The sequence below is a fragment of the Syngnathus leptorhynchus genome, chromosome 14 (genome assembly GCF_054491065.1).
Source record: "Syngnathus leptorhynchus isolate UIUO chromosome 14, UIUO_Slep, whole genome shotgun sequence".
Taxonomy (NCBI): Eukaryota; Metazoa; Chordata; class Actinopteri; order Syngnathiformes; family Syngnathidae; genus Syngnathus; species Syngnathus leptorhynchus.
In genome coordinates, this window is record NC_141208.1 from 149377 (window position 1) to 267500 (window position 118124).

The following is a 118124-nucleotide window of genomic DNA, read 5'->3' on the forward strand; positions in this document are numbered from 1 at the left end:
CTTGTAAATTGTCACCATTCGTTACAATTTCATTTCATGCATTATCATCACATCACTTGCCGAAATGGAAAACGGGACGAAGCAATTCTGCTTATCTCGTTCCTTCTTGATTAGTCATTGATGATTCAACTATCAAATTCAAAAAAAGAGCTGAGATTGCCCCACCCCACCCCACCCCACCCCACCCCACGAAATATGCTTGACCTGAGACAGCCTTGTTCTTGGCTATGGCTTCTACTTCTTTTTGCGTTTAATATATCCATACCTTTTTTATCATAAAAAAGACAGCACTCTGAGCATTCGTAGTGTTAGAATATTGCAGGCATTTTGACCTCGAATCCAATTTTGCGTCACGTGCATGCTACTTGAAGTGTAGCCTTGCCACTGATGAATGGCAAAAGATTGTTTGAGTTGTGCTCGTGGCGTTGAATTAAATACAGCCTTAGGTTGAATTTATTTCTGCCATAACCAGCGCATTTACAGCTGCAACATTATCCAGCCTAACGTAACCACTTGCCTTTGTGTTTAATTGGTTTTTGGAATAAATAATTTCCTTTTTGGACAGGGAATGACAGGCAAGTGAAAATAGTCAAGGCGGGCGTTGGCGTCTCATTACAGGTGATGATATTGCAACCGAGACAGATGCCATAGTTCTGCCGCTGCCAAGGAATCAATGACATGGCTGCCAGTTCAAATCACGCTCACAGCTGTCAGAAAAATGAAGTGTAGCTCAGCTTAGATATGAGACGGACGGACGGACGGACGGACGGATAGATTGTCTTAAAACGAAATGACACAACAATGGAATGACGGATCCATTGTGAAAATGTATTCACGTCTGTCTGAAAATGAAATACAGCACCTGGTGGGGAAGAAGAAAAAAAAAAAAAACTGCACGTTTTCCTCATCCAGTCCAGGTCATTGGGATGGATGCATTTTGCCTCTGCTCGCTGTGCTCCTGCACTCAGTCTGTTAATGTCAGCTCCCATCGGCCTCTGGCGTTCCCAGTCGAATTTCCATTGTCTTGACACAAGCGCTCACTCCCTGATAGGTCGTTCTCCTCTTCCGAGAAGTCCCCTTCAGCCACTCCAGCGCTGAAACTTACAAAAGCGGTAAGCAGTGGGTGTTTTGTCAATGACAAGCCTTTTCGTGGAATGGTCTAGACGAGCGCCAAAAGCGCCGCGCGTACGGACGGACGGATACACAATCGACGAAGCTCCGGAAACAAATACCAGTGACTGCTCGTGTGTACATTCACGCGGTATGCTCACACCGAGACTGGCCCGTGGCAAATTTCGAAGCAAAGTGATCAGGCCTGCGGGGCTCATCGACTGGCTCAGTGGCTCTTCGCACACCCTCGGTCGGGTTGGCCGCCGTGCTGACAGCTCCATTATAGAAAAGCAGGTGATTGCCTTCTATTCCGTCGTGTTCAGCGGGAGGAACCCGCCTGAGCTCCATTCCATTGGCTTTATGTCGCTTTTAATCCAAAACCAAATGCGAGGATGGATGGCTTCACCTTTTTAACGCTTTTCTAAAACTGGAGATTCAGGTTGAGTCAAGTCTAATCAGCGCCATACTCAATGAGAACAAGCATTCAAGACCAACATCAGCCCTTGGCTAGATTATTTACAGCTCTTCTGTAATTGAACTGGCAAGTCAGAAATGGACTCACTACCCAAGTTGACACGCGTACTTTAAGAATCACAAAATAGCAGAGAGCAGATATTGTTTGGGTCATACTATGGAATCGATTCGCCGAAATGAGTCACGGTAATAGGAATTTCATCATAACATGCAGCAGCAGTTGAAATGACTTACTGGCTCTGGTTAATTTCTGGCTAGGGAATTTCAACAAAGGAATTTCAGCCATGGTCACTTGGCACTTTCCATTTGAATGAATGGGAATTATCCCTGAAGTTCACTTGGTGAGGCCAATGATGAGGTAGGCACTCAGAAGTCATTATGCCAAATGTCAAACAGTTCACGCTTGCTAAGCGGAGTTTTGCAATCAAGGTCGGGGTGTCACAAAAGAAAAAATAGCAAGGACAAAGAGAGGAGGTGGATGTGTGCGTGTGTCTGTGCGTGTGTCTGTGTGTGTGCGTGCGTGTGTGCGTGTCCATTACGAGCGGCATTAGTAAAGAAATGTGAAATTCCACTCATCCATTTAGACTTGGAGGAATCCTTGAATCGAAAACATTCACTACTGTCATTCATTCATTCATTCTTCTCCTTTTGCGACATACCTGTCTTTGACTTCCAGCTCTCTCGTTGCATTGGGACGTTTCAGATCTTTTCATGAATGACTGACTACAAGAATAATCATTCCTGTTGAGATGCTAACATGAAAAGATTTGGATCATTTCAAGTCAAACAATGGCATTAAAATGATTCAAACAGTTGTCAATAATTTGATAATCCATTCAAATAATCACAAACGAGATTTTTATCACGTAAAAAATGGCATTAAAATGATTCAAATTGTTGTCAATTCATTTGATAAATGTCGATGAAAATAATCATTACCGTTGAGGCTAACATCAGAAGGTTTGGACAATTTGAAGTGGAAACAAAAAAGAGTTGTCCATTTCTTAATGGACGAAATGCGGATGAATTTTGACAAGTGTAATTGTGCCGACCTTTGATATCCGGGCAGTATGTTGGCCATAGCCCACGGCACTTTGGTCTCTCCAGTGTGCGAGCGCTGTGTTTACTTTGGATGACAGATGCAATCTTGACCTGTATCAGCCTCTCAGGTCAATCTATTTCTCATTACTCTATCCAAACAATGTCATGGTGCCCAACACACACACACACACACATCTATTTTTAGCAAATTAGCAGACAAAGCAAATATCTGTTCCCGCTTCTTCAAGCTACATGTGCTTCTATTTCACCCTCATCTTTTTACTTCTCATTTTTCTGCAGCCACTCGGTCTTTCTCACTTTGCCATTATTCGCTTTGCACGTATGATTTACTTTCTATTAGGGGATTAAAAATCAATTACGCAGGAAGCCATGCGTAGGTGTGATTATAGCCGAGCATGTCGGCGCCATTCATCACAGGAAGGACCACCCCGGACGGTCGGACGGACGGACGGACGCACACACGCACACACGCACACACGCACACACGCACACACGCACACACGCACACACACACACACACACACACACACACACACACACACACACACACACACACACACACACACACACACACACACACACACACACACACACTGAAACAGCCATCGATGAGTTTGAACTCAGTCTTAACTTTGGTACTTTGGAAACATCTCTCATTACAGAAAGAACAAATCCTCTCCTGATGTCTAAGTCAACTCAATGCATTACCTTCTATGTGTCGCAGGGAAATACTTAACATCCTTTCCAATTGATTCAAGCCAATTATGATGAATGATTTGCCACGACTCAAGTAACACAGTTAAGAGGCTTAACAGGATACACTTTAAACGGTCTCGGCAAGTACCAGTTCTGATTGACTTATAATCTTGCAACGTATCCCTTCGTTCATTATTATTCATCGTATATGAATCACTTTAATTGGCAATTCCAGAAATGATAGGCTCTGTAAGGGCACGGGAGCGGGTATGACCGAAAACAATCAATACAATCTTTTCATCTGTGTTGATTTAGGTGTCCTTCAGTTACCAAGCTGAGCCAATAAAACTCATAAAGGTGGTTCATTCCATTTGTAAAAAAACAAAAACATCACGGGCTATTAATATATTTGAAAGAGCTGGTGTATTGTCTAGACATTTTACTCTGTGAAGGTTTTCAAGGTCAGTCGTCAATGACACTTCAAAATGGAGACATTTTTCGGTCATTGGAATCAGTTTTGTAAAAAAGATAGAATTGGATTTTTTGGAAATGGAAGGTTCTGGACACTAAACATTCAACTGTAATTTAAAATATGATTTTGATGGTTATTAATATCATGACAAAAAAAAAAAAAATCCTGTCATCTTTTCCTACAATAGCCAAAAATGAAAACATATTTTGGATGGCATTTTATTCATATTATTATTATTATTATTTTTTTTTTTTAAATCGGTCCTCCAAAATGTATGGACAATACGGCTGCACGGGGTCAAATCTTGCCCATATCTATCAAATTCGATTTGATATTTTTATCATGATAGGGATAATGGTATCCACGTTCAATTTTGTGAAAAAATATACTCAATGCTGGGGATGACCAAGCATGCCTTTGTAAGCACCCTTGGACACAAGAGAGGAGGACTGAACTAAACTCCATCGGAGCAAACTCTTCTTGTGGCCGTGCCACTGAGCGGCGGCGTCATCCTCGTCTCTCTAAAGTAAGCAAAAGAAACATTTTTTTTTTTGCTTTTGTTTTCCCGCTTGGGTTCATATAGATCTGGCCCCAACTTTCTTGTTGAGAGCCAAAGCGAGAAGAATGTATCATGCTCTGCTCGCTTAATAATCTTCCATGTCCTGCTCCCTGAAGTCTTCTATAAATATTGTGTTGTCTGCCTGCCCTCTGGATGTTTTCCACTACATTCTTCTTTTCACACTTCACTCCTCTCTGTCTCAAAAGAAGTTTTTCAATATCGCTGCCTATACACATCAATTAAACTATATTCAGTAGCTATTATTGCTGCCTGCATAGTGCTACTTGGTAAAATATTGGTACTATGTATGTATATGATATTATCGCTGACAATTTAACATTGCTTAACACGGATGCCATGAATAGTGCTACGATGCTGTCCGACAAAAAAACATATGCTGTTCCTCCAACTGTAAAGATGTTTTATTTCAAAGTAAATATTTGAAAATCAGAAAAGACTGGACTTAAAACAAAAACTAAAGCCAACAGGTACACGCTAGTTAGACTCGCTACCGTGGCAGTTCCTCGGCTGTTCGAGCGGAAAATAAATAGCACGTATTTGCATACAGTCCTCCCAGAATACGCAATTTCTTTTTAGCATATCAGACCCACGGAGATTTAGCTTGTATCGTCTCAACTTTTCAGTGCCGAACAACAAATGTGTAGCATTTTTTGAAAGGCGCATCATTTACTGTGATAGATGCACACACAGCCCAGAAGCACAGTCAAGGTTTATGTATACAGTGTCTTCTTGTCTGATGCATAGAGACATTGCCCAGTTCTTCCGTGTCTGTCTGATTCTGGACTTTTGTCTGTTTACTTTGAATGCTTCAAAGATAATTTAGCTGGATTAGAGGAGCCATCTGTGGCTGCCATCCCAAATTGCTTTGGAGGTGGCTGTCTCAATAAATAGTGAGCAGGCTGTATAGCAGGCAGTGCAATGGAAAGGCACTAAGAGATTTGCTCGAAACCACAAAGCTTAATGCCCGCTCTTTACATCAATGACTTTCTCGATTCAAAGTGGTCACCGCCCCTCGTCATCCCCGGAGTCACCTTTGAGACTAAGATTCCATTTGGGTTATTTTTTCACTTTTGTGCGCAGATACACCATCGTGATGTATTCGATTGTTTTTGTTCTTTTCTTATCATGTGCTCGCTCTGGTGCGAGTCTGGGTTTATTTGGATGTTTTTGAAAAGCATTGAGTCAGTTTGAGACAGTCCTAGCCATCGGGCGAGGAAAGAAGAAGCACAAGACATGCCCAAGGTGAGCGTATTGATTTTTAAAAAGGCCGAATCTGGCGGGATTTGAAAAATATGCCGGCCGGGATGCGGGGGCTGTTCCTCTCCGACTCCAAGCACCAGCATAGACCTGCTGTGAACTGAAGACACTTGTATTTGGAGCCTTAAATTGACAACTGTACCTGTTCAGTCCAAAGCATGATATGACATTTGAACGGAGACCTTATTCAGCGGTGATAGCTTTAATTTTGGAGAAAATAATGTTTCATTTTTGGTACTGCGAAATGAATCTGTCCTTGCTTGTTCACGGCTTATTTTATTTGATTGGATTTTTTTTTTTTGGCATGGATTTTTACTCTAGCACCAAGGAATGCCTCGTTCGTTTCCCTGCGCATGAAGCAAAATCCCTTAAGGCTTGCTTGAAGAGGTTTGGCGTCTTTAGAATGAATCACAAAAGAGATAGTGAGCCGTAAGACTTTCGTTTAGGTCCGGGGCCAGTGGTGCTCCAAACCCTTTTCCCAGAAGAATAGCCACTGAGGAGAGGAGGAACCGACCGGTGCGCCAGCTGAGGCGGAAAACAATTTGTCCCTCCCGTCCGTCTTAGCTGAAATTAGATCTGGGAAGAAGCCAGGACCTGAGCGGCCATTTCCAGATTGTTTTACAACTGCTGCAAATATTCCGTTTGACAAATACTATCCATGTCTCTCCATTTTGGCATGCATACCAGAATGTGTTGACATTCTATTTCCATTTTTGTCACTCATGCTCAACTTTTTGGAACAGATCTGGCTGTACCGTTGGTGAACCTTGCTGAAAAACTTTGAGTCAGGGGATCTACAATCTGCTGACTGTGCATTCACCCAGGGACGGTCACATCTTTCAGACTCGTATATTTGACGGAGCGAGCATGCGCACAGCAACGCGGAGGCCGAAAAGCTGGTTGGGTCGGCGTATAGAATGCTCAAATAGATTGCATTTTTAGAAGCGACCTTGGGAATAAATTGAGACCCATTCCGCTATGGAAACATCAATATTGTAAGAGATCTTGCAAAGTAGATTTGTCTCATTTGAACACAAATGAACACTATGTTCTCAACGAAATCTTGTACTGTTAACATTTCAAATCAGCTTTGATGAGTCGTTTTAGCAGCCACTTGGTTTCAAGTGGAACGCCGTCGCCATGGTACTACCATATGAGCGGGCCTTCATTTCAAAAAGCCAACTCTGAGCCGTTCATAGTCTCACAATGTTGGTTTCAAAAGACACAAGGCGCACAAATGTTTATCGACGTTGTTAATGCAAAGAGCAGAAGAGGGAATGCTTTTGCACTTGAGCACCACAGTGACTCAAAAAGACTTTTTCACACGTTCATAAATGTTGAACTTATTGCTGCTGTGTTTTGACTCCAAGGTGCAGATGAAGGCTTTATTGTTCTTCACAGCAACCTTTACGGACCTCCGTTCCATTAAGATTTGCCCCTTAGACAGGTTTGCCTTCCTTCAATAGGCGTGTGACGCTTCTTCTACAGATTCACCGCTGCTGAACTTGACAAGTTGCTGACTGAAAAGCACCAAATCTTTCCTTGCTTGCCCTTCTTTGAGACTGAAAGGAAAATGGTGGATGGAGGGCAGGAAGCAGTTCAAGGTCGTGTTCCCATATGCTTGTGTCCACAAATGTTTCCAAATTGTGATTCGGGTCAAGTGAGGGACAGTTAATTGGACTTTGAAACGTGATGACCTACTGTACGGTGACGGGAATCCAAATTGATCTAAAGCTTGCTTTGCTTGAAAGCCAAAAATGTCATTCGTGCTGGCTTTCTATTCAACTGTCTGTTGAGAGTTGGGAAGGGAAAATACCATACTTTTGCGGCTTCTTCATTAAGCCCTGACTTCATAGAAAAGTTGTTCAATGAGAGCAAATCTTTAACTGTTATCCACACAGATATGCCAACCTCACAACAAACCTCTTCTTGACGGAAATATACAAGTTGTTCAACAAGAAAACAGAAGCAGGGTTCAGTGACAGCTTCCCTTGTATGTTTGTGCTGAAGTCGGAGTAGAAACCCCCCCCTCCCCCCCCAAAAAAAACACCAGCACCAAAAGCAATTTCTTTCCATTTTCCCCTTCATCCATTGTATTTTGCTACAAATAGAAACACTAGTCCAAGAGGCACTCGTCACTTCTAAACTCCAAACAATTTCAACCCCATTTTCCAAAAGGCATTTTGCGCTGATGTCCGAGTGCAATGTGAGAATTATTATAGCTCTTGTGGTGAAAACATCCCACAATCAATCAAAAAAAAAAAAAATAGCGTACCACCCATGTCCACTGACCAAACACTGTACAACAAGGTGGGATATGAAGCTTCATTCTGGTACCTTTAAATTGCACATGCATGACAGAACTTTATAGATGTACATTTCTCATAGTTGAAAATGGCAAAGTGACACATTTTCAAGCCATTCTTTACATATATACCGGCGGGCACTTTACCCCTGAATTTCTATTCAGTCAGCGTGAAGGGCAACGTTGCTTGACCTCGGTTTCGATGCATGCTAATTTATACAAATGTAAGCGTTCCTTACTTACTGATGCACAGTAGAAGGAGTTTGTTATAGCCTCTTCTTAGGAGGTAAGGTCCAAATCTCCCCCTCAATCCGATGAGAATGGCAAATGTGTCCCGATGGAACGGAAAGGCAGCTTTAAAGACTGAAATGAACCGGGCGCCTCTTCACTGAAATCCAAGTGTAGTTTGTGTAGGAATGGGAAGAACTAGAACGTCTTCACAAAATTTAGGCACGGTTCATGATGATGATTTTTGGATGGAAGGGCAAACATGACAGAGGTGAAAAATGTAGATATGCGGATCCCTCATCCAAGCTAATTCCTTGCCGTGCAAATTGACCAAAGTCTAGGTAATTGATTGGCATCGAGCCCGATGATCTGTCTTTGGTGATCGGAGGGTGCTTTGAGTACAATTTTGTTTGTTTGATATGAAAATGCAATATCAATGGGAGTATTTCACGCAGAGGACAAAAGTAAACGAATTACCACAACTAAGCAGCCAGCTGAACTGAATCCAATTATTATTCATTCCTTCTGCATCCCCACTGAATATGAATTAGCAGTGTTTCTAGCGTCTCGAGGTTAATGACATGAAGAGCTGTATACTTGATGACTAAGTGCTCTCGCAATCGAGCCCTTCGGGCATACGGTGCAATCGCTGGTAAGACGCATACCGAGTGTGTCTTGTGTCAGAAAGAAAAACAATGGCGATTCATCCAGAATTACTCGAGATAAATCCTTTTCCTTTCCTTAAATCCTTCTTCATTTCAAATGGTCCAAATCCTCAAAATGTCCGCTTCTCAACAGTAAATATGATTTCTGTAGTTCTCCATTCAAAACAGACTGATCGTTTTGGTGTTGAATCAAAATCGACACAGCAGACACAGAAACGACATCAGTCGCAGTAGTTTTCCAGCTAATTTTTGTTGTCAGCGCAGCACCGTTTTTTCCCTCTGGCAAAAAGGCCACTGACAAGTACCCAATAACTTTGAAACCACGGATGTCGCAAACATAGCGTAGCAGGTTGCCGCACTTAGTATGGACAAAATATTTGTGGACTGGTGTTTCATTTCAATCACACAAATCCCCCCCCCCCACCCACGCATGCACACACACACACTCAAAGCGTAACTCATTAGCATTACCTCTGTGGGCACACCATTTTATTCCCTTGATTGAAGAGCCTGTGCTTCGAGTAATATCTTTGACGGCTGACGTTTTACACAATCTCCATCCTTGACACATCCCGTTTGAACCAATAAGGTGCTTTTGTTTTCATTTGTTTCTCTTCTGCGTATAAAATGCGTGGCTGTTTTCGTGCGAGAACTCAAATTAAAAATGTAAGATGGGCACACACATTTAAATGATTCATAAGGCTGAAATCATGCATGTGCATTCAAAGATATTAATTGTGTGGTTGCTGATGTGGGCACGCTCCAGCTTTAGCTTTAATGATCCCAGAATTGCTTGCAAAACCCATTGCACACACACATACACACAGTTACTGTCTTGGTCAGCGGGGGCCAAACCCGCGGTTCCGCCAAACCCGCGGTTCCGTCAAACCCGCGGTTCCGCCAAACCCGCGGTTCCGCCAAACCCGCGGTTCCGCCAAACCCGCGGTTCCGCCAAACCCGCGGTTCCGCCAAACCCGCGGTTCCGCCAAACCCGCGGTTCCGCCAAACCCGCGGTTCCATATTCGTAGTGAGACTTTTTGATCATTAACGGACCATTTTTTGAACAGGAATGAAGGAATTTCTAACTAAATGTTAAACTCTTAGATCACATCCTTCGCATTGCTATGATAGGCTAATGTGATCTAGTGATTCCCATTCATTGACCTGCGAGATGTTATAAGATGTGGTATCCAATTTCTGTTCATAGATCTGATTACTATTTCTTTTCGACATCAAGTGATGAAAAGTTAGCCTGCTAGTCTCTGGTGATGCACTTTAAAAAAAAAAAAAAAAAATATTGATTGTGTTACTCTTCAATGTCCAGCCATGTCGTGTATATTTTGTATTGCACTACTTTTGTGTTTATTCTGAACCTATTTGGGTATCATAAAAAGTCCTAAAAATACCCCTACACGTTGATTGGATTAGGGGAGAAGAATTTGCGGCTAGCTATCCCCCCCGCCCCCCCTCTTCCGCATGATGCACCTGCAATCTGCCAAACTGCTGAAGCAATGTTATGGACGATGCCATTTCCATTCCCCAACACACCACGCCGTGCAGGTTGTTTGGCATTTCACAATCGGGGCTCTCGTGTTGCCTCGCACAAGGGTGCTTAGAGACGTCATCTCCTCGGAGCTAATTGCCGTGCCCTTCTCGTAACGAAACAAGCGCGGGAAGTAAATAACTAATGTGGCCCTTGGTTTGCTCATTAGCTGACTCCAAATTCCCCGCTTTGCAACTTTTCTCACCTCGCCGCGTCACTTGGTCTCACTTAAGTTCGGCGTGCTTCGTTGGTCTTTATATTCAAGTCACATTTCAGGGGTCAACCTGTCTCCTGGGTGGCCTGTTCACAAGTGAGAGTTTACTCTCAACATTGTATTCCTTCTGCATATCAAGTGAACAAGGCAAGTTAAGGCTTTTCACACATTGAACGCGTATTTAAGAAAAGTGCAGTTGTCCTGAACTATCATCACTTTTGCTTCGGTCAAAAGGTCATTGAAAACATTTTTTCCATCGGCGAAATCGAAAGAATCCACATTAAAGTACTTCACAATCCGAGATGTCTCGTTTGGAATTTTTGTCGATGACGTTTTTCAAAATGGCAGTCACATATTAACGCACACCGAAAATATTTCATAATGCTTTGCGTCATCCTTTTCTACACAGGCTTGAAGTTGGCAAACAAAGAAAATACGATTCAGCAAAATGAAACAGCAATCGATCTTTTCACGGCCAGCTGTTTTTCTTTTCAAAAAAGATTGCAAAAGGTCAGTAGCGCTCGGAAAGGCTATAAATCAATTCATTTTGAATGCATACATTGAATGGGTCACGCCTGGCGTGATGAAATGCACACAGACGCGAAGCCAAAATTGTCTCATGAGTGAAAAGCGGGACTTTGCGAGCGTCATCGGATGTCGGGAGATCATTTCCCGTCGGAGCTTCTGAGATCATTTCTTGCGTTCAGACGAGCTTTTGCCGTTGGTTGTGCCTGACAATCAAGAATGGAACGTTTCGCCGCGAATGCTGCAGAACCATCCGTCATCGAATGGGCATTCTCGGATAGAGACCCTAACCCTTTGCCCTCAAAGCTAAAGCAGATGTCCAGTTTGACTCTGCCCTCCAAGTTTGTTTTTGGAAAAGCACTAAGGACAGCGGCGACATTTGGACACCCTGATATTTATGCACATACTAATCAAGTGAAGTCACCAGGGCTATCTATCAAAATCAAGGATGCAGGAATGATTAGTTATGCCTGGCTGGGTTTGCTTAACATGCTCCATCTGCAGGCGGCGCAAAGGTATGGAATCAGCAGAGTTGGGGAAAGGGCCCTTGCACTGACAAGGTTAAGCTGATACAGATGCAGTCGAAACATGCCGTGGGCAAAGGTCACCGAGGCTCGGTCACTGGAAAGCAAAAACGGAGCAACGTAAAAGGTGCACACATCCAGAACAGTGGAAGGATTGACTTGGCTTCGCTTCACATGCCGATTCGATATTCCGACAGGAAGTACATTTTTCCGACTTGACGGAGCAGGTTGATAGAAAAGGTGAATTGAATTTAAAATTCAGCTGACTGTCATTGAAAGTCAGCATTTTAATGATGCCGGTTAGTCGACGAATCCGCCAATCTTTATTTCTTTGAGCAGTGACGAGTACACCTGGGTTTTTTTCCTTCTTCTCTACTTTGACGTACTGCTTCATTTCTTGACCTAACATCTACTCGGCTGTCATTTTTTTTTTTTAGGGCAAATGACACACGGGCTGACCACATACTGTGCACACTCACTGTGAAAGATGTCGCGTGTCTAAAAGCCTTTGCAGCTTTATACGATTTGCTTTATAGTAGTGCAACTGGCACACGAGATATTATAGTAGGATTACGAGGAGCGGTGTTGCGGGTTTCTTAGACTCCCGACTGTGAGGAAACCCGTGTTACCTGTCAGGGGAAGAATATTAGGATGTCTTCGCTATATCAGGCTGTGCCGTTCATATTTTATGACCCTGTCCGAGAAAGATGATGAATCATTTTGCCGACACGAAACCGTTGCTAATAACATGGTCGACGTGAATACAATTATGCAAGACGTACTGTTAAGTTGACAGCTGACTGGTCTACATTGTTGGTTTGCATGCAGACAACCCATTTTCCTTTTTCAATCCAATTTTAAATTGTCTCAGAGTTTTAGACTATTTGGAGGAAGTCCAGAACCAGGCTTGTCAGGCGCTCGGTGTTAGCGGCAAGCAAAACTCCCTGAAGGAATAAAGCTCAAAAAGCATGTCCGGACATGGTCTGGGCTCTTTTCCTGTCCCATTTAATGGCTCGGGTGTAGTTTTGATTTACGCTTTGTTTCTTAATGTGCATGTTGAAGGCGGCAGCGCACGTATCCAATTTACATCCCACCTTTGCTCTCATTTAAAAGATGCCCAAGACCAATGTTTGTTTCCCTCCGACACTGCCACGGCTGTGATTTAAATTGGGCTCATGGGAGGGAGGAGAAAGTCAAAAGTGTGTCACTGGAACCCTGCACCGAAGCCAAGCTTAAGTCAGCTGGGCTTTCCCAAACGGAAAGTAACACAGTGACGGACAGCCCGGCCCGATTTAACTCGCATCAATGCACAGCGTTCCTGAAACACCGCAGCAGCAGTTACTACTTGTCAGCAGCCGCCCGCAAAAAGCTAGGATGTTTCCAAGCTGGAACAACCGACTGTGAAGGCTATGCTAAAAGCTACGTGACCCAGCACCCAAAATGTGACCAAATATTGCATAGTCCAAAAAACATGACCAGTGGTATCGGAATGTCTTCATCACATCCCCGCAGCCGGATATATATATGGTCAAGCTCGGTTCGATTAGAATGATGAAAAACTTGGGTTGAATCAAGAATGCGAGTGCTTTTGCCGAGTTGACAACTTACCACAGCGGGGGAAGCCAATATTTAAACACAAGCACGGCAAAATGCATCCTCGCTCTGTTTGATCTTCAAGGCTGCTTGGTTCTGGCCTCATCAGTCTTTTAGGTTCAAGCTGGATTCTTTTTGTACGATTTCCCAGCTCACTTGGGTCATGCATGGCAGGAGGCTAAGAGCTGGCTTCTCTCATCCACGCCTGTGAAGGTGCCCCCGGAATGTATTTCTCCCGCTGTGCTGAGACACCTCTGAGCTTTATTTTCAAACACACCTTGCCGGCCAGTTTGTGCGTTTGGCAAAGATGAAGACAATGAAGAAGAGATGCTCAGCGCTAATACCAAGGGAAAGATGTCCACCCTTTAGAAGTATTGGATTGGTATTTGTAGCCACTTTGACTCAAATCCTGCCTCAAGGTCACCACAAGAGCACTCATCCTGTTCTGCCTCGCCAGAGTATTTGAATTTGTTCACGATCTCGGCCAAAGAAAAAAGTTTCGTTTCTTTTTGTTGCATACGAGCGTTTCATTTCAATATGAATAATAACGACAGAATATGTTTCGATCAATTTGCGACGGGAATTGAAATCAGGTTCCCCAGCCAATGAAATGCTCGGAATTGTTTTCTTGCCACATTCGCCACCTTTTTAGCCTTGTCCAAAATGATGACCTTGGTTCCGTGGGGACCGTCTGGCCTTTCTTCCTGTGACCGCTGCCGACACTTCCCTTATTGCCAATACCACGACGACCTAATCTGGCTAAAGTACAAACGTTGGCCTCGTTTACACAAACGGAACAAAAATGAAAGGTCTCAAGAACTCAAGTAAGGCAAAACTTTTCTTGTTGTTTAAACGACTGCAAAGCAATGGCTTATCGTCATCTCCCCTTTGCCGCGATTCTCCGAGACCTACGTCATACGAGATTGCAACTTGTCCTTCATAGACACGCGGACGACGTGTGCGTGAGGAAGGACAAGAAAGTCGATGAAGAGAAAAGGTAGATTCCTACAAGCAGCAGTATTAGGCCGTCCCGAATCTAGCGCCAACTGCCTAATCATCTGCCACGTCGTTACAAATGTGCTTCCTTTGTAAACTAGTCTGGGATAATTATACTGTGGCCATAGATGTCCTGCGTGATGTGTATTTTCTCGTTAAATCAGGGGCTCATTTCAGGCAGCGGGATTTGGATGAGCGACGCGCTCCGTGCCTTTCCGCCATTTCCCCGGTTTGCTTTTTGGAGTCTCTTAATCCCTTGGCAAACTGTGATGAGACTGCAACTCCCTGGGAGTGCTAACAGCACATCAATAAAACATCCAGTCCAGCTGCATCCATCGAAAGACTGCAAGCAAACACGCACGCGCTCACCCCGCCACCACTCTTAACACACACATGCATATAGCTCTTCTATTCTCTCGCTGACTCTGTGCTGTCACCGTCATAAAAGCTCGGCATTATTTATTCATGGCGGAGCCCAAATATGAGCTAAAGCTGTGCACTCTATGTATTTTCAAAAGGCTGCCGTATCATCATCGTCATCATCATCCCACAACAGAAGAGATTGCTCAGTCCAAAAGAAAAGTGACAAGTGTCGCCGCGGCTCGGGCTCTGACAGTAGATGCCTCCGTGTTTGCGTTTGGACCGAGGCGGAGGTTCGCCTTTCCTTTTGGAATGCTGGGAAAATGTCAAGTGTGCAAACATTCGGGGAGGAGATAAAGCTAGCACAATATTTGCTGTTTCAATAATACGATGACAGCTGATACTTGCGCTATTGATGATCAATAAAGGCTGGCATGCAGTGGCTATGCGAGCTCCTTCTTTTTCAACTCAATCCTCGATGCTGTCCACATGGAGTGTTTGAATCGGTTGTGGTATTCTAATGTGTGCTTATCACCGGGGGGTGGGGTGGGGTGGGGTGGGGGAAGAGCTGATGCACGCAAACGTCTCGGTTTGTCATTCCGCTTTGCAAGGAGGTCCGGGACATACGTAAATAAATCATAAAATACAGACGCTCGTTGAAGTGCAGTGGCAACCATCCGGGCTACGTCATTAATTGGAGCGCATACGGTGAGTTCATCTTTTGTCTTTCTCGGGAGGTTGATCATCTTCGGAGACTTTAATCAAGGCCAATTGGCTTCTTTTATTTACACGCAGAAACACCACTTGAAAGCCATCTGGCTTGCTTCTGTGAATTGGAGCCCAGGGTCAAAAATTAAACACAAGGACATTCTTCCAGAAAAGGAAACGTGGAATATTATGATTTGCTATTAGAAATCATCTTCAACGATTGAAATCATCCGTATGCAGTTTGGCCATCATGAAAGCATGAACTTGAGTCTTTTTGGTTTGTCACTTGTTAATACCGTTCTGGAAACATTACGGTTGAGTCAGGATTTGACTCTGGATCAAATGAGTTTATTGTCCTATGAATTCCTATTCGCTGCCGTGGACACTTGAAGTAAAATCCAATATATGAATAGATTTGTAAAACCTCTTATTGTTCAAGTGTTGGCCGTGAATACGATAATAAGCCTGTTCTTAGCCTAGGTCAAGCGATGGGGACTTTTAACCTTGGCTCACGTCACACGAAATGTCATTTTAACCCGCACGGCTCACATGTCCTTACAGAGTCGTCTTGGTATGGCTGCAAGCTGTGCCTCGAGGTTCTCGGCTTTGTGTTTTGTCAGGTTGTTTTTTTTGCCAACATTGCGTTGGAGACAGGATTTCGATCACGATTGTGTAGAGACGCACCTCCCTGCTTGAGACGTATTGCCTTAAGGGAGAACTCCGATAGAGGACGATGAGATGCATTTGACTCCAAGCTAGGGCGCGCACTTGGAGCTAATCAATAGTTGCTTTTTGCTTTAACACCTAGAGAAGGCAATAGAAGCGTTATAAAGGTAGAAGTGGAATCGTAGGCAGCAGACAGTTGCCTCCAAGGGTGGCAAGTGAAGACATCCGAGCTACCATGATGCTTTACTTCAAACATCCTTCCCAAAACAACTTGAAGAGCAAGAGCAAATATTATTCAAAACGCAGAGCTATGGATTTATTATATATATTTTTTTTCTTTTTTAACGGCCCGGGAGTTCCATTTGAATTATTTTTTATTTTCGGTGTCAGGAGAAATAAAAGCACAGTGTGACCAATTGAATGACTCGTCCATTCTGATTGTCAATGAACCAGAGCAATCCTAAAAGCCCAATAAGGCTGTGTAGACCATTCGGAGTCTGAATGCCTTTTATTGACACTTGTCAATATATATATATATTTATACTATATCATTTTTTTTTTCCTCTCTCTTTTCTGAATCTACCATCATCGTCACCGATTGTTTCATCGGAGCGACTAAATGAACAAATGTCCTTTTCTCCTTGTTGAAGGTGAAAGTCACATATTAGGTTCACTGGATTGCATCTCATCTATGGATCATCTTCTTTTCTTTCATGATATTTAATAGCTTGTTGCAAACAGCATGCAAATGAGCAATTACAGCCAGTCGTGCCTGAAGATGGGAGTGGAAATCAGGCTTGGCATAGCAACTTAGTACTAGTTGGCACTTGGTTGTGTACTCTGATTTTTTCTGTGTGTGTGTGCAATTTATCAAACCATAACCACCGTCCTGAACAATGACATCTTTTGTGCTTTGGAATTTGAAGTCCTGTTTTTCCAGCTGCAATGTGTTGGAAAATGTATTCCCATGAAAGCCACTGAAGAAAAAAGCTGAGGCACTATTAAAAAGGCTCCAAAGGCAGGATGTTGAATGTATGATTGATAATCTTGCTTTGTTTTTCCTGAGAAGTTTACAATGGGGTCATTTTAACCCCGGAACATACAGTGGAACCAAACCAAACCAAACCAAACCCAAATGAACGTGCACGAGGTCACGTGAGCGACTGTCATCAGACTTCAACTCGTATCTAAAGCAGTACCGTCTGAGGAAAAAAAATGCTCCTCTGGTGGTTTTCAACACATTTACCACTGCGACAAAGGGCCAATTGGCCAAATTGTCCACGATGGTATTAAATGAAATGAAAGGAGATGGCTCCGCCAGATTAGGTGTTGTCTTCCCTCGCCTCCGGCCACGTTGCAAGGTTCCTCCGATTTCTCGGCCCTCCGCGATAGAAACTCCTGTCAGCGATATTTCTGCTTTTCTCCTGAATTTCCGCCGCCCTAAATCCTTTTTGCCATTGACTTTGTGGTTGGTTCTCCATTTTCTTTCTCCATCTTTTATCTGAGCTGCATTTGCTGTCTGGGTTTCATAAGGAACAATGACGGAAAAAGGCAAATCTTGTGAGCAGAGGTGGCGGTAGCGAGCTAGCTAGCAGATTCAGAATTTGTGTTGGCTCTGGTTGAACAGTGGAATATAGATGTACACATGTACGTCCATGTCCTTTTTTAACAATAGCGAGGGTTTATATTTCAAATATGACCCTCAAGCACTTTATTGGCGACTCATGCAAGTAAACAATCATTTGGGATAGTTTCCTGTGTTTCCCCATGGAGAGCATCAAATTGGTTGGAGGCAAATGCGTTGCCGATTGTTGAAGTTAAATATTTAACCGAGTCCAATAGGGTGTAATTAGACAAAGGAATACGCATCCATCTGAGACATTAATCATGAACAGCTAGTAAATGGCAACGGGTCTGTGTTGATAAATGGTAATTTAATCCATCAATAAGTGATCAGTAGGGGAAAACTCAAACCTTTTTGTCTTTTATTTCCATTTGATATGAACGTGCCCTGTGATTGGCTGGTGACCAATCCAGCGTGTACTCCAAGTCACTTTGGCTCCAGCTCACCCTTGACCCCCATTAGGGTGACAGAAAATGGATGGAGAGATGATATTTTCACATAGGCGTGGTAAAAGCGCTACACTGCACTGACTGGAACGAAAAATGAGAAGTGGGACTGTTTATTGGAGGATTTGGAGTCTCTGTCACCATATGTGCATTCGACATTGTTTAAAGTAGGTGGAGGGAATTTACATTTAAATTGGGAAGTAGGGATAAGTCCGACACCAAAAGCTCGACTGGTGTTTATGATGTTTTTGGAGGTTTCAGAAAGCTTTTGGAAGAAATTGTTTGTCCCGCCCCCCTTCTGAAATAGAAAACACATGGAGGCAATTGTTTGCAAAGGTCCTCCCACTGATCAAACTCATTAAAGCTCCCTTTGGAACATGCATGACCGGCAAATTGCACATTAATGCCGAACTTGATTGCTTTTCTCGGTCAGTCTGAAACTTGACGATTGATTTTGGCTGTTGATCATAGCCGAGTTCTATTTGTCTCTCACGATATTGCGATCGGTCGAAGCACACAAAGACAGCGACAAAGCCTGCCGACCCTGAACCTTAGCCCACTCGCGCAAATACGTCGCATCGTCCCGTAAAATTGACATAAAAGCTAATGATTAAAAGCACAGTCGTCATGAATACAAAAGCTCAACTCAAGATTGTATAGATGAAAGCAGATCTTTTTCACCAATCTAGAGCTGATCCCGACTCAAATAAACAGCATTTTACTCCACAGAAGTCTTTGAAAAGATTTTCCACCACACCATACCAGAAGCAAAGACAAATATAGGCTAGCCAGCAAGTCTTTCCAAAGCAAAATGCATGGAGGTGGCGATAACGTCAAAGAAATGAACACTGACAGCGTTGACATTTTGCTCCAGTCTAATGATTACCCTTGCATCCCTTTGCCCCACCTAAATAAAGATAAATGATGGAGCTACTGTATGTCAGAAGACCGTCACTGTTGACTACAGCAAACATTTTCCAAAGAAGCAAATGAGACGTAGACAAAAGTGAAATCATAACGCTGTTGACTACCGCAAACATTTTCTAAAGAAGCAATTGAGACGTAGACAAAAGCGAAATTCAAACGCCGTTTCCTAAACCCGATACTTTCTTTTCATAGAGAGGTTCAGAACACAATTTTATCTGTTCATGTTTGGAATGGCTCACGATGGCAATGACACTCCAAAACGACCGTTGCAACGACAAGCAATAACCCTGAATGTCAACTCAAGCAGGGTAAGCATTCCAAGCTCCAAAAGTGAAACTATCTAACGACAAACATGTCAGCTGCGTTGCACCAAGTCAGCATCGACGATTGTGTGCCCGATGCAAGATCAAAAGGAAGATGCAACACGCGGAAAGAAAAACACAGCCATGACAAAATTGGAGTCATATCGTCGTCTCACCTGTACGCCGCGGGCTTCTAGTCATTGTGAAAGTCCTGCTGTGCTTTTCAGTCGTCATCAGCTTAGCCTTGTTCCCACTGTGCCTCGTTCCCATTTTGCTCTCACTGCTAACACTTTCAATTGGACATCCACTTTTTCTTTGGATTGTTTTACATGCTCAGTGGCCTAGTGGTAGAGTGTCCTCCCTGAGACTGGAAGGTCGTGGGTTCAAAGACTAGAAAAATGGGAGCCATTGCATTAAGGGTGGGAATTGGGGGGTTAGAGCATCAAAATGATTCCCGAGCGCAGTGACACGACACAATGGCTTCATATGAGCCTTGCTCCCGCTAAGCCATGGAACATGTGAGTGAGAATGCACTTACAGAAGAGCTCTAGTTGTCACCTGCCACTTATCAGGAAATCAGCCACACCTTTCACCTGCTTCTTAGCCTACTCAAAGTGGAGGTGTGTTAGACCGGCTGTTGGTCATTTCACAGATGTGCACAAGCCAGTGTATTTAGGAAGAAAAAAAAAAAAAGGGCGGTCTGCACCATTGTGGGCGCGAACACAGCCAAATTCAGTCATGTGGCCATCATCTGATCATTTCTTTCTTTCCGATTTGTAGATAGGGCTGAATGTTTCCGTTTTAATGATGCTTGCAAAAATGGTTCGAAAAGGTGGGTCTATTTTTGCAAAGTCCACCAGTCAGGTAGATGGGCCAAATAAGCCTAATGAGAGAGTGAAAGTGTGTTGCATTCTTTCACCTTTGATTTACTTATAATTACCAATGGATTTAGCTTCGGCGGATAAGCCAATCTCTTCAATTGGATTTCTGCAGAGTAGCTTTCCCTCAAGTTCGCCGTTCCTCGCAACTACCTTAGCACATTTTATTTTATTTTTTTTACATCCCTCCTCCTGAGCTGAAAACCCCCAACCGCACCCTTTGTCTCGTCTAAGATTAACATATCAGAATGTTCCTCGAGGGTGGAAAAAAAGAAAAGAGCAAATAATAGAGGGCAAAAACCCCCCAAAAAACAAGTTCGGGCTTTTGCCTTCACTTTCGATGTGGTTGTCACGGAAACAGCAGCACCCGGGCGGGGTGCTGGCGATAGGGCTTGACTGATGCGTCTCTCAAGCAAAGCGCTGCCCTCCGACTCAGTGCGTGAACACAAGCTGGGTCTGCGAGAGAGAGGAGGCGCGGCGCAGAGCAGACTATCGGCCCATTGGGAGACGCCCTGAAAAATGCCAAGTCCAGCTCGGCCCATAGTTTGGCAGCGTGCGAGCAATTAATAGGGCTATTGTACACCGATGAGCCGCGCTTCTTTATGATCCTCGTCCTCGCTTAGAATCTCAAGTCATTTGCTTTAGAGCAGATTGCTGAAGGCCGCCGGCTAAATGAAACAATGGCTCGAACCCTGCCCGCCATCTCTCTGTCTTTTGGGTCCTATTGTATGTAGGAATTGAATTGGACCAGTCAAGTTAGAGGAGGCCATTACTAGTTGAAGCTCTGAACATTCAAATGGAAACAATGAAATTCTGTACATTTTCCAGATGAATTGTCATTTATCATTCATTTTCATAAATCCGGGTTTTCCAAGTAGCCGTCCGTCCACGAACGATTCCTGACCAGATGTTAGGACGGCTCATGAATGACAGGAAAGAATGGAAAGCCACATCTGGACGCCCTTTTCCCTGGAGTGTTGTTTCGCTCTTGGAGCTCCGTGATCTCTGACCCAGGAAGTCTAATTAGCCAGCCTGCGTAAAATGCAGACGAGGAATGTACCCTTGGCGGCCTTTGAGCACAGTCAGAGTCAAGGTCTCCGGCATTGTCCGTCTTTCCATATTCGCATTGAAGCACGCGCTCTTCAAAACGGCTACCGGACCAGATTTTGAAAAGTCACTTTTTCCATTGTGTTTTGCGACTTTTGAAACCTTCCCATCTCATTTGCATCTACGCTCTCCATAGCAACGACACCCACCGCCTAACCTCATTTGAATCTCCCAATTTGAGAGAAGAGTTCAATCCAAAGTTTTTAAAGTTCACTTAAATTGTAATAACGTCATGACAGCACACACACACAGCAACTGAGACATTCCAGAACCTTTGCAGAATTAATAACCAAAGCGATTGACATTTCTCTGTTGTTCACGTTTGTAATAATATGCTTTCAAGTTAGGCATCATCATATAATGACAGACAGCTCAATAGCTGTCAGGATCGTGCGTGGAGGATAACATCTTTATTGTTTGTATGCTGACAGAGCCCTGTCTGACAATCAAAAAAAAAGTTGATTTGATTTGTGTGATTATTGGCTACAGCTATTCAATGTTTTTATTGGTGTCAAACGGCACACAATTCACTTTTGAAGTCTTTTATTCCACCTCATACGTGTCGAAGTAGTGTACGTTTCGCTTTCGAGTTTTGTGAGACGACGCGCATCGCTATTCAACGCAATTCATACGTATCAATAACCGGCCTTCTTCTGTTTGTTTTGCCAGTCGGCTTTTGATTTGTCACTCTGCTTTAAATATGAGCCAAGGTGAGACGGCCTATTTATGTCTAGGCCATTTGCGGCCGGCCCATTAGCGACGTGTAACGGTTCACTGGGGCTTCTGAACAAATGGCGCGACTGAAGAAAGAGTGAGTGACTCACGACGTATGGTTGGAAAGCCGCAGGAAATCAAAAGACTTCCGTTTGGGTCTGAACAAATACAAATAAATATTACTGGAAAAATCGAGCGCTTTGATATGTGACGAAGATCTAGAGGCTCTTGATTTTGCTGGCAAAAAAAAGGAAAGGGGGAGGAGCTGGATGAGTCATAGAACCATGTGATATTGGATTTCCATGGCCGTCCGCAAAAATCGCAGAAGGCTGGAAAGAGGCGTTATTGCGTGTTATCAATTGAATTGTGGAAATTCTGACAAGGCTTTTGATTGTCTTACGTTCCCTAGAAAGCACCTTTGCTTGGCTACTAGAATGAGGAGGCTTGACAGCACCGTATCAGGGCGAGAGCTCTGGCTGTGTTTAAAGCAGACTCCTCTGCGTCACTTAGTTTGTCAGTGGAATAAAGCCAGTTTTTTGACAGGACACTATGTATCATGGACTCCAGACGTTGGTCTCCTCTGGTCTTTTGTGTGCTATTCAAGCGTGTTCCGCTCTGTCTGTGACATGATTGTATACAAGCTGACTCCAATGAGAACATTGTGCGTCTGTCTCTCTGCTTTTCACTTTGAGCACGCATCGTCACTGGCTTTTTTCCCCCCCTTCTTTGCCTTGAATCTTTGGTACAGATAGAACACGAGAGTGAGAGAAAAGTCTCTCCTTTTGATTTGGAGACAGTGAATGGCCATTCACAACGGTGCTTTCTGCGGGACAATTAGACAAGGCCAAACAGTGTTGGGATGGATGGATGGATGGATGGATGGATGGATGGATGGATGGATGGATGGATGGATGGATGGATGGATGGATGGATGGATGGATGGATGGATGTGCTCTGAGGGACAATTGAGATGTACAAAGCACACGTGTGCTGATGTTGTTTGTGTGTTTGGACCGACAGATGCAAATGTTCTTTTTTTTCAATCCTACAAAAAGGCAGCATGACGCCTTCTCAGAATGCTCCTGGGTATATGTGAAGATCACGTTGCCTTGAGGTATTATTACTCTTTTCAACATTTGCTTTGCTTTTGTGCCATGGTGGAAACTTTGTGAAGACTTTTCATTCGGTCACGTGACTTTTCTCACTACTCTTTCATTACGTTCACGTGACGCAGGGATCAGGCGAGCGGCAGAGTAATAATCCTACCTATTTCCGCTAATGAGGCAGCGTATGATTGTAAGAGGATCAATTCAGTTCTTTCATATCGGCAGCTAATCGATCAGAATTGCGTACTCTCACGTACAAGGGGATTATTTCCGTCGTGATATACTATATGCTTGCTATCCTTCCTGCATTTGCTGAGATACAAGCCTTTAAAAATGGAGTGCATATGATGGTTCGTATTCGCCTTCTCATCCTTGCAATTTGCACCAGAAATGACGCCTTTCATTTGTGGAAGTGCCAAATGTAATAAAGGTAGCTCTTTGGTAGCTTGTCAGGGTGATGGGCGTCGAGTTGGGACCTAACAACCGTGCTTGACAACAAAACCATTCCAGAGATTTCAATTATCCGTCATTTAGGCTGCGGAAGGGAGGCAAGACCTGCTTGAAAGACACATTGAGAGCTCGTCCACCTGGCAGCTAAATGAGAAAGCCGAGATCATTTGCATTCTGTGCCCGAGCTGTTAACTTGTCATCGGGCGAGGCGAGCGTGACGATGGAGTGAAAATCAACATCTACAAGCTTCACTCTCGGGAGATGAAAACCAATTTATTATTATTATTATTATTTTTTTTAAAAAAACATCCATTATTGCCATGTTGGCCTTTTTATGCTCTTGTTTTTCACAGCGCTATTCCAAATGAATTTATTATTCATATTCACCCTGCTGTCTTGTTGGCAAACACTTGGAAAGTTTTACTCTTGTCATGAGAATGTCATGAAAGTTTTCTTTCCAAACAATTTGCGCAAATGTGACATTTTGGAATCTTAATCTGCTGGTGAAAGGAAACAAATGAACACCCTTTTATTACAACTGTCTACATAAGAAAATCGTCATTGTTTGAATCTTGAATAGACCAAAAGAAATTTGAATACATAGATATATATATATACTTGTATTATTATTTTAATTCTGCTGTGTGCCAGCTATCTGGCTGGTCAGTGAAATGCTGATGGAAGGAGTCAGCTCCTTTCTAATTACACAGAGTTATATTCTGGTTCCTTTCCTCCATATCTAAAGAGCTGGACAGATAAGGCTGTTCACTCAGAAAAGAAAGATCGTAGACACGGGGCTTAACAACATGGCATTCGTCAATACGTAGTGTCAGTGCTGCTTTGGTGTACACGAGTCCTCAGGAAGCTGGAACTTCTTGTTTCCAAACAGTGATGCGTTCCATTGTAACCTTAGTCAAAATGATGCGCTGGATTTAGAAAGAAGTTTATTCACAAACACAGCGCTGCAAGCCCCCCCGCAGTGTACCTCTGCCTACTTGCGATTTCTAGTGAGCTACCTGTGATCGACACATTGAAGTAAGGCAAACAACAAACACGCGTGCCAGTATTTTGAATTCATGCCTCCAACACAAGGGATAAATGGAACGGATACGCAAAAAGTCCTACATTCCGGAATGAAACACAATAAATAATAATGACCGTTCAATGTTTAGGAACAGATCCCGTGATACCCTCTGCTCCAAGTCTGACCTTAAAATGTCAATATTGAGTGTTATTAGAGGATATAGTGGGTCTGACTGAGATGCACATAACAATGCACGCACGCACACACATACAGAGATGATAAGGTGTAACCTGCTGTTATCATCAAAATGTCCACGATGGTTATCGAATGAGAGCGCGTCCGCTCAGCTCATTTCTCTTAGGCTGTCCAATTTTTCCGGCACGACTCTGCAGGCCACGATTTCCCAAAACCACGATAAGGATGTAATGTATTTAACTTTGCACTGCTACTATCTCGGAATACCCTTTCAGCTTTTGATCTTCACCCCAAACAACAATGTTGAATACAATTCTATCCTGTATGGGAACAAACAATTATGATCATAAAATAAACCCCAGAAATGGCTGGTCTATGCGAATCTTCTCCCCCCACCCCACCAAATAGTTTGGATTTTCAGAGTTCATTGTTGTCAAGATAGAAACACAAGAGGAAGTGAAATTCCAACAATAATGGCTTTGGTACTCACGAAATAAGCCTTAGCGTAAACATCGTCCAACTCTAATCACATGGCGAATCACATGGCAGGTGTCACATCACACCAACAAACATCCATCAGTATAGAGGAGCCGCCAATCTTAGCTCGGGCGCTGTGCGTTAATTGGCCCGACACGGGGGAGAAGCCGCTATCTGGTCAGCGGGCTGCAGATTGACATCGCTCGGACTCTCGGAGGACCCGACCCGGCAAAGCCGCAGCTCATCTACCGCCTCGTGGAAGTTTCTGCAGCACACGCATCGAATTAGAAACAACTTCAGGAGCTTTGTGCGCATGCATGATTAGACACGCAATTAAGAGTTTGTTTTGCGACGCCGTCTGCATCGCACTTGGCCTCAGGTGGTCCCCTTTTGAGGCCTGGCACTAACAACAAAAAAAGCAATCATCCGCAACGTGAGCAACAATGACAAAATAGCTGGGCGCTCGGCAAATGGGCAAATCAATATAAAAGCAGTATTAAGGCTCCTTGGAGCCTTTGAGCACATTGCATTTCTGCAGACGACGTAACATACCGACATTGTTGCTATCGGTCCAAAGTGTGATTGAAGAATCGAGCAAATGTAGAAGAAAACAATTCCTGCACTTTTACTTTGGGTTCAAACCAATGAAGTCAAAGTTTTCATTCTGAGCGCCTCGGACAGCAAGTCTCCGCTCCGCTGAACTATGTCGCCGTTCTCGTTTCGGACCGAGCTTGTAAACCTTTTAGTTCCTATTTCCTGTGACATGAAACATCTTGTATCCCCCGATCTGGAGAGAGAGCCGGTTGAAATGGAGCCTAATCCTAGCTGCCAGTTGGACCGGACAAACCGAGAAACGCGACACCAGTCAATCACCGGGAAGGCTCAACCCAATAAGGAATGTTTTGCTTTCATGGCGAGTCAATATAGTCTGCAACTTGAATGGCACAACCTTGAATCTTATTACATGGCTCAGCACCATGTTGCACTGCTTTAAATATGAAATGAAGGGGAAATCAGATCACTCAAGCCCCATTTTCCTGCCTAGCGCAAAATGCAGTCTAACCGTCCACGTCGGTGGTGGTTTTGTTCTTTTGGCATCCATGAAACATTTTCACATTGCTGACCTTTTTGGAATTCTCTATTGGAATTTCAAATGTATACAACTCAATCCCATGAAAATTCTGCACATTCATTTATTATTGATCAGCCCATCGACGTGCACCTAATACATAAATAAAATGTTAACACGTTCAAAACGTTCATCTGACAAGAAAAAAACATCCAAACTGTTGACGAACCCTCACATGAATTTGCTACCTTTGCCGACACTCGCAAATCCGTACGCTTCCAGATACGTATTCCGCGAATCTTTGTGGGAAACTGCATTCGTATTCACAAACGAATGTCTTTACGACCGGTTTATTTTCTCAGTTCTGCTAACAAACAATAAGCAAAAGCTCCTTGGCAGACATAATCCTTCCAATTCCAAAGAGAGAATATCATCATCATCATCATCATCATCATTTCTCTTCAGCACACTGCAGCAAAGCTTATTTCTATTCGTTGCCCCCTGAGTCCAATGTCAGAGGTCAGGCGTGGACTTATGATTGTTGTGACCACTGAGTACTATATGGAGTCGGAGTTAGGGTGCTAGGCATGTCTCACTCACCCTTCAGCTGTCGTAGAGCTTCCCCCTCTTGAGAGCGGGCTGGCCTCTGCTCAATGACAGCTGCTGGAGTTCAGAGGTCTCGCCCAGCACAGCTGCATGCAGCCTCTGGTTCACAGTCTCCTTGAGAATTCCATCATTTAGTGGAGGCTGAACAACTGCTGTTCATTCATATTACCATGTATACTACCCCCCCCACTCTCGCCACAGCATTGACAACACGAGCGAGACAAAAAAGCAGAGGAACTTGTGAAACTGATTGGCAAGGGAACCCAATAACAAAGCTTCGACCTGATCGGGACATAGTGAAACAAACATTGTCATGCTAGCTCGTACACTTTAAGCTACTTGGTATTTACGGGCCAAGTAAATACCGTAAATACGGTACCATAGTACTGCAATGGTTCCAAGTACTTGTCTGATAGAGAGTCGTGCGTTAGAGTGAGGCCTCTTCACCGTCGGATGTCGACGGAGGAGCCAGGTTTAGCCCGGGATGTGATGGAGAGTTTTCACCTGTATGTAGCACACATTTACTTCCGGCGTGTCTTTCAAAATCAAATGATCTTTTCCTGACTTTGCGGCATATTTTCCTCCAATGAAATCCACTGTGGTTTGAAATACAATAATGTGTACATATTGTATTTGAAATCTATTCATCCGATCATTTCAAGCGTGATGTTTTTTTTTCAGCATGCATCTCACACTCACCTACAATACAGAAGTGAGGCTCTTCAAATCAAGATAGAGGAGCAATCCCGCGCATGGAGGAGGGCGCTCGTTATAGCGTCGCACACTCGAGAAAGTGAGCCATCAGCCCGCGTGCCCTCGGTGGCTGACAGCGGCTGCGTTTCTTTGCCTTATGGGGGCGGCAGCGCTGGTGGAGATGCTAAGTGGAGAAGACAGTAGAAAGGGAAGCAGGCTTGAGAATAGGATGGAGACTTGCAAAGGGGAATCGCTTATCATTTGCCATTCCTCTATTCCTTTCATCACTTTTGATAATGCCGAGTAAAGGGAATTGGGAGTAGGTGTTGGGGAGGAGTCGGCTTTCTGATGTAGGTCTGATTCAAGTTTAGTATCTCGAAATGGAAGGTTAGAATGGAATTGGCTTCTCAGTAGAGTTCTTTTTTTATTTCGTTTCCACTTGGCTATCCATTTGTTTTTTGAGAGCCATTTTTCTCTAAAATGCTTTCTTTTAGTTTTCATGATTACATTTTTGGGAATGAATATTATTTGTTATTGTCGGTGGCGCACTCACAGTTAGGAGGGTGCCGGTTCGATTCCACCTCCGACCCTCCCTGCGTGGAGTTTGCATGTTCTCCCCGAGCCCGCGTGGGTTTCCTCCGGGCGCTCCGGTTTCCTCCCACATCCAAAAACATGCTCGGTAGGCCGGTTGAGCACTCCAAATTCCCCTTAGGTGTGAGTGCGAGTTCGGATGGTTGTTCGTCTCTGTGTGCCCTGCGATTGATAGGCTGGCAACCGGTTCAGGGTGCTCCCCGCCTACTGCCCGATGACCGCTGGGATAGGCTCCGGCACGCCCGCGACCCCCGTGTGGACAAAGCGGTACAGAAAATGGATGGATGTTATTGTTTGACCTTTCTTTTGTTGGTACAGAAACACTGGAATTGGCAGTAAACACATTTCAAAAAAACAAAATGCTCGTGTTAAAACAATTAAAAAGGACATTTTCACATCAGTTTTAGTCAGTTTTATAAAAAAAAAAGCTGTATTTTCAGTCATTTATCATTTTTCTAAAGCACAAGCACCATTTTCTTTGGCTAATGTTTTTTTCACCCAGTTTTTTCATTTCTTACCGTGTTACTGCAGGCAGGGCCTTGCTTTGCGACAAACATTTGAGCTCCGAGCAAGGAGACATGCCAGCGCTGTGACTAAAAACCTGCAATCAGGAACAAAAGAAATCCTTCATTTGACTGACATCACATTTGTCAGCGAAGCGTTCCAGTTCATTGTAATATCGCTTTGATACAATGGAGCTGAGAAAGCAAGAACTAGAAACTAACCATGATTGGTGCGTAAAAAAAAAAAAAAAAATCAGTGATAGCGCAGATTTTTTTTTGTGGCACACCCCAACTTATTTCTCCTGTCTCGTCGTTTAGTACAAGAAAGTGAAGAGCAACAGAGAGGCAGGGCTAAAGAGAGGGCATGGCTGTGTCTCTGCCCGAACAATGTCTTTTAGCTTCTCCACCGTCCCGGCATCGACTCTCCCCCGAGAGCCACTTGGTGTGTCCTCTTGAGGTACAGTTCGTTCGCAACACACATGCATGCGTGCGACACGAGCAGAAGTTCAGAAGCAACACATCCATGGGCACTGTGAGCTTGCATCCTAGTTAGATAGACCGTGTCAGAGTGACCCAAAAATGTCACAGAAGGCTTCCTGCTGTCGGTAATTAGATGAAAACCAAGCAATGGTTTTTATTTTACTCACCTCACTCACCAGAGAGAGGAACTTTTTTCCCCCCCAAAGACTGAAGGCTGTCATTTCAGATAGAAACGTCTGCTGGCTGCTGCACCTGTCTGCTGGCCTGATGGAAAATGGAATTGCCCTTTCAGCTTGCCGGCCTATTTCACCACCGGAACCTAAACCGTCACACCCATGACCCGGAGACGCCGTAATTAGTAGAAAGTCGCCCAGTCGTACAACCCGCATTCCCCTCGTTCGTTCAGAATCTCCTTCGAGAACCTGCCGAGAACCTTCCTATCGACCTTGCTCATGAGCTTCATGTCCAGACTTGTTTCTCATTCCTCAACTAGACTTGAACTTCTTCACTTGGGCAGTAGGAAGGTATGACCTGTCAATAATTTACTCTGACCTTTCTTCATTCGCGTTTCGTTTGGCGTCGATGCACTTCCGAGACGTAAACAACAAAAGTTTATAGCTTCTCACGGCATTCTGTCCCTGTTTGTCAGTCAAGGTCAATTTATGACGTTGATATTAAACGGACGTCAGCGATGGAGTGGGAAGCGTTTGACCTTTCTTTCTTTCTTTCTTTCTTTCTTTCTTTCTTTCTTTCTTTCTTTCTTTCTTTCTTTCTTTCTTTCTTTCTTTCTTTCTTTCTTTCTTTCTTTCTTTCTTTCTTTCTTTCTTTCTTTCTTTCTTTCTTTCTTTCTTTCTTTCTTTCTTTCTTTCTTTCTTTCTTTCTTTCTTTCTTTCTTCCTTCCTTCCTTCCTTCCTTCCTTCCTTCCTTCCTTCCTTCCTTCCTTCCTTCCTTCCTTCCTTCCTTCCTTCCTTCCTTCCTTCCTTCGCTGGCTATCCATCTGCCCATCTGTCTTTTGCCCCGTCTCGTTTCTTGAAGGGAGCCCTCTGCAGTGAACTCGCCTAATTAGGAAGACCTTGACATGCGGATTTCAGCCATTATTCCTCCTCATTTTGGTGGGAAAATATTTCATTGATTTTTTTTCCAGAAATCGAAGGCGGGTAGTGCTGAGAGTGGCTCTGTGCCGGATTACGCTCTGCGGGGGGTTTCGGGGAAGGGTGGGGCACTCGTGTGTGTGTGGGTGTAGGATGTCCTTTTTATAACCCCAATCCCTTTTCAACCTTTAGAAACCAAACCGCCCGAGGTGTTGGTGCCATCGCGCGTGCTGCAGCAGACATCTTATTTGATGCAAATCCCCATCTTGTGTTCCCGTAAAGACGGAGGAATGCATTTTGGTACCGATCATCCTTTAAGCCCGATTTCCCCCGCCAGAAATGGTGCCACAGTCTTTAAACAGGTTATTCCTAGCAGTACCCGTTGCTTTTGGCAATGATGTCATAATTATATCTGACGAACTCCGCGGAGATACAAACTCTCATTTGAGCCGGCCCAATATTCCTTTATGCACGAAAAGAGACGTTACCGTGCGCTACGTGACGTCTCGATTAAACAGCACTGCTCCAAACTCACTGCGGTCCATCAGTCATCAGACTTGGCTAATGAAGGAGGCAAATGCAAACTCTCAATCAGGGCAGGAGGAAGGATTTGGCAGAATGAGGGACAATGCGTCGCCAAGGCCAAATCCGGCTTTTAAAGCACAGAATGGAGTAGCCGAATCACTCCATTCAGGTCACTCACAGGTCAGGTCCTGTGCTGGTCAGTCACCGACTGTCCGGACGTAGCGCCGCCAGTTCGCATCATTAGCATGATTTACCCAGTGGATTAACCTTGACAGGTAGATGGATTCATGGACCAGTTCAGATTTGCATTCTACGTCACAATGGGAAGCAGGAAGGGCAAGAGTGGCAGAGGGTTGAGCCGTCCGTGATTATTGGGAAACGGAGGAGACAGAAAGGTCAGAGGCAGGCCAAGTCAGCGACGGCTGATCAATTCGAAGATGAGAGCGAAAGAACGATCCGGCAAAGAGCGCCGGAGGGCTGAATAGTGGCTGATTGCTGATTTCAAGCATCTGTGACCAGGTGAGCTGCCAATAAGGAGATGGGCGTGGCTCTCTATTGGATAGTCACTTGTTGTGCTTTGTTTCTCGCATCGCAGCGTAGAACGGTCTTTCTTCTGTGCCTTTAAGTTCACCCGCTGTCCTATGCTCAGTATTCTCTTGAAGTTCCCCACTCCCACACTTTTCCCCACGATGCACGGCTTTCTCTCGGACTCATTCGCCTTCACTGCGGGAGAAACCCCCGCTGCGCGCCAATCCCTTTCTCACAGGTGATTGCTCAGGGAATATTGATGAAGGCAAAGATTGGCTGAAGAAAAGTCACTTTTCAAACTTGCTGGTATGTGAAGGGGAGACACACGCGAGCGCACACGCGCAGACTGACTTTCCCAAGTCTAATTGTTGTGATTAGAGTGACGAACATGCCCAATTAAGCAGACGGAAGGAAGAAGGGGAGAATGCCATCGAGAACAGGACCACATCGATTGCAACACTATTGTGTTGCTTTTAGTGGATGGCTGCGAGTGCAATTAAACCGCTTCAATGAGTCTACTTGCGCCCCCCCTGACTCGAACCCCGCTAACCCTAATCCCACCAACTGTAGCCCTACTAATAATTAGCCCGGCAACCCTAACCCCACCAACCCGGGAGCCTTTAAGGTACCTTTTGCAAAATCCAAGGAGTGTCAGGAAGGTTCCAGGACTACTTTTACAAAAGATCAAATCCAAACTCCAATCTAACAGACATTTTTTTTGGTTTCTTTCTGCCATAAATGCTGGTGTGTGTGGTGGGCGGGTGAGCTTCCCAGGATGCCATTCCAGCTAGAAGCGCCACTGCTTTTGTTCATTCTATTGTAAGGATACCTCCCCAAAACCTAATACAGTCCATTTCCATTTTTCTTTTCGAAGGATATGACGCCTGAAGCGCAAAAAAAATGATGGACTTGGCTGAGATTTTCATCTTTGGATCTGCTTTCCATAGTGTTGATTTACGGTCAAACTGTGAAGAGCCAGTGACCGTTGTGTATCGAACATTTCGAACCATAGAACATTGGCTGTTTCCTGAATCAAGTTGGCGACGCCAAAAAGGAAACTCGGCGTCCTTTTTAGTTTTTGGCGCCGGTGTCCGCCTCCCACATTCTGACATCAATCATTTAGGAGTCAATAAACTGTTACGGTTGAGCGGGAAGAGTTGGGACACATCCTCTCGCTATCTTTCCCCTCACCTCATCAAGCGTGTCATTACTTGGGAACATGCTTGTGGGTCTGAAAGAAATCAACATGAAAAATCTACTCGTGGAAAATCAGCTTTATGAGGCCACACTTTTGGGAATGTAGAGTCGATGTTCTTAAAGGACTAACGTGTACCCTGATCTACCGTTTTCACGAGAAACAAAAGAAAATCTCATCGAGACGGTATATACGGACTATTATTTTCGTTTCAATTCTCACATTGACATTTTGGACACATATCAGAGATTAAGGCTGATATTTTCCGTATTATGAGTGATGGCTCCATTATTACCAGTGACGACTTGAAATGTTAAGCCGTCAGTTCTTTGTGAAAGTAAACATTAGACATCAAACATTGTGCTGATACGCTTGCTGCGAAATGACTGTAGTCCTGCCACCTCTGCTTTGATGATTAATTCACTGTTTCATGTTGATGTTCATCATAGTTGGGGGAAAAAACAAACAAAAAAAACAACCCAGACACATCAGACCATTAGGTGATGGACTTGTTTTGTCAAGGCGTTTATTATGTGCATTTTAGTACACGGGTTTTCTCAAAGTTACAGCTTACAAACTCTTGGACGTGTACTTTGTCACAATTTACAAGTGGCAGTTATACAGAAACTGACGAATAAAGAGAGACGTCTCATGCATACTATGTACCTGTGCCTGTATAAATGTCTGTACAGAATCAGGCAGGCACACACGCACGTAAACACGCTCTCATCCTCCTCGCGTACACAAATAAACAAATGTGGACGGGCTCATCCACTGCGTACCGGAGTATGGTGTGAGGTTGTGATTGGTTTTCTGGCAACCATCTAGAACGGCGAATGTAGCAAGCCTCTCTGGAGTCTGGAGGTTAAAAAAAAAAAAGGAGAAAGCTCCATTTTAGGGTGTGATTCAGGTCAACCTTGTCTCTGACTTGAAACGACAGGCGTGAAATCAGCAACTAAGAGGGTCACTTTCTAGTACTTTACAGCGTCTTAAAAAAAAAAAAAGAACGAGCTCTGGTCCCCCTCGGTGTGTCGTCAACGGTCTCCATATGGAAGGGTGCTCAGAGCGGGACGGCGACCCCGCCTCTGCATTCATCACCGCCGACCCAGAGTGTCATTTACGGTTTGATGCTGACAGAGACAAACAGACGATGCGGCCGAAATAGAATTATAGTGTTTGCATAATGAACCTCATCTCATTCCCAGACTCTCGTGTCTACAAAAGCAAACAGATGAGACTGAGCCCAAATGGAGTGCTAATGCATTCTAATTGAATCCCACTGCAGGTATTTATGCCAATCTTAAGCAGCATTTGGAAAACCTTCACTTTCTAATGTAGACTAGAAGCTTTGCAGGATTCAGGACTAATTTGCTTGTAATGATGGAAACATAAATAATAACAACAACAATAATAATAATATATTGTCAGGAACTCACCATGAATGTGGGGGCCGGCCAAAACAAGGAGGTGCCTTCCTTCCTGCGTTGTGGACGGGTGTACTTCTAACAAACACCAGGATTAAAAAGAGAAAACTGTACAAGTAAGTGCTCACTAGCAAGAGACAGCATGTGCACACCCACATTAAACATGATCTCCAATAAAATGAGTTATTTTTTTTTTTGTTTTTTTTTTTGAACTCCTACACAGCAATATTCATGTCGCTCTACAATACCAATACTGCACTTGTTTTTCGTTTTGTTTTTTGTTTTTTTTCAAAACATATCCATCCATCACGTAGAGTCAAGTTGTGACCCTGGAGCTAGACGATGTCCAATCCCAAAGTCCGTCCATGGGAAGCTACACGTCTCATGTGTCCGAGCAGTCTTTGCCAAAAACGCAAGCAGAGAGTCCTGTACGTACACATTCACGAGCATCGCCTTCAATATGAAGGTCTATTATGAAAGATATAATCATATTCAGCGACATATTTATATTATCTGAGCGTGGGCAAGGGCTCCGAGCCACCACTCTACAGGTAGTGTGAAATGCAAGAGTGCGCTATCTCGCTAGCGAGGTCAAAAGACGAAGAACGTAAGCTCAAAGATGACGTCGGTGCTTCTACTGTACATCCCTGTAACAACTGATTACTTTCATTTTTCTATCGCCGAAGTCTGGCCAGGTCAAGGCATCTTTCTTCATTGCACACGAGTGAGTTCAAAACATACAAATGAAAATCCCATGTTGTTCTTAAGAGTCCAGATGACAGAGATACTAAAAAGGGTCATTCAGACTAGCGCTGAGGAATTTGGTCAAAACCATAACGGCTTCCTCGTGTGTCAAGCGTGGACCCTGAACTCCTTTGTGTGGATTTCCTAAGTGTGGAAGTGTAGACCCTGGTCTCCTCGTGTGGATCAGATTAAGACGACAGTCTCGAGCCCGCCGCGGTCCGACGGATCGGGCGGGGGTCACCGGAGGACTCTCGAAGACGGCGGTCCTCTGAATGCTGCCCGCTCCGTGCCACGGCGCCCCCTGTGGTCATGCCGTAGCGGTGGGTGATTGTCTCATCTGAACCCTCATGGACTGAATGTTACTGAGGATCTTCTTTTGATGTCCGGCTAAGGTCACGCCGATTCGCAGCAAGTCTCTGGTAACATGGGGGCGGGGTGTTGGTGGTGGTTAGAATTAGGTTAGGGTTGGTTGGGCTGTTAGGGTTAGAACTTCATTCTTTTTTTAATCATTGCAATACAGAAAAGCTATGGACAGCTATTGGCAAGAAAACCACTTTTAATGAAAGCGTTGAGCTTTTAATCAACACTGACTCGTGTTGCTTCGACTAAAATGGCCTGAGGACACTTTTTTGGGGGGAATCTTGACAAATTGCAATATTTGGCTGGATTGGCGCCAGCGGTGCTGCAAAAAGTAATTGCCAATGAGTGCAAAGAATATTTGTATTTTTTCCGTGTGCGAATGCCAATTGAATGAAAGTCCGGGTGAATCATTCACTTTAAAGACGACACGCGTTACATATACATTTGAAATTGGAACCAGTGTCGCAGAGCAGATTGTGTTTGACTTTGGATTTCCCTCATCTTGTTGCAAAACGGAACTGCGTTCGTGACTTTGTGTTCCCTTTGAGTGCGTCTCATATTGGCGCGAGAGTTCTGTGCTAAAAATAGGCCCACTTGACTAGAGTGAGCTCTTGGAGTGTAAGTCGTGTGGGCGTCAAACTCACTCCGAGGTCATTTGAGCCACCAGCTGCAGGGAGGTGAAGCCTGAGTTGAGGAAGTTGTCTCTGTATTGGCTCATCTTGATGGCACTGAGCCAGTCTTCTACGGAGCTAAAGGTGTTGAAGTCGGGTATGGATCTGTCCAACAGTGGCTGAGAAGGCCTGCGGCGGCAGAAAAAACAGGAGTGTGAGTATTGTGATATTGTCTGTCTACACGTGATGCTCCACACTTGGTTTTCACCGCAACATCCACACCGTAGATGCTTCAACCAAAATTCAGCTGTGATGCAATCTACTGTAAGCTCAAGTCATGGACTCGTGTGGATAGCGTGGTAGATAAATACAAAGAGCATCTTTGTAAGGAACTGGATTTTTCTTCTCTACTTACACTGCGGGGATGTTGGCGACGGCTTTGAGGCTGGTGGGGTTACGGATCATTTTGTCCAGAGTGCTGACGATGTCTGCGAAGCGCGGCCGGACGTTGCGGTCCTTCTGCCAACAGTCCAGCATGAGCTGGTGCAGGGCGCTCGGGCAGTCCATAGGCGGCGGAAGACGGTAGTCCTGCTCGATGGCATTAATCACCTGGAGCACGCGCGTGTTAGGGACTTTTGATTTATCTGCTCTCATATTCAGCTCATCCACCTAACATACTGTACTTGTACTCCGGCTGTGATTGGAACTAATTGCACATCCTTCCCTCTTATCCCACCCAACATGGACACTGACATGTTAGATAAACTCCCCTAGAAATAAATGTCAAGTATTTTAAAAATGAGACTCAAAAACAACATGATGAATCTCAGTCTGGTTGCTGAGGCCCGACGATACCGACGTCGCTGATGGAACTTCACCACTCGGTACGCCGTTATGTTTTCGTCCGTGTTTTACTTTACTGTACAATTTATGTCTGCTGATATAATTTTCCATTAAAATGCATCGCTGTGAGATAAGGGCCTGGTGTGAAATTGAGTATTAAAGATACTATCATCCAAAAAAAAAGACGGCACACTGTACTCCGCCGCTGAGTCGAGCGCAACCTCAGCAGAATCTTGATAAATGATCCGTACTGAGTGTTGGGTGTTTATTTCTTTCCTGTGCGTGCGCGCGTGTTTGGAGAGGACAGCCGGACATGCTGAGTGATGCCAGTTGCCACCACTACGTTGCGGGTTGCCGTTTGCTGCTGGCCCACTGAGGCAGCATCTGTTGCATTGGAGCAGCATCCACTGAGGCCCGATGCAGAAAAAAAAATCTCACACTTTGGGGACAGTTCCAACCAGTTGGAGGACAAAGCAGCCCTCATAGAAGACGGCTCTCAAAAATCTCTCCGGGAAGTCAAGGGGGGAGAGAGAGCGGGAGTGAGATTCTCGCTCAAAGTCACAGTCAAGGACATCGTGAAAGATAATGTAAGATGGAGCATGATAAACTGTGTGATTGATGACCACTTATTATTTCTTGTGCTATCCTGCCAAGTACATATGAGGTGGAATTGACCATTACATTAGCATCATTCGTTATCCCTCAATGTAATGGTTGGAAATCATTATTTGATTACTTTTTATCCAATTTATATGTCTCTTTCTAACTATACATTCGAAGAAATAAATTCAGGAATATCACTTACATCCTGATTGGACATGTCCCAGTAGGGCCTCTCGCCAAATGACATCACTTCCCACATGACAATGCCGTAGCTCCACACGTCGCTGGCGGACGTGAACTTCCTGTACGCGATGGCCTCCGGCGCAGTCCACCTCACAGGGATCTTTCCACCCTAGGGAAAGAAACAAAAAAAGGAGAGAGAAAGGTTTCAGTCATCATTGCAATCTTCTCTGATAGCACTGAGCAGAGTCGACGTTTCAAGGCTCGGGCGAGTCCAAGTCGAGTCGGATCTCACGTCGCCATCTCGCCGGACTTCCCACCCTGTCGCCCTTCATCTAATCGGCGCATCAATTGTAAACTTACAGAAGATCCGTCCGTCAATTGTCTCGGTTCCCGACAGCGTTTGCCCTTCACGTGTCGATCAATGAGGTCGAAATTAAAGCCAGACGCAGGCGTCGGCTCTCGTCTACAATAATAGGTTGACTGCGTCCGCTTGTAATTGGACTACCTGAGCCTCCGGCAAAGCCATGCGTTCTCTTTTTGATTGAAAGTGACAGCTGCTTGTCCAATTTCCCAAATAGGCACGCAGAGGCATTGATAGTTTTGTGTAAACAGGCAGACTGTCAAGCTGCGTATCTTCAGCCCACCACTGGTTTAATAATGCCAATTAGCCCAACCTGAGAATTCGCAGATAAGCAAGCCACAGTTGGATACAGACAAACCGGCCCGAGCCAGGGGGGAGAGCTGAGGACGAATACACACAATAAACAGTCATCCCAAGGCTTTCCACGCACACTGAGGTGTTGAAAAGGTAGCGTTAGCGTAGCACATTGATTTCTGCAGTGTTTGACCTTTAAAGGGGCCTTCACCTGCAGACACGTTTAACATTTGACCCGGAATGAGCGGAATGTTGTCGGTGAAACGCCTACACGCTGAATTGCTAAGCCAACCAGCGCTCCAAGAAGTGCGCGCTCTTCACTTTAAGACAGTGAATGAAAGACTGAGAGGAAGGATCAATAGAGGAGTTAACATCAAGTGACTTCAATACCTTGGCCATCTCACTGTAGTTCTTATCACAACACCAATGTTCTCTTTCACAAAAATCCGGTTCAGTTTACCCCGTCCGTCTCAGGGGGCTTCGTGAAGCACTCGATGTTTTTCTGTTGACACAAGGTCTGTTTTAATTCCCATCGTCACTTTCCCTCCACCCAACTTTCCCTTGGAAACCAGCTGCACCTCAAACATTTGTAGGTCCATTCTGCAAAAGTGAGACAAATGATGTCGAGTCTCAAAAAGTCATGCTTTGCAGTACATCTGAAGTAAGCGTGAGTAAAAAGTAAGTAAATACACCAGTGAGCGGGATGGAGAGGCGCTTTCCGAGGACTGACAGCAGGATGAAGGACGGAGAGGGAAGGGAGACGTTGAGACGTTGACTTTCCAAGCCACCCGCGGGAAGCACAGTTGCAACTAAAAAGTAGTCGTAACCTGACAGCGTGTTGCTATATGGGCTATAGATTCTTGAAACATCTTCCAAAAAAATGTAAAATGCCACAAAAAAGCCACCCGGGCATTTATGTCGGAATTTTTTGGTTTTTTTTTTTAAATCAAGAGAAAAACTATGCGCTTCACACCGCGCCTCCCAAGGTTAATCTTTGCTAAAATGATTGACAGCCCAATAAACTCTGTTATTATACTTGAGAAAATGTCTTCCAGATGACCGCTATGTGGATTTGCTTTGATTTCTCAGCAGGAGAAACCAAATTCCCGATGATGAAAAGTACAACTTTTGGTATTTCGACCCCCCCGCCCCAGCCTTCACATCTCATTAGGAAGGTTGCCAGAATGAATATTTGTGTTACAAAATGAGATGGCAATATGGCCTTCCATCTATAGTGAGTTACATTTGTTAAAGCTACATAAGCGTCGACTGCTTGTTCTGAATGAGATCATCTTATTTGCCGGATCCGTCGAACGGAAGCTGTCCAGTCTAATTTGAGCGAGCGAGCGAGCGATTCTGTGCTCATCTCAGAGTGACCTTGGCCTGATCATGCGGGGGAAAAAAAGGCAAATTGTAAATGAATCGGATCAAAGTGGAGCGCTGTATTCATGGATCTGCTTTTTTAGCTTTAGAAGTAAAAGTCAATTCAAGTACATATTTCATTTGATCCAATTTTCTCCATTCACTCATTTAAAAGATTCATTTGTTGTTGCTATTTCTTTGTTACGATACGGTGCCATTTTTTGTTGGAATGACCAGAAAAATAATAGATTGGGTGATGTGAGGACTAAATGAAAAATCCAAGCAGCCATATGAATTCACCTTGCGTGATTTAGTGCAACACAAAGCCTTTGAATACATTGCGACAACAACGGATGGAGAATCAAGGTCTAACTTTATTCTGCCTCTGGCGCCGGGGGTGGGCATGTGTTCGGAAGGTAGCTAGAGCAGCATCGTTATTTTTATTTCCCCCATATTGTCTATGATGTGTGATTTGAAATGTTGAGTGGAGTAGTGTAGCTCACAGCAGGTAGAAATGTGAAGCCATTTCCCACGAGCAGCGCTTCCAACCTCTGTTTGGTCAGTCACTGCACATGTGGCGCATGCTTATCAGGAGGTGGGCGGACCATCGTGTGCATTCGTTTACAGCGGGTGCCCGTCACCCACGTGGCAGTTTGGACTCAGCCCGTGCTAAGAGCAGACGGCAATAACGGCCATTTGATTTGAATCCGCAACTCTTCTCACGCCTGCTCCAGACACTCAGTGTTGAATTGACGTGGCGGCATATTTTTAACCTCGCCCGTGCGTGTGCAAACAAAGGTTCCTTATCTGAACATGGAAAATAGCCTGAGGAGTCAGGACTTGTTGAATCTTAGGGGGAGAATGACTGACATGAAGGGAAACAAAACATTTTTTTCTTTACCTTCATATCTATGACCACAAATATACCTACATAAAATATGCAGGTTTTCACGCTTTCCACATCATCAGCCGAATCAAATGAAAGAAAACAGCTACGTACATCTACTGTAGATACACAGACAGATCACAACATCATGATAATGCTAGTAACGCTGCAACCATTCGAAGAATGTACGTTTGTTTTGTTGAAAATGATGAAATGGAGATAAGAGATTTTTTCACCATATAGGCTGTTGAATGGCCAATTTTTTTCTCCCTACTGTGTGTTGAAAGCAATTCATAGCCTGCACTACCTACCTGAATGCTTATGTCCAATGGCATAGCAGCTAACAATTAGCATCTATGTGGCAACGTCAACCGCTGACCAACAAACACAACCGCTGCTGCGACACATGTAGTAGACAGACCATATAGCAATAGTCACAGACACATTCTTTATCCTCTGCGAGGAGCGATAAATATTACTGCCGTACCGAGAAGCTGAGAGTGACGCTGAACCGACAGCAGTGACAAAAATGATTCAGTTGTTCAATTGGGCGGATGGGGGTTTGGAAATAATGAATTTGGAAGATTTTCATTTGAAACTCGGAGCATTGCCTCGGCATGAACCCGTGTCCGCATTAAACGCAACGACCGGCAGGTCCTCCTCACCGTACAACGAAGACTGTAAAGAAGAATTTGAAAAGCAGTGTCGCAAAAGAGGAAATTCATTTGCCGGGGGTCGATGCTAATGTAAGTCGCGGCGGCACGTTGGCGCAATTTAATTTCCCCCGGCCTTGTCGGCGGCAGCCTCGCTCGCTGATTGGTTTGCGACAGGTCGTAGCTGAGCGGGTCACGAAGGGAAGGGGACCGGGGATGGCTTAATTACGCCGTATGAGGCACAAACACCCCCTGAAGGTGCTTCGCACGTCCACCTTAAATACATTAGCCGACGAGGTTCTAATGAACTGTCTCGACAATGCGCAACGCTGTGCAGAAGTATCGGGTCACCCATCTCAAAGGTTTGCTGGGTGGGAATGAGGGAAAGCAATTTGGAACATGCACCAGGAGGATTACAAACATGTTGTGATACATTTTCCGGTGCTCAAAAAGGATAGTTTAAGAAATCCTCTTTTGAAGCTCCAGGCACTGACTCGCCGGGCTATTACCTGCGTGCTTTTGATCTCAGCTTTTTGCATGTGTCAAAATACATCACAAGGCAGTCCTGAAATAGTTTGCCTTTATAGCATACGCTATTAATATTCATATTTCTCCATAATATATACAGAATTACCACCCGAGTGCCCACATGCTGTATAATCAGAGAGTAAAGAATAGATGGTTTGCATGAACTGCAGAAAAGGTCAGAAAAGCATTCTTAGAAAGCGGTCATCCAAAACAAAAGGATGCCAGACAAGAAGCCGAAAAGTATTTCACAACCGTTATCACAAAAGTCATTTCAAATTGCGTGCTTTGAGCGAGGAAAAGGACAGGCGCTGGGTGGATGGACGAACGACGGGCTGCCGATAATGACAGGTGTGTGGTTAACGAAGGAGCCAAAGCCTCCCGCGATGCTCCCTGTAATAATCGACCATGAGTGAAAGGGAAGGCGCTAGGGAGGAAGAGATGGGAGCTGTCAGTTGGAGAGGGCGCCATGCCCTTTGGTTTCCCCGCACACTGGGCAAGTCAACGAGAGAGCGAGCTTCCCGGAGGAGCCTCGGCTCCACACTAATGAAGATGTGACAGAAGCCCGACCGTGGCCCGGCACAAAGACGAGCGGTGACGGGAGCCCCGGAAGAAGGTGGTGGAAAGCGGTCAGCCACACTCCAATTTGACCGACGTCACGTCACAATTAAGGAAGGTAATAGGAAACGCTGGACTCTAGCGGTTTGAGCGTACCCACCAACGAGCTGGTGTAGCTGGGATCGGAGGTGTCTTCCTGCAGGTAGCGCGACAGGCCGAAGTCCGACACTTTGCACACCAGGTTGCCGTTGACTAGAATGTTGCGCGCGGCCAAGTCTCGGTGCACGTAGTTCATCTCGGAGAGATATTTCATGCCGGCCGAGATCCCGCGCATCATTCCCACCAACTGGATCACTGTGAACTGACCGTCGTTTTGCTGCAAAACAGAGGGAGGGAGGGAGGGAGGGAAGGATGGGAGGGAGAGAGAGACAGAGAGAGACAGAGAGAGAGAGAGAGATTCATTCGGGCGAGGCTTTGCGTTTCGATTGGTGTCAAACGAAATGACCGAACGGACTGAAAATAGTTCACCTCAATCAGAATTTATGGCAAATCGGAAACCGAATGAGTTTGCAGGGAAGCCAAATTGTTTCTAGGTCACAAAAACGATTTAGAAAGGAGTTCTTTGGGTCTAAAAATGGCATTTTAACAGGGCTATGTCGACTTTTCACGGTGCATTTTGGTCGGACCGGCTTTTTAGTTTTTGGAAGCCATTATTTCATCACACCGTGAAATGACCTTGATTGAATAAGCAAATGCCGCCTACCTATTGGCAGGCTTACTTGTGTTGATGAAACAAAAGAGTTTTTTGCACGTGGCTCAATTCTGGATTGCTTCTCCTCCTTAAGCGTGCAAGCTCACTGCCCCTGTGTGAATGCTCTTTGAACGTAGGAACAAATACGAGGGCGAAACAGATCGATGGAAACACAAGTCGGAAGTGGCGGTTAGCAAAGCCAGCTTCAAAGAGCCCCTTAAAGCCCGCCTGAGATCAAAGTGGCGCAGAGCAGAGCAGAGCAGAGCTGGGAGATTGAAAGAGAAAAAAGGCGAGTTGAATTTTCATGACCTTCTTCATATAAAACACAGCGTCAGAAGGCCAATCATCGTTCCAGGCCGCAACAATGGATTATTTTTATTTTATTTTTTTCCAATGACCGAGGCCTGAAAGCGCGTTAGCGCATAGATTGGCCGACTACTGTATACATAAAGTCTGTCAAAGTTCCTAAATAATATGCAATCCATACGCAGGAAGTCGGGCGAGCGGGCGGGGCACGGCTGTCGATTTTGTGAGCCCAAAGTTCCCAAAGCAGACATTTCGTTTTCATCGGCACGGTCTCCGAGAAGCCTCTTTGATTCCATAATTGTTGAATTTCGACCGGCCATATTCTTGAATGACTCTACCGGTGATCAAATCATCCCTAAAAGTTGACGGCTTCTCATGACAGACTCGCTCACCCGGAGGAAGGAGTCGAGGGCCCCGTTCTCCATAAACTCCGTGACGATCATGACGGGTCGGCTTTTGGTGACGACTCCCTCCAGGCGGATGATGTTGGGGTGGTCAAACTGACCCATGATGGACGCCTCGGACAAGAAGTCCCGCCTCTGCTTCTCCACGTAGCCCGCCTTCAAGGTCTTGATGGCTACAAAGATCTCCCTCTTACTGGGCAGCTTCAGGCGCCCCTTGTATACTTCACCAAATTCACCTTGAAGAGAAAGTCGGTGTCAAGACAAAACAGTGTACTTGAGAACACATTACTTCCAACGATTCAAGAGTCATGTGGCTTGGACACGCGACTCAAGATACAAATTCAAAACCTTTGTGCCAAACATTTGAGTTATGAGCATCATCGACAGTAGATGTCCTGCAGGAGAGTCAATACAAATGTGATTCTTGAAAGCCATATTCCACGGTTCCAGCTGTGTCACTCCCTCTCACCTCGCTCGCCGAGAGGGACGATTTCAAAGGAGCTAAACTCATCATCGTCCTATTTTTAGCTCAGTAAAAGCGATCACGCCGTTTGAAGGCTATACGAGATGAAAGAAACACCTTTTATCACCGCGAACCCAAACTGCTTAAGTGATCGCTTGAAAACGACGACACCAAACGTGATTGCATCCTGACATTTATGGGGAGGGAGGAATAGTGAGACTAACTCTAATCGGAAAAGCACAGGGCATACGGGCCACGTCTCATTTCTAATGCAATTACAGTATTTCCCACGGTAGCCGGCCTATATTCAGCTCAGGTCCACGGGTCCCCCCGATTGGCTGGCTTTACAAGCCTGACTACCACAGAGATGTAAACATAACAATGCAACAGAGTGGGCCGTACCTGCGCCGATGACCTCCTCGATTTTCACCGTCGAGACATCAATCTCCTTGGCAAACTCGTGCACGGCTTCGTTGGGGTCTTCGTACGTGAAGGGGTCGATGTAGATCTTCATCCCTGGGGAGCCTGAGAAGTGGGTCGGGCGGCCCAGTGGTGAGGGGCAGTTAGACACGTCGGCTCGCAAAGAGAGTTCTAGAACGACCAAAGGCGCCCAGTGAGAAGAAAACCCCCGTTTTTTGGGTTCTTTTTCTCCATTTGGCTGATGTGTTTTGTGTTGATGGCCGACGAATGCAATCGACCCAAAGGTCGGAATTTCAATCACATCGTGACATTGATATTTCCCAATCCCTGCGAGCTTTTAACATTGATGTATGGTTCTCCTAAAGATAAATGAAAGGCTACTACTGGATGGGAGTGGTTATTATCTCACACAACTCACACATTAAGGAGGATGGGCTGGCTGGCTGGCGGGCGGGCTGGCGGGCTGGCGGGCTGGCAGGTCAAACAGGCACTTTAAGTTAAGATAACCAAATGTTGATTGGTCAAGTCTGAGGTCGCCAAGGGGAGGCAATCAGAGTGGAAAGCACTCGGTAAAAGAGCCATGCTCTTTTTTTCTGGGAGTGTCCCAAAAATGCTAAGGTTTAATGCAGTTTTGTTTGTGCAAGTTTTCTGGAAGTTTTCTACTTGACCCGTTGTGACTTGAGAAGCGCCACGCTATGAGGAAACCCACATAGCAGATGCAGCCATGGATGAGCGAGACATTCACACATTCAATGAAGACATCCATCTATTTTTTTCTGCGCTCTACCCCTTCCCTTCACCTCTTTAATAGTACTAGAAGCAATTTTGCCCTCAGCTTTTTCCTACAAGCTCATAAAGAGATAAAAACGGCTGCGCCATCATCACCTTGCCACTCTGCGATAGGCAGGCGCAGGTACCCGGACCTGCCTGCAAAAGGCAGATTCTCAGAGCGGGCACGGCTGGCTGCTGAAAAGCAATTGTCAACGCATTCACTACGAGCCGCTCCGAGATGGACACAAGCGTAAACAAGCAGATGTCAAATCATCATTTCTACAGTGGGCGCTGGAGAGCGGGGTAAAAAAAAAAAAAAAAAAAAAACTTTAGCGGGCACGATTGGAACGAAGCCGTGGAGTCAATTTGTGCCCTTTTCATTTGCATAACATGGAGTGTTAAGGAAAGGAATGAGGTCTGCTCTTGGAAGGATCAAGGTAGCTCACCTCCATCCCCACTTCAAGCCGAATCTGGTTACAACTTTAATTGCCTTGAGCCCTGTCTGTGTGAACCTAATTGCTCATTAGAGATTCCATTCAGATTAGATTCAAGGTAATCCATTAGAGGCCCGCTAGCTCGGCATTCCATCAAAAAGAAAAGAAAAGGAAAGAAATATAAGCTCTCGTTTATTGCCGTTGCCCAGCTGCAGAGGCACCGCTGGTATAGACTCCAAAGATGGACCTGGAGGATTCAAGAAACATATTGGCCCGCCCACAAGCTCATATTAAAGTACACCACACATGCATGCACGTCTTGGTGCACATATAAAAGCGGCCCATTATTTCCCAGTCCCACTTCATTTCCAACACCACTTTCATGTATTATTTAGAATCAAGCACTATGTAGCTCCCAGCACGGTGTTATCCCGACCCGGCCTTTTTTTTCCTTCAATATTTCACAAGTCCCTCATCGGAGTGTGTGTGAAGCAAATGTAACCGAAGCTCAAAGGTATTTTTACCCAGCCTTGAAAGCAAGGGGGGGTTAATGGCAGAGGTGGTCAATAACAAGGACGTGGCTTTTTCCAATGAGATGAACGAATGAAGTGCCCAAAATTGGACCGGTTCGAGAATTCTCCACTTCACTTCTTATCAATGCATTCACTTGAACGGGGCAATGAATTACAGTTACCTGCACTCCGCATTTTCTTTTCAGCACTAGCATCTCCGCTACTATTAGTTTGCCCTGCTCATTTAGTAAATGGCCCAAATGCATCAACAAATCAAGTGCACAACGGTCATGCCTAATTACTAGGAACAGAGTAATACAATTAATGGAGGAAACATTCTGCAGATTCTAATTTGAACTCAATGAACTCGGACTGGGTTGATATTACTTGAGTTACATTAATTGGATGGGTGGGTGGGTGGATGGATGGATGGACAGATGGATGGACGGATGGACAGCTTTTGGTTTTTTTCTTTTCAGCTGCATTGTTAAATTCTCAATACGCTTGACGCCTTGGATGAGGACACATCACTTACGTGTGTGTGTGTGTGTGTGTGTGTGTGTGTGTGTGTGTGTGTGTGTGTGTGGTAATGGCTGGCACATTTTTGGAAATTTCCCACAAAACAATTGATTTAGCGCCTCGCTCTTATTGTTGCACCGAATACTGTAATTACCAAACTGTCAGCCTCATCTTAGAGGAGCGTGAAAGACAACAATGCATTGTGGGATGGATGGATGGATGGATGGACGGACGGACGGACGGACGGACGGGTGGGGGGTCTGCATTGTGTGAAAGAAAGAGAGAAAAAAAAAAGAACGGGATCTCTTATCGGCAAATTGACGTATCTGATGATTGATGACTTTCATTCATCTACTACCGTTCAATTCACGCCATTTGGCTTTGGGTGGCGGCTTGGAGTCCTGCCTGTTGTAGCTGTGAGACAAAGTAGGCGCCGGACAAAGCGTCGTCCGTCCCCTCGAGTGAGCACCTTGCACACGCACGCAGCGAGCTCTCCGGTACAGAGGCTTTTTTTATTGGAAGCCCAAAACTGCTGGCTTTGTGTGTGTATCCTCCAGGCAGTGTCAAGGGAGTGCTTACTACACCGCGTACTCGGAGCCACGGTAAAGCCTCGAGAGATGACTGTCAGCGTCATCAAATTCCGAAGAGAAAAAAATAAAAATAAAGGAATTTTACAACAGCGCCTGCTTTCCACCATTCTACAAAATCCACCTGTGCATTGAACAATTTGTATGTCACTCACAATCAGCGTCTAAATATGCCATTTCAACACCTTTGAGCCATCCGACAAATAGATTTGACAAGCGTCCGTCTGGTGGACTTACCTCTTCCTGTACTGTAATGTTGCAGCTTGTCACTGTAGACCGCCTCCTTGGTGTAGGCCCTTTTCCTAACCCATCAGCGAGGAGACAAGAGAAGCAGACGGATGATGACTCCGTGACGAGCAAGAGTAGCTACTGCGCAAAAACAACGCCACTGGAAAACGGCATCACTGCCACGGCTCGGGGTGGAGGGGAAAGTCCGAGCAGGGGTGAATGAAGTTCATGAAAACGAGCTGGCTTTTAATGACCGGAGATCTCGATAGGAGCGCTTTGCTTTTCACGTCTCCTCTGCCGTGCCTTCAAAAGCAGTAAATGTGACTTTGGAATATCTAAAGCAAGGACGCCGCCTCAGCGATGCGACCGGCTAATACCGAATTAAATCATCTCGACCTCACTAACAAGGCAAAAGTTGGAACAGTTTAACCACACCGGAAAGGATTGCTTGCTTGCATTTCTGCGCCATAACAAGCTTTTTTGCATTTGTTTATGTAGTCAGCATATCCCAGGGACATGATTATCAATATGACTGGGGGCAAATATGGATTATGTTGTGAAAAAGAAAATGACATTATTGACAAAGCAAAGCCGTCAGTCGCCACCGTTATTTGGGATACGTTTCTCTTGTCACAAATCTACCGCTGCATTTTTTTCAACACCCGAGGGGAACGCGCTCGGTGCAGGAAAAACCGCATCGATAAAACAGAACGTGTTGGCTGGGATTTCATTACGGGAGGAAAAAGAAAATACGCAGAGGCCGCTTACCTGCTGCAGACGATGGAGATGGCGACCAGCGAAACGATGAAGACCACTCCTGCGGCAGCTGACCCGGCAATGAGAGGAAGTTGCTCCCTCAGCTCCGATTTGAAGTCATCTAAAATGCAAAAAGGAAATCAAATCCAAATAAAAGTGGCTTTGCGTTTCCTCATCATTCTCTATGAAGCATTGATGACTGTTAATGAGATGATTCATTCATTCATTCATATCATTATTTCCATTCATTAAGGTCATTAATTAAGCCCGGTCACGTGTCACGTATGCGGCTTATAAACCAAGTTGAGCTTTTAGACCCGTGTGCTCAGTCACATTTTATGACTTTGGCACAATGCTGCTTGACGAGAAATATGCAAGAACCCCAACAACAGCCTCACTTTAAGGGCCACGCTTGCTTTTCTCGTCAGAGTGGGTCCTTTGTGCGTGCGGGGTGGGGCGGGGCGGGGCGGGGCCGGGCCGGGCGGCTCGACCGGGTGTCTGACGGATAAAGAAAACATACAGATGTCTCATCTGAGAGGCGCCCACTGAAATCCGGCCAGCTTTGGCAACGCTGACTGACAGCTTGCGTTTGATAAACTGAGACCGAGCCACACAGAAAGCGAGCGAGCGAGGCGACGTGTGAGAGAAGAGAAAGGGACTGACAAGGGGGCCCCTCATCTTTCAGTATTGCTCTACCTGTTAAAGAAAGCACACTTTGGTTTCACAAGGTTTGTCCCAAAAAAGGTTTGTACCAACGGAAAATCGAAAAACTGTCAAGCCTCACACCCGCGGGCAACGACATGCGTTTGAAATGAATTTAGTAAAGTGACAGGTCGTGAATATTTAGGTTGAAAAGGGAAATACAGCTTTCCCATGGTGTTTAGTGTCGGAAGCAGTGACGGAGCTGGAAGGGGGTGTGGCACGGCACGACCGCACAATCCAACAAAAGCAAAAGGACGAGACGGAGGCAAAGCAGCAGGGTGGACGGAGCAGAGCTCGCCGCTAAGCGCTCTGACAAATATCGTGCGCTGGTGTCCGGCCAAGAAATAAAAAAAACAGCGAGCCTTTGTTTTGCGGGAACATTTCTGAGTGGGGGCACCAATGTGCCGCCACAGCACCTGTTGAGGTCATTCCATTTCACCATCATTGCAAGACAATTGACAAGATTCCCAAGGTGAAAACAGAAGTAAAGACAAATAACAGACAATTCCTTTTTGTCAGTGAATGTGCATTTGATGCTTCAAAAATAATACTTCTTTATTTCATGGTGTATTTTAGCCCTCACGATTATGATAATTAGGGCCTGAGCAATGTGGATTTTTTTTTTTTTTTAGGCTGATGCCAGATCAGATAATGGGCAGAATAAAATGAACTTGCCGATTAAAAAAAATAAATAAAACAATTCAAAAGCTAATGCACTAATTTAGGGATGCACAATCTATGCATGCTTTCATGGTATTACTATAAGCATCGTTACAATCTTGAATTTGGTGACGAATGCTGTTTATCTACTCGCTAAATATACTTTGATTATTCGTGCACAACTTGTGTCACACGTTTCTGGAGATCCTTAAAACTCTCCCTCTCTCTCTCCCTCTTATGGCCACCCCCCCCCCAAAATCTCATCAACTACTAATCACAGCACTCCAACGCTGGAATGGTTGGATGAAAAACCAATTAGCTTAGCATTGTGGATCAAGCACAGTTAGCTGCACAAACAAAACACATCCGACGTTCTACATAAAGTCTAAACACCCACACACACACACACTAGCATACATGCATAGTCACACACTCTTGAAGGGAATTAATTTTGCTGCGGAAACAGAAGTGCAATTGAACGCTATGCCCCACACCAATCTCAGCGACTAATAATACCGCAATAACAAATACCACGCGAGACGTCAAGTGTTGGTGTGAGTGAGTGAGTGAGTGAGTGAGTGAGTGAGTGAGTGAGTGAGTGAGCGACAGAGAGAGAGAGAGAGAGAGAGAGAGAGAGAGAGAGAGAGAGAGAGAGAGAGACAGAGAGACAGAGAGACAGAGAGAGAGAGCCATCTCTCCTGGCTTGTAGATCCTTACCATCTGTGAGGGTTTGGAAGCACATCTTGCTGCTGTATTTGCCAAAACCAGCAACGGTCCGTGCCCGCACCTGTACAACGTACACGGTGCCCGAACGCAGGGCTTCCACTCGTGCCGTGTTAGTTGGGCTCCGCAGGACTGTGGAGTTAATCTCTGCGTGGTCCTGAAAGCATAAATGTACACACAGAATACATTAGGGAGGAAAATGCAGTATAGAGAAGACAGAGGGGGGGACTCAAACAAGTCATTCCAGGAAAGGAACTGTAAAGGACCATTATGTGCTTTATTCATATAGTAACACACACACAGTGTACCGAGTGTATAGTGGCACAGAATTCACACTTTTACAGAACAGCTTTGCGCATTTGTCTGTTCAGATGTGCTTTCTAAGACACTTAATGCATCGCAATATGCTTAGTACGTTCCTGCATTGTTCACTGAGGTGGACTGGGAAACATTTATGCCCACATCTTTAATAGTGCTTCTTCACTAAGCAAGAAAAACAGATGGCAAGTCGTCGCAACACTAGGGCGACACCTGCGTGACGTAGTTTACATGTGATTGATAGGCAAGACATCTTAGGGCCAAATGAATATACGAATATGCTTTTATTTTGAAGGTCTGACTTTTGACAGGAAGGTACATCATTGTTGCCCCAATTCTTTTCCAAACGGACTTGGTGGCTTGTAAATAACAATAAAAGCTTGAATTGTCAAACGTGACTAAAGCTTGAATTGTGAAGTATGACTTGCTGCCTTTTTACATCTTAGGGCAGAAAATTCCAATGGTGAAAAACACCATCCAATTTACGAAAGATCAGGGAACATGTTTCAAAATGTCGCTCTGTTTTTGGGTGCCTGGATTGCATTCATTGAATTGACATTATTTCCTGTGGGAAAACTTTCTTTAGATTTCATGAGATTCTGTTCTGGTCAGACTTTCTGGAAGGGTATAATAAAATAAAAAACAAAACACCCCCCCCCCCCCCCCCCGTATTTTCCTCGCATGTCCAATAGTTGGTCTTGGGTTAGGTGCTAATATGCTGTGGGCCATCCGTAATTACTTAGGGCTGTCTATCACCTTCTCCGTACACAGAGTGAATATGACAGCCTGCAAATAAGAGCACAGCACACGGCAGACCGAGGCGGCGGGCTGGGGGCTGCCGATTGCTCGATGAAGACATGTTGACTGCTCAAAGGCTCTACAGGGGGGCGGGCGTTTGGACGTGTCAAAAAAACGGTGAAAACGTGCTTTCAAAATGTTAAAAGCTGCACTGTGTCTTAGAAAACAAGTACGACTTCAACGAAAACACACCAAACAAAATAGCTTCGAGATGAGGTCGGAAGTGATAAACAAGATGGACGGTTATTGAATGTCTTCGTTCTGCCGGTTGCTTTGCTGTTGTCATCAGAGTGAACACCTATTGCTTGGAAGAAGACAAATGTTTGGCTTCAAAGCTAGAGAACATTTTACATTCATTTCATTTGCTTCGTCCAATGAAATATACCCGGTTTAATCATTTCAGACTTTTTTTCCAGGGGGCGTCACAGCATCTGTTAACCAACCAATGAGCCTGATGCATCAAATCTATTCTTTGACCTGCACGAGCAACGGGAAAGCGGACAACATCCTCCTGAGTGAGGAGACACAGACACTTGGTGAGGTCAAGATTAGGGTTCCCACTCCCAACTCTGCAGCTCTTTGAGCCACATCTCCATCTGTTGAGTTTTTGGAGGAAGACAGGTGACCCGGCAGATGGCAAACATCCAACGGGGGAGCATCCCATGTGGGTGCACCAGCTTGGAAGGGCTCTTTCATGCTGCCAGTCAAATGGGGATTACACATAAAAAATGGCATAAGGTTCGGGTGATAGCCAAGAAGTTGCACCCCGGCGCTCCTTACTGCTGCTGACCAATGGGAGCGAGGACCGCACGCCACCCCACCCGAGCCGAGCCGAGCCGAGCCGAGCCCGCACTCACGACAAGGCACGCAATCGAGTGCCCGGACCAAAACTATTTTCCACAAACTGGCAAGAAAAGGCTTGCCTAAAACTGTGATCTTGATTTGAACAACTAATTACCCGGCATCTTGGAAAGGCATCAACGGATCGGCAGTGGTCACAATTGGAGACGATCCATTGGACTTACACTATTGTGGCTCAATTGTAATCCAATAGTTACACTTTTGTTTTGGCTCCGATAGTTTCACTTGGTTATTTTCCACCAGCCAAATCTGAATGCAACAAAGAACTTGCTTTGTCCTGTCTACTATTTGTATTTATTGAGCAAGAAACTATTGTCTACAAACCTGGAGTGGCAATGTAATGAACTTGGCGTGTGTGTGCGTGCGTGCGTGCGTGCGTGTCTTTGTGTGTGTGGGTGCGCGCGCGCGCGCGTGCGTGCGTTCTTTACCAAAACGCCAACCCCGCAAAATGGACAGCATGGCCACTTGGCGCAAAGACATGCATGGTGGGCTACCATGTGTCCTCCTCACAGGCTCACACATGGACACACAGACACACTCACACACGGGAAGGGGGTGGGTGCAGCGTACTGTACAAATTAGACCATTCAAAAACAGAGAAATATTTGATGGCAATCCCAAAAAAAAATACAAATACGGCGCACCCCAATTTGTTTTATATACCAATCCCTCCCACATTTCGACTTTATTTTTAAACACATGTATTTGAACATATCGCGAAAACACTTTTGGGTGCCTCGTAGAAACAGGGGTCGTTGTTGGGACGTCATTCAATCATTTAATAACAGGCACAAGAGTGCACGCGGCCGAATCACATGACATTTATATTAGGGTTGTGCGTCTTGCCACAAAAGGCTATTTGATACCATTTCCAGGGTACCATATGATTCAAGGATTTTCAAATGGAACCGTTGGATTCAGTTCACTTCAGTGGGACGAACGATTCTGTCGATTTTATTAACATGCACCAGCAACTTGCAAAAGCTCTTCAAGTTTGTTAGATTGAAGGAAACAAATCATCAGCAGCCCTGCCCTTAGCTCTCGGATTTTCAGCTTAAGCCTTAATAGAGGGCCTGACCCCTGCTGTAGCGTCATTTCCATCCTTCCCAAAAATCGCCAGTTGGGCACAATATTTGACTTTTTCTCCCTCTTCCACCTTTCATTTGCGCATTCACTGACAATGATGGACGTAGACACCTTTGTTTGTGAAAATATTAGCAAGCGCACGTGGATTCATTCCTACTTTCATTTGAAAGGCATCGATTTTGTAGCGCCTACTTGTTTTCCTCAAGCTCTCACAAAAGAAAAACAATCTCCAACACGGTTGTCGCCGTCCAAATTCACAACAATGAACGTGTGACAATGCGGTGTCACAGAAGCGGTTGGCATTGCAAGCTGAAAGCGAGATGGAATCTGCGGCAAGATGACTTTCAGCAGGGTTAAGGATGACTTGACTGTGCAAGGCATGCTGGGACAATCACACCCAAGCAGAAAAGTGGATTTCAGATTGGAGAGATGCATGAAACAGAAGCATAGGCTGTTTTTTGATTTTCATTTCTTAGACGACATCCCTTTACGATGATCTCGGATTCTTGAAACCGGTAACTTAGTAAACACGCGTCTCATATTTGCAGAGCACTTCTGGCTGAGACTGGACAGACAGCAAAGAATGTGGTTGGAGTGTGTTGACCTGAATTCTCACCGTGCAGTTAGTCATTCTGTCCTTAGTGATTTCCTAATTTGCGATTACGCCGTGCTCATCTCTTTGTGTGACGACGCGCTACGTAAACATCAATAGAATTAGCTTTCATTGATATTCATGAACTAATAGGAGGCTGTATAATTGTTATTTACATGACACTAAGCCGTCTGGAAGAGGAGCTTCCTCAAGTCCTTTGCCAACGGCATCCGTTTGATGAACAAAGCCAATGAAGGCGGCGTGGGTTTGTACTGGCTGACTGACTAAGCAATGACTCAGGAAAACCAAAGATTGGAGTGACACATATCGATCCTTAGCCCTTTGCTAAAATTTGTTTGAAAGAAATCATTCACGTGATCATTTATAGACTGTATGGATTTCAATCTATTATTTAGCAAGCGGATCATGAGGGAAGGCTCACCCAATGTCGTAAAAGGCAAAAGCGCATGACCGACACGGCGCCGCCGATCGATCGGTTTTAGGAGGACAAACAAGGGGCCGGAAAAAAAAAAGAAGCTTGAGCCTCTGATCTTTTGCTATCGTTATATCCAAGGCCTTGGGAAATGGCTACAGGTCAATATTGGAGCAGCTCGACGGGGTCGGGCTGGCGACTTAATAAAGCAGACGCATTGTGTGGGAGCAGACGGATCGATGTGATTCGCTCCTCAGATGCGGTGCATTTTCACCGCGGGGAGCGTCGGTGCGCCGAGAGCGCATTTGCTTCATCTGCGGCGGGCGGGGGACAATCCAAAACATTGGCAAGATTGTTGCTTCAATTATTGCTATGGAGCAAAAACATGGAATCAAACGGCAGAGGTGACAAAAGCAAGTCCAGTAAGCGAAAACCTTGCCGCAGTTTGGCTTTAGCCACAGGAGCTTCTAATGAAGGGGCAGGTAGACAAGCTAGATCCCGGAAGGTCATTTACCTACGTACCTACCTACCTACCTACCTACCTGCTGGTTGATTACAAGCACCTGTGACAACTGTGGCAAGGTTTCTGCTTACTGGACCTGGATTTGTCTTCGACGTTACGTGAGATACGCAACAATGGCTTTGACCGAGGGCGGATATGTACTATACGTATAAAAGGTCGGGCGGACAAAACATTTCCCAGTGACAACAAAGACTTGAAGGACAACTGAATTCCAATCGTATACCCTAACTTGACTGGAAATCACATCAGTTAATCAGTTAAAAGGCATGTCTTACCTTCTCATGGTAACGTAGCTCATAGTCCAGAATGATACCGTTGGGCTGTTCCGGTTGCGGCCACGACAATGTGAAGCTATTCATGGTGGAGCTGATCTGATGCATGATGGGAACAATGGAGGGCGCTGTAAGGGAACACACACACACACGCAAAGGTCTCTCTCTGGACTTTTCGTAAGCTCTGCCAACGATATACGACTCTTTAGAGGTCATTTAACCCAAGATGATCAGGAAGTACTGTAGACCTTTTGGGCAAACACTGTCTGATGCAATCGCTCTCCTTTAATTGTCCGGTAATCACACAGCCACAGAGTTTGGATTACGCTTTGGGGGCAGCATGCTTGCCAGCCGTTTCATTTGAGCCGCAAAACGGAGGTACTGGAAACGGGACAAGGAACTCATGATAACATCACCAATGAACGACAGAAGCTGCTAACTTTGTCAGTAGCTGCAGTGAGGATTCCCAGCCCAGCTTCAACAGACTGCCTCAATTAACCCAGGTAGTCTGCAATTTTCTGTTCATTCCAAAAATGTCCTTTACTTTTGTCAAGTCTTCTTTCATCAGTGCACTCCTCGGCCTTCGCTCGGGGACAGTGTTATTGGACGGGAAAGCAATCATCCAGATTGTGTGTGTTTTGAAAACTTTGAAAGTGTGTGCGTGTGTGTGTGTGTGTGTGTGTCTAACTTGTAATGCGAGTGCTAAGGTTACTTCAATAAAGAATGGGCCCAAAAAATGACTTGTCATCTTCAACCCAAGGGAAGTGTTTGTGGAGCCAAGACCAAGTGCCGTAGCTACGCCAGCCTAGAATGAATCACTCCATTTTTATCTCTCAGCAGACATTCACACGTGTGACATTTACAGAGTCGTCACCGCTGACAGAAGCCGAGTTCAATAACCGAGACCCCCCCCCCCCCACAGCTTGTGAAGGGGAAAAATACATTTCCCGGCTACTGATAAGTTTTGTTTTGCATCTATTTGTTGCGCTTCTACGTGATCTAGGCCCGATTGTCGGCTTTCTAAATGTCACGGACTTACCGAGAGAGGACGCAAGTCTTTGCGTTTATATATCACAGAATGTGACGATTTACAAAATGAAATGAAACTTTGGGGGATTTTAAATGGCTACCAGGAGCATAACACCAATGCGGCAATTCAAAGAGTAATACTACGTAAATCCAAACAAAGCAACTTGTATACACGGGAGTAGATCTGATTCAAAAACAAATTGCAGTGAGTTAAGTGTGTTGAAGAGATGACAAATCTCCACCCATCCACCCACCCCCATCTTCCGGCATAAAAAGCAGGTCCCCACAAGCGTGTGCTCTACATTTTACTGCCATCACTCACTTGGCTCTTGGCCTGCTCACCGCTGAGGACTCATCATTTCTCCACCCGGCCGGCCTCAACTTGCCATCTTTCTGAATAAGTCCTTCACTCAAAAGGCTGCAAATGGCATCCTTTTTCAATTTAATGTCCCTTTTTATCTATTTCCCGAGGAGTTGCTCCACTTCTTTTCCATCTCTTATTCGTACATTGCTCGCATTGAGCCATTCTACAGACTTAGTAGTGCTGTAAATGGAAAAAAGAAGAAGAAGAAGAAGAAAAGAAAAACTTGTGATTGATTTGGCATCTATGCTTTCAAAGCAAGCTTTATTTGAAAGATATGGCCTCTTCTATAGCTTTGGTAGTGGGTAAACATTTTCTAAACTGGAGGGCGATGCCGAAATGCAAACAAATATTTGATTTAGGTGCTATTTATCCCGTCGGGATTCCGTGGCATCCGCCACCCTCGGCAGAGAGTGTGAAGACCTCAGGCTGCTTCATGCTTCAGTGAGCAGGGTTCGTTAGGTAGGTAGGGCTCCCTGGGCCACATGATCAATGACTGACTCTTGTGAGAGCAAGCAGAGGTGCAGTGTACATGAAACCCCTGCGGTGGAAAGTAGCATTTTTGCACCCTTGCATTTTTTGGCAAACATGAAAATATGGAATGGGACGCCAATCAGGCTGGCTTCTCAGGGCCTGATTGGATTCCCCTTGAAGTTCTCCACATCTTGTCAAGTTACGACCACAAACATACATTTATTGGAATTTCATGTGATACAGCGAGTGGTATGTGGTTTGTACATGTACGAAAAATGAAATGATACGCACGCACACATTTTACAGTCTGTGAAAAGTATCCGAGCTTCTTGAATTGGAGTGATTGCGCTGGATTTGATGTGGGAGTCCTCCACCTCGCAATCATGTGCTAATTTGTCCGTCACATGACATCCCAACAAATCCATTTCAATTTGTGGTGTGGAAACAATTCAAGGAGTGTGAATCTAAAACCGGTAGACGATGATTATTGAGCATCAAAAGATTCATGTTTGCCTTTTAGATTGCTTAGTCAGTAGATTGTTTATTTATTGCTTCGCTCGTGTCTTTTCGAAAGATGATGTTAGTAGATTTCCTGAAAGGTGGTGACATTGGGGATGTGAGGATTCCACCTGACAAGGATTTGTTCCATTGAATTCAACTGATTTGGAACACGGTGTCAACTATGTTGTCCTTGTGTCCTACGTCGAGAAAAAAAAAAAAAGCCAATATGTCTGGACGAGGTTGGGTTTCAGCCTAATGACGCACCCCTGTCCTCTCCAAGTGTGTCCCCTGCTGACAGTGATGCTGACAATGATTGGTGACTGTGTCCTGCTCTCGTCTCCCGCCCCCTCCCATCCATTGTTACCCTGCTCTACTTTTATCTGGCCCAACTTGCTGCCCCTGGCTTTTAATACAGAGCTCGGCTCGCCATTAATCAAAGTCGGAGCCTCTCGGCGTCTGGCTCTGACAGAGGGAAGCGGAGAGAATGAAATGAAAAAGAGCTAACGTGTCGTGAAGAAAGAGTAAAGCGCTTAGATAATTGTCAAGCAAAGCCAAGAAAGGACATCATTCATTCCATCATTTTATGGTAAATCATACGATAATTGCTTCAAACCAGGGACGCACTGATGACGACACTGACGCTGTCAGCCGGGGTCTCACAAAAGTAGCTCGACCGACCCAAGGAGACATATAGTTCAGCTATGTGGACGCCATGTCAGCCATGTGGAGATAGGCCAATGCAAATTATGCTCTGCAAAATGGACGATTAACTCGGCGACAGCGCCTGCATCTTAAAGCCCAGACGCAGGATCTGCCCGACAAACACATTCCGAGCCCCGCCGGCTGCGGTCGAGGCAGCGACTCCTGTCGGAATGATGTGATCGAGTTTTAACCGGGACGAGCGGCGGGCGTTCGAAAGGCTCCTCACCGTCGACCCTAGTCCTCTAAAAAACAACAGCATCCAACGAGTGTTTAACGTGGCAGTCTGGAGTCAGCGTTTGAGAAGATCGCAACCTACAAAGGTGTCAGCAACTCTCATGTGGATCAGTGAGGCAGCAGAGGACTGGATCGACCACGTGACACATCATTGTCATATGACTGACAAGGAGTGGCTGCGACCCCGGCCATAAAATGAACGAAAAAGCTCGTGTTATATGTACGTGCGGCACATGCGGCCATGTTTTTCCACCGGCGGTGGAATGAAGTCCTAAATCAAACTATTGATCAGACCGTCCTCCCAGACACAGAATGGAATGGAGGGCGATTTTATTAGCCTCTGCAGACATTCGTACTACTACTTCCCTTAAACGCTCTTCTCGTGATGAATTCCTCTTTTCCTCTCCTGCCAACTTCCCACGCGTGCTCGTACTTTGCACTGACTTTATGGGTTCCTTACTTTCTACTTTTGCAATGATTTTCTCATGGACAGAAAGGACTGAGAATAAAACCTCACCCAGCTTTCATTTCATCCTAGGAACAGTCGATTTATCGTTCTCAATGATCTACGTACCTGATGAAGTTTAATGGAGTCATTTTGCATCTAAGGACTACAAACTCAAACTTCGGACAATGTCAAGGTACAGGTGGATTTCAAGGAGAACTTGGTACCTTGGTATTAAAAGTCAAGACTCTTTGGTCATGGGCCAACAATGAAATTCCCTCCCTCAAGCAGTCAGACTACGGATCTCGCAAATGATTCTGTCAAAGCTTTAAACTGGTAAGTCAACAAGAAGAAAATAGCGCCCGATCGTACAGAACTGCTCGTTAATCCGACCCTCGGGCCTCTGAGCAAAATTGAATGCACAACTCGGCTGCAGTCAGCAAAGGTGCCGTTAATCCACTTTGCAGTCTCAAGAACAACAATACACGCACGAACACCTCTGCGCTTGTACTCGCGACAGTGCTGGCACGGAAACAAGTCTTCCGAAAATTCAGACAGATTCTTATGTCCCATTGAAATGATGATCGTCTTCCACAACAATTCTGCATTGTCAACTTTCCTTTGTCTAGCAGGAACCGTACAATTACCTGGCAACAAAAAGCCACAGAGAGCAGGACGCACGCTCGGCAGATGACACTTCATTACCTCGACAGGACTCGATAATAGACGTCGCTACTGCTTCGTCTCCGTCTATCTGTCAAGCTTACTATTAGCCGCTGAAAGTGTTATTGACCACCTTGGTAATTCGGTCAGGTTTCTCTCATTTCACTTTTTGTTTGATTGTCTTCCCTCCAATTTGAATCGTTCTTGAATTCAGATTCAATTTTACGCCAATATAGTTGCTGAAACAAGTTGGATCGATGCATGCCAACCGGTAAAAACTGTCAAATGATTGACTCCTTTGATTACTTCATGGAAAGGTGACACGCACAATTTTAATGGACAGCGACGTGTGTGACAATGCGGGACAACAGGACAATGTGACAGTTACCAGGGCACTTGACACGCATATACGTAAGCTTTTCCATCACCTGACACGGCAACTATGACTCATCTTTCGCCTGACTTACCATGAAAGCCTTATAGATCTGTGTCTTTTCCAATTCATGTTTACGACCAGTCGAAGCATGAAAAGGCCCCGGCAGGAAAGGACATTCTCCACAGATGCGCAAAGAAAATGCAGAAAATATAGGCTGAAGGTCAATTGAAACGGTCGGCTGAGGTCCAAGCGGGCAGGCGGGCGGCCGGGCGGGCGGGCGGCCGGGCGGGCGGCCGGTCGTACACCGTCGTAGATCCGAGAGCAATCTTGCAATACAGCCTGAAACCATCAACTCTTTATCTTAATGTCTCCAGCAGGGTGGCTGACATGAGACGATTGAACCTACTCAGCTGTTATAGCAATGTGAACTGCTCGGTTCAACCTGCTAAAAATAGTCCTTGACAGTGTCAGTGGTTTCTTCAAAGACTTCAATGTCCCAGACTAATTTTGACATCTGGCAGACTACAGCGGCAGCAATTCCACAATGATGGAAAGGACGTTGAAGATTCACAGACAGCCAGAAACCTTTCTAAACCTTGCTACCATTGTTAAAAAACCAAGAACGAGTCGAATGCCTTCAGAAAAATGTACACTCTCGGGCTAACGCTGTCATTGGCTGGCTCTGGAAATCAAGCACAAAGGAAGGAATGAAAGGGCAAAAAGATCCCATTTCCAATCCTTTGTTTTGATTTGGGCACGTATCGTATTGTACTATGTCGGCAGCTACCGATTTGCTTCAAACCTCACGGTTGAGCTACGTAAAACCCTTTGGGCACCACAGCCAGCCGTCCTGGGACGCTCAAATGCAAAACAGTTCTCATGATTTTTACTTGTGCCCTGCGAGGGAAGGACACAGCTACGGGTGTTTCTAGAAGACGTATATTATAGTCAAGCCAAAGATGACATGGCTGCAGCCACTTACCGGCCTGGTTGGTGGTGATGTCTATGGACACGTGCTGCGACGGATAGGGACTCTTATTGCTGACGCCGTTGACCGCCTGAATCTCAAAAGTGTACAAGGTGTGCGCCAGCAGGTTGCTGATGAACACCTTGGTCTCGCTCAGACCCAGCTGACGAGGAACAAATTCCACATTGTCGTCACAGTGGGAGCAGGCGCGCCGGTCGGCCTGGCACTTTTTGCACAAGATGTTGTAAACCACGTCGCCCCGGCCGCCCGTCTCTCTGGGAGAATGCCACTCCAGGATCACGGAGGTCTCGTTCACGATGGATATGACGTTCCTTGGGCTGGATGGGACACCTTCAGAGACAAGTGTAAAACAAAGCCCCGTGATTTTTAGAGGGAGCAACTGAAATGTACAAGAACTGGTTGCAGTGGACACATTCTATTTGGTGCCATTTTTTTGCAATTGATAGCGTCATGTATTGTTGGCAAAGGACAGGACACTTTTTCTTCTTCCTCTTTCTTCAGCACAACTGGAATGCTAATTTATTCCCCTCACACCCAGAGGGATCATAAAGCGAAACGTTTGTGTCTATCAAACATTGGTTATTTAGCAAAACGCAGTGTTGCAGGGAGTATTCTTATCCATGTGAGATTCACGCTTCCATTCACTCCCCAGGAGGAAAAGCTCCAAAATGATATTCATGGAAAAAAAATCACACAACGATAAAACAAAGTGCTTTGCTCGAGTGGCGCATTCCCATCCAGCTGTTTGAAAAGGGGGCCCTGTTCACCGTCACCCAAATGGAGTGTTTTTTTAAGGGTTCAAATGACAGCGTCGATTCTTTGCGGGATGCCTGCCGGAGTCCCTCGAGACGCTCAGTGATATTGCAGAATCTCCATGTGGAAAACACATGTGACATGCCTGAGCTTGTGTGCTTGATAAACTCGAACCGCGTCATCCGTTTCAGGCCCCTAACCCCGTTGGCCGGCCGGCCGGCCGGCTCCAGCTGAGCTCCACATGTGCGGGCGGCAATGACATTGGAAATCAGATGCGACTGCTACTTATCCAGAGCATATTGGAGAGCATTAGGACAGCCAGCCCATGACACTCCCTTTTAATTGGCCAAAGGATTTCATTTGTAGAAAACGTTCCTTACAGCTCTCAGCTGGTCTTCATTTGTGCCGTGTCACTCGCAATTGTTTATGCTCAAAGACACACTTGGTCATTTCGTATCTAGTATTTCAGGGGAGGGGATAACATCGTATCCAGGCATGCTGTGTTCAAAAAGAGCTATTTCATTTCATGAACTGGTGCAACAGGCAAATTCAAATGCGAGTTTTTCTACAGGTTTACGACTGACAGGTAGCAGCTTGGAATGTGTGTTGTTGGTTATTTTTCTGCAAGGGCACTAAAAGTGTCTTACATAGAACATCAGAATGTGCATCATCTTAAGGCTTAAGTAGCGTAAAACCGATGAGCCGTGCCGTGCGCATACGTATATAAAGAGCTCCTGTGGCTTCTGCAAGGTAGGTAACGAGCTGCCCCCGTAGTGGAAAAGGATTTGACAGAGGCTGTAAAAGCCCAAAAGCTAGTTCCTTTCCCCGGACGCCCCTGTGTCGAAAATGAACCCCTTGTTAACCTTGTTTACTCATCCCGCCTTTAAAATGGCTGGGGGTTTGTTTTGGTGTTGTTGAAAAAGGCTTGAGGGAGCAACAGAAGGTCCCTGTGTGCCGATAGCGATCACAGCCAGAGTAGCCCAAAAGAGTGCTGAAGGCTTGTGTGGGTTGCTGAGAGCTCAAATAAAACACCTTATGAGGACTAATCATTTGTGCGTGGCTGAGAGACCGACATGGGGGCGTGGGTGACGGAAGGAGGGAGGGAGGGAGGGAGGGAGGGAGGGAGGGAGGGAGGGAGGGAGGGAGGGAGGGAGGGTGGATGGATGGATGGATGGATGGATGGATGGATGGATGGATGGATGGATGGATGGATAGCCAGATGAAAGCGTGACATGGGTGGATTGGGTGGGTGGATGGGTGGACGTATGAAATAGTGACTTCGTTGGATGGACAGTATTCAGTAACTTGGTCATTCGCCTTTCTTGTCACAATCCTCCCATGTTTTTTTTTTCTTTCTTTCCTTGCAACTTGCCGCTTCATTTCTGCTTCTATTCTCCCTTATGACCCAATCAGCACCCGTTCCGCTGCCTGACTCGCCTTGCTTACCACTCAGCTCGTCACACCTCCTCCGACTCACATAACGAGTAAAAAGAAAAATTCAATCGGCAAGCCCACGGAAATGTTTACCGATGACACCGTTCTCACATTTCCTCTTTTCCAAATAGACGCGTAGGGAATGCGGCTTATGTCTGACCTGGGCCAGCCATCAAAGTTAGTGGGCGTGTAGTGAGACACAATACTTTCCCGCTGCTACTGTTCACTTAGGCCTGGGGCTGAAGTCAGCAGAAGATGGCAGATTGGCTTGGTGAAGAGATGAGATAGTTTGGATTGGCCCTAGGGAAGTGAGTGGGAGCAAGGGGAGGGGCTGATGACATGCGGCTCCCTGCTGACAGAGCCAGGCGCTGGACTATCCATCAGCGAGCTAATCAGTGCGATCTGGAGCACACGGGGAGGGACCGAGCGACTCGGCTCCTCTGTAGCGCGGCTGCAAAAAGCGCACAAGCTGCCACAGAGGCGGCCTGATTTACGCTAGCTACGCTGCCGCTCTTATCAGGCTCGACTGCGTACGAGAGATTCTTACAAGGGTGATCTCGCTGCCTGCCCCTGCTGAGATCTAGGGAAGCCAGAACATCAAGCTAAGCATCTACTCGGTAGTCGGAGAAGCATTGGATATCAGCACATCCTTTTGCGCAAACTTAATGAACTGTCGTGTCTTCTTTTAGTGATCAGGGGAGCCGCATTTGATTGTTCCTTCAACCTGGGAACATTTTTGAAACAGAACACCAGGGGTCGGAAGTCAAATAGGAGAGCTGGGGTAACGAGCCAATAGATGAGCTCGGTCCCAGGGGCAACAGCTGTCCATGTGATTTGCGTGGCCCTGTCATGACCACCCTTCAGGTGCCTGAGCAGACAGATAAAGCAAGTCAAATCACTTCACTGCACCGCTTTGATAATAATAAGAGACAATTAAAGGAATGAAGTCATGCGGTCAAAAGGGGGGGGGGGGGGGGAAACGCCAGAGGCTAGCTGCTTTTAAAACACCAAACCAACTCAAGTGCAATAAACTCACTCCACTTGGGACCTCTTGGAAAGACAGAGGCCCCACCCCGGAGGTACGGGCAGATGGCGTGCTCGATGGAACAACCACTAATTCACCAGAGATGTGTTGTATGCCGTGCCGTGCCGTGCCGTGCCGTGCCAGACATGATGAGAGAAGCTCCATCGCCTAAAGGTGTGGCTCAATTCATCGGGGACTCGTTGCTAGAGCCAAGCAGACAGCTGTGCTGCTGTGGGGCTCTTCCACAGCCTTAAGGCATTTATTTTAAGCCATTAACAAAACATGCTTTTATGCCCATTAGATTCACTGGTAGATAGCAATTACAAAATGTCCCATTAGCCACGACTGTATCATAAAAAGTCCAAAATGCAACATTGGACTATTAGCCTGCTGTGAGAGGGAGCAGCAGAGAGGTAAATACCGTTTTTGCGCTCGGTTGGAATAGTACTCGCCACGTGTGGCAGCGGGATGTCTCGGCATACTGATTTTTTAAAATTATAATAAGTCAACTTTGATGCTGTGAGAGGCTTTATTGGATATCCAACTGATAAAGACAATGTCGCTGCGCGGCGTCTATCGAAGTAATTAGGGTTGGAAGGGTGAGGAGGGGGGGGGGGCAGCCGATAGACAGGAAAAGAAACAACAGCGATAACTAAAGCAAGAGCGACTTTTGGTGAGTGCCAAAACGTCTGTGACAGAAAAGCATTGCGATTGAATCAGAAAAGTTCAACTCCCCTGAGACCATTCATTTGGAAAAAAAAAAGCCCCGAAAAACAGAATTCTTGAGCTTCACCATAAATTAGATTGACATCGCATCAAAACTACTGGGATGTTGTCACTTTCTTGTGAGCACTTATTTGGCGTTACGTCACACTGATGTTAAAATAGATGCGCTGAGAAGCATTTGCCCTCTTGCAGCTGGCACACTTGTCAGAACATTTAGCGTCATGTCATTCTACTCACTAGTGCAGGGTCGGTCTGGCTGATCAGCATCACCGCGATAGTAACCGTTGCGACAGACGCAGATGGTGGCGGCCTCAGCAGTGGAGCGACTGTTGGGAGGGCACTGAAGACACAAACCAGGACCCTGCGTGGACTTGAAAGTCCCCGGCGGGCATGCTGGAAAAAGAGTAAGACTGGGTCAAGGTAAAGAAAAAAAAAAGGAAAAACAACTTGTAGATACAACTTTGTAGAGGCTCCATTTTCTGCCACACAAGATGTTATAGACGTCCGAATTCAATCAAAATGTATTATATATAAGTAAAAAAAAAAAAACAACAACACAATTTTGTTTAAAACCAACAATCATTTGGTAAACGATATGGCGAAAAATCCTATTTAGGTTCCCGTGAGCAAAGTAAGGTTTTTTCTATTGTCAAACAGAAAAACACACATTGCAGTCAAATCAAAAAGAAGGTTGAGACGTTCCTATTTCCAAGCCATCGAGTCAATGGCAACAAACGATGCCAAAAAGCAAAGTAAGGTAGTCACTGTTTCATCATCAGATTTGCATCGACACGCAGCAGTGACATTGCTTTGTTTGCCCAATGACTATTAGATGATGACTGGCCTCCCGCGGGACGAGCGTACTTTCCGCTGGCGGCCCGCCGTCAGTCAGCTGTGGTGGATTTCAACAAGGCATTAGCCCTTAATTCCAAAAGGCCACCGTGGAGGACAAAGATTATTGTGGATGATACGAGAGCTGGAATGGAGGCAATAACCTCATTTGTTTACCGTCACATCCCAGAAGAATGCAAAGCGGAGACGGGCGCTGCGCAGAAGGATTTACCGACTGTAATAACTGCGATAAATGTTTAGTCGCCTCATGAGCTGATGATGGAGGACTCAATGACGTTGCAATACCTCCGAAATGTCCTGATGAATATTTGACTGATCCTCCTGTTTGATGTATTTGCAACCCTGCGGTCTTGATCTTGGCACACAAACCTTTAATACCACTGGCCTGACTTGTGGTCACAAAACATTTCTCAAAGCGGGAGCCCCGCAACCACAAATGGCTTATGAAACAACCCGCGCTGAGCTGTGAGGCAGATTAAAGCAAGGAGCAAAACAAACTGACTGCATTGCTGCGATTGCAGCCCAACAGGAACACGAATCAGTGTGCGCATCGTCTCACAGGAAAGCAATAGAAACGTTTTTGCTCGTGTATCTATATACGTAATTAAAACCCATTTCACACGACGCAGCTCCTAATACAAGAATATTGAGCTTGAGACTGAAAATCGGCCGAGCTGCCGTCGCAATAGCATTGCTCCAGATAATCAAATGTAGATAGCTTGTTGTGTCGGTTTCATAGGCTCCAAATGCATGAAAACGTTGCATTCTTCTCAGCTTCCAAGGTGGTTTACAGGCCCACGCTAATGGATAAAGTCTCACCGTTCACAGAAGGAAGGCAGAAATACACAAAATTCACTTCACGTTCCCTTGAAATATGAACCAGTTCATGAACTTTCTGTCGTTGAACTTGTTCAGGTACAACTTTGAGCGTAACCATGGCTTGGCTGTGGTGTTAGCAACACTTCCTGAACACATCAACGTCGGCCGAGGAATTCTTAAAACGGGCTTTGTGAAAGTAAGTACCTTGAGGCAAATTTTTGGAAGCGGAAATACGGGCATATTCTCAATTAAATGCAATCTTTGGAATCTAGAGGATTGGGCAAAAAGTGTCGTAGACTCCTTTTCGATAGGCGTGACTTTTTGGCTAAAACTTGAGAGATTTCATTTGCGGCGCCTATGCTAGAGGGTGTTCTTACAGCTAAGGTCACAAAGAAGCTGAGGCCCATTCTCTGAGACAGAATATGCGCATGAATTGAATCCTAGGCTTGAATTCATTTCAGCGCTGATCACTGATCTGCTTCACAGAGCAAATCCATAGAGGTTCTAAATCAACAGCCCACGACAGTAATGCTTATTTTGCAGCAGAAAGGGCCAAGAGTTCTAGTCCCGTATGGACCGCTCACTCACCAGCTGCGTCGGCTCTCCGACGCAGGCAGGACGAGGACGGAACATGAGATCAACAAGCAATTAGTCTCCCCTGTGGTTGAATACGCCACGATTGAACTGGCTGCATCCGGAAACACAACATTCCTCTCTTTCAAGTGGGCTCCGCCAACACGCTCCTGCTTTCCTTTGTCTTATTTCACCGCTGCCCCCTCGCATATTTGTATCTGTCCCAGCGGTAAGGTATTGTTTTCTCTGCTCTTGTACCTTTTCCTTTCTTGTTGTTGTTTGGCTCTCCATTGATTGGCACCTTTGCATCCTTGTCAAGTTGACCCGACTTTTCACAATCAAGAGGGTTTGTACACAAGCAGGAACAAGTTGATTAGTTTTGGAGCCACAACCTAACGGCGATAACACCAGCCTGACCAGGTGTGATGTGTCACTGATATCTCAACCGTCAACCATTGCCACAACATCGACTCCAGATGCTAGGAGGCAGCTTGTTCCTTCACCTTTCCTACTCGACAATGATGTATTGGTTTGCCCATACGTACGTGTTCTACATAACAGCATTGGGTTCCGACAGCGGGCTTCCGTAATAGCTTATATGCCAAACCAGGTGTTGGGTTTCAGAGGTTGGACTGGGCCGTATTTTTGCCCAGCGTATAATGAAGTGCACAATGCGGGCCATGCATCATACACGGAGGCACTGTGTCACGTTGCCCGCGCGCCTTCACAATGTGCCGTACGGGCCGGTCCCAACAATTAGAATTAATTGGACACGTGGGATTTATAGGTCGAGCAGAATAAGAATTACATTTGGCTGTCATAGAAGAATAAGCGAGCGCATGGAGGATAAAATGAAAAATTGCACTCGAGAGTCGGGTTGGGGGGGGGGGGTGGCAGCCAGTGAAAAGGATTATGAACAAGATGGCTTTGGAAATGGCTTTCCTACTCAACCCAATCAAGGTTACAGGACACAGACTTCACCCTCGTCTGACTCGTTCCCGTGGCATAGCTTTAAAGTCGCTTAAAATACTCCCGGCTTATAACATTGGATGGATCACAGTCTTCAGCATAGACGTCCACAGACACTCACACGGACATGCTTATGACTAGGTTAAGACCCCAGTTGACACCTACTTGATTTTTTGGTACTTTGTCACTCGACGAGACAGCTCGAAAGCACAAAAAGGTGCATATGTCGTGAAGAATCATTATTTTGCAGTTTGGTCGTCAAAGAGGGGACGGCGGTTGGGTGGGTGGCGTGGTCTCCAGATATTCCTAAGCACAAGCGGTGGTAGAGCCCATTGATATTCAGTCTTCCTCTTCATCTGTCACCGCTCATTTTCCTACCACCATCCACGTAATGAGATGCGTCTCCAGCCCAGGTGTTCATTTTCTCTTCAAGGTCATCGAGCGGCACCGTGTTTCTTTGAGTCAAAGCCAGGTTTGAAACAAAGGCTTGTCAGAAACCATGCAAAATCCCCACAGGCTTTTTAAAGCAAGGCTACAAAGTGCCTTTAAATGGTGAGGTTCAACAAACGTCCAATGAATTGCTCACATGGGTCAACAGGGACCAATGAAGGACACCGAATGCTTCCAACTTGTCACGCAAGCCACCGCTACTTTGAGCGGTGACATCATTTGGCAAGTCTGGTCAGCGTCCGTCTCTTCTACCCTCCGTCGTCACCTCCTAATCTCTTAGAAAAGTAAGAAGGCAGGCCTGATAGATTTTATCGGGAATAAAAGGGTGATTGAAAGTAGTCCATCTTCTTTTCTGCAGAGGGGTTCCTCCCACAGACCACTCCCCCGATCGCTAATCATCCATCCGTTCCGGCAGTGTCACGGCCCCTCGTCCGCAGCCCAACATGCAACGGCAACAAACTCATTTTGTGCGTCAGTAATCCTCCCCAAACACAACTCAGTCCAAGATACCTGTCCTCCCAGCTTACAACTTGTAATATGGCAGTATCTAAAGCTGCAGAGACCCCTTGAGAACGTCAAGGTATCAACCAATTCGCCTTCAAACTGTGCCGAAGTGTATTTCTGGCTTTTCTGCGATCATAAAAGAGGCACTACATCAGAAGCACAAGACGGCAAACGAGAGTAAACGGGCAGACAAGAGGAAAGAAAGCCTCGATTACACTTATATTGACATATCGGTCGTTCGTTCGCCGACTGGAACAACCACGACAAAAACGACTGAATTCAATGAACACTCAACTGTTAAAGTCAAAGTCCCAATGATCGTCACACACACCTGCATTGAACCCATCCCCGTGTCATTTTGATCCATCCCTGGGGGAGAGGGGAGCGGCGAGCAGCAGCGGCGGTGCCGCGCTCGGGAATCATTTGGTGATCTAACCCCCCCCCCGAATTCCAACCCTTAATGCTGAGTGCCAAGCAGGGAAGCAATGGGTCCCATTTTTATAGTCTTTGGTATGACGCGGCCGGCTCAGTCCAGTCTCAGGGCGGACACTCTACCGCTAGGCCACTGAGCTGTGAGTTTCTATATGTTGGCATCAGCAGGCAGCAAGAACCCCATGGGCAGATGGTTGCCATGGTAACCTCACAGCCAGTATTCCTTTTGGCCCACACTATCTTTTTTGAAGAGGCAGGAGGCAATGACATGAGCAGCAGACCTAGACTAAAAGTACATTCAGGAGCTGTGTGAGTGTGTGTGTGTGTGTGTGTGTGTGTGTGTGTGTGTGTGTCTGCAGCACAAGCGTGATAACAATCAGGAGCAGTAAATAATCTCTTCGCTGTACACAGCCACATCACGACCCGGTGTTGAGTTGCTACTATCTGGCCCTGGCACACTGGATTAGGCCAATTTTATTTGCGGGGGTCACCAACGCAAGGCACGGAGCCTATCGTGCCGATAGAAGGTCGGCCAGACCAGAGAGAAGAGATTTTCAAAGCGTCTTTGGTATTCAGGGACACAACTCAGTTTGCTGGCTATAGCAGAAAGAATCTAAGTTGTATGTACAATTCAAAGAAATGGGACAAACGACGCGATCGATGATTTTTTTCTTGCATGGGAACTTATGACCTTTATCAGGAACCTGTAATTTGGTCTGCTTTTTAACAGTACCGGTGGCATATGATTTCCTTTTGATGTGAATTCTGCCAACATGCATATCGCACGTTGTGTTTCGCTCATATGAACAAACCACCGGCTGATCATTGAAATGTTTTGAGAGTAGCTGTCGTAAATCTTAAAAGCAGCTTCAACTAAGCATGTATGTAAGCGGCTCTGGGTTGAACACCTGCTAATGAGACCAATGAAGGAGAACGGGCAATTAAGCACAGCTAAACACAAGCAGAGAACAATGACACACACTGGGAAACAAAAGTCCCTTCACTGTTTACCAGCCGTAATTTGATTCCTAATTGAGCGTACACAAAAATATTCTGGCATCCACGGTGGGTGGTTGGTTGGTTGGGTGAGCGCTGCTTATTCTCGCCTCCGGTCATCACAGACAGTGTCACCATGGGAGACTTTTTCCATCAGCCAACATAACCCCGATGACATGTCTACCACCAATAAGCCATTTGTTAGCTGCCGCATGTGGTGATGCAATAAAAAACCCAAAACAAAAACATTTGCTATCGTGTTCAACTTCTGGGCATATGAGCCCATCAGACATTTCAATTTCAAACTGTAATCAAGCAGGATTGTACCTGCCAGTATATTTCAATTGCACTGAAGACAGATGTGTGTTGATGAAAAATTCCGTTCCATCTCATGACCGATGCCACCGGTTGGCACGCAACACACCTGCAACAGCAAGCCATCCAAAGGTGAACGGGAAGCGTGGCTTATCTATATTCATGTCATATTTGACATCAGAATGACCTCTTCATAACCTTATCAGAAAGCGCTAGCCTCCTCTGGAAAAACAGACGCACCGTAACATTTCGATGTGGTGCTGTGTGTCTGCGCGAGTGTGTGTGTGTGTGTATGTTTGTGTGTGTTCCACCATTACCCTACCTGTCCAAACCTTGACAGCACTGACCTTATCTGTCGGTTTCAGTCAATAAGCCTGAAGCTATGACACAGGGAGAGATACATTTGTTTTGTGTGATTGCATATGTCTTAAAAAAAAAAAAAAAACATTGGGAGATCTTCTTCCTACATCTTCATATTCGCTTGGACTGACGAAACACTCAGGTTGCAAATATTGATGGAGAACAAGTGACAGACAAATCTGTCGGTAAAAAAAAAGTAGATAAGGATAATAATAAATGTTGCGATGCTAAGCGATATCTCGCTCCACCACTTGCGACGTAATGACGTGTTCATTAATCACAAGTAACACGGTGGAAAATGTGACACCATTCTCTATGCTCCAAAGTGATTTTTAAGATCTTAATTGATGTCATTACAGCATCTTTCCAAGATTTAATGTGAATTCGCTATGGATTCATTTGATTATTCCATTAGTAGTTCGGTGGTGCCAAGTTTGTCTGATTTTAAAGGCCATGCAAAATGACATTTAGCAGATGATGCTCTTTGTATGTGTGTGTGTGTGTGTGTCACACTTTCAGCTCTTCTCATTAAGCCTCATGACATTGTGGACTTTTTGAAAGACATCAGCACCTTGTCCAGCTGAGAATTAGGGCAAACAACTTCATATGACCTACTGGGAACGCGGATTTGCTCGACAAATGGCAGACGGCCATTTAAAGACGAGGTTTACAAAGCTAGGACATGTTTGTGCGCGTGGGTGGCTGAGAGAGGGATATTTTTTCCTCATCAGTCAGGAAATCAAGCCACAAATAGGACTGCAGACATTTTGGATTAGCAGCAACCTCGCCCCCACCCACCCCTTTCCTCCAGATTGGCACCACCACAGAGGTCCCAGATTAAATGCCATACTCACTTTAGCACAGATGGCTTGGAAATAAATCATACAATCCCTACACAAGAAAAAGGCACACACGCACGTGCGCAGGTGCTATATACGTAACACGTTAGTTAGCGCAGCAAAAGACGAAAGCACCTGTGCGCTTGACTGCGTCTACTCTTTGTATTTCAATGACTGAATCAATGCTTTGAAATTGATTGTGGCTGAGCACGGGCCAAGAGATGTTCGTTCCCCCTGGCTTGCTGCCCTGGCCCGCTATTGATTAGATCTGAGAGCCAATTGCTTTCACACTGGATTTAGGGGTTCCGCGACAGTGCGCGAGGAGAGCGAACAAGAAGGAGCTAGAGAAACAGTGTTGGTAAGAAATGTGGCTTTTTACAAAAACTTCTTGCAACCAAAAATTGTCTAGGATTTGGTATGATGCGCTTTGGTCCATTTGAGAAAATCCATTCAACCGGCGGGAGTGCCAAACATATGAAAGAATTGGGACCTTCTCTTATGTTTACCGGCTAGCGTGATGTTAACCATGTCATGGGTTCACCACCCAATCACCTTCCCCTCTCCATACAACAACGTCCTTCTCTATGGAATAAGAAGGAGGGAACGGGGCTTAGAAGCCCCCCGATCTCAACCGAGGATGTGCCCTTTTGTCCGGCTAAGGCCCCTCTCTCAAATCATTTCCACAATTGGCGGGGGGGGGTGGGCTTCCAATCCGGTTTAAGAGTTTGTTCCGACGAGGGACCCCGCGGGCAGGAATGGCAGCCGGCGCGGTCGACGTGAACGAGGGTCACAAGAGGGCCCCTCGCCCAAACAGGGGCTATAGCATTAGTGGGGTAAAAGTTCCATGGAGCGCACATTGGGCTATTGTTCCACTCCTTCGGTGACTGCTCTCCTAGTTGGAGCAGAAGTAAAACAAAAGGAGCGGGGATGATGTCTGAGATTGTCTGCGAGACGCTTGCAGATTGAGAGCCTGGAGGGCGAACCTCCCTCGCAGGCGGGAATGTAAAGGCCTTTTTCCAAAGAAGATATGAAGGTTAAAAAGTGAAATTGAGTGTATGAGCACGTGCGCTTTTGTGTCCCTATCGCTCTGCCTCGGCTTCATTCCCCAAAGGGTCTTATTATGCTTGCTGTTGGCTCCGACACAAAAGCTGTACGGCCGTGCATGCAGCTTCCCCCAGAGAACATTGGAGACGCAGCAAATCCATTTGTTTGTCAGCTTTTGCCTGGATTGGCATCATCAGATATGATTCTCTTTGGAAAGCACGCCACGCCATTGTGCTCATGCAGACCGGCCTCTGCTTCTATAGTAACATTAAGATAGCATCTTTGCCGTTTCCGAGCGGAACTGTTTAGTATGAAGACGGAAACGGTCAGAAAAGAGTCTTTGACATTTTTTTTACCAGCCTCACTTTCGAATCAAACATTCGAGTCAGTTGATTCCCAAGCGTGCTGTGCTGCTGTTAGGGTACATCGGGATGCTGCTGGAAGTTTTCAAATGATATTCGATTGCTTTGAAAAAATGTATGTCTGTCTGTCTGTCTGTCTGTCTGTCTGTCTATCTATCTATGCCAGCGATGTATCTGGCCATGCAAAAGAATAAGAATGTCATTCGTCACCATTCATACATCCAAATATATATAACCGCAGAAAGCTGTGACTGTTAACTACCATGCTGCAAACCGAGTGAATTGAATTTTCACTTGGAAATTGCCACTAAATCGAATCTGTACGCCTTCATTAAATCCCTGACAAAATGTCACTCAGTTCCTCCTTTTAATGATACACGTCTGAGCCAGATAAGTTTGAGTCGGATAGAATATGTTAGTTTTATGAAATGATCTTCCATTCAAATTGAGCCTCACTTCATTGAAGCGTCTAAAGTGGGTTTGGCTCCTTGGTGTTGGATTTAATGAGTTAGCAGAACACGGAGGGATCAGATCACGCCTTGATTAGCTGTCAGTATCGTATTTGGACATTAAACTTCATTAAGGTCTTGTGCATTCCCCGGCACAAATTGCCAAACAGAGCTCATGTTTGAAAATGAGAAACTGGGCAACAGAACAGCTCTCAGTCTGGTCTTGTTTTAAACTGCTCACAGAAAAGAAAACGCAATGCATGCTACTCAGGGGAATAATAACGGTGAAGTCTGCTTCCGTTAATGCTGATGCTGTTTGGAAACAAACACATCGGGAAGCAGAAAATCGGCGCACGCAGAATTATTCAGTCGATGACACCAGGGCGACTGTCACATCGCACTTGGCATTAGGGCGCTCAACAAATCGGAGATCAATCATTTGGAGATGTGTCAACCCAAGGACACTTTTAGGCCTGTCACTCACGTCGACGTCCCTTCTTTTTGCTGCTGCGTTGAAACCGCATTCATTCATTCATTTTAGAGGCACAAAGGGAAGATGCAGATTACGGGAGTTGGCGAATTGACGGCTCATGACATCGTGCCGAGATATGAACGTGTCATTTCTAATGGTGGCGTAATCAACTCACGTCGAACTGTGATGTGGAATCGTGGCCAGCGTGTTTAGGATGGTGGATTAAAAGAGACCTGATATCTGAAATTTAGAAGCTCTTTTAAGAGAACATTTCAAGCTAGATCTGATCTCATTAGCCGTGCGTGCTATCGCTTTATCTGACTGTTGATCAGCTCTCGCTGCATTTAGCCCAGCAAATGTAACCAAAAAAAAAGGTATTGGACCGACGATAATTGCCATTTAATTCTAATTAGATCCTCAATCCAGGAGTTAAACAACACAACCTTGAGGTGCCCGCATTCATCTCTGTGCTGCTTACTTCTAAGAGCAAGAGGGGAAAGACAATTTCCTAGAACTTGAAATAGAATCATCAAACGAAACAAGTCTGGACGTTTGAGCAGTACAGCAAGTATCGATGGCGACCGCTAAGCAGAACGAGGGTTAACGAGGGAGGGTCTGGTGGAGATGATTCAGTTCCCATGTTGTGTCGGCCAAACCAGATCAAAAGACATTCTTTTCTTGTCTCTGTGAATCCAAAACATTCCGCGGTAACCTAATTCTTCAGAATCATGCTTAACTAACGGTCATGAAAGTCATTCGTTCTGGTTTAATTTGCGAAAGAAGAAGAAGGAAAACACACAACTATTCCTCATTGTTATTTAGGTGACGGGACACAGACATATATATATATATATATGCCCACCCCTTTTCCATCGTCTTTGGCGCATCCTTAATGATGCGGTCCTATCGCGAAAGCACAAAGGCGCCGATTTGATTGATGGAGGTCAGCGACAAAGTGAGAGGGTGATGCAGAGCCCCTGGTCGCGGTGGGCTTTTGTGTTAAGGCGATGAGGGCCGCATCGGCAAATTAAGCAGAGTCGCCGCCATCTGCCCAGCGTGAGGGCTCTTTTGTGTATCGCAGTGTCTCGCGTTGGGAGAGGAGAGGAAAGAAGGGCAGCCGAGGTAGAAAACAGAAGCCAGGCCGAGGGGTAAACTCAGAGACGGATTGGAGAAGCAGGCTTGCTTTTAAAGGGGAGCTAGTTTTTGACCAAAGTATTCCAACTGCAAAAGCGTTCAACCAACAGGTACCATGAAGACAATCCAAGTTGGAGCGTGTCTCTAGGATGACAAAAAGCACTGTATGCGGCCGCTACTTCTATTATGATGGGGACAAAAAATCTCTAGATTCCCCTCACATCATTAGCAGCTAGCGTTCCATGACTGTGGGAGCAGCGCATCTGTGTTTGGGGGCCATTACGCACACTCGCTTGGGTCCCCACCATTCAAAGAGATCTTTGTTTGGGTCACACCAGTGCTCTCTGCCTTCCCTCTATTCAAACTATTGACAGCCAAGGAAACAAGAAGTTTTCGCCTCTCTGCGGCAAATTAACGGGGGAAAACACTCGGTCGGCAAAGCGCCACGTCACCGAGGGCTTTGATGAGGATGAAAATGTCAGCCGTGTGCCGTGGCCTTTGCGAACACCAGAGCGCAAATGCATTGAAAAAATATGGGGGGGGGGGGGATATTTTCTCCTCGGTCGTATGGGTTCCCTGTGGGTGTTTCGGCTTCTTTGCGTTTTGCTTTCGCCGTTGTTTGTGAGACTTTATCCACAAAAAGGAGCAGCACTATCAAGAGTTAAGAGAGTTCATTCAGTGGTTAACATAAGCTCAGGAAGACAAAATTGGCCTCCTCCAAGGTGACTTAGTTGGTCCCAACACAGGATGCTTCTGTGCAAAGTCAACTCAGTGAAGTTGACAAGGCCAATTGGGCTGGAATTGGCTCTAATAGCTCAGTGGAACTTTGCAGGCCCCTTCAGCCAGGCAGGCAGGCAGGCAGGCAGGCAGGCAGGCAGGCAGGCAGCCAGGCAGGCAGCCAGGCAGGCAGCCAGGCAGGCAGCCAGGCAGGCAGCCACGCAGGCAGCCACGCAGGCAGGCTCCTTGCAATCAGGAAAGACATATTAAGAAGTCGTCTGAGGTTTGCTGGAGTGGACACAGTCAAAGCTGAACTTAAACAAAATACTTAGTTTGGTTAAAAGGCCCCATCACGCAAACACAAGGGCGGTGCTAATCTTTGGAAGAAGTATATGTGTTTATAGTATCTGAGAAAGTCTGCCTGGTGATGGCAGCCATTAGATAGAAGTAAGGTAGCCATGATAAATGGGCACTTAGCCCAGAGAAACACACTTGCTCAATGGGCTGTGAATCTCCTGCTGCCACTGTCAGCCGGCAGAATGTTAAATAAAGTTATTTGAATATTTGGAAAATGAATGTGCCAGCATGTCAAAAGCCCACTGGAGCCTAAGAGGGAGAGGAAATATATATGTACCTAAGTGTATTCCCATTGCTCTGTAGGCTTGTAACACAAAAAAAATGCATATGTATCGGGGATAAGGTATCGGACGCTCCGTGGCTTTCTTGTCAGATAGACTTCATTATTAAGAAAATAATGTCAGTCTATGGAAAGTGATAGAGTGAAAATGGATAGTAAAAATTGAAAAAAATAGAAAAACACGTGGATAGTCTGGTCAAATCTTCACCACTGCGTAGGGATGGCAAAGGCAGAAATCACATCTAGAAATGATGCAGACAAAAGAAGCCAAATTCAGAAAAATGACCCACAAACACGCACACAATGACATTTTGGATGTGGCCCCAGTCGATTTACCAGATCAAATTGCTTCCATAGCCAAAAGGGACAATGAGCGAAAGAAAAGGAGTGGGTGGACTGCCCAAATTGCTCTGGGTGAGAGCTGCTAATGAGGATGGCACGCTGGCATCATCGCGACTGAGCAACAACATGACACGGTCCCTCTGCCTGCCTCGCAGCAGGACACACGCACGCACGCACACGCACGCACGCACACACACACACACACACACACACACACACACACACACACACACACACACACACACACACACACACACACACACACACCTAACATGCAGACGCCATGATACCTGCCACTAGTTCAAAGATATAGACGAGCTAAAGTGCAATTAGCACTGCCTAATTTGACGTACGAGCTTAATTATGGCATGAATGGGTTCCACGAAAACCAATATGCATGCCCCACTTCAGGTGAATCTTTCTCTTCTCATTTGGGAGACAAGCAGAAATCGGAGCGAGTGAAACTTCACAGCGGGCCATGGACTTGCTGAAGGTGCTTAACAAAGGGCGGCGAGGGGATTAGTGGGAAAACACACAGTTCATCCATCTTGCTGAAAGATAACTCTTTTCATTGCAGGGCCTTCAGGGGCTCTGTATACACTGCACACAGCACAGCACAGCAAAGCACAGCACAGCAAAGCAAAGCAAAGCAAAGCAAAGCAAAGCAAAGCAAAGCAAAGCAAAGCAAAGCGTACACAGCGGTTGTGTGCGTGCGTGCATGCTTGCGCTGGCGGTGTTGACAGCGGTGGCCAAGCTGAGACACCAAGAGTCAAGACTCCCTCCCTCCCTCCCGCGTTCCAATCCCAATGCTTTTGATTCACGGGATCCATGAGAATAGAATATTGACATTTGGAATTCACAAGTGGAACAACAGACATACATACATACATTTAAGAGTATGACAGAGGATAAAATGCGAGTCCTGAACATTTGATGTGATCACAGCACAAAAGCATGATTAGAAACAAGTCTTGTCCCATTTCGGATAGTTTGCAACTATTTCTTCGATGCAGATTTTTTTTTTTTTCTCAATTTCTCTCGTAGCATCTGGTGTCTGTGTGCATATACTGATAGACCCTTTCTGAGGCATGATAATAATGACAATGTTGGGCTTAGGGAAATCTAACAAATTCTTTACTTGGCACTGAAATCACACAAAGAATACTTCCAGAGATTAAATCCCCTACTCTTGACAAAAACGCCTTCCCTGAAAGAAAGTCAAGTAAAATGAATTCATTCACATGCGATGGAATTCAGACAAGAAACTTTTCAATTGAAAGTCATTTCACAGAAGTGTGAACTTAGTGTGGGCGCAGCCGTACACACTTTGCTTTGTAGATTTTGCGTTGCTTTCATACGTATCTGACTATTGATCACAGCCAATGTGCATCAATCAATGTTATCAGAGCAGCACACACGCTCCAGCCCGGCGCCAGAGCCAGGCCAACCCGGAAGGCATCATACCATGAGCCAGGCGCCCGCAGCAAATATTTGTCCGTGTTTACGTATAAGTATGTAGCAGGACGGAGGGCGCTGGAATATGGAGCGGCGAAGGCTCGACAAAGTGAAACAGACAACTGACGGATCAGCCTCATCCTTATGTACATCCTTCGGAATCTTCTGTAAATCAGAATGAGGTTGAATAAAAAATAAATCAAAAACCTTTTTCCATCTGCAACGGAAGGTGCGCAGATGGATGGCGTTCGCAACAGATTGACAATCAACGCTAATGTGAGTTCGGAGAAGGCACGAGGTGAACGTGATCAAGGAAGCGGTACGGCCCATTATGCCAAGATGAACCAGTGAAAACAATCAATTCATTCTTTTTCCCTACCATACAGAAAAGCGGCGATGGCGAAAGCGTGCTTGTCGTTCCGAGGTATTCTCTTACAAAGACTGAAGCGTCATTAAGTACACAGGTACTATATGAGCAACATTTTCAGTCAATAACTCATTTGACGAAATTTGCAAAACCTGAAAAGTTCAAGCGGTCACTCAGCGTGACTTGTTTTCAAAGGCGAAAACGGTGACATTGTAGAAGACAAAACCATCTTCCGTGCCGCAATGCGACTCTTCCATCTCCCAATAGTCATACGAGCTCCTAATTAGCAAACAATACAAGTCAAACTGTCAATCATTACTACTTTTAATGTCAAAAAGAAGAGCCCAGACGGACGATACATTTCTCCCGCAAGCCTCCGACTACTTTTTCTGACAAAACCGGCTAGCGTGACTGCTTGAACGACGTTAAGAAAGCGAGATCAGAGGAAAGAAACAAAAGACGGCGTGTATGACTAATAAGCGTGAAAGTTCACAACCTCACGCAAGAAAGGATTCTTCCGACTTACCTCGGCACACGTTGCCATTGTCCGGTTCGAAGCCCGCCTTGCAAGTGCAGCTGCCGATGGGAACCATCCATTCCCCGTCGCCGTTACAATACAGCTTGATGGGAACATCCACTTCCTCCGAGTTGGAGATGCAAATCCCCCTGGCGATAACCAAGGAGGTGCTTTCGGCACCTGTCATGGTCTCCGGAAAGACGGCAAAGTTCTGGACCACGCTCGGGCACTTCTTATAAAACACCCGGACTGACAGCAGAGACATGCAGGCACCGTAATCCTGGAAGGCCAAATAGAAGCCGTTCTTGGAGAGCGGCCCGAAGCTGCGGACTTCCGTGTTGACCTTCATGAGCCGGCCTCCAAAGTCCACCTGCGAGAAGCTCTCATCGGCAGCGATGGTGTCTACCTTGAGGTAGGGCGCCTCCATCCAGAAAGCGGTTCCTTTGGTGGCAATGACGGCGTCTGATTCATAGTAGTAAAGGTTGAACGTCTCTTTGCAGGAGCCGGGAACGTTGGGGATGGAGCTGCAGTCGCGCACCGTGAAGCGGATCTCCACGTAGATGCGCTGCGCTCCCCTCCGATCGATGAAGGTGGTGAGGAGCCAGTTGTTCTGACTGGGCTCAAAGACGTTACACACCTGGTATGTCCTGATGGTGTTGAGGTTCTCGTCATAGCCACTCACCTCCTCCCACTGAGGAGAGAACACACACACACACACACACACACACACACACACACACACAGTGTTATTGTCAGCGGGCCAAAAGGCACTGAAGATTTGGCTTAAAAAAAGACTTTCATATTCCAATTTTAGGTTCAGATCCAAAATACAGACCACAGGCACAGAAGATTCGGCTTAAAAAGCTTTTCATAGTCACATTTTAGGTTCAGATCCAAAATCCCCCAAAATGAAAAACAGACCACAGGCACTGAAGGCCTGGCTTAAAAAGAGCTTTACATATTCCAATTTTAGGTTCAGAGCACAGGCTAGCTTGTTAGCTGTTCAAATCAAACCACCCAACTCATCTCGACTTTTTTGCACAACACTTTAACAACAACGGCAGCTCCATAAAACAAAACAGACAAGTAATCAAAACGAGACCCATACAATTTAATATAAGGAAATAAAATAATTTCTGTGGCTAAAAGAGCTCCCTCTTGCTTGACATCTGTTTCTTATTTGAAAGTCAATATTGATCCTGAGGCCAAACTCAAATTAACTATGGCTCCGTGCCAATGTTTTTGCTAATTAGTCAGTTATAATTGTGCCTTTTAACTTAAAGGATTGACTTCAGGCTTCCTGTTGTCTTCAATTATTAGAGAACAGCCTTGATAGGTTAGTGCGACTAAAGAAGAATTTTTTGGCGTGGAATGGAATTGTTTTGAGAAATACAGCCTCGCATTGGGGACACAGGTTTGAGCTTTTGGATTGTTTTGTTTTTGTCCTGTCGAAAATACACAAAATCATAACTATGAACAAACAAAACAAACGCTATTTGGATATGGTGCTTAACGGGGTGGCCACTCAGGTGGTGCATTATACAAGATGCTGCATAACAAATTCAAAATTAGGTTCTACTGAATTTCAATTAGACACACTACATGGCAGCATGGAAGACATTTGCATGCGTACAAAATCAAAGCGCAATGTCGGCCTTTTCCTTGCAGGTGTGACCCAGAAAGTACTATGTTGGACGAACAACAGCCGCTCCCTTGCTCTGAGTGCACCAAATCATGACGAAAATGCTTGCAAATCACAGAAACAAAAAGAGGCTGCTTGCTTTTCAAAAAATACATGCAGCTGTGTGAAAAAGGTGCCAAAGCGTTTTGAAATGATCAGGCAAATATATCTCAGTTGATCTTTATTTATTTATTTATTTATTTATTTATTTATTTATCTATCTATTTATTGATTCACTTATTGATTTATCTATTTGTGTGTTAGCTCACCAGTAGCAATAATCCTAACAGCCGGAGGCAAGGAGGAGTTCATGTGGTCTAGAGTGGAGCGAGCGGGCCTCCAACCAGTTCATGCCATTTTCCTGCCTGTGCAGTGTATCTCCCGGCGCGTCCCCCTTCTGACCTTTTCAAGCTTCAGTTTTCAAAGCGACCCCAATGGACTGCTCAAGACTTTCTCCAATCGGATTTTGCCAGCCAATATACAAACTCATAATGAAGGTGACTTGAAGAGAGCTGTGAGGGAATGGCTCAATACATTTAGGAACGTGCGAGGTTACCAAGGCGACCAGAACCGTCACTGTAAGCGGCAAACTTATTGAAGGACGCGCATTGCCAATGTGACAATGCCAGTGGGCGAAAGCGTACTTTGCCTTCTTCATATTGCGAAACCACCGACTGTCGTCACTCTTTGCAAACCGGCGTCGTAAATCCAACCCAAGAAAAACGAGAGATTCCAGCAATAGTGGAAAAAATGACAGCGTTGGCGTGATGAACGACTTGACACAAATCCAAGGGTGCAAAGGAAGCTTTTTTCTCTCCCAAGTGCAACTCCCTGTGAGCCCGGGGTCTTCTCAAGTCTTTCCCATTGCTCTCCTCTTCCGGTAATGACCATTCATCAGCGTTAGGGCGAGTTGTCCCTTTCGGCGCTGCCTGTTCATTAATATAACCGGCCTCGTCCCGCCCGGGCTCCTCTGCACCCGAGGAGGGAGTCTTCCCCGCCTCTCGTCTAGCCAAATGACCACCATCTTTCACGACGGCGAGGAACCCGAGGCGTCTGCGATAACGCCCGTCTCGAGTCTGTCCACAAACTCATTGGCCCATGAAATAATGAACGAGACAGATATTTGGTGTCCCCATTGTGTCAACAGACACCGATCGAATATTAGTCATCATTTCCAAAGTGGGTTCAAACTTTGTAATGGCCTTTCTTTTTCTTTCAATGGCTTTGTATATACAGCCGGCCGGGTCCAATATCTTACCTCATGAAGCAGGAGTTAATAATTCATGATTTAATACAAGATTTTTTGCACCTGGGTTCACAATCCCCTGACTTGCTTCAGAAAATAGATCACACGGCTCTGGACATTGACTTCTAACATCCTATGTGATCTTAAACGGAAGCACGGCTCCGGACATTGCCTTCTAACATCCTCTATGATCTTTTATGGAACCACCGCATAAAATGCAGCAGACGTGCTGCTATTTTCTTCCTCTTACCGTCTGTTTGTAACAGGGGACATTCTATATTCATTCACGATGGTCTTTGTCCTGTAACAATACGAGCATTGTATTTTGTTTTGATGATGAAATGCCAGAATGGTAAAAGCCCCCCCCCCCCCACACACACACACACACACACACTTTGACCACACAAACGCACCCACTCTAATAGCGTCGCTCCTGCCATCGATACAGAAGCCGCTCTGATTCTTTAAGTGCTTGTGTCATTACGGTTCTTCGGTTTGACGGACAGCCGTGAGTAGATGAAGGGGTTAATGTTTGGCTTAATGACCAGTCACACCCCGCCGGGCTACTGGCGATGGGAGGGGTGTAGCAAAGACAGAGTGATTGATCGAAGAAAAACATAAGTGCGGACAGAAATGAAAGGGATGTGTAATTTATTCAGGCTGATGAGTCCCTTTCCCCACAGCCCCAGACCGCTGCCGTCAAGCCATCGATACATTCCCTTCACGAAGGCCGCTCATCATATTGATTGTCTGTCATTACTTTGGAAGGCAAAAAACATTCTGAACAACACGTGCCGGTAATATTCCGACATGAGCTGGTAAGATTGTGTCGGAACCGCCCAGGTAGTAAGAAGCGTTTACAAGGTTGGAATGTTTGACTTATGTGAGACTAACTGCGCCAATGGCACGGATACTCGAGGGAGTCGCTCGCGCGCTTTGTGTTTTTCAAATTCGTCACCGCGAAGTGATACAGATTCAAGTTTGGAGATATTGATGCGGAATGGATGTTGAGCCTTAAAGCCTCTAAGATGGGCAAGGTCTTAACGAGACCAAAATGAGACTAGAAAATAAAAATGGAATCAGGTGTCACAAAGATTCAATCAATACATGTTCCTTGTCATCTCTTTCTACAAACTCATCACGGGGATAAATCACCATTAAATTATAGCGTACCTATTACGGCTATCTGACAGCTTCCAATAAGGGATTTTGGCTCCAGGGTACTTTGTCAATTCTCAACCAATCACAGTTTTCGCCACTATATCATCCTTATAAAAAGTTCCAGCGTTCCTTTAAATTTGTATTTTCATGTAAGTAATGGGAATTGTGTTGCTTGTTTATAATTGATTAATTTGAAGCCTATTGACATCTGAACTCTAATGAAAACAACAATAATAATAATAATAATAATAATAGAAAAGAAATCAAACAAAAACGTATACTTGTCGTTCGTAACGTCCGGTAGCAGATCTTACATATTTAGATACAAAGGGGCTTTTTTGGGTTTTATCTACTTGCTAATGTGAATGTGCAACATGATCCCCATTTGGACAAAGATGAGAAGCAGTTGAACACATTCCCACTGCCATATTTGTAAAGGCCAAGGTCCCTGGAGGGATGGCGATGAGGTATATGAGAAGCCAAACTGGGTCGGGATTGAACAGATACTCTTTGTGTTCACTGCTGACAAGAATCAGAAGTCAGAGAAGTGTTTCCTTCCAAATGTGCCAGAATAATGAGATTATTTGCATTTGAACCTGGAGGGTCATATGCTAGAAGTCCACAGAGCACTTTGAGCAATAGCTGGCTGCTTATGATAGCAAAGCGTCGCCTGCCTCATTGACTCACGTCGCCTCGCAAGCTTCCAGACATATGCTCATAGTCGTTTTGTAAGTGCGCGCACATTTTGCACAGCCCGGGCAGTAAAATATGCGGCGGCATGATCGCTATTATCGTTTGTGATCAGCTCCGTTATTAAACGAGACCTGCTGTCAGGCAAGAAGTTGCGTGGGAATGATTATTTAGCAGGGGCGTCGGAGGCCCGGTTCCGCCCGGCTGAGCGTGATGGATGGAAAGGGAACGGTGGTGTCTGAAAAATTCAAAGTCCCGCCAGATACCAGCCACTCCATAATGGCAGTCTTACACGTTGATGAGGCTCAGATTGAACTGTGGCCACTCGTCGCTGGGCGTTAGGACAAAAGTCACGTCAAATGTGCTTCTACTGCCCAGCCCAGATCAATATGTACATTTAGGTTCCAAACATCTGCCCCGACCACCATTTTACACTTCCTAATGAGTGGCCACCCATTCGGCAAACGGTTTTATGTTATGATTGAGTAACCCGAGATTTGACCCATGTTTTGGACCTTCAAATCAAAGCGCCCAAATGAAAGATAATGAAGGCTCTTTCTTTAGCTCATAACACATCACACAACTCATTGATAAATGATACTTATCTAATAGCCTAATGCAAGATTTAAAAACGGGTGCAAGAAGGTGCTTCCTCTCGTGCCATCTCCACTTTGGTGGTCTGTTGACTTGCTGCCCTCCAAATCTAAATCAAATCATCTTGTGACACGAAAAGGAATGTAAATGGCATGGATCCGTTCGACCCTCATATAAAAATGCACTTCAGTGGTGAAAATGGCACTCCATAATGTTTTACTTGGAACAGTTTTATACATTTATCCCAAATAGTTTCTACATGTTAATCACGCTGATAAAATCCCACAGGAAAGACATCAATATTTGATCGGGACGGAGTAGAGCAATGTGGAACGCAGTGTCGTTCGAGTCCCTCACGTCCCCCACTATATCGTGCTGGTAGGTATTGTACATACTGGTGGGCGTCTCCGTGAAAAATATTTGCAAATCTGTCCTTCACACAAATGTTGAAACAACAAAACTATACAGACATCCAAACAACGAAAGCCGCAAACGCACAACTTTCATCGGAGCTGGGGGCAATTTAATCACCAGTAAGGCCAAATAAAAGGCATCTCCCACTGGTCTGACAAGTTTGGTCTGGGTTCAATTTGAGAGAAGCCATGTGCTGCTCACGTCCAATTTCCATGTAACTTGAATGAAGAGATGAAGATGTACCAAAGCGTGACGTTGCATTTCCATTCTTCTCCATCCTAACTTGTTTTCAATCAGCCCATTCTTTCCTCCTATTTGGTGCTTTTAAACCACAGCCTGTCAGTGTATGAATAATTGAGGTGTACTGAGTATGGTCAGCAGATGGAGAGATGGCTGTTTTCAAGCCAGCTCTCAGTGGGCTGCAGGAAGTGCACGCCGCACCTGTCCAGTTAAAAGCCGCAGGTCCTTGGCTGGTACGCCGCAAAGGAGCAGCGACAGTCGTGCCCCATCCAGGGCGGGTGCGGGCATGCAAGACCAACCAACCAACCAACCAACCAACCAACCAACCAACCACATGTGGGCACATACTAATTGGAAACATGCCGACAGCAGATATCTGTTCTTTTTCTCCACCTGTTCTTCTGCACCTGCTACGAGCCAAGGCTTTCCCCAAAAACTCGGACTTATCTTCCCAGAGCACACGCCCCGTTTGGCTTTTCTTCCTGCCCTCCCTCCTCAGCACCCATCCAACTGCTCACTTGGCCGTCTCGTTATCGCACTCCACCGCGGGCCCTAACAAGCGCAACAACTGGCCCTGCTTTGGACACGCTCGAAAGCCTCCGTCGGAGCAGCCGCTGCCAAACCTTTGACCCTGTTACACCCCTCTAAGCCCCCGCCGTCCCAAAAGCACAAATCTGACTGTGACCTGCGAGTCACATGAGTTAACCCCGCCCGGCTTAGGTCCACACACACACACACACACACACATGAAGATGAAAGTCTGCAGGGCTGCCACAAGCGTTGACACAAAATTGATCTTCAGCACCCCCCTCCTCCCTCTGGGTTCTTCTAATCCCCCCTCCTCCCTACCCCTCTTTTCTCGCTCTCGTAGCGCCTTTCACTCCACACTCCCCCTTAATCCCCGCCTATCTCCTTCCGGATGAAAGCAACTCTAGTCGGTTCCCAATTTTATTTGAACCACTCGAGTAAGATGCAGAGAGGGGGGGGGGGGATTTCAGATGACAAACTTGCGTTTTTGTTTATGTGGTTGTCTGAAGGCCAAGTAGCTTTTATTTTCATCTGATTTCTTCGCTTTGCTTCACGGAGCTTTTGTGCTTTCTTCTACGGCATCTCCAGTGGGAATTTGTTACATGCAGATAGAAGGGTGTCTGCCTCACTGCTCGTAAAAAAAGCATCAAGTACACAATTTCTTTGTATCCAATAAAAGCTCTGAAGTGCATTTTCCCCCCTCAAACAGCCTTTTGTATAAATGAGTTCTATTACCAGGTTGTTTTATGATCTACTTTACTGATGGTAAGGCGGCAGTTTCTTGAAGCAAAAAAAAAAAAAAGAAAAAAAAAGTGAAAATTGCAATTGCCTGAAGTGCAGCAAAAACATTCATTCCCCAAAACCAAGCAAATTGAATCTCGCAGTTTTTTACTCTGGTATTGGATAAAAAATATGATTGAAAATAACTCATGGGAGCTTACTAACGAGAAAGATACCTACCATAATTTGAAACCCAAAGTGTTATTGAAAGGAAAATTACTCAACAATGTGTCCGTGTGTTTACACCACTGGAACTAGAGTGCAATGCTACTTGGGCAAAAAAAAAAAAAAAAAAAAAAACTCTGGTACATCCCATTATTGCTAAGGTACGATATGTCCCCAAAAGCTGAGTTCCGTAGCATAGCATAGCAACCTAAACTGGGACTTGAGGTTTACCCGACACTTAGCAACCGTACGGCTATTACCACATAAGAGAAGTGTATTTCCTATAAGCCATATACATTTATGTTATGCATTTTATGTTAATATACACTTACACACATAAAAGACATCCATTATTATCTTTAATGGACTGGCCCCTCCCTGTTGCATGTGGAGCGGAAAGGTTTTAAAAGCTCTTGAACTTGGGATGGGATGATAACTAAACAATGCCGATCGTGACTCAAGTTTGACGGCAATGCGGAGTGACATCATCGGGCACAGACAACGCGTAACACGAGTACTTAAGTCTTCACGTCACGGCTTACTTGTTCATACCCAGCCTACCATTCCCGGATCCAATTGTGCTTATGAGTTAGGGCCTTTACTGCATTTTCTAAGAGCAACGTAGGTTGAACCAGTAAGCGCTCCCTTGAGTTATTCCCTTGACTGCAGGTCTCTACTCGTCAGAAGGCTTACAACCAATACTTTAGACATTTTAGGTCGATGAAATAAAAGAAATGGCACTAAAGAAAAAAACAAGCACAGAGGCATGCCTTGACCGGACGGACCACAGTTACGCATGTTGAAGAACCATAAATGCGTAGTTCATACCGGTGTCTAATGCCTCACAAAGACCTAAAGATGTGGAAAATGTGCAAAACAGCCATCGGCTGCTGCTGCTGCTGCTGCTGCTGCTGCTGCTGCTGCTGCTGCTGCTGCTGCTGCTGCTGCTGCTGCTGCCCTTTTTGGTCATACGCAACACCACGAGTGGGTTGTGGAGCGTGGCGATGCGTGATTGAATCAAAGTAGCTCGAATGAGAGCTTAACAATTTCCACGCCATCGTACGAGTCGTTGGAAGAAAAGGAAGCGAAACGACTTGTCATTTCCGACTTCATTGGCACATCTTTCATGTGCATCAAATGAACGAGTTGAAAGTAGAAAAAAGTGAATTTCCATCCTTTCAGCTCTCACTTTCACCTTAATACCGCCACTTCCTTGCATAAACGTGCTAATACAGTATCATTACAGTGCCCATTTACTGGGACTTAGGCTCTGCGCTCTGGGACACATTATATCATTAAGTCATTAGGAGCCAGGATACGCCAAAATAATACCCATCATATGAGCTGCACTGGGCACTACTTTAGTCTAAAGTCTCACTCACCCTTGCCAGCCTTCTGGCTTTATTTGCCTGTCTGTGTTGCCTGGTCCTGAATCACATTTTGCATTCTGGGTTTGGGAAAAGAAACAGACAAAATGGACTCACCCCAGAGTTAGGATACGCCGTCCAGCCCAGTTCTGCTGTGGCCACTCGAGTGTCCATCAGAGTTTCTGTAGCCAGGAGAGAAAGAGAGAGAGAAAAAAGGTCAGGACTTAGAGCAAAAGAAGCTCTTCTCAATATCATTCAACTGAGATGAAGTGCATTCGGGGTCCCAGTGATCAATTGACACTGTCGTTCATGAACGGACGGAGAAGACTTTGATCCCTTGCAGCGATTCATCCATCTCTGCCAGACTTGGAGTAAGACTAAAGACTGCAAAATCATCTTTCCAGTCCACGTTCTCTCGGACTGCTCAGTTTAAAGGGTGCTCCATAAGTTGCTTTGTACAAAATGAAGGATTTGGGTCATGATTGATAAGAGGGACACCTCTGACTGATTCAAAAGTCGAATGAAGATTCCAAACATTGACAGAAGACAAGACAGCGCTACCTCAATTTGTGAATAATGACAGCTGGTTCAAGACGTGAAGATGCCAGACTGGGTCGTAGCCCTTGACAATGCTGGCCTCGAGCCTTTTCAATCTACAAAAAGAGATTGCGAGGAATCGGGACTTTTCTCAACAGTCCGACAGTGATGACTTCTGAACTGTTCTTCCTGGATGAAAGAATAGAAATTCTCAAAGGCATGCTCCGCAATGTTCTTCCCAACTTCCTACCTTTGCTAGCTTTGTAGAAAGTCGTTATTGTTCGACTTCATATGTGTCACAATTACAGGAAGTGACCCATCCCATCCCCTGACAGCCACAAAAATGTTTTCTGTCCAAAAAGAGCCACTAAAAGGGCCTACTAATCTTTAACAAGAAAGGAAGAATGTCTATCTGTTCTGTGAGCAACGCTGCAGAGAGAAAACGTAAGCGGTGTCAAATTGAAGAAAGAGTTGGAAACTGAAGCTTCCCTTTTGAACCCTTCCTCTGTGACACATAGTAGATAAATTAGACTTGCTACTCACAGGAAACAGTCACTGTATATATATATATATATATATATATATATATATATATATATATATATATATATATATATATATATATATATATATATATATATATATATATATATATATATATATATATATATATATATATATATAAAAATTCCCAATCCTCTCCATGTCGTTGACTCATATTTAAAATGATTGACAGATTGTTTTCTGGCCACCATTTTTTTTTTTTTTTTTTTTAAGTCGACCAGGAAACATATATTTCACTGATTCTACATCTCTTTCCCCCGAATCTGCTGTATTTGGAAACAAATAGGTGAAAGGAAATTGGAGGCGATCATCTGAGGGATGTCAGAGTGTTGCTGACTTGGACGTGATCCATTTCGCACAGCAAACAGTTGGCTAGCACCGCCCACACGTGTTGTTGATGAGGAAGATGAATTGCAAGCTGCACACTCTCAGCCTCTCATTCAAGGAGACGTTCCAAGTCTTTAGGCGCCCACCTTTTTACCTTCTCCGGTCTAGGAAGCGTGCCCCTGCAGATGTGGCTTTTTCAAATCATTCCAAATGGAGCTGTTGACGCCTGTCATCTTTACGTCAAGTGTTCTTGGTTTGAAAAAAAATATATAAAGCTATTACTACACCAATGATAGCAAGCGGCATCTTCCATCTCCACTTAGTAGGAAAAAATGTCTTCAGACATAAAACTGGGGTAAATCGGAGAAACAAATATATCACCCAATGTTCAGTGTGCGTCCTTGCTGACAGCTTTGTTCACGCCCACCTTCCATCGCCACTTTCCTTAAGAGGAGCAAGGCCTTGTCTCATTTGAACAGCGCCAGCCCTGCCACGCCTTGCTGGGGAGCTCGGATCCGAGCGTGAAAGCAGCCAATGTAGCGCGCCCCGCCAACACATTCTCCGGGGAAATCACAAGAGCTTTAGTCAAATCGCACAGGCTCCTGCTAGTCCATTCTCCCTTTTCTTTTAGAGACAGACGGATGGACGGATGGACGGACTGACGGACGGACGGATGGATGGATAGAAGCTCCGGATGGTGGTAAAGGTGCAGACCAAGGGGTCAAATAATCATGAGAGTGTCTTGTGACCGAATGTCTCCCTTTGACACCAGAAAGAGAGGAAATGGGGTCTGCTAAGTGGTTATTATCAAGCAGGCAGGGCTCTTACTCCTGTCAGCTGGCCTTTAGGGTTTGGCCAATGTCCCCTGTTAGCAGGAGAGCTTAATTATGAGTGCATTTCACAGTCAGGCTTATTTTTAAAAAAAACATTCATAGGTCATATCATTCGTGATTTTTGTTGTTGTTGTTGGCACAATCCAATTCTATGAAGTGTTTCATCGTGATCCGTTTGTTCACAGTAGGGATGGGCATTCCAATAAAAGTCATCAAATACTCCGAAAGAATTCTCTCGATAGTTTGGAAACGAAAAGCAATTGGACGAAACCATCGAGGGCTGGCTGATTCAGTCAAACGGTTCATCGATAATTGATCCTTTACTAAAATGCATGCGGTCAAATGTACGGCCTGAGCCCAGGAAGCCGAATCGGTCTCTCGCGTTCTCGCGCAAGTCCTTCCCAAAATGAGTGAGAGCCAACAAATGTGAGGCCCCTCAAGATTAGCAGCAGAATATCCCGCATTCTGCGGTGTCAGCTTTGACGGCAAGCCACATTAAACCGCCCGGTGAAAAAAAAAGCTCATACTGGGTGAAAAGTATTAATAAAGAAAGCTTAAGGCTGACTTCACAAGCATGGATCATAAATCTATTGGAAAACAATAGCTTGTAGGTGTCAAGCTAGTCACCTTTTGATGGATTTGAGCACTTACGAGGCTGCAGGAGACGTTGCGCAATATTAGTTACTGCCAATCATGTGACGGATGCGGTTCTTGCTTGTCAAAATCAGCATGATCAAGACTGAACCCAGACCCCAATGTACCTAACCCTGGACGGCACAGATATTTGTCATTAGGGAATCGCTATGGATCGATAGCAAATGGTGGGCTGATTCTGTGAGGGGGGAGACTGCATTAAACATTGATGGGGACCCTGCGGTAGCGATCGATAGATAAGGCAGCCTTCTCTTTGCGCAATTACACGTCAGCGAGCGGTCGCGTGATGCATCACATGATTACACATCTCAAACGCTTGGGCCTGAAACCAGCGCAGCAGTAGGAAGGAGATGGTTGCGCCGAGCGTTTGGCATACTTTGTCTTTCTGCTTTGCAAATGAGGCTGCTAACAGGTCTGTGTAATTGGAGTCTTTGCGGCCTGGATGTACGATTGCGTGACTGCCGGTCGATAGAACATGTGCTGAAGCGCCTCTCTGAAGCCTCTTCAGTCAATAAGGCGGACAATTCTCCACAGATTTCTCTTCTCATCCCAGAACACATCTTTTCCATTCATCCACCCTTTAACACGGCCTCCCATCGCACTTAAGGACGCTGGCCGACCCGCTTTGCAATTCAATGAGACAATCATGTCCAGCTGCTGAACGCGGCGAGCCTTTGCGATCGGCGCGACAAACCCAAATAAGATCTTGCAGAAGGCATGTATTCTTTCTTAGATGTTGAGTCAAGATGGGAAGCGCGAGAGAGAGAGAGAGAAAAGCATGAGGAGAATTCAGCGGGGCTGAAATGAGCACTTAACAGTGATGAAGCCCCATGGTGGCTCAGCGTGCTGAGCCTGGCATCTTAATGCCAGGATGAAAACAAAGTGGCAAACATGCATGACTGAAAGCTGCTGCTGCTGCTGCTGCTGCGTCTCCCAAAACTAATCAGCCTACCACTCAGGGGGATCGTAGGCAGAAAGAAAAAGAGCCAGCATTTACGAAAGAAATTGTTCATAGGTGCCTTACATAGATCAAAAGAAATGATTTGACCAATAGTTGTGCCTCGAGACGGACAATTGTCTAAATCGTGACAATTTGACCCTCTTAACATGAAATATTCTCAGGTTTCTTTCTTCCTCTATGAAAGAAGAATCCAATCCGTCACTTCCCATTCAATCTTACAACTGCACAGCGGACGTGCTAGCCAGCCACCGAGCCGCCCTGGTTGAGGAGTGCAGTTGACAGTTGAGTTTTCGGACAGGAAAGACAACCCCTGGAAAAGCAGTCGTATTTCAGTCGAGGCTGTGGCGCTCGTCTTGAAGGCTTGAAATAGAAGATTCAGGACAGGCAAGAGAAACACATCAGAGAAATAAGTTTCATTCACGTCTCCCTGAAGGAGAGGTTGACAATGTGGCTGATTTGAAAATTGAGCGCAGAGTAATCCGCCGTCCTCCGAGACGACGGGTGATGGCAGCAGCCGCACGCGCCGCCGATCCGAACTGCTTTGGCCCCACTGGCTCTGGTGGCGGCGTCAAAGAGAACACTTTTAACGGGAAGAAAAGCCGGGGGTGACAAGAAGAGAAGGGCAGAAAGAAAGAAAGAAAGAAAGAAAGAAAGAAAGAAAGAAAGAAAGAAAGAAAGAAAGAAAGAAAGAAAGAAAGAAAGAAAGAAAGAAAGAAAGAAAGAAAGAAAGAAAGAAAGAAAGAAAGAAAGCGAGACGCGAGGAGGTGCCAAGAGATGGCCGGCAGATGTTCTGAAAATGAATAGAACATGCAAGATCGGCAGAGTCTGATGAAATGAGCAAATCATTTCATCACGGCAAGGTGACATTCCACCATCCATGATTAAACCTTGCCACGCTATTCTCTACTTGTGAGTACCGTCATTGAGTTTGGATGCAACATTTACTACGTGAGCAAAATATGATGCATTGTCACGGACCAATCAATGCTGTATTGAAACAAGCAATCAACACACTTTAGGATGTCACGTTTCTATTGAGCTTCACCCATCGTCATTCTATTTATTTTATTATTTGGAGTCATGTCGATGCTGGGTTTTTCATTTATTTTTGAAAACAAACAAGGCCGTGTGGATGGATTTCTGTCTATTCATTCCAGGCAAGGCCTTTATAAAGTGCTTCAGAAATCCACTTCATTTAGCATTTATGCTAAAAAATGAAAAAAACAAAATCAGGTAACGTAAAAAAACAACGTAGTAAGTAAGTAATGTAAGGTAAAAAATAGCCGTCCCACATTTGGGACATCTTTTTTAAATATACAATTGACCTTGTGTCCTTGTGACCTTGACCACTCATCGCATCTGCAGACTCGTCGAAAGGCACAAAAGAAGAAGGGCGAAGACACTGCTGATGGTCACGTGTTGCACCGACCGGCATGACTCAAGACAGCTGTTGATTCATTCATTCCTATGACATTTGTGTTACATGGCCACCAGGCTAATTTCCCAGCGCTCAGGCAGCCATAGCTACATCATCACCAAGAGAGGACACAAGCACAACCTCGTCTCATCAGTTCGTCCGTCCGTCCGTCCGTCCGTGCAGTAAGACATCATTTGCATTCATTAACATTACATTAGCACAAAGAGTGATCTTTAGAAAGCGGGCTGCTGTAGAGCGTCATCTTTAATTCATCATATCTTGAACAGCCACCAACCCAACCACCCACCCACCCCTTTTACCTTCATACACCCAATGCTCCTTTCTCTTTCCCTATTTTCAACTGACATTTCCTCCATTTCCATTGATCAGAGCCCTTCAGTTTCATCTTTTTGGTCTTCAAGCTTTCATTCAGTTTTGTTATTTGAACATCTAATTGTTGTCAATGGCAAGCTGAACATTTTTGTCATGCCATCGATGCTGGCAAAACAATCATTGAAAAAGAACAGAGCCCCCCAAAACAAATCCAAAAGGAGAAATATGATCAGCTTCTGTTTCATGTTTGCAAATTCTGAACCTTATTGGAATCACACATTGTTTATTTACCTACCCCCTCGCTATGGAACGGAACATATACATACGTACGCAGCTTGCGAGTGTTCAAACATTTTCTAAAACGGAGCACCTGTGCCTTGCACTGCGCGCCAGTGCTAATAAGTGAAAATGTTCAACATCAAACATTATTTTGAGTCGGAAGAGTAATAATATGAATAGGGATGGGAAAATGAAGCTTCAAATTTGCTTCATGAAGCACTTGTTGTATTTTCTGTGTCCTCTAGCTGGCAGTGTTGGTTGGAATGCAGGGGTTTAAGAAATGGCAAGTTCGTATATTTTCAGTCCAATGCTAATAATAATGCTATGTTTGATTACTGGCACGGCTGATGATAAGGCAACGTTTCCATTTTTAGTTGTGTTCAATGGATGGGCCGTAAACTGGTATGCGTTTATTTTCAGTTCTTTGTGCTAAACTTTCATTCGTTTCTTTTTCCAGTCCTCATTATGATGCCAGAAATGAATCGGTGGTCCTAAACTTAGCATCTGGTGAAATCGACACGTCTAATCTGAATTCGTATAAAAATAATTCAACCTATTTCAGTCCAACACCAAAGGTTATCAAGAAAAAGGCAGCGAGGGCTAATGAATCCAATATTAAACCTCCCAGTGAGGCGAGTCGGCTCTGCTCGGCAAAAAAAATAATAATCTGTCGTCGCTGGCTTCCTCCAACCGTCACGATTGTCATTACTGTCCGTCTGTTTTCAAGAAAGCCGGCAATTTGCTTCTCCAAAATGAGGCAATTACAACTCGTAATAGGGCGCTCACCTCACAAAAAGGCTTTTAGTTATGGGGGACCAGATTGGCTGCGTTCCCAGTCAGACAACCACGCCCACCTCGTCACTTGAGTCCCATCACAACGGCTCTCCCGTGCGTAAAAAAACAACGACCCGCAGATCGAAATGTGATCACTTGGACGACGCCACCAAACGAATTCCCTCGTCGATGCCTGCGAGCGCACGTATTGACGTGTAACATAGGGACCCGATTACCACTACTTTACAGAATGTCTGTGCCAAGAATGACTTGGAACACGATGCTCCAAGGACCATGATTGAAGTGGTGCTGGGATGTAACTTTTCCCCAAAGGAAAATAACTCCAGAATGGAAGTCAATCAAGTCCAGCTTTGACATTTTGGAAACTTGTAGCAGCTGAAATCTGCTCCATTTTTGGCCTGACTGACATGGACGAAGAGCCTTGTCCAAGTGGCACTACAGATTGTGTGACGTTGACATTTACAAGTCTCAACTTTAGCTAATAGGCCATCTGGGGTGAATGAAATCCTCATTGCTTTTAAAGGGAAGCAGCAAATACTGCTGACTGCGGAAAATGTCACTCAATAATACTCCCCTGCAGTCTCCGCTTTAATTAGGACAGTGTGGTTCGCCGTTAATAGATTTCTCAGAGCCACTAAGTGCACGGTTACATTTGAGGAAAAAGTTTTGTGTAAGGAAAATGAACTGTCAAGTCGACGACCCGTTCCGACTCCGAAAACTCCACTTCGGCGTTCATTTAACGGCCGTCTGAGTCGACCGACACACATTCGTGCACGCTGATGAAATACAACTTTGAAAACTGTTGAACCACATAACTAGGCAAAAAATGGATCAGGTAATGTTCGGCGACTGACTAAAAACTGATGAACCAGATAAGTGACTGCAAAAATGGGTCAGGTAGCGGTGTGCTATTAGGAGCCACAAAACAATGCATACTTTGTTCAATAAAACAAACGACAAGGCATTTGTAGCGGCCACGACGACCATACCTCTGAAAACACCATGCAAACGAGTTTTCGTTGGTTGTTTATCTACGGTACGCAGACAGAACGCACAGGACAATAGCGGCGACCTCATTGTGATAAGGGAGATTTACAGGATTGTCATCATGTAAGAAATCACCGGGGAGAGAGAGAGAGAGAGAGAGAGAGAGAGAGAGAGAGAGAGAGAGAGAGAGAGAGAGAGAGAGAGAGAGAGAGAGAGAGAGAGACGCTTTATGATGAAAGCAAGCGTACTGTCTAAGCCCCCCCCCACACACACACACACACACCACCCTCAACTCCTTTTCTCGTACCTCAATGCGCACATTCTGTTCATCCGAGCCACTTGCAATATTCGTGAGTGCAAGAAGAAACAGAAAAAGGTCTCACTTAAACGCAGACACGGAAACATAAGAGGTGCGTCAAAGTATGAAAGCAAGTCCTGGAAGGCAGCAGCCGCTCGCAGGTAGCAGCCGCTCGCAGGTAGCAGCCGCTCGCCTCTTTGCACGCGCACCACACCCCGCTGCTCTCCATCTGCGGTGGGTGACTGAGCTACAACTGGCTGCGGTCTTAGCAATGGAACAATATCAATGAAAATGAATGTGACTTTCCCCTTCATCCCTGGTACAATTCTACAGCTGAGGCAAGACTCTACTCTTCAGAGTTCGGATTCAGGGTTTGAATCTCAACTCTCGTTGAGTTCTTCTTTGGGGGGGTTCTCCAGATATTCCGGATACTTCCAGCTCAACCGGGACCCTAGTTTGGATAAGAACTATAGAAAGAAAAAAGCAAGGCCCAAATGTTGCAACGGTGCATTCAGAAGTAGTTTTGTAGGCATCGAGATCAGTAAGATACAGCCATTGCCATTATGTCTGGATGTGCCATAAAATTGCCAACTGCCTGCCTGCCTGGCTGCCTGGCTGCCTGGCTGGCTGGCTGGCTGGCTGACAGAGAAAATCAGAGGAGAGCCTTGAAAGTGCCCTCCCTTTATCTTATCGGTGCTTGTATAAAAAAAAAACCCACAACCTTCACCCTCCTTGAACCCAACGGAGCTGAATTTCAATCAAAGTCAAATTATGGCTCTGGCCCAGGAGAACCGGGCTTTGGCTCTGAAGACAGTTTAACAGTCATGTGGAGGTGTGGCGAAATGAGTTTCTGCGCTGAGAGGCCTCAGCCATTTGGAGACCGTTATGAGTGTTATTCAATTTAGCCGTGATGTCCCTTGACCATTGCAGTGAGAGCCATCCAGGTAATTGATGCCCAAGTTTGCTCTTCCCCTGCCACATTCTCTTCACCGCTGCGCTGGGATGGCGTTCTAGAGCGAAGACATGCTGTAATCCTGCTCCCTGTAACCACAAGCGAGATGTTCTTCTGGGATCTCGTTAGTGCAGCTTTGCTGTGTGCAGACGCATTGCTTCGCTGCTTTCACAAAAGAAGGGAACACATCCCAGGAGATGGGACAAGACACGGTCGGTCGGGACTACCGCAGACACTCATCTCTTATCGTCGTCACCCTTTTCTCCACCCGTGCTAAAAATACCAGCGGCCTTTCTCCGTCTGCCGTTCTGTACTCGTCATTAAAAGCTAAATCGACCGTCTCGCGGCAACTGCTAACATGCTCGGAGAAGCAGTCTATATTTTGCCAGCTAGGCTTTGTTTTCCCTTCAGGGCTTTACTGGAGTATGTATCGTGGATGAAAATGAGTCCTCAGACTTGGATCTTTTGACACGGGGTTGTTGTTCTATGAAGAGCAGGATTGAAACGAGGGAAAAATAAATGGGGAAAGGGGGGCGGGGGTGCCGCTCTGCAATAGAAAACGCTGAAAGCCCTCTCTCTTCATGTGTTTTCCAGGGAATTGCACACAAAGACTGATTCATTCAGCTCCACTGAGGACTTGGCATTTGATGTACCTTCATCTGATGTTCTTGTCAAATTTCAACCACTGACCTGCCCACAATTTGCTTGTGTCACAGTGTGGTTCCATGAGCCTCTTGGAATGCAAGGACATTGCCTGATGCAATGCTGAACTCTTCTGGGATGCTGAAATGTCATTGGACACACTCACACACATGCAGTCGGCTTTGCCACAGGGATGGTGGTGTTCTCATCTTGTGCCGCACACCCACACAAGCACAAAAGCAGATGCACTTTACAGCTGACCTTACAGGAGTTGCCATTCGGGTAGGCTGGTGGCTAAAGCTTTTGGCCCAAAATGTCACTCACAGCGGTCCTGTGACACGAGTGGGAGTGCACAAACATCACCGTCAGCTTCCCAGCCCGGACTGTCCAAACCTGTGCCTTTTACGCCAGCCAACAGGCCAGCTTGTGAACAAAGACCAGGTCACGCTGCCTCCCTGTTAAAATTCCCCCAGCATGTGAAAGTAAAAAAGTGGAAAACCTCCACGGCTTTCACCCGCCACTCCGGGTAGTTTGTCGAAGGGGATGCGAGGCGTCCTTTCTGCAAACAAAGTGGCCCGCTGAACAATGTCGCAGACGCCTCGCCTCACCTCGTTAGGCATGTGCTAGCGATTTGCTTTTAAATGGCACTGACGCTTTCTTCCGCACGCGTAAACACCAGACAGCATCCGTAAAAGCTGCTCCGGGCTGGCTGTTGAATCATTTCTCTCTTTTAGAAAGGAAGTACGAGGAGGTGTCTGTTCTGTCCAGGGCCAATGTGCACATTTACAGGCTTGTAAATAGCTCTGGCAGAGAGCCGAGTGGTGTGCAGGTGTTTGGGCAGAACACCACTTCTTGTTGCAGATGAAATGGCAGCAGGGAGGATGAAATTCACCTTTGGAAAGGACCAATGCTTTCTATCATTGAATAAACAAGTACAGCAGAATGCCATTCGTGAAAACTAATGACTAACACCAAAGTAGAAGACAGGCCAATGTGTGTTTCTGTGTGTGAAAATATACATTTTCCACAACTATTGTAAATATTGAACAATGGCAAAAAACAAAAACAAAAACTAGAGCGCCAGAAGAGAAAAATCCAGACAATGAGTCCGACGAAACAGTCGTGGCAAAGAAAGGCAGGAAATGGTGTGGCTGCGCAAATTCACCTGGCTGAGGAATTTCAGGGGCATTTTAAGAATGAAGTCTTATCTGTGACCTCATCTTCTAAATTCTTTCTCTTATGACTTTGCATTTGGTGTCCTGTTTATTCTGGGGTGTAGCACAACATTCCTTTCATAATCCCTTTCGATGGGAGGCTTTTGACTTTTAATCCCTCATATACCTTCAATGGGACTTTTCAGATTTGGGAACTTGGTGATTTTTTTATTGGTTCGCTCAAAGATAGCGAGGAAACATCGATTCCCAAAGTCTGTTGTTCTAGTTGAACAGTCTGCTTCTTGTTCGTGTTGAAGCAATATTCTTTTGTTTTCCTAAACTAGGGTCACAGGGGGAATTACATTCTAATTTGAGCTTCGATCTGAAAAACACTGCCTTGGAGGAATCGGTCTTTAGCTTGTCGTCCCACTTGATTTTCATTTTCATACCCCGACTTGATTAAAAGCAGTCAAAGACATGCCGAGGGGGGCCGTTTGCTTTAAAACACAGGACAGCGAATCAAAAATAAAAGACAAATGTTGTCGTTTCTAGGAAATGATTCAGAAAGACTTTGTTAAATGTAAATAATGAACAAGAATAGATATTTTGAAGAGAACGTGTATTTAAAAAAGACATGAACTCAAGCCATACTGCACCGTGACAGTTGCGAGAGTTTCCACCAAACGAATTCAGTAAAGTGCGCCCCGAGCAAACACAGACTCTCTTGTTTCGTGACAGGTTTGTTATCTTCCGTCGTGGCGTTATTAAAGCGGATGGCGCTCGGAATGACTCTCAGACACGACTGCGGCCATTTTCCGATCCCCTGCGGCGTAGTTAGCCCGCCGGGTGTCTCGTGATATGACAGCTTGCTCCTTCTAATGATCCAGATGCAGGTACGCGTGAAGGAGATAAGGGAGCCATGCGTGAGTCACATCACAGCTCTTTTCACCTCCACAGAATTCAGTCCAAAAGAACCTTTGTAGGACCGATCCAACTAAAAACTTTGGTCGAATGAATCATCCACAAAAAAAAAACAACAGAAAAAAGAAAATCGCCCATAATTGGTTGTTTTGTATAAGTTGCCCGTCGCCTCTCTTGATACAAGCCTGACATTCATTTGAAATATTTCATGGCCGGGTGTAACTACAAGAACCAAAGTTTTTTTTGCTGGGTTTTTCTGAAACAAACTGCTTCAAAATGGCGGGCAAAAGTCTGCTTTGAAAGCGTTTCTCTGTGAATGGCTTCAAAACATCAAATATGCAATAGCAGGCGAATATACAAACAATGAGTCAATCTCTGGAAGAAAAAAAGCCGATACTGAGCAACACAATGGTAAAAGCACACATCATTGGCCGAATTCCAAACCAATATTGCTTATTTCTAATGTAGGCCTCGTGTCACATGTGGCTTGACAGCCAGCCAGCCAGCCAGCCCACTTACTGTATTTGACCTCTAGCACGCCAGCAACAAGTGACACGATTGCACTTCCATCCGTTGCATGTGTGAGCGAGCGACACTCTGTAGATTCACAAGTTGGACAAAGCGCTTTGAGCCTTATTACAGGCCACGCCGTCCCTAGTCCTAACAGCGCCACCAGCCCAATTTAGCATATTAGCCATCAGTCAGTGTGACGTGACAGTGAGGAAATAAAGAAGCGCACGCCCCACGGCGAGACAGCAAAACATCAAGTCGAGTGGCACGCGGCCAGCCGGCTGTAGAAAAGCTGTTTTGGCAGGTGTGCACACAAACACCTCAAACATTTATTGGCAATAATACTTGCACCAAGAAAAGATGAGCCACACGCACGCATACGGGTCGATGACAGAGGGTGCGTTCGACAAAGTCTCCGGGAGAAGCCTCGCCGAGCTAATTGACTGTGATGATCCAGTAGCAGCACGCCTTTAAGCTTCTCATTTATCTCCACAAAGACAAGAAAAATGTGGATTGTTTTTGCACACACAGCAGGGATGGGGGGAAACAAATGCTCAAACAAACAAACAAATCACTCGCTACTGATGCCTGGCTTCAAATATGAAAATCGAGAGCATCTCAGGCGAGACAACGGCTTCATAATCGGCTTTTGCGATTTGGACACTTGCGCTTACTGGAGTCTAACAAAGAACAATCTGGAGAAACCATTCCCTGCCTGACTACAAAAGTAATAATACTCACAGGATATTTTTGCATATTAACAGTAGGCATTTTTAAGGCGTGATGTTTGAACTGGCGTTCAGCCAGAAGAGCTGACAGGTGGCACTGTGGTAGGAAGATGACCTGAAATACTCTCTCCTCTGGGGGTCACCAAACCGACTTGACCTTCTCCGCCTTGAGTCTATTGTTGAAACTATACACAGACGCGGAGCGGGTGACTTGTTTTGAAATAACAAGCAGGCTGCCGGATTCTTTTGTATGCGTTTCTTGTGTGTCACAAAGCAGACATTTGCGTAGGGGTCGCTAAAAGTGCCACACTGACAGCACGGCAAATACGTCAAACACAAGCAGAAAGCGTGCGGCCAGTCTTTACGCCGGCTGACGCTATTTGCCTTACATCTCGGGCAACCTTTATCTTGTGCCATTCTTCCCGGAAGATAATAGATTGAAAAAAATCAAATACAATTCTTTTGTCAGACTCCTTCTTACATCCTGTTATCGTCATAGGCTCGCTGAAACGCACACCCACGCACACACACACACTTCTGGTTGTGTTAATTCCTCCCAGCCTATTCGCAGTCACACACGTGGCCACGGGGGCGGTCGGCGGCGGCGGAGCCTCGCCGCTAGATTACCCTTTGCTCTTGCCACAGATCTGTTTTTCCGATAGGCCGGCGCTGGGATGAGGGGACTCGGCTGGCCGGATAGTCAGTCATTGTCAGAACACTGTCAGCGGCCAGCCCCGCATTAGTGTTTAGTGAGAGCCACTGTTGCTAAGAGAGAGGGACAACAGGCACCTCGGCGGCACTTAACCTGACCTCGAGGCGAAAGGAGGGAGATAGGTGTCTGAGCGCCCCCCCCCCATGTGCGCATGCATGTTCGCATGAGGTGATGAATCCCAATGCAAGAGAAAGAAAAACATCATTGAACGGTCTCGTTCTGTGCCGTTTCCCGTCCGTGCACAATACGTGATCCAGTTTTACTTTCCCAAACTTTGACACCCCCCCCCCCCCCCCCCCACAACCCCTGCGGTCAAGGTTACATTTAACAGAGGAAAAAGGTCAGTCGTAACGAGCGTGTTCGGGGAAAAATAGGCTCAATTAAAGCACAATTGCTTCTTGGCAATTATTGTTGGGAAATGAAGAAAAGAAAGAAAGTGATGGCAATTGAAAAAGATCAACAAAAATTGATAGGAAAATGTCTTTGTGAAGGTTTGAAACTTTAGTCTTAATGACTTCAATCCACACCTCTAATCAAAAATCCAACCGACTCGTTTGCTGTTATTTCAACCATTGATGAGATGCAACGTGACGAGCCGAGTAGACGTCAGAACCGTAGCGCGACAAAAAGCCATCAAATATCAACTTCGGGGGCGATATGTGTTTTGCTGCACGGATCGATACTAAATGCTTTTCACCGACCGGTATCGGCGGACCGCTTAGAATTAGATTAACAATAAGCATTGATGAGTCCACATGCCCACTTAGAGCACTCACTTAAGTCAATATAATGGTGTCAGAGAAGCCAAGGGCTTAGGAGAGGGCTTCAAAATGTGGCCCGCGGGCCCGCCGTGTCCTTGGATATACTGGACCGGGTGTCAATGCTAGAATTGCAAATTCTCGTCACTTTGAAAACAGCCGTTTGTTGTGCAGCCTATACTGTATATACCGTAATATTCATACATTTATTTGGAGAACTCCAATGCGACCCGCCGCAAAAGCGACTTTGACACCCCTCCCCTGGCTTAGACCTTCAAGCACGTATGCTGAGCCATTTTCCAAATGTGGATGATGAGGAAGTATCACGGGGTAAAAATAAAAAGTGTTGGGCCGCACTGATGATAAGACATTGGCCTTTTGTGCTGAAGCTTTTCAGCTACTTTGGCCCCCTAGTCAGTACACAATAGACAACATTTCCTGCAATGGTCAAGGGCCAATGAACATTCGACTTCCACCGTCTCTGATCTGCTCTGCCGACACCCCTCCCTCTTTTGAAATGGCTCACAAGAGAGGAAAGATGGAGGGACAAAGTGGGAAGAGAAAGCTTTGTACTTCATTGTGCTGCTTGAATAACACGGAAAGGCAAGATAGCTCCCAACAAAAGCGGCACAGGAAAAGGCTATTGGTGATCTATCTTTTCCACACGGCGTACGTCCTAGCAGGAATTTTCGAGCGTCTAGGCTTGTACGCTCAGGTTTCTTGAGACGGACGGACGGGAGTGTCTAGAATGTCATCAGATGTTACGACGGTCACTTTGCAACAAGCGGCCGTTTGGCAGATGGCTTCATGCTAACGCAGAATTGGAAACGTTGATGAAAAGCATCTATGCGGCAGACACATTTCATTCATTCGGAACACAAACAGTGCAGCAACACAAGTCATAATAATTCATAATAACGAAGGACATGTTTCAAGTGACTTTCGAGGCACCTTAGTGAGAAAGCAAAACGAGAGGAAAAAATAAATAAAACATTGGGAAAAATGACCAAATTGTCACATGAAAGGTTTGGGCTTGACGCCAGCCAAATGCTCCATCCAGCGCACGCACCTGTCTAAAGCGTTCCACTTTTAATCATGAGCGAGCATATGTCTCCTTTCAGCCCCGCGGCCTCGCTACCGGCCAGCCGGTGAAACACTTGTGGGTGTCCACCTGTGAGGATTCCACCTCCAGAAGCTCAAAAGCTCCCCACTTCCTGAAATGGTGGCCCAAAGCCAATGCCGGTGGCTCCGTGCAAAATGGCAAACCCACGCAAATCCAAAAGCCAGAGAGAATGACTAAGAATCCATTGAAAGACGACGGCAAATCATTTGCAATGAATTTTTGCAACTGAGCCAATTAACTTTGCTTTGTTGCGGAAACAAAGTCATTGGAACGCCGACGCTTTCGTGACACGACAACACACATTTGGTATTCAGTGAGGCGTCTGTTTTCACACGACAACGAATCACCGTAGATCACTCGGCAACTCAGTCAACCCGCAGACCGACAGACCGACAGACAGACGAGTCCTTGGATGCGAGGCGGTCTGACGCCGTTCGTCCTTCAGCGGAGGAAATTGTTATGCACAGATTTGACACCAGCAGCTGCATGCTTTGGAATGATAAAAAAGTGCAATGGAAATGATCTGTGCGCATCATGTTCAATTGGGAGATTTACGTCATACCTTTCGGCAAAAACAAACGCCTGATGGACAATTTCAAAAGTGAAAAGAAAAGTAAGAGGATAGCGTCTAATCTGCTCATCAAAAAGAGGATTTAAGTTGATTCAAAGAACTTCTCATCTGAATTCACCATTGCAAAAGACTCTTTTCTTCCTGCCCTTTATCCATCTTCCCCAACCAATAGGACGGGGCAGATTAGAGGCGGGGGAACATAGCTCATGGAAATTTGGAGCTTATTTCTTCAAATATCAGGCACGTGGGCGGCGGATGTCGACTTCCATGTACGTAGGTGTCGGATGCGTGTGAGCGCGACGCTTTGGAACAGGCTAGAATTTACCGTGACCAATCCAGGGGAGGTTGCTCTAATCCTATTTAAATGACTGACCAATCTGTAACCCACGCCCCCCCCCCCCCCCCCCTCTCTCACACACGCACACAGCGATGCGATGCATTTCTGAAATGACAAATAGCTGTTGGAGGCGGTGGAAATCCAGCTGGATTTGACTCCCTTTCACTCAAACTTGCTGGTCCAATCTGTCCAATCCAAGATTCACTTGCAAAACTCAACATGAAAAATGGGACTCGGATTCACCAGTCTATAGTGCGTGTATTTTCAATTTCTTGAATGTGACAGTGGACAGAAACACAGCAATCGTGTCACGAAAGCGATTGGATGTCTTGCAGAAAGCAGCTGCAATATCCAATCCAATCCAATCCAATCCAATCCATGGAAGAGCCACACCAGTGTTCCAAAAGCCATTAACTCGGTGAGGAGGAAAGGCTTCTGTGATGCCCTCCTCGTGTTGGCGGTAAACGTCATTAATGGTCCTTTACCCTCGGGCCTGTGTCGTGGTATTTTTCTCACCTCAAACTCTTGTCTTTTTTCCTCATTAAAAGTGTGCAAGGGCAAACACGAGTGCAAGTCCAGAGGCCCGTTGAAGTGGAAATGCGCGACGGGTGCCTCGATTTCTCCCGTGAGTGATATCGCCGATAGAGGACGAGGAATTGGAAACAGCAGTGCTGTAAAAACCTCCTGTTCTTCAGATTTGAACAGTCCACACCTTACTTTCTGGTTCATTCATCCATGCCTTTCCATTTAAGATTAGCCAGTCACATTCATAACGAAACCTCGACCGTCATAATAAAAGCGTTCCGATGTCAACAAAAACCGATACAAAGCACAAAAGAAGACCAAAAATAGCGCCATCGTCTAGCCAAGCGAATTGTGCAAGTACTGTTCTCCCATGTTATTCACAAGCTAATGCTAACGGGCGTTTAACGTTCATACTAGCACCAGGAGGGACTAACATTAGCAGAACATCAGAAGATTCTGTCGCGACTCGCTCGGTTACGACTTCATTCTTGATTACGAGTACGAAACAAGTCACGTGCGCTCCGTGTCGTCTGCCGTAGCCGTATCAACACTTTAAAATGGCGTTCTTTCTATTATTGACGCGTTTGTTGTTGGGAAACACCCGTCAAAGATGACAAATTACAACCGACAGCAGCTTCTCTCACCATAAATCTTTCATTTTGCGTTTGTTTAGTTGGGTGCCAATCTGCGCTTGTGATTGATTGTTTTTTGATACGGTGCCCCCCATAATAATAGGTCTTGCCTAACGGTCCAGCGGCTGTAGCTTGGCGTAAATCAGTCGATTTGGCTTCCGGCCACGGACGTGTCCAACAAACAGCATCTGGCGTCGCTCACAGCACATTTGAGACAACGAGCTAGCCTTTTCAAGACCCATCCCTCCCATGGCTTTTCGGCAATACATTGTCATGGCTCCGACTATTTCCACTGGCTCAAAAGCCCAGATGGCTCCAATCAACGGGGAGTGAGAGGACACAAAGCACTTTTTTATGAAGACTGGATGAGACTCTGATGACACCAAATGCACGGGGGCTTCAAAACCCCATACGTTCACTTGAATTTACATCCTCATCTGTTTGTTCCCTTCCTCTTCCTCTGGCTTTCCTCATCTTCTGCAACATTTGAGTGCACGCACACACACACACACACACACACACACACACACACACAGAGGAAATATGCAAATTCATTCATTTGCAGAACAGAACCACAGGTTTGCGAAGGTCAACGTTAGACCTGATCAAACATAACAGACTGTGAAGTCTCACGTTAGCCAAAAATGAAGCGACGTGAAACAAAAGACGTGTATCACAACGATAAACAAATCGATAATATACTTTGTTTTTTTTCTGCCGAAGAATTCTGGGGACTATGAAGAACATCTGTGATCAGCATCAGTCGGATGGATGTGCTTGAATTAGCATGAAAAATCTTTTGCAGCCAGCCGAACATTCAAATTCTTTTGACCACCCAAAACGTACGAAGGATGGCCACAAAGATTGTGACGCAACCAAATAGTTTCATCTCCCAAGGGGACTTTTTTGCGTATTTAGCTGGGTGTGAGGTGAGTGGAATATTAGAGAGAAGAGATGGGGAAGCGGTGGAGCTCAAAATAAGTGTGGGGGGGGGGGGGGGAGGCAAAGCAGACAGGGGAACTCATTAACTTCTCTTTAATAAAGCCTGAGCCACTTGGGGACTCTTTCTTTCTTTCTTTCTTTCTTTCTTTCTTTCTTTCAGCGAGCTAGTCATGCAGACACGCAGAGACACATTTAGTGTATATTATAAAGTGCATTGTATGTTATCACACTCAATTGAGCAGTTCTATGATGAAAATCTTTATGACAATTTGTTAGAATTTATCCAATGCTTTTGGGGCGGGGGCATGAATAAAATACTTTGGGATTTTTTTGAAAACGACACAAACGCGATCGGATGGTCCAGTATGTGAAGGCCGAATTTAATATGGCAAAAAATTGACGAGCTTTCTGTCTCGGCGTGAAGCAGATTGTGTTTCTTTGCCGTCATTTTGCAGATCCGCTCAATGACATCATTGATAGATCCGAGAATGATGGTGCCAATTGCAAGTTTTGCAGAAAATACTAAATATCAGACCATCCAGAGGGGCGCATGATTGTGATGTTTTTTTCTTTACACTTTGAAATGATTCTTCTCTAAAGGTGTGCGGGACTTCATTTCCTTAACGTTCATCAAGCAGATTCCCATTTCATCGGCACGGTGCGCGCATTGACTAGTGATACAATTTGGGTTCTTGAAATACATTAACATTTGAGATGCATTAGCATTCCTAAAGGGACTTGCTGTATCATTGATTACAAGTCACCGCGTGCATTTACATGCAGCTCGGCCTCATTGTTAAACTGGCACGCACGCACACAAACAAACAAACACCTTTTACCGGTGAAGCGGTCCAAGCCCCCCCGCCGTGAAGCAGGTGCCGTGATCTGCTCTTTCCTCCCGTGATGCACGCTGACAGACATGCACGCACGCACGCACAAGTGCATGCGCGGAAGTGCACGTCTTCAAAGACAGAGCTGTGAAACAGAGGTGACAGGTCTCTCTGCTTGCGAGCAAATGTAGCGCTAATTGCCGTTCCCCCCACTGACAGAGAGCAGCATGGAGTCAACACGGAAGCCCGTATGGAACTCAATATGGCGTCACGGGCTGGATGAGTGGATTATGGGCAAAAAGTAGGGCTCAATGATTTCAAATCAACCTAAACAACCTCATTTTGGGCGGCATTCAGAAATGGCGCAGGGAACACGTCATCTTGAATGAAAATTGAATCTTAACTGAACTTTTTTTTAAAAAAAAACACAATCATAAGAAAAGCTATCATAACCCTAAGTGTACATCTTTTTTTTTTTTTTTTTCCCCAATTTCCTCTACCATAACACATTGCTAAAGCCACAGGAGAGAAAAAAAAAAAAAGATCAGTTTCATCTGACAAATTGCCTGAGCTTGTTTGAGCGACAGACGAGGATCCGCTTCACACATTTAGTACATCCTGTAAGGTGATACGTACGCAGAACAGCAGGTCAGAGCGCCAGGCAGGCCACACAAACTGTATACGCTACAAAGACAAAATGCTCCAAAAAAAAAGGCCATAAATCCCTCCTACGACTTCCAAAAGGATGGAGCTGGAATATTTCCTGTCATCGGGAGCATTCGACTTTATTTTCATGGAACCGGGCCTTTCAACACTATTTCCAGGTATGTTTATAGGAGCGTGGAGAGCATTTCAATTTTTCTTGTAAAGCCCCTTTTGACATGACAGCGCACACATACACACGGGCAATTCCTCACACATTCCAGCACATTCTAGCTCCGAGCAATTTCCTCAATCTTCTCCGAACAGACCCGATTCCATTCCACGAACCTGGGCGTTATCTTCCGCCCAAGTATCGGCAAGCAAAGTTACTGCACAAAAGCATAAGCCCCGATCGAAATGATTCTTTTGACAAAGATGTCTTGAATTAGTGACCCGGCCTGAGAAAAATATCTTTGAACGGTAGCAATCACTTTTAATTGGACTCGCAGCGATCCATTCCATGATTATTAGCAATTAAGTGTCGATTAGCAATGTGCTGATGTCACCGCCATGTGAAAGGCAAAGCAATTAGCAGCACAAACGGCGGTCCATACTAATGACCAAATCTGCTGTCCGCTGCATAATACAAAGAGCAAATAATTGTTAGCAGGCTTGCATTGATGGGTGCTGGAGAATTAGGTTGGACACGAGCAACTCTGGATTTTTTCCTGTACACGCTGCCAACTAGACACCAGTGGCAGAGCTAGAGGGGGGCAAATATGCTTGGAAGGTGCCGTGCTATCGTAAAAGAGAAAAAAAACACAACGTTTTGAAGCACTCTACTACAATGCACACTCAGAGCTTTATTTTCTCGATTTGGGAAACGAACGAGGCAAAATGGTACTCGTATAAAAGTAAATGGAAATCTTTTTGAATTGACGCCATGGGTTCTACGTCATCAGTATGGCTCACGCCATTTGCTCAGTCTATTAAGTGGTCCCCAGAACCCAAAGATCGAGCACGGAAATGATGAAAAATGATCCCGGCGTTCATAAAAAGCAAACAATCCATCAGTCACGCACGCAAACAGCAAGGCGCTCATGGCATCTGTCACTCCCTCCCGCCGCTGTGATCCACGGTGTGTCCGTGTCCCGCACGAGTGAGTCACTATCAATCTTGAAGCCGAGGAAACAGACAGACAGACAGACAGACAGACAGATTGAGGGAAGAATTGGGCTTTTTTTCTGTTTGCACAATGACCAGACTTCACGCTTGTGTCCAGAGAAGTCCATGACTTGAATGCAAACAACCAGTAACCCAAGTCATCTCCACAGTTTGCGTGAAAAGCCTTTTTGCGCAATTTGAGCGTTGTATTCCACAATCTGCTCACAAGAACCTTCGATGCGACGTGATCGATCGTGAATTGAATTTGCTGCCCGCTTCTTGGACAGCTTCAACGATATATCAGTTAATCCAAGGCCATGCTTACGCGCGCTAAAATAGGACATTTTGTGATTTTACGTCTCCCAAAGTCTCACAAACGAGCCGACTGCACGCAAACTTTCCTGTCAAACTGATGACTGGGTATCGAATAGAGTGTGAAGCTCACGTCACAAGCTTTAAATATGAGGAGGTGGGAGCCAGGGAGGGAGGACATGTGAAAAAGACACATATGGAGCTTGATAGAATTTGCTCAACGGCCCCTAAGCACCTCGTCTTTGACTTGACGGATAACGGCAGATGTGTTGGTAATGACCGTGTTTAGTAGATTACAAGGCAGAGGCAAAGCCATTATTATGGTCTGGCACATTTGTTCACTTGAACGCACGTTACCATTCTCAAGACACCTCATTACTTACACCTACAGAATCTAATGAGATCAAATAGACTACTTGGAATAGAAATGTTGCCTTTACAAAGAGTGGTCGGGAAACTTTCGAACATTGAGCCGTAGCGTCGTTCAGATTTCTCTCGTGGACCTAATAACACTTTTCACACTCATGCAAACACTGCTCCCAACATGATTCACTGCTGATGAGATGAGTGTAAATGAAAAAAATTGAAAAAAAGTCAAATGGCAGTGTCACACTGCCTGCAGCCGTCCAAGATGATGAACTCCCAGATGCGTTGCAGGCAGATGCACTCTCAATGGCAGCCAGAGCCAGCAGCCTCCTCATTAGCGCCCGCCGAAGAGATTGGAAGCAGATACCAGCCTGGCCTCCTTCTCTGGCTTTGTCCTCTCACAAATGAGTCCTAATCCTTGTCCTCTTTCTTGCCTTGATGAAGGGCAAATAGGAGAGGGCGCCACGGCAAAAGCAGCGAGTCAAAAGAATGCAACTGTCATCCGTCATCCTTAGACTGCAAAGAAGCAAAATATCATATGCCTGCTTAATGATCAGCAGTTTTTTGGCTTGAACAATCAGTAACCCACCCAAGGAATAGACACGCACGGCAACGATAGTATTCTGCGCATTCAAGGTATCGTCGAAATCAAGATCCCACCCGTCACACTACTGCTACTTACTTCAAATCGTCAAATACCTCCAAAACGCAGCTTTCTCTTATCCGGCCAGAGAAGTGGACGGAGGTCTTGTTATGAAGCTTCAAATAAATGAAAACCAAAAAAAGGAAACTGGCGTCCCATTTGACACACTTGCTTGTTTTTCCCACTCGCTCCACAAAACGTCCCACGCATTTGCACACGTACGAGGAAAATTCATCTAGGCTCGGGCCCGCCCGCTTTTGCCGAGATCCCTTGCGTTTAATAAGAGATTATATTTATGTTAGGGAGAGGGCCAGGTGAATGGTGAAATATGTCCACAAGACCTGAACCTGGGAGCTGCGCAGGCACTTACTCATTAATAATGACACAGGCCTGGGGCTGCAGGCCCGTAGCTCTGTCTCTGCTCATTTCCTCTGTTCAAATCAGGCCAATCTGTGTGTGTGCGTGTCTCAAGGAGAGTCACAGCTGCTGCAAGTGTGTGCTACGTATATGGAGCCCAATTACATTGCAGGGGCTAGTCTCCCAAGTACGGCCACTTAATATAAATCAGAATTGGATATAAATAAGTCAAGGGGGAGGGGATGTGCAAATGAATATGAGGCGATGCTACATATGTCGTGTATGTGTGCGTGTGTATGAGGAAAAGACTGCAGGGGAAGCGGCGCTGATTAAATCAGAAGTGCAACAGTTTGCACCTATGACCATCATTTCGGCTCTATTAGGATGCTGCGGCTACTGCTGCTGCTGCTTCTTCATTTTTTTTGCGCTATAGAGTGTAGCATCCTCTGGGCTGTTCAAGTTAAGTTAGGGAGAAGTAAACCATTACTTCACAAATAGCAAGAGAGAAATCTGGTCTTGCCCACACTTTTTGAAAAACAATTAAAAATCCCGAGAGGAACCGGTCAGAAAGGATATCTCAACTGTGGAATGAGTGAAATGGTCAATAGATAGAAGATTATGCGCTTCCTGGAATGAAATGTAGCACTGCGGATTGATTACAAGCAACTTAGTGAGATCGGTGTACATCCATAGTTCTTAGGCTCGAGCCTCGCTTCATGAACAATTAGAAAGAAAAGCGGATAAGCCCCGTTTGCTTTCCCGCTGTCTGAGAAAGGGGCGCCGAGCTGGTGTCCATCTGAGAAGATGGGTCATTGCATCCAATCAATTTTTAGAGCTGCCATTTTCCAGCAAGTGCATCTCTTGGTTGTATATGCATCAAATTGAATTGACAAGTGTGTCTTTGGGGTTGGTTTTGTGTGTGTGCGCGCGCGTGCGCTTGTGTTGCGCTCCCGTGGGTTTACCAGGAAACAGATGACTCGCACAGTTTGAGGCTGTACCCCCCACCCCACCCCACCCCACCACAACACATTGCCCCTTGCTCCTGTGCGGCAATATGTCTTGGCGGTCGGCGACGCAGTGAGTCTTACTGGTTCCAGAGATTGCACCGATAGGGATTTAAAAGCCTATACGCACTAAGCCACCTGCAACATGAATGTTATCTGATAGCATCTTTGTGGATGGAGGAATGCGTAGAAGACACTGGGAAACAACAAGAACATACTGTTCCACTGTGCCACGTAGAGAAGACAAAATGAAGTGGAGTCTGGAACCGATTGCAGCCGGACATACAAGCTGGCAAAGACCTGCTTTGAAATGTAAAACCCTGCTACCTGACATCAATATTAAGGAAAGGCTATGGGGACTTTTTAGATTGATCGAACAATTTTACAATAGATTATTTAACAATTTATCAGATAATTGGATGCAATTTTATTTGCGTTAATGTATTATAAAAAAGTTGTTTCCCCAATGACTTTTTTTTTTGCCCATAATTTGTATCTTGTATTTTATTTTCATTTTTATTTTGTGATTAAAAAACAACTAAGTAAAAGGAAGCAGATGTTTGCAAATGTCTTATTTCACATAAATCAGTCTGCTTCCATGAAATCAGACAATATTACTTTTGAGAAACTAAATTCAGTGGAAAAGAACCCAAATGTAAGCACTCAGGCACATACTACAGATCTATTATATCCTTATTATTATTTGTAGACTAATTCAACGGTATTCAACTTCACCAACTAGACACACAATCGAGACTTACGGTACGGTATTCATCGAACGTTTTGAAAAAGCCCATTGAAAAGAACCAAAGTGTATTTCTTGGATCGGAGAGCACTCGAGTCCATACAGTGCTCAAAGTACGCACGCGTGTACGCACGCACACGCGGCCCCAACGAGCATCCACCATCTGGCCTTCCGAGGGCTTGGATGTCTCTGGGGTAAAGTGAGCCAGCCGTAGGGGTACGGCGTGTGTGTGCGTGTGTGTGAGTGAGTGAGTGAGTGAGTGCGTGCGTGCATATGCATGTTGTGTTTTTGAGTGCTGTCGAAAGCAGGGGTGAGTGAGGAGTTACAGTTCACGTCAATGCTGCAGAAAAAAAAAATTTGAAAAATGATATTGTGATGAAATGAATGAATGAATGCATGCGCGCCATTAGTTCAAGATTCAGCACCCGCCCGCATGTGAGAGGCGCTACTTTTACACAACCAACGAGCATCAGGTTTTTAACGCCGCGGCAGGCAGGCAGGCAGGCAGGCAGGCAGGCAGGCAGGCAGGCAGGCAGCCACGCTTTTTTCACTGTGTGGCCAAAAATAAGGTTCCATTATGGAATGAGGCCATGTCAGCTTCCTCTGCTCAGCGTAATGGCTTCGGCCCGCTAGCAACAAGGCAGCCGCACGTTCCACACACAGCGGTAGAAAACGGCAGGAAAATTGAATTCTACATCAGGTGGTCCGAGCAGCCGTGCCTGATGGCAAAATAAATGTGAGGCTTTTGAGTGATAGCGCCCGAAGAAGAGTGAAGCCAGATGCCCAACGTCATTGTACTCTATAACTAAGGACATATCCAGTCCGCTCTTTCGTTAAGAGCGACAGGGCTGATTTTTGACACACTTTGTAAACTCATACGTACACCCGGTTGCTTGTTTTTAATGGCGCTAATTAACAGGATAACTCCAAAAACACAAAACTCATTTCACCAAACCTTGTGGGAAGAAGCCAAGTGGAAAGCTTATGAAATTTCTGCCATTGATTTTTTTCGCCCACTCACTAAACATTACAGGATTTATGTGACCTGGGGGTGCTTTAAATGTAAGGTTTTTTTTATTATTATTATTCATTATCATTTATTTTGTACCAAAACATTGTTATTTCACACCGATTACTGAAACTGGCATTGATTATTGAGCAACCACGTCTCGAAGCCGCTAAGAGTAAAATGATGCCACTACTTGGCCGGAGCAGTATTTTTTGCATTCTGAAGAGAACCAACATGAAATCAGTCACGGAAAGTTAAGCTACATCAATGCAGACCACCATAAAACTGCTTCTATTTAGAACACAACATTCCGAGGAAGCGCTTTTGCCACATTACCCATGTTCTCCTAAATCTGCACCTTAGCGGAGGCGTCATTGTCAGAGAAGCGTGGAAGAATATTGCATAATTGTGCAATTTCTGCTCGTTTCTCAAACATGCGTCGAGCCGATCTGAGACCGCATGACCTTCCTTCCTCGTCACGCCCAGTCTACCTTTGGTCCCTCCCCCAAACCCTTTTGCTTCCAGGCTGTTGAATGAGCACATTTATTTAAGCCCAATTGGTTTAAGGGCAAACAGAAACAAGCAATGGAGAATTAAAAGCGAGAACCACACACCACGGAATGAGCGGGGGGGCTTAAGGGACTCACGGGGTGACCCAGGGGACACGCACATGAGGGAGATGCACCAAGAGGTTTGCGTGACAAAACAGCACTGCAGTTGGGAATTACAATGATTTAAAGTCAATGTTTTTTTCTCAGAGTTATTGAGAAACTTTTGGTTTGCACACCCTGGCCACTCGGGAGCAGTATTGCACATATATTAGAATATCCCATCATGAGGACCTGTCACAGCTTCTCAGTATCCTGCAGTGACAGGAGTTGTTCTTTGCAGAGGAGAAAGACTAGGCATTAGTTGCTCCACCATTTGTGTTCAAATTTGAGCTTGTCTATTGTGTTTTGCCACATTGAATTAGCTTCTAAACAGAGTGCTAGTGAAACACGCACATTCACGCCGTGCACACGCATCAATAAAAAGGAGGAAAAGAGCAACAGATTGGAGTTCAGATCAGATTTGAACCTGCCTGTGGGAAAAGCTCCTTTCAATTAGTGACCCAAACAAGGAAATTGCTTTTATCCTTGTTACCGAGGTAACCCCGAGAGACTTATCTGTTCCCCGACATCACCCGCCGTCTTTTCAACTCGGCAACACCCAAACCTTGCGCTCATCTCAATCGCAAAACCGACCCGCAAAGTTGGCGAGCACTTAGAGAGGCCGCAGTGGAAAGAATTATACAATCGGGATAAGATCATTATTTGTTCTGCTACATTATGAGTTCTGTTTTGTGGATGTCTGACCACAGCGGAGTGTCCCTGTGGGTCCTCGGGCGGGGCGGAAATGAAAAACATATTGGAGAGAGGACACGTTAGCTTCTTATGGCATCACTACTGCTTCCTGCGTAGATAAGTGTGTAGGTGTGTGAGAGAGAGAGAGAGAGAGAGAGAGAGAGAGAGAGAGAAAGAAAGAAAGACAGAAAACAGGCAGACTGCACTGCCGAATGTTACGATAGAAAGAGGCGGTGGGTACACCCCAGTGCAGTCACAGGGCACATGCAGACAAACACTAACATTCACACAATTCAGAGCCTTTTATGAACGAAAACATGCAACACACGATTCTAACCCTGAGCCTTTGAAATGTGAGGCAGGTGCGCTATCTATCCACTTGTACACCAATGAATGAACATTTGCCAGATTTTGCCACAGGATTAAACGAAAGCAAAAAGGCCCCCAATCGTATACATTTGCATACTGGAGTAGGAGAAAACGTCAAAATAACAGCACTATCATAGAAAATGCAATCACTATGAAAGCGGGTGGCTTTCTTACGACAAATAATTCACAGTGGGTGCAGATGAGCATAACACAAATGCATTTAAGGACATGAAGAGACACTGGTGCGAAAAGGCGGCTTTCACCGCCCGCCCCCCCATCCAACCTGTTCTAGGTGTACACAAACACCATTCAAATCCGTCAGCAAGCTTTGCGGGAAAACCTGCCAACGATCCCTCATTTGAATCAAGTGTGTTGGATTTCGCGCAAAGTTGCAAACATTTGCTGTTCTTCCACGTGCATGACGTCCCAGCTGTCAAAGTGCTGCAGCAAGCGCAAAACCATTCCCAAAGTGTCAAATTGAAGTTTCTCCGCAAACATCTGGACGAACAAGGCGCGTTTTGTTCTCTTTTCTTTTTCTTCCACCTTACCTTCCATTGCTGAACAAGTGATGATCATCACGCCGAAGAGCGCAAACAAATCCACTCTCATGGCAAAATGTTGACTCGCCACAGCTTGTCCAGCCAAATTGTCAACACGACGGCCGGCCGGCCGGCCCGCCCACCCGCAGGATGCGCGTGTGTGTGTTCAAGGAATCCTTCGCTTGTCACCAGCGGGCAACTCCAGCAGATCGCCAGCCAGCCAGCCACAGTGTCGGGCGTCTCATTTCAAGGCGTAGGAAACAAAAGCGGGCGGGCTGGCGGGTGGGAGGTGTGCAAAGGTGGTGCAGGGAAGCGGGATGCGAGTGACGAGGGACAGTGAGTGGGGAGAGGGACGGACATACATGCAGGAGACTCGGGAAAGGAGACCTGACCTGCTCGGAGCGCAATTTGACCTCTGTAGCCAATCAGCAGCGGCGACCGCAACTCGCTGGCCAATCAGGACAAAGGCCCCGCCCACGCCGTGCTGTCAAAACACCAAACTTTTGGGATCCACTCGAAGCGGTTGCCGGCCGGTAAACTGAAAGGAAGTAGCACCTCCAGCTGGACAATCTTTTCTACTACATACACCGATCGCCACTAATATTCATCAGCTCTCTATCAATGATTTTAAACACATTACAGGAATGAAACGGGTTGTGCATATTCCATATATTGTGCAAGGTTAGCATTTATTTCTGGAGTAGTTCAACAGGTGACCCTCGCGGTGATGGGGAAACGACCCCTAAATCAACTTTTACGCAGGAACAGCATTTCCGAGAGGGCTGCTCAATTGCAGAGTAATAGGAAGAAAGAAATATGCCGAGAGGCAGTGTTTGATAGTGAAACGAAGTATATCAACACAATCATAGTGGGCAAAACATACAAACCCTATGGGGGGGTCACGATGAGCCACGATGAGAACCCAGCGCTCCTTGACTCACACATTATTCTTATGCATTCTGTTGTGACGTAAAGTGGGTGAAAGAAAATGTGTTCAAGCCTCCATTTGACACATTTGCCATAATGAAGTCGCCCACTTATTCCTGCATATTCCTTAATAGGCTTTGGTAAATGAAACCGCTTCCCCAAACCATATTAATAGCGCACGCGGCCTCCCTGCTTGGTTTTAATTTCTTCTGGGGATGGATTCAGAAGTTATTGAAAATGGGAATTGTGCAACTCCAGGGTGATTCTATTTGTTGACCCTCCACATGGTGTGAGCTGATCTCACATTTATTGCGCTCTTCACCTTAAACAGAGAGCCAGCCGGCCGGCCTCGTTGTTCTTCTGCATGAGCATTTGACTTCAAATTTGGCATTTTGTGTTGCGCTCCAAAGAATTCAAACAAGAGCACCGGTTGCTGCTGTCATGTGATTTTCTCACTCAAGGAGCTGTGTGGCACTTTGCTCCTGATGTGACGCTGATAAATACCCTTTCGTTTGCTCTAATCACATATGAGGTTAATTGGGGTTCTTTGTTGCGTCTCCCGCCGCCCGCTTCGTTTCAGCCAGCGGCGGCATTTAAAAAAAAGAAAAAACACTTTCCCATTAACCGCACGGCCTGGTGCTCCCTTCGCATTTCGGCGCAAACAAAGGGCTTCGACCTTGCCAACATTTGACACGAGGCAAATTGTTATTTTGGAAAACGTGTTATCGCGAGCCGGCCCACTCCAGAGTGTCCTAAAGTACATTTTGGAGGTGGACTCCTTAATGAGGAGTAACAAAGCCAAAGCCGACAGCTTATCACTTGCTTCTGGCGAGTAGTGACAGGCCATCCCACTCTTTGTCATCTCCTTGCTGCAAAGCTCACACTGACACCATGGAGCTTTTGCAGCCTTGAGTATACGCAATGCACACAATGCAGATGGCCCAAATCCATCTGCCATTTACTGATTGATGGCAAAATAAAAGAGAGCAACATGATGGATGAACACACACAGGTGCGACCAGAACTTGAGAGGAAGGAAAGCGTTGAAATCTCAGAAAATGATGCAGGCAAAATTGGACGTGGAATTTAAAAGGTCATCGCATTAAAATGACTATATAACAATGCTGTACACCTTAAACTGCATCACAGCTACCATTCCAAATCAT

The 118124-nt window shown here is 45.5% G+C and overlaps 1 protein-coding gene across 7 annotated transcripts; it reads right to left on the minus strand.

Moving 5' to 3' along the window:
- Positions 1–32910: 32910 nt before the first annotated feature.
- ephb1 (EPH receptor B1) lies at positions 32911–116325 on the minus strand. 7 transcript variants are annotated; one of them, XM_085929610.1, is made up of 17 exons: positions 116041–116325; positions 88334–88398; positions 79360–80041; positions 64983–65138; positions 60803–61138; positions 55039–55163; positions 50147–50309; positions 48080–48188; positions 47321–47385; positions 44243–44431; positions 43366–43613; positions 42077–42292; positions 37297–37446; positions 36064–36257; positions 35682–35837; positions 33946–34011; positions 32911–33639 (listed from the first exon to the last, which is right to left on the minus strand). In XM_085929610.1, exons 1-17 carry the CDS (start codon positions 116099–116101, stop codon positions 33627–33629), a joined length of 2994 nt encoding a protein of 997 aa, XP_085785736.1. In that variant the 5' UTR covers positions 116102–116325; the 3' UTR covers positions 32911–33626. The 7 variants fall into 7 exon arrangements, with proteins under 7 accessions (XP_085785736.1, XP_085785737.1, XP_085785735.1 ...); XM_085929611.1 differs by having other exon boundaries at positions 32912–33367; XM_085929609.1 differs by having other exon boundaries at positions 32913–33639; positions 33946–35093; positions 116041–116324.
- Between the last annotated feature and the right edge of the window lie 1799 nt (positions 116326–118124).

Excerpts from the sequence above, each read along its gene's own strand:
- ephb1 (XM_085929609.1), bottom strand. The coding sequence starts at position 116,101 with ATGAGAGTGGATTTGTTTGCGCTCTTCGGCGTGATGATCATCACTTGT. Across the intron at positions 61,139-64,982 it reads GCCAGACCGACCCTGCACTA|GTGTCCCATCCAGCCCAAGG; the intron begins GTGAGTAGAATG and ends TTGTCTCTGAAG. Across the intron at positions 36,258-37,296 it reads GGGACATGTCCAATCAGGAT|GTGATTAATGCCATCGAGCA; the intron begins GTAAGTGATATT and ends CGCGTGCTCCAG.